The sequence below is a fragment of the Ammospiza nelsoni genome, chromosome 6, assembly GCF_027579445.1.
Source record: "Ammospiza nelsoni isolate bAmmNel1 chromosome 6, bAmmNel1.pri, whole genome shotgun sequence".
NCBI classification, from domain to species: Eukaryota; Metazoa; Chordata; class Aves; order Passeriformes; family Passerellidae; genus Ammospiza; species Ammospiza nelsoni.
Genome location: NC_080638.1, coordinates 7,959,350 through 8,103,528, shown reverse-complemented (window position 1 = coordinate 8,103,528; position 144,179 = coordinate 7,959,350). Strand labels below are relative to the sequence as shown.

The window sequence follows — 144,179 nt, the reverse complement described above, 5'->3', positions numbered from 1 at the left end:
GATTGAACTTCTAACAACTGGTTTAGATACTGAAGTTTCCAACTCAAATATAGTTATAAAAGGAAATTATGGGGAAAAAATTAATGTTTAAGAAGTAAAAGTACAATTGGCCATGATTTCTGTCTGAATGTGAATCTGGGGCAAAACATTCAAATGTGAATGTGGTTGAGCACGTGTTTAAATGTTGTTCACAGCAGAGATCACTTTTTCATTTGTTTCAGTGCTGCTCTCAATAAGAATGCAATATTAACCTATCAGATGAAAATCAGTGTGAACACATCAGTGTTAAGGGAGAAACATCAGCTTCTGCACAACCTGAGAATCTTCACCTTGTGAATTTTTCAAGGACATCTCCAAGAGAACATCATGGCCATGACAGCAATCACATGCACATCAAGCACATTGTTGTCAGATTAATTTTCACCTTGTCTTCTTGGGAAAACAAATGCAAAAATATTTACATCTTTAGTTAATGTTTTCATGGCAAAGGTCAATTCTTTTTGTAAAAAGAGATTTCATGTTATGGGTATTTTATGGTGTCATGCAAGAATTCCTTTTCCTGACAATTCAACATTCTTACTGTAGTAAATTCACAAATAATTGAGCCTTAGGATAATATTAACCTTATAACATCCATTCTTTGCTCTTTTAATAAACATACAGATTTCTTTGTTGGCTGAGTGAACATATTTGGCTTTCAAGATTTTCTTGTCTAGAAATATCCATTGATTCTTCAGTCCATAATTCAGTTAACACCTTACACATAAAGTTGTCTCGCTGATTACAGAATCACAGACTTTTAACAGGAAAACTCTTTTCAATTTAGCTTCTGTGTACAAGTAAAAGTCATCATTCCAGGTATATTAAGTGCAGATTTAGGGGAAAAGAAGCTGTATGTGCATAAGCAAAATTACATTTTTTAATTACAGAAACGTACATAATTTAAGAGGTAATTGACCAACAAATGTTGTGTGTGAATCTCTTTAACCCCACTATATAATTAATTTATAAAGTGGGAAAATAGCTAAGATAATCATTTACAGAGGCAGTAAAAATAGTCATTAAGAACAGTTTGAATGTTTGCCTGCTTTCCTATGATATTTCCTTATAGATGTCATAAGGGAACGGGAGAAGAGGAAAAATCTGCAACAAAATCTAAGCATGAAGTTGCATTTAAGATTTCAGGCAGACATTTGTGCAGGAAGCTCAGAGATCTGCCCAGAAAGATTCAACTGCATAACCAGGTCCTTAGGGAACATGTTTCCAGGCAAAATGTAGGAACAACACAACAGCCACTCACCTTCATCACCAAGCCAGCTGTGTACCCAGTGCTAACGCTGTCACCTTTCCAGTGAGAAGGAAACACAAAGCCCTGACAAATCTGGACGCTGTGAATGTCACTGCTCTTTGCCCGGTAACGTGGCAGCCATCAGCAGCTCTGCCTCAGCACTGCCAGGGAGTTTATCCATCAAAATCCAAACATCCTCAATTGGCAAACTCCCCTCTTCTGGTCTGAGGCACCACAGGATGTTTAAAAGCCACTGGCTCCAGCTCCACCTCAGTAATAAGCAAAAATGTTTGATGGTACCCTTCATATTTAACCAATATCTTGTGTTTGAGGGGTTCCCAGATGAAGGAAGGAATGATAAATATGACTCCATGTTCTCAGAAGGCTAATTTACTATTTTATGATACTATGTTATATTAGAGAATACTAAACTAAACTATATAAAGAATACAGAAGGGATACTTACAGAAGGCTAAAAAGATAATTATGAAAACTTGTGACTCTTTCCAGAGCCCTGACACAGCTTGGCCCTGATTGGCCAAAGAGCCAAAACAGCTCACAGGAAATCAATGAAACAATCTCCAAACACATTCCAAAGCAGCAAAACACAGGAGAAGCAACTGAGATAAGAATTATTTTCCTTTTTCTCTGAGGCTTCTCAGCTTCCCAGGAGAAGAATCCTGGGCAAGGGGATTTTTCCAGAAAATATGATGGTGACACCAATGCCTTTTTGAAGTACTATATAATCCATACAATTGTTAGGACAGTCCTAAATTCTTCTAAACCTGGAAGATTGCAGGATTTGAATGTTTGCATCTGACTTCTGTGAGTGCTGTTATGAGTCTCACATGGGCTCTCTCAAGGAATATCAATTTGCATCAAATGGAAAATCTCCAGAACAAAAAAAAAAATCAATGTATCAAAAAAAGCCAAATTCAAGCTCAATTTGAATGTGACTTTGAGACCTGACATCACAGGTGAATGTCTTTACTACTGGATATTCTTTCCATCTTGTTTCTCAAAGAAAGCTTTGAAAAACCTTGGGTTTATCCCATTGTGGTACAGAATCACTTCTGAGATCTCAGGAACAAAAGTTCCTGGTGTGGAGGAGAGTTCCTACACACACAACCGAGTCAGACGTGGATTGAAAACTGCATTTGCATGCCCTGCCACTCTGCCTTGGCATCTTTTTCCACGCTTGCTGTGCATGTCTGAACCCTCAGCACTCCCCCAGCAACACCCCAAGCCTTCCTCAGGCACAAATCAAGGTGTCGTCACTCCTGCACGTAACAGGAAAGCAATTCTGCACAAAACTCGTGGTGCTGCTTCACCTTTGTGCCTTTCCAGGACTATTATGAACAATGAATTCCCAGGAAGTTTCCTACACTTATAACTGAGTCCCCAGCTCTGCTGTGTGTTTATTTGGCGCTCATACCCCATGGCAGCTATGCTCACAAGGTGTCCTGAAAAGCAAAATTGCATATTGTTAGCTGTTGCTAGCTTTTAGTTCCCTCATTTAAGCTGAATGTTTAAACCTGTACTGAAGGGTAAAGAATAACCTTCCCTAAGAGTGGAGCGCAGCAAAAAAGAGTAATTTAAGGGATTGGCAGGGTTGGTGGGCATGGGGGGAAACATTCCAGCCTCATGAGAGAAACTACTGTGCAAGAACGTAAGCAGAACAATTCAATCCATACAGCACAGAGGGGAATTCTGCAGGTATGCAAGAAACAATATGTTCAGGTAGCCTGGGGTGAATCACATGAACAACTTGGCATGGCAGGATGTGCTAACTTTATTATAAACCCTTATTTTTTATTTTTGAGACACATGAATCCTGCCCATGTGTTACCATTGTGTGCCCATACGTATCCTTCTGGAAAAAAATGCATTTTGTGCATGTCTGTACTTAGATCCGAGCACCAATTCAGCCACCAGATAAAAAGTCTAAGTTATCCTTTGGAAAAACACTGGTAACCTTTAAAATGTAATTGCTTTTGCAAAGTGACAACTAATTATCCAAAAACGAAATGCACATTAGGCATTCAAATAATGAAATGTCAGTCAGTGTAATAGAACTGTCACTTTATTTTTTACTTTGAGAAATTATTTTAGTCTTAAAATTAATCTATATATGCATAGGCAAATGTATTTTGCAATTATGCTTATTCACATAAAATAAAACCTTACAAAGCTGCACTATTTCTACCTGCAGACTGGGTGCTTGTGTCCTTCAACAACCACTGGTATTTTTAAAGGTACAAATGCCACTACTGCTGCAAGCTGCTTCAGGCCTGCATTTATTTTTAAGTGCCCTCTGCAGCATTTTGCTGCTTTCCAAGGGAATTTACTGTCCACTGATGATTGCTAGAATATACTTATTTTACTGTGTGATGAACCTGGGAGTCAGACATTCTTACACAGAAACAAAGTGTCACTGCCGTATTTTCAAAGGGAAAAATCCCTTTGCCAGGATTTCTTCTCCTGGGAAGTTTCAGCTTCTCCCTGTTTTGCTGCTTTGGAATGTGATTTGGAGAATTGTTTACCCAGCATGTGAATTATTTTAATTTAATGACCAATACCAGCCAACTGCATTGGGACTCTGATCAGTCAAGAGTTTTTATTATCCATTCATGTCTAGCCTTCTGTTTGTATCCCTCCTCTTTCCTGAGTATAGTTCTAGTATATAATTTCTTTTAATATATCAGAAAATAATAAATAAATATGTTTTATACCTATGTGTACATAAATACTCATCTACATGTATTTTCTATTGGGGTACAGGCACAGGTGAGTGTGTACAATATAAACCAGAATCCAATGTGAGCAAAAGAAACAAAGTAAGTTCAGAATAATACAGTTGTGAAACTAGTACTCATGCTGCAGTACCATGTTTTAACAAAATAATATGGAAATAGAAAATAAAATGTGGAGTATTTGAATAGAGTCAGAAATGCAGCCCTGTTCCAAACACATCCATCCTTTTACCAGTAAAACTCATTATGAGCTTTTTGGAAATGGTATGCAGAGTTTTTGTTAAACTTTCTAGGTGCCACCCAGATCTGTAACTTTATCCTAACTGAGACATTCTAGTTTAGCCACATATTTTACAGGAAAAACAGAAATAGATAGTGTAACTCCTTTCACCCCTCTTATTAACTTTTCATTATGACAGCTCTTCAGTGAATTAAAAACCCAAGAATTATTAATTTCTCCAACTCCATGTATATGCAAATTACCGAAGTTCTTTATTTAGTATATATAGCTCTAGTTTAACGAGCTCACAATGAGACTGATTCATAACATGCAAGAATAGAGAAAGAAATGGCCTTGTAGTTGTGAAAATTGATAATACAGCTCATTCTTTAGGTAGCCTGCAGATGCAGGCACTGTTTTTCAATCATCCTGATGAAGATATCTGTAAGAGTTCGCTGAGCATCTCTCGCTCTCCAGGTATCTCTGTCTGACACCAAGGAAAAGCAGATAGCACAGCAAGGGCCGCAGTCACACCTTGCCATAGGGGTGGGTGCACATCTGAGAACCAGGGCTAAAATCACAGAGCACACACAGTTTATGTATGGGAACAGATGCAGGAAAGTGCCATCCTGATCTGCTCACAATGACAATATTTGGGGTTGGCTTCAACTTTTATATTTCCCATTTTGTGCTGGTGCTTAAATGTACACCCTTCCTTCTTTGTTGGATAACTGCACATAAATCACAGTTATGCTTTCCTTTTATAATGGAAGCTATGCTTTTCTTTTATATTCTGGAAGAAATAATTCACATAATTCCAGAAAACATTCGCGTAATAAAATGTAGCATCAATAAATATTAATGATGAAGGCTTGAAACCTATTTTGATGAGCACTTGTGCCTGCAACATGCAGCAAGGCAAACATCTGTTGTAGATAACACAAGGGAGGTAGAAATATGACCATTCAGTTTGCAAAACAGAAATTTTAGTGCTGATTTTTGAGCTATTCATCAAGCTGGTTTTTCAGAAATAGAGTAGGAAAAAGAGCAAGAGTGGCTGGGTAAACATCCCCTCTCTGTGAAAAGACAGAGCCAGCTCACACATTTTAAATACCCACAGAGCCAGTTGTTGTGAAGACTGTGCTTTGATGCTGTGTTGATGTCTCTGTGATTATCTGAGTCATTTGCATGGCAAAGGAAAGAGCAAGGAACGCTCTCTTGCATTATTCCATGGTAAAATGGGAAGCTGGAGCAGCCATGGAGCAGATATTCTCACTGAGCTCCTCTGCCCTCCCCCTCACATTCCCAAGGTTCAGGTACATAATAGTGCTATTTTAGAGATGACTGAGCTGTGACTAGTTCATAGCAGGCTTTTTCAGTGAACCAATTTTAATTTTTAGCCATACTAAGCAGAGCTATCATAAACAGAAATAATCATTTTGTGATGACAGCAATGAATTTCTTGCCATTTCCTCTATCACAGTAAGGAAATGGGAAATATACCCAAAAAACATTTTCTTCTGCATATTCATCATCACTAGATCATATTTTATTGCTATTCTATGAACACTGTATTGAGATACTTGTGTTCAGAGAACACCTTCTCATTTTTGCAATTTCCCTTTTATAGCTCTAGAATTCCAGCTAATTTCTGCCTCATTACTTTAATATAATTCCTCACTGATGAGAATCTTAGAAGAAGGGACACATTTTATGACTTCAGGTCTTCTTCATGTAAAGTTGTAAAAATATGTATGAAAACAATTGAGTCCAACAGAAAAAAGGACAGGCATTAAAGGCTCAACCCAGATCTATTTATTTTTAAAGATTTTTCTGCCCTATGCCACTGAAGGAGCAAATGAAACAAAAAAGAAACTTCATATATCGGGTAAAAAATTTAATAAAAGTAAGAACATTGTAAGAGATTGATTTTGATTTTTCTTAGTAGAACCACCAGCTCCTCCTACGGATAAAAGAGCAAGGGTGAGGATATATCTTAAAAATAACCTGATAAGAGACTCAGAACTTTTTCAACAGATAACCACAGTACTAATTTCAGACTTTGAAAAATATTTAGGTGTAATCACTACCACAAAATTAACCCAAAGTAGAAAAATTACCAGAAAACCAACAAAACAAGCTAAACTCATTTCTGAGCACCATAGTCCTTGCTCACTCACAATATGCAATTAATTCTCTCCTGCCATTTACATCCCCAGCATCATCCCATATTGAGCATTCCTGGAGCCAATTAACATCCAACTTTCCCTTTCTCAGGACTGTGTGCTTTCTGTGTTTTTATGCACACAAGGAGCAGCTGTCAGATCCACCTCTCAGCAGCCTAACAAGCACTCAGATGCTCTCTCCAGGTTCAGTGGCTGCTCACAGTGAGGCAGCTTTCAATCCAGTCAGGGGGCTGAACTCTCGCTTCTTCCCTGGCAGTAGCCTTGCACAATTACCTCAGCTGGAAGTCAGCCCCCACTCCCTGAATTTTCATCTCTGCCTTGAAGTAATGGATTCTGTGGAAGACTGTGCAGCAGTTTCTGAAAGAAACTGACTTCAGGAGAAATGGGAAATTCATGGGCTCCAGTTTCTCAGTTAGGTGATGAGTGTCAGGGGTCATCTAATAACAGCGCCATCAACAGTTTCAGCACTACTGCTGTACAACCAACACTTGTTAGGACATGAAGTGAAGTGCTGTCATGGCTAAAGTGAAGTACTGTCATGGCTAAACACTTTCAGGGATCGGGGAAATGGGGAGGAAGCAGGAAGGCAAGAGATCAGGAGTTTCACAGTGCCCCTCACCATAGCTCTGTGCCAAGCACTTGACACTGGCAGGGGTCTGTGCACAAATCACCAACAGGACAGGACTGCTGGGAACTGCCTTGAGCTGCTTGATTTTCCAGCATCAGCCTCATTGCATGGTTATGGCAATGGGAAGATGCCACCAGCTCACATCCCAGGCAGCAGACAGAACTCAATGTCACAACTCACTTTATAAGTTTTTGCCCAATCACACAAAGCAAAAGCACATTGACAGTAGTTCCATCCAACCACTATAAGCACAGGTACCTTTGGTTAAACAATGCTTGCTTATTTCAAATACAATACCTGCTTGTGAGCCTTAAAACACAATGCACAGAGCTCCATTAGTAAGCTTTAACCTTCCTAATATCTTGCTAGATAAACTCTTCTGCAACTTAGGGAGTTATTCTAGACAAGTGTTAATACACAGACCATTGTTCTATTTGTCCTTGCTTTTCTACAGTTTAAATAATTTTTCTGCTGACCAATCTCATGGCTACTGCTCAGCTCTGATCACAGTTCTGCTGCCTCTGAGGCCTGCTTTTTGCAGCTTTCCCAAAACCTCTGATTTTACGCATTCCCACAGTACTCAGTGCTGGATGAACCCTAGTGCAGAAACAGAGGAAGCAGGATTTAGAGCGAGTCTACTCACCCAAAGTACTGGGAAAGGAACTCCCTATCAGATGAGTTCTGCAGATCACAGACGGGAGGAAATGCAGTTATAATGGGTTATGCCTGAGAACTGTGCTCACATGCAGTTTCCCTGGGGGTTTTTGGCCCTGCTAGCAAACATCACCCTTGGAAGCACATGAGCAGAAACAGATGGATCCCCCAGTGAGCCCCTTGCTAAGATAACCCTCACAAAAAAACCATTCCATCCCCTGTGGTAAACTATAACTGCTGAACTCCCAGCTGATGGCATTCCTTCCCCAGGGCTCTGTGTTTGTAACTCTGCACATGTTGGGAGTGAGAGCAGCTGAGCTGACACCTTTCTATGGGGAAGAACCTTCAGTTTGCACATCCTTTTCAACCATTTCAAGCAAAGACACTGGCCCACGGTTACAAGGAATAACAGCTGTGGAACTTCTCCTTGAAAATGCTACAGCTGAAATAAAGCTGCCAAGGTGGGCTGATATGGGCCATTCTTGCTTCTCACACAGAACCCGTCACAAAACTAAATGCTGCAACAGGAGCAGACAGCATGCCAAGCAGGCACTGCTGATCTGAAATGTATCCAAAATAACTAAACCTCCTGAGCCTGGAAATCCTGGCTGGAAATTCCATTACAATAAACTTTCCAGCACTGGCACTCTGGGGTTTGAAAAGTAGAGTCTGTTCTCTTGGCCTTGTTAATTCCCTGATTTATCCTCACTTTTGTGTTCAGCCCCAAATAAGTCAGATTCTACTCAATTACAATCTGAACTAGAGAATATTTCCCTACTCAGCTGAGTGGTGTTCCATCACAGTGAAATAAAAAAAGGCTACAAAGATGCAGCACAGGTCTTTTCTTTTCTTAGCTTGCTATGCCTAGTTTTTTATTACTACTCCATTTTTCAAGGAACCTACTTAGACTGGGAGAATACTACCAGCTACCTGCCTATCTGTGAAAGTTATCACAAAAACCAGAAGAAATAATCCGGATTAGGACCAAAAACAGCCCCCCAAAAATTGCCACATCTGCAGAAGAGAATTCCACCAATAAGCCTGTTCTGATGCAGGTATAGCAGGCAGAATTTTTTTCCAAGCAAAATACAGCTGGACCTTGACTAATCTTTCACATTGAAATGAAGTTGTATTTTTGTACCTGGGAAAACTCTAACAAGTATAGTCAAAGAAACTATTCTGACAGAGAAGAAATATTCTGTATTCACATGTCAGAAAGTCTTGGATTAGTTCCTCAATATTTTGGAATTCACTTCCAGTTTTCTTGCCCAGCACAGCAATCACTGCCAGTCTCAGTCACAGGTGCATTGACGGATTCCTGAAAGATGCTGAGGACCAGTCCTAAACTCATTTATGAGTTCAGTTCTGTTATCAGAAGGATAGTATCAATTTTCTTTGTCCCTATCTAGTTTTCTTCCTTGATTTTCAATTTCCCAGCAGGGAAGCCCCAGACTCCCACATTTGTCCTTTCCCTACTGGAAGCCTCCTCAGGGAAGATGAGGCATTATCAGATGTCATTTCTTCCCTTGTCCTGGGGACCCTCAAACACCACCACAGTCTGATTACTTGTTTAGAGACAAAACCATTTTAATTAGTGCTAGGAACCTTGCCCCACCTCTATTGGACTTCTATTTCTCCTTCTGTTGTATTTTTATTTCACCAGACTGCAACTTGTTCAGATTTGTTTGTCAGCAAACCTGGCATGTCAAAAAATTGTTCAACTGAGAAGCTCCATCTCAAAGTGCTTAGGCTATCAGATAACCCAGGCAATGTTTTACTCACACCCTGATAGTTAAAATTATTAAACTTGCATCCCACCTGGCATGTTGACACAGCATTAACAGGAAACAAAGTTCATTTTGTCTACACATGCAAAAATCATGAGGTGAAAGACATGGCAGAGCATTTTGACTGATACAGCAAAGTTCTTACAACATAAAAGAGTAGTGTGTGTGTGTTTTTCCTGGTTTTTTTTTGTTTCTGTATCTTTATTTTTTTTTAATAATACAGAAAGTTCAGTCATTTGAGAAAATCATCATAGAGTAATTGCCACACCAGCGCTATTTAGCATGTTCCTTTCTCCTTTTTTCCCTGACTGAAACCCACATCAAGTAATTACATGCAATTAAACATATTCTTTCCAATGCTTTTGCCTTGTTTTCTTTTTTCATTTCACTACAATTACTGTGAATTCTCTTTTACTCATCAACTTGCACTTTTCAAGCAAATTTTCATGCATTTTATGCATCAAAAGGGCCAATACCTCAAAGAGGAGGATCTTTGTAGTCTGCCCTGATAGAGGGCCATTTCATCCAAATCTCATCATTTTCATCCAAATTTGTTCTGCGCCTCATCAAGGCTCTGATAATGGGCTCTACACAGCAGAAATAGTCAAATTGCAGTTTGAACCAGAGAAATTTTTTTATTTGCTGCAAAGCAGCAATTAAACAAATCTTCAGCTACAAAAGGGAACCTCTCAAACAACAGTGCTGTAAATCAAGCAGTTTGTTCACTTGAGATAGGAACCTAATAAGAGAAAAATATTCTCCAAAAGAATTCATCCCATCATTGAATTTTAGGCTGTTTGAGATGCAGACTGTGTTTGGATGCCTAAGGGGGTCTTAAGAGCTACACAGGCAATGGTATGGTGCAAATAACAAACACATGTGAGTCAGCACTGACAGACAGTAAGGGCAGGATCCCTGTCCTTTATCAAATCACTATGGATAGGATCTTCCCTGTCTCAAATATTTTAGGAGCACAAACACTCTTCAGCCTCCATTAAATAACATGGCACTGACTCCTCTCTATGCCAAGGATAGAAGAAACATGCTACAGCCTCACCTAGAGGAGTTATAACAACTCCCAGTCCTATGCACAGGTGACCTGTCCAATTACTAAGTAAAACAGATTAATAACAGAAATGTAGTCAGAGACCAACAGAACTAATAAAGCTTTTTTTTCATGGCCTCTTCCACAGAAGATCATACTTGTTTCTCATCCTTTCCACGAACCAGTTGCCACCAAAAACATACTGGGAAACCAGAGAGCCTGAAGGAAAACCATTCCTCCATGCACGCCATGTTCTTAGCACTCAAAGCTCCGGGGAATTTTCTTTGAGCAGGTAAGGATATGGTGACAACGCACTTTGAGACTACTACTGCATGATGCTCCCAGGCAATCCATTCAAACAGACTGATTCACCTCAGCCCAGCTGAGCACACCACAGGAGCAGAATAACTCTGCTAGACCTGGTTTCTGTATGGAACAGGCTGATGAGCTCCAGCCACTGTGCTGTGCCCAGTGATTCCAGCTCACCTCCTTGAATTTCTGCTGAAATGGCAGGGCAGGTTGTTGGCACAGGCTGGCACTGGACAGAAGGCAGCACTGGAATCAGCTGGGGGCTCAGGAGCTCCCCACCTGAGAACTCACATGTGTTTTGTTCTGCTGAAAATCCAATTTTGTCACTGGTCTGGAAAGAGGAGTATTCTTGAATCATTTTCATCTGAGAAGCAGTTGAAAATATGTATAGAAATATATTATATATATTATATCGAATATATACTTCATATATATTATATATAATATATATAATTATATATTTTATATCTTATATATTATAAATATATATTATATATAATACCCAGAAAAGTAGGAAGAGGTCTGGTGCTAATACATTCCAATTTTTTCCTCTAGGTGTTAAACCATCCATTTTTGCCTGAACATTGGTTCCCCGTCTGAAGTTAATGAACAGTGAACATGTTATGGACAGTGGAAGCTGAAAGCCAAACTAATTTACAGATGGATCCTGAAAACTCAGCAGAGTTAGACAACTAAAGTCAAAAGGCTCCAATATCTTATTTTCTATTTTAACCTAAAAAGGATAGTCTGGTGATATTTCAGGTTCAAATTGAGGCTGGGATAACAATTACAATTTTAGAAGTAAAATGCCACAAGTTCTGTACATGACTGGAATCAACTTAGTCCACACAGCTATTGGAGGGTGATACCAGCAATAATCAATTCCTACTGTTGTTTCCTGTGAGTATAATGAATTATATAAACATAAATGGTCAAGGGTTAAGTTTATGTTTGGATTCTTCAAAACACAAACTTTTAGGGATTATAATAATGCCTGGCTTTTCCTTCTTCCTCAGAGAATTCTCACCTGGTATTTTGCTTTGACAATTTATGCTTCTACTCTGAATCTGAAAATAATCATCAGTAACTCAAACGGGCATAGGAAAATACATTATTTTTTTCCCAGTCAACCCATGATACCACTGCACAGTTTAATAAGGGAAAGTTTCATTTGCCTTCCAGCCATCAGACACTGGCCAGCATTCAAGCAAGCACATCCATTCAGATGAAGGACTGGCTTGTTGCAGGACTGAGCAGCCAAATTCATCCTTGGAGTGAAACCAATTATTATTTCTAAGGGATATAGGGTGGGCATTAATTTAGGTCATTGTAAGAGGTAAAAGTGGTGTATTTTAGGCATCCTGGCAGGACATACCAGTAGATTAAGATTATATCCTACAGAAAACATGTAAATCTGGCAAACACAGGTTTTATTATTAACTTACATGGAAAAAAAAGAGCAACTGAGTAATAGCTCTATAAAGCATTTATCTCCCCAAAGAAAAACTGCCAAAGTACCCACATCCAGCATCTCTCCTCACCTCATTTTAGACCACATATGGATAGAAAAATGGCACAAATACCAAGATACAATTTAGTGCAAAAGCAAACACCAAAGGCTCAATCTCTGCCACTGAAGGCTGCATTCTTTACGGAGCCCTGTGGTGACTCTGCCCTTTGGACAGAGGAAAACACAGGGAAATCCAGAGCTCCCTATCTCCCGTGTGGGGAACAATGATCACCCATGGAAAAGGAGGCCCCAGTGAAGGAGCATGCCATGAAACTGGCACCAGGGAGCTATTCCAGCCACTGTAACTTACAGCATACTTGGAACCAGGCTAAATTACCATCTGGATTTACCCTCTGCTGACTTTTCACAAGAAAAGATAATTGAGTTTTATTGTCCGGGCTTTTAGGGATTCTCGTTCACAGCCTTAATGGCACAAACTGAGTTTTAATACGGGGAAAGACAATAAGAAAATAACTGCTTTGTCTTCCAATGGCAGAAATTATTTTTAAAAAAGTGGAGGATGAAACTACATGCCCCAAAGACCACAGAACTTCCTTGTGCATCAAAAGCTGTAAGGCAGTGAGGCACAGAGAATTTCTGAATCAGACTGACATTCATCCACAGTGTCTTGGAGTCATAGGGATAGAACTTTCAGTTATGTTTGCTGTCTGGAAAATATCAATAGAAAAGAGAAGCTAGGTAAATACCATTCAGCATCCAGACAGCACTGAGTGGGGCACCCATATCCGCCCCCAGGATTGCAAGGCAAATTCTAACCCCATCTCCAGCAGGAAGGCATCTGCTTGTTTGGTATGAGAGCTCATATATGAGATTCCCCAACATGAAAATTATAAAGCTTTTATAGCGACAAGTGGCATATCATACCACTTCAATTACCTACCTTTCATTACTGCTGTTGGACCAGAAAATGCCATACATGAAGCACCTGCATTATTGAAGTATCAAAAAAAAAAAGCAAAGAATAATAGATATATTTCCATATTTCCTGTAAAATGTTATAAAACACATTACATGACACCTAGATCTTCTAAGCATCTGACTCATCTTTGCTTGTAATGACGAATTTCTTTGAAGCAGAGTTCTGGGCACATCAAGAGACAGAATGTGATCAGGGAGAGTCAGCATGGACTTATCACAGGTAAATAATGCCTGAATGTCACAGACATCTTTCATGAAAAATCCTTTCCTTAGGATTTTTCCTCCTGAGAAGTTGAGAGGCCTCAGGAACAAAATGTAAACATTGATTATCTGCTGCTGTTGAATGCAACAGGTGCATCTGGGATTGGTCTCGTGGTTGTTTCTAATTAATGGCTAATCACAGTCTGCTGGCTTGGACTCTCTGTCCCAGCCACAAATCTTTGTTATCATTCTTTTTCTGTTCTTAGCTGGCCTTCTGATGAAATCCTTTCTTCTATTCATTTAGTATTGTTTTAATATAATATATATATATCATGAAATAACAAATCAATCCTTCTGAATATGGAGTCAGATCCGCATCCTCAGACCCCTGTGAACACCATCACACCTGAACAACCTGGCTACCCTCTATGGCAAAAATCTACATCTGTGGGCAAGGGGAGAGATGTGGGTGTCAGCTACCTTGGCTTTAGCAAGGGTTTTGATGCTGTCTCCCACTACACCCAGAGCCAGCTTCTGGAGCACTGAGCAGCAGCTTTGCATACCTGTGAAGAGGCCCTCAAGAAGACAGAGGCAGGCTGCCTGGCAGCAGGATGGAAGGAAACAGGCACCTGCCTCTGGTGATATTAATGCCATAATACATGCTCATGCAGGAAACATGAAAGGAATTAATCTTCGGGTTTTATTGAATGGATAAAAGAACCTTTTCATGGCTTTACAATCTGTCACGCATTTCAAAATGCTGTACTCAGGGGATTTGACATAGTTCCCACAGGCTGAAGACATTCAAAGGATTAAGAATTTTTTTAAGTTTGTCTGAAGCATCATTTTTCTTCCTTGTCCCGTAATCTGCAGTGCATAAAGTTTGTCTGTAGGTGTGGCTATGAACCACAGTTATTACATATATCTCACAGTGGTATAAACACCAATTTTCAGCAAAATCATTGCTTTATATAGTCACAATGTATTTCTGCATTATATTTGCCAAATCATATTTTAGGAATCATTTGTCATCACAGTCTCAGGAGAATAGCTGTTTACCTAAAGAGTCTGATTCCTTTTAACTTTTCCTGGTTTGGGAGGAAATAAGCTTTGGGGTCTCCAGGATTTAATTGCAAACTCTTTTTTCACTTTCAAGTTTGGGCCCTTGCTTGCTCATGTGAATTGTTTCCCAGCTGTGAAAGGGCATTTCCTACTCCAGCCACCAAGCTGAGCGAGCTAAGATGAAAATTGTGCATTAGAGAAGAAATCAGAATAACTTTAAAGCTCAGAGACTGTCCAAGCACTGAGTGCAAAGAACCACTTACCTGAGATCAAGGCACAGTGGAATCAGCATCAGCAGAAGGAAAACACAAGCAGAGACTCCATCGCCTGCAGAGACCAGACAGCACCTTTGAGTGCCTAAAGGGGCTCTAAGAGAGCTGGAGAGGGACTTTTTACAGTGGCATTGAGTGACAGAACACAGGGGGTTGGCTTCAAACTGAAGGGGTGTTGGATTATATCAGACTCAAGGAAGAAATTATTTACTGTGTGTTGTCATCTTATTGTAAAAGTTCCATACCTTCTTGGTGATTTCTCATGGTCAGGTCCTCACAGCACTGACTCCTCCTCCACAGCTCAGCCAACAAACCCCATCTCTCTTCTCACCTACCTACCCCACTCTTTTATAGCACTCATCCTTGTTGGACACACCTGTGGCCAGTTAAGGACTCTTTTCTAGCACTCATCCTTGTTGGACACACCTGTGGCCTGTTAAGGGCACGGCTGTTCCTAATCTTTGGTGATTAGTACAGCTGTAACTCCTCAGGGGTGAGATTGCCTTCTGCACTATCTTTATTTTCTCACATTCTATCCCCCCCCCAGCTGTGACGCCCTGGCACAGGTTACCCAGAAAAGCTGTGGCTGCTCCATACCTGAAATGTCCAAGGCCAGGTTGGATGGGCCCTGAGAAACCTGATCTAGTGGAAGGTGTCCCCTCCCCATGGCAGGAAATTTGGAACTAGATGGTCTTAAAGGTCCCTTCAAACCCAAAGCATTCTGTGATTCAATGATAATTTGGAATTTAACGACAGTTATGTGATAGTAAAAGATGAGACTGGGTTAAAAACATCTCGTGATTTTTGCTTACCTTCCATAATTGCAACCAGACCAACTAGGTGAAGCAAATGTTTAAATAAAGGAACATAGCGCACATTATAATTTTCAGATTTCAGAATTCTGAAACTAGAGAGGATTCTTTGATCAGATGTATGAAACCTACTCTTCTTTGTAGGTAAGAAGTGCAAACAGGGCTTAAGTGGAATAGCATTCTTGGGTTTCTGTGGGTGAGATGGCTCCTGAGGTGTTAGAAAGTCTCTTTTTTCCCAGCTCCATGACTGAAGTTGAGATTTGTTGGTTTTGTTTTTCAAGGTTGTTTATTTTTTTAAAACTTTTCCATGCCTTCTCTGGCCTGCTGAGATCAGTCCAGCAGGTCAATCAGTGGCACAGTCCCTGCCCTTGGGGTGGTGTTGGCTTTTTATACTAAGAACTACATGTACTTTATTTACAATAATTTTCCAATACCCATCACCTGTGTTAGACAGTCTGTCTCTACCCTAAACCAATCCAGAAGTGTCACCATCACAGCAGAAGATGGAGGACAAGAAGGAGAAGGACAGGACATGCCCAGATTCTTCCATCCTGCCTCTTGAACCCCCATTCTAAAACCTCAAAATTCTACTTCTTCACCCTGTGACAAATTCACTATCATTCTACTCAAACCCTTGTGGCTTGTAACTCCTCACACAAGGTTGGTAATTGTTTCCATGGGCTAAAATCAAAGGCACAGGTGTTTGTGACTCTGTGCCAAGGTCTCTGAGCCCCTGCCAGTGTCTCAATCCTCCAGGGCAGCCAGAGAAATGTCCTGGGTCCCAACACAGCACATTCATTCTCTGCAGAGGAAAGTGTTCTATCCAAGGCAAGCCTTTCTTAAACAGATGACTAAAACACTGCTGTAGATTATTTATTTGTATAATACTCTTCTTCCTGTATCCTATATGCAAATCGTTACAAAACTGGGAGCTATTCCATAACTAATCCCAAGTCCACGGTTCCAAGGTCACATCAATGCAGTCCTGGGTACTTGCAGCAAGGTGGGGAGGAAAAAACCCTCACAGACTATGATAAAGTGAAAGGCTGAATTTTGCGTTCAAAAAGCCAGTTACATTGGGTAGGTTCTTTGATTTTCAAAGACAGCAATGGCTTTTTACGATATATCAAACCCCAAACTCCGTTGCTGTTTATGCTCTGTTTTGAGAAGCAGAATCTCTGTGTAGAGATAACATAGGTGTTTGGAGAGACCTGGATATGCTCTCACAGACATACTCGAGCTCCTTGGTTTGGAAGAGAAACCAAAGCTTGGGGATCATGAAAAGCTCGGGGGAGATCACAGCATGGGCCCCTGATGAATGGGTGCACACAGCAAAGTCTCATGATGGAAAATCGCAGGATAGCAGATAGTCCTGCTGCTGTCAGGACTGGCCTGAGCTTGGTGGTGCCAACATTCCCACTGTGTATCCCTTCCTGGGTGTCGTTTCAGGATCCTCCAGTTAGCAAGGCAATGAAATAAATTTAATCTTTGCATTGCAGCCACAGCTTTGTGGTTGCTCTGGCTGCCTGCCTGTGTCAAACCACACAGGAACCAAGTGCTAAACTTGAGCAACGTCTTCAATGCACAGAACAGACTGGTTACAAAGAGCAAGCCAGCTTTAGGCCCAGTAAAAGACACTGATTTATGCTCTTCTGATTGCAGTCCAACCCTGCTGCTTCCTCCATTCCCTTTTCCCTACAGTAGCTGAGACTTGGATCAATTGACTTCTCCAAACCCAGGTGGACTTTATCAAATCTCCTTCTATAATCTGTCAGGCACTTCTAATCACATTAGTGATTTCCCATCATACAACATCAGTAATTATATTATTAGACTTGGGTTGAGGTTTTTTTCCCCCAATCTGATATAAAACTGCCTCTGCATATTAATAACATTTCTATCATGAGACTTTAATGAAGCAGAATATCAATGAGATGTGCTGGGTGGAAAACTGTGAGTGATATAAAAGATGTTCATTTGGGTATAGACATGGCACTATTAGAAGTGGTTTCCTTACAACGAGAAGAAGTCTCTGTCCTTTTCTTCCCTTTCATTTCCCTCGATGTGGGATAACTGTAAAACTTTATTTACAATTCACATGGAGAATGATTAAATAGCTTTCATGCTCTGAGTGTTGAAAAACTCTGCAAATCACAAAGGCATCCACTTGGTAAGAAGAAATTACAGTGATATTGTCTCATCCTCAGCATCATTTGTTACTTTAAAAAACTGAAGAAAGTATGTCAAATTGTGGCAGAGACTGTAGCTTTATCTAAAATAAACTTATTAAAGAAGACAGTTTTTTATTAGCAAGTCAGAAACCAAATGATTAAACAGCTTTCTCTCTTTCTGAATACCAACTAGAAATCAATGTACATTATACAGCTGTGGCAGCTGAGACTGCAGAAGATTCAAGGACAGCACAAAGACTGTGATTTACTGAAAATATTTCACCCAGGCAACAGCCAGAAGATGAAGTCTAGTTTGCCCACATAGTACATTCCCTTGCTCTTTTCAATATGAATTTAGAAAACTTGCTTGCATAAACTGTAAAAAGGTGGTAGTCTTGTTACAAACCCATAATTGTTGAACTAAAAAGAATTGTTTCTCTATCCTAAGCAGGCTCTGTAGAAAGCTTCTTGAAATAATCATGTATTGCTACTCAATGGCAGGCAATGTTAAAACTTTTTTATTGGTGGTTGTGACAATTGCAGCAACAGAAAACATGATAAAAGCATGATTGCCATTTAACATTACTGTGGATGGACCTACAACACACAGTTGCACACCTGACAGCTAAAGTACTTCAATAAAACATGCAGGGATTTTGGTTTCTGGTAGTTTCTTTTTTGGGGGTTTTTTGGTTTTTTTGTGCAAAGATTCCAAATGGGACACAGGAATTAATTTTTCTTAAACATAAATACAAGACTTTTACACAGTTTCACAAGTTATCCTTGCTCCTCTTTTTCATTTTCTGGATTTAAGCTGGTAGAACTGGAAAAAACAGATAAATGTGGGGCAGAGTTGCTGAAATTCAAAAAGTAAGCAACAGATAAAAATATATTTGAGGACACACAGACAAGTATCTTTACATCATAAAAATTATTAATCCCTACATATTAAAGGTAAATTAAAAATCCCATAGAACACTTTTTTGGAGCAAGTCAAACAGAGCAAACATCCACAGCCTGGAAATGACAGGACACACAGTATGTGCATAGATAAAGGAGATTAAAAACACTTATCAGGAATACACTGCAAGCCAGAAGGCTGCAAAAAAGCTTATACAATGAAGCTCATGTTAGCTGCTATTCAGGATACCTAAATTTAGGTAAATATTCAGAAAAGGATTGAATGGGGCCTGTATGATTTCAGATTTTTGACAATGTGGTAAATGGGCCTTGCTCATGTGGTGATTGAAGAAATTTCAGAGAGGGTGACTGCAGACATGGAAGGCAAAACTGAAACAATAACAATATTTTTAACAAGTTAAAAATAAATTGGTTAAGAGTTGGTCACATCCCGGTGTTCTTTCTCAATACGTGGAAACACTGAAGAACATGAATTAGCACAACAAGAATTTTTACAGCTAAGGGAACTGAATTGCAAAGGGGAACTGAAGTAGAGTGCAAAGCATGACTGAGGAGTAACTGAAAGACATGAGAAAATGTGGGAAGGACTGATTAGAGCAGACCACTCATCTATAAAATCCTGAACTCGTAAAGGAAAGTAAGTATTAATAGTGTACAAAAAAAAAAGTGCAAAAAGAATCTGTAACACTAGAGTATCAGCTGGTTATTTTAAAACTAATGAAAGCACTTGAGAAATAGTGATGGGTGTCAGTACATGGTCTGGCATGCCTGATACTGTGTTCTGTGCAGAAAAAGCCAGTGTTGCATATTGACTGATATGGCATGCTACTTACTATTTATTTTCCCTGTATGAACATCACAGAGCAGGGAACAAGTCTCTTGAATTCCTTTTTCCCAAACCATTTCTGCTGTCACTTATTGTGTCTGACATGCCTGCAGCAGTGTGAGTGGGATGGAAACACAAGGATGTCTGTACTGAAGTGGAGGGCAGGTCTGGGCCTCACCTGATGGCAACTCAAACTAATTTCCTTTCCTCACGTTCTGGGATTGGAATGCTGAGAAAACTTGAGCTTTCCCTGATCCAGCAACCTTCAAGGGCCTAACAAAGAGAAAACACAGATGCTATTGGGAAAATTAATTATATGTGTATTTAGCATCTAAAGCAAAAAGTAATCAAGAAAAATGTCAACACAAAATGGAAGGTAATCCAGATTGCCAATTATTTTTGGGCTTTTTTCTTCTTACCAGCAGTCTAATGTCAAAATCCAAACACACATTAATGTTTGAAAAGCTGTTCTCTGAGATGAACCTGGAACTCCCCAAGCAGCAATGCAGTGTGACTTGTATGATTTACCTCCATTCAAAAATAACAGTAAAAGGCTTTCAGCAATTATTCAGCAGAGTCAAATATCTATTACTGACTCCTTGCAAATACTTATAAAGCCCATTTTCTGGCGCCCAAAAAGTGGAAAAATCTGAGTCAATTTAAAAAAGCAAGTCAATTCATATAGTTGCCTAAGCTGGAAGTTAAAACTATTTGGAACCCCATTATCTGTAAGTTTCATGGACATAATGAACAACACACAAAACCTTTGAGCTTACAGCACTGGGAAAGCATCAAGGAAAATAAGACAGATGTTGTCCTGTCTACCACATATGAGTGTTGAAGCGAGGGGAGAACGACCATCCTATAATGCATCGAACTCCGATTTATTGATTGATCAGTCACTTTAAATAACAGTGTTAATTAACTTCATGCATATTCCAAAATCCAGGTTTACGATAGGCTAACAGAGAAAACTCTAACCACTCCTTTTGTTTTACAACACTGATAACTGTTTACACAAAACTAAACCAGTGTTCCCACTGTGATATGAAAGGTTCCCAAAACTTCCACATCTGTTCCCAGGGTGCCATCTTTTCCCAGAGAGGGTGTTTTGCTTGTTATGGGAAGACTGCCTGAGAACCTTATTGTTTACACAATGATGCCTGAGAGTCTAATTGTTTATAGAAGTCACGCTGGGAACTGCTTTGGAACTGCTTCACAGCTACCTGTTACTTTTCTCTCAATTGCATGGCTTCATGGCCTTTTTCTTTAAGCCATGCCTGAACTAAACTCCCGACATATGAGGATCATGTTACCCTCACTGTTAACATCCTCCAGCCACTTAAATGACAACCTGAAGGTGGCAACACGAGTGTCATCCTTGTTTGGCGCCATTTGTCCGGGATATAATGAAAGCATTTCTGAGAAATATCTTCCAAACCGTGGTCAGGAACTTTCCTGTCCGTGGAATGCCTAAAAGTGAAGAATCCATGTTAAAACACTGCTGTGCTGATGTGCCAAGGGAATGATGTCACAGCACACTGCCAGCAGGTGATTGAAGGATGGTCTCATGGACAGCTCCTGCCCCTCAGCTGCTCTTTGTGTATGTTCCACATCTCCTGAAACAACACACTTACAATATACAATACAATAGCAACACCGACAATACAGGCTTGGCTGGCTGAGGAAACACTGACATGAAAGAGCCTTTCAGGTGGCTCCTGATATTTGTTCTGCTTTCTAAAAAGGGAAAAAAAAACCCCCGAAACATTTTCCTTGGTTTTATTACTTATACTTCCCATTTCCATCCTCATGGTTAGCATATGTGGATACAGGTATTATTTTAATGTGCTTTAATCACAGTAAGAGCTGCATTCAGGAGATGCAGTTATGAACAGGACTGGACAGAAGGATTACTGCAACTAATTCTCAAAAGAAAATATGTGTAATTGTTGATCTGTCTTGACTTTGTCCTGTTGGGGATTCACAAAAGGAAAAGAAACATTTTAATAACATTTAAGTGAATAAGAATAAAACTTGCATGCTTGCAAGGCTCAAGGCAAGAAATAAAATTATACTGTCCCGCTCTTAACTTAGTTTAATATTTAAAACACTGCCCTTTTTGTTTGTTGAGTCAACAAAAATTAATTTCAATGAACTTTACATCAAATACAATGATGTAACACTTAAATAACATCATAATCTCAATGTATCCAGGAGGCTAAGGAATAAAATTTGTTGCTGTCCATGGCTACAGAATTTGCTTTATTTCTTGGCTCAAAAAAAGATTCATGGGTTATGCACACTCACTTTCTCAGTGTTGCATTGATCATTTAATACAAATGCTTCTCCTGAAAATTGGGCTGTTTTCCAGACTGTAAATTAATCTTCCAGCTTCACAATTAAAGACATCATGCCGAAGAATGAGGTAGTAATGCTGATTTACTTTCAGCAGTTGTGTGACTCAGAGATATGATTTACACTATCTTTGCTGCCTCAGCAGAAGCTGCAGGCAGTCTCCAAAAGAATCTTTGTCCACCAGGTTTGTTATCACTCTCCCTGCAACACCTGTAATGCTTCAGATAGCAGGAAACTTGCTAATATGAGAAGTAGTTTCCTTCTTTATGACCTGTTATAAAAGCCAATTAAATTCTTATTGATAACATCAAACTGAGAGTCTTGAAGACATATTTATTTTACTCAGGGGATTGTCACACCAGAGGCAGAACCTGGTCCAACTTTCTTTTCCACTACAAGCAAATAAGTCCTTGCCAGAAACAGCTCTTCTGAAAAAGCTGGCATGCATTCATCTTCAGCCCTGTTCAGTTCTGGATCTCACTGTGCAAACTGCCACCAAATGTTAATTAGAGCCCAATTCTGGAGATGCTGCTGCCTTTGGAACAGAGGCAGAACTTGACAGGGGTCTATCATTTGAAAAAGAAAATGGAAAATGCCCCAAAAGCCACATGTGAGAACCCATAATGGATGTGCAGGGACTTTCAGCTGTGCCCTCTCCACCTAGGGTGGCTGTGCCATATAGAGTGGAGACCTGCTGCTCTTCAAAAAAAACCAAAAATAACCTGGCAGCTTCCAGGCTCAGATCAGAGTAGGTGGTAGGAGGAAAGATGAAGAGGAGAGTCCAATATCCTCTGGTCAGAGTGGGAATTTCCAAAGTCTGTCTGTGAGGATTGCAAAGTCATAGGCAATGAGGAAGATCTCTGAACAAGTTGTTGGTAGGAATATTTTCCTATTTCTCCTCACCCGGGAGATCCAGATTTCCAGACCAAAGGCTGTTTAAATAGAAGGCGAAGGAAACTCTTGCCAAGCTGGGCTGATCTGGAATAGTGTGGCAGAATTGGCTATTTTTCACAACCAGTTATGCTTCTGACATCTGGTTCAAACCAAAGCACTGCAAACACTTCTGCTGAGGAGAAAACTGCAAACAAAAACAGATTTCAGATAATTTGAGCAACCTGACTTGGTGAAGACGCCCCTGCTCACTGCAGGAGGGTTGGAACTAGCTCACCTTTAAAAGTCCCTTCCAACCCAGAATTTTTAATTACTTTAAAAGTATATGGTAAATGGTTTAACTACATTGAACTTATGACTGCTCACATACTCTCTAGACAGATATTCAGCATGTATTTTTTGATAACTATGTTATCACAGAGTGAAAGAATATGCTGAGTTGAAGGGAGCCATCAGGATCATCAAGTCCAATCCTGGCCCTTTCCATCACCATTTAAGTCTTCATAAACTTCTAAAATAAATAACCAACCCTTCTTGAAATTAGGAAAGAGCAAGGAATGCATTTATGGTTTAGTCCTCATACATAGTAGAACATGGGGAATTTCAAAAGGTTAGAAGCATTTTTTAATTAATTCCTCAGAGTTACAGAAAGTCTGTAAGTAAAATCATAACTCCCACTGAACGAGCAGTATGCTTTCCCTTGAAAAAATAAATACAGCTGCAACTGCTATATAACTCAGAAACATGCTATGCCAACACTGGGCCCTTCTTCTTTTAATCTCTTTCACCCCAAAACTGGAGGAAATTGAAAGAAATATTTAAGGATTGTAGGCATTATAATACCAACATCATATTCGCTTATTAAACCTCTTCTTCACTAAGGCTTAAGATCCTGCTGAATAGCTCATCACTTGTCTGTAGTTAATGTACTTTTGGTGCACTTTGACATAATTCTAGAAAGGATAAATGAAACTCATAAAGGCTTTTGGTGCTTAAGAATAAGTATTAACATAATTGCTCTAAAAATATTTAAAGGAGCTGAAGGTCACTTGCTGGCTCTTCATGTCTCAGACTACAGTGCAGTTGGCTTTTGTCTCTTGACAATGACCTGATCAAGATGTTGCAATATCTAGATGTAAATGTCTGCCAGTGCTGTGAGGTGAGGGATTTATCACAGGATTTTCCTTATCATTTCTTGGTTTAACTCCATTAATCATCCATTCATATTCATGCAGTAAATTTGCCATCATGTACATTGAGGTTTAATTACTAGATTTTTTTTTCCATTTGTGGAAGGGACAATTCAGATTATTTTCAGTTTTCAGAAAATTACAGCATTTAGATTAGAGACCAACATACGAACCCTTACAGATATCTAATATTCAGAACTCTCTATGGACTACAAAAAACCCTATAATTATTTTGTTATTTTAGTTCTGCACAGTCTTGCATACCTGCTAAGAAGCACTGATGAGCTACCAGATCTCTCACACAGAGAGATTTCTGTTTCATACTAGATAAATTCAGAGTCTATGCAAAGGACGTTGGATTCAGAGGTTTGAAAAGCAGCCACTGCTCCCACTAAGATAATTAGAAAATCTTGGCATTTGGTATTTTACAAAATCAGGAACTTTAATCTGGGGCTTTTTGAGGCACAAGAGCTACAGGGATTTCTGAACAGCACCTTTGAACTAGTTACAGCTAATTTTTTCAGGGGCAAATTTTGCTCTCAGTATTTAGTAATTAGATTCTTAATGCTAGTATGCATATAAAACTATATTACAGAGCAATGTACAGGGAAGAATTTCACTCCCTGTGCATGATGAATCTTAACTGCATTCTCCTCCAAGTCTTGGATCTTCCCATAGGAGAGCTGCAATCACTCATTTAGACTGGAGAAAGGGCCACTTGTCTGAATGGGTTTCATAGCAACAAAATCCTGTCACATCCAGTCAATAATGCTGCCACATACTGGCCTAGTGAAACACAAGTTTTGTATGAACAAAAAGACACATTTTAGACAACATGTTGTAGTCAGTTGTAAGGGAACACAGGTCACAGTACGTGGCAGTTACTCGTTGCGTTCCATCATCAAAGTGCTTCAGAAGCAAACTAATTAATCCTCTAAGTAATTAATACTAATTATTTAGTGGATGATAATGATGGTATTCTATTGCCTTAAACTAATTAGTTGTAAACGTTTTAATGATGTGCTGTAATGTTTTATATGCAATTGCTATGGTCTGCTGGGTTATAATGTGTATCTTATGATATTTATTCCCCTGGGCAATAATGTGTATCTTATGATATTTATTCCCAGCGGTCCACTGGGAATTTCTATGACCTGTAACAGTGCTCTTGCAACAGCACAATGAAGCCAAGCATTAGCTTTAAAGTGGGTTTCAACTAAGAAAAGCACTGTGACAGAAATTACTTCATAGTGTTTTGTTCTCCCCAAGTGACTCTACATCAAACCCAATGGGCTTGCAAAAAAAAATTTTGAATTGTCATCTCTAGGATACAGAATATGCAAGATCTGAAAGACATCCTGTGTTCATTGTACTTCTTGCGCCATTACAAATAATAACTTTGCAGTTCAAATCTGAAATTTCCATTTTTGAAGTAATGAAATTCAGCTCAGCTTACAAGAAAATCACTGGTTTATTAGCAAATATGATAAAAAGCTGGATTCCCACTGCAAATCAAACAAAAAAAGTCAAAACTCTCAGGGCTACTTTTTTTTAAAACATACATACATTTTGAGTATTCTCTTCAAACACATACTTTCACCATTTAACTTACTCCAACATAAAAGAATTGTCATGAAAATAATTTAACATGAGACTGAAGCCAGAACTGTTGGTTACTACATAAAGAGTACAAAGGGAATTGATTTACTGAGTTCCCAGCTAGGTATGGCAATGCTTCTCTTTCACAGATTACAGCCTTTTAAATCTAGCAAAGACCATTTTAACTGTGTACTCTGACCTATTTCACACCAGCTGATGTTCATGCACTAGTTCCAGCTTCATGCTTGGCTGTGGGCAAGGCATTTTGTTTCAGAAATATACCCAGTCTTGATTTTGCTGTTTCCTAGTGATGCAAAAATATAGAACTCTTTGTAAACTGCTTCTTTTTTAGTCATCCTCAACATTTAAAATATAAACAGAATAACATAACATTCTCAACATTCTCTCTCCAGACTTTTAGCCTTTTGGTTTTCATGGGCTTTACTGCCTGATTAAAAAGTAATTTCTTAGGAAATTTAATGCTTTAATTATATTACTGTCCTTTAAGTTTTTATAAATAGAGTCCTGCATCAATCCATCCATTATTTTGCCAGAGATCACACTGTGAGGTGTCTGGCTGTTAATTTAAACTAACAAAACTGTCATGGTACTGCCTTGGTTTCAACCCTTGGAATGTCTGTGTTTTTCCAGTATGTATTAAATAAATCAGTGCTAACCATCCAGAAAATTCTTTTGCTAGGTACACTAAAACTCATTTGATTAAGGTTAGGTTTTAAGACATTAAATTTATGTTGATATTTTTATAAGGGAAAGCGTGTAATCACTATTAAAAAATTAAATATCTATCCATACATATAAACATATATAAATATACATATACATATGTATATATATATATATTTATTTATATTTATAGATAGATATTTCATTTTTATATATTTAAATATAATTTTATAAATATAATTTTATAATTATAAATATAATTGTTTCATAAATATAATATGTATGTATGTATGTATCTATGTATGTATCTATGTATCAATGTATCTATGTATGCATAAAAAACTTGTAACTATTTAGAATTTGCACCATGAAGATCAAGGGGATTTTTACAGCCACAGCTCTAGCATAAGCTGAGCATAGATGTGTAAATGACACATAGGTATTACCTAAAAAAAATACTTTTGGGTGATTCTCTATTACTTTATTGTTTTTCAGGTTTGTCCCATTCAATGTTTTTTACCACTTATCAGTACGTCATCAAATAGAGAAAAACACAAGAAAGGGAAAAAAAAGTTCCCAAAAAATTTTGACTCTTCTCATGATGAAAGCTTCCACTCCACATTGTTGAGGGGAGTCTTGTGCAGCTGTGGGCTGAAAATGCACAGATTATATATGGATTTACCTGCACCAATAGATTGCTGTGATAATTCTAGCAACTGCAGTAGAGGTAATCCATACTTCCAACATTCTGTAGTGTGTCTAGTGGAATTTCTTCATTAATTATATTATTTTTTTATAAGCTTACTACTTCAGCAATTTAGCTGAGCTGAACATCACAGACCCCAACATCACGGTCCTCCACAGAAAATATTGGAATTTGTAAGGAATCAACAGGAGAAGCACCCACCTTTCAAATGGGTTATTAAAATGGACAAACTGAAATTGGAACATTTTCCTTACACACAGATAGCTTTTGTTTCCTGCTCCTGACTACCTTCATCAGCCTGCTCCTTCCAGAATCACATTATTCAAACTCAGCCTCACTCCAAACAGCTAGACCAGTACAACACAAAGTATTTTTGTAAACCTGGCTCTGTAGCTAGCTGCTTTTCATTCCCATTTTCCCATGTGCAGAAATGCAGTGCAAATCACTGTCTCTCTTTGCCACCTAGTGGGAAGCCTGATTTTACAATTGTCTTTGAGCTACTTTGCTTTAAAAATATGCTTATGGCATCCTACATCAACATAAAACTTGGAAAGGATTTCTGGTGAGCCCTCTGAAAGCATGGTCAAGGTGTGAAGCCTGCCTAGGGGCTCAATCAGAGAAAAAGTTACACAGAGAAGGGTTTGAGATATTGCATTCCTGCTCCAAAGGTAAATGTCACTTCTGAAATCAATCAGAGGTTTTTTCAAACACTTACATTGCTTAGGGAGTTATTCTAGACAAGTGTTAATACACAGACCATCATTGTTCTATTTGTCCTTGCTTTTCTACTTTTTAAATAATTTTTCTGCTGACCAATCTCATGGCTGCTGCTCAGCTCTGATCACAGTTCTGCTGCCTCTGACACCTGCCTTTTGCAGCTTTCCCAAAACCTCTGATTTTGTGGATTCCCACACACCCAGCCAAATCAGCAGGCTTAAGCCATGATATTCTAGGGCCTTTCTTTTAAAAGATTTCTACCTCTATGCATATATACATTATATATTCAGAACTGTGGGGATCCAAGGGCCATGAGATCTTTTGGAGGTCAGAATATGTAACTCCTAGAAGAGACTTCAGGGGTTGAAAAAATTACTAATCATGAATTTGTGGTTTTATTTATTTCTGTTTCCAGTACTTGAACCTGTAGTATATTGATAAGCCATCAGTTTTAAGATTTACTGAAGCATTCCAGTGTATATAATAAATAAAATTTATATTTGTGAAAAATTCACAGACACAACCAAATAAAAGCAAGCACCTACTGTTCAGCGGTGTTCTACAACAAGAGCCTGAGTTAAATGCTTTATACATCTTTCTCCCATTCCAAATGGATGCCATCCACATAGCTATTTGTTGCCAGTCTTCTTAAATCAAGCCATATTCTATATAAGATGTACTCAAACGTGCTGTGCTCCTGCTTGCACTATCCCAGGTAAACAGGATAACCCAGCTCCCTTGTCTGCAGGCTAACATGAAGCACCATGACATTTTTCAGGCTGTTACACAGAAGGAAGATCATCCATGCCCTCGTGTCCCCCTCCTACAGAACAGATTTATTTAAACAGAATTATCTTCTCCAGATTTCCATCTTGACTTAATGTCATTCTGATGCTGCATTTTCCCTAGAAGAGGGAATCAAGCAGTTGTTCTTAATTCTTAAAATTTAACAGACTTGGAAATGGTGATTCATTACTTTGTCAGCTCCATATCTGCCCTTCAGTCTGGTACTTTTCCAGTATTCCAGTCAAGTTAAGGACAAGGGAAATCAAAGAAAGTCCTTTATCATCTTCTAGAATAACACTTATGCTCAGCTTGGCATTCATTGAAATATTACTGGCATGCATTCATTGCCTGAAGATGCAACTTGCAAGTGGAAATGGGTCAAGGAAGACCCACAAAAAGGGCTGCTTTGATGAAAAAAGAGAAAAGGCATTTGATTAATCTTTCATTCCCCCAATATAAATTCAAGTCCATTACACAAGGGTAAGTGATTAGGAGAGAAAAAAACTCCAACCTAACAGCCTTTTGGAGATTTTTCCATCCACTGCAGACTGTTGTGAAAGCACTTTGACATTTGGAATAATTCCTCCTCTGCTAGCTTGTTTCCATTCCTTAGGCCATATCTGGATCCAGATCTGGATTACACATCCCATACAATGTAATAATAAATGTGATTTTTAGAAATGCTAAGCAAATAGTTTTCCTGATCTCTGCCATTTTGACTTGTACCATTATTATGAGTTGTGGTGTCTTCTAGTTCCATAGGGAATACTCTGAACAAGCACATAAACCAAGGATGCAGTTATTAAGGAAATGCATATAGTTTAGATATGCCTGTAGTTTACAATATGGAGGGGAAATGTTTGGGGTTTTACTTTTTCTTTTGACAGGCAGGATTAATTTTAAACTGCTGAAATTTTTGTGAGGCTGGCTGATTTCTCAGTGTCTGATTTCTATGCATCATCCATTCTAAATGGCTTTTTCTCCATATTTACTTTTCAGGCTGATTTCTATATCCCATACATTCCCTCCTGCTTCAAATCTAGTGGCAAGCATAAAGGATTATTCTCAGAAATTTCAAACTTTATAGAGTCAGATTAGCCTTTCACTTACACAGTCAAATTCTGTGTAAGTCTCTGCTAGAAAAACTACAACATCATTTTCCACCATCCCATCCTATCTCTGCACTATCAACTCACCAAGTGCTTCAAATATAGTGGAGCAGTTAACTATACTGGAAATTAAAGCCAGTGTGATATTCATGAATCCAATCCAAGAAATTATATAAGCATGCTTGTGCTGTGTATACAGCAGCTGGAGTCATATCAAAGGGAACACTGTCACTTCTTGCCTGTCTGCTCAAATTCAGACCTGTAAACCTGTAAAAGAACAAGTGTGGGAATAATTATAAATTAGGAGATTAGTTTCTCCAGTTGAAGAACAGGCAGTGGTGCAGAAATAGAAAAAATTATAATGGCACTATGTATATGCCTATAATTGAATGGAAGAACATATTCTTAGTGGAAAACTTTAACTTTCAGTCATTACTGAATTTCCTAAATCTTGTGAAATTCATATATGTGCTCTTTGACATAGATAAATTCTAGGAAATTTTTAGAAAGCTGGAACAGCAAATAACCACTGCTTATTTTCTATAAGGATTTTTTTTCTGAAAAACTTTTGAAATTATTGGTACTATTGCCAGATTTTGTGCCCATCCCAGGTTGTTTATAGCTAAAATTTGAGCTTTTTCTGTGGGTAATAACTCTATTTCTAGATAAACTATTTGAAAAGCAGAATAAATTTACATGACAGGAACATCATACACTATAAAGTTGTTCTCTATGCACTTGACCATTGACTTCCAGGAACCTAGAGCTAAGTTTAGCTTTTATCTCTCTTCTGCTTTTCTTCTGTATTGTTTGATATAAAAATTTTCTTATAGAGAAATTCAACAAAGCAAGATTCGTGTATATTAGGCAGATGAGATTCAATGCTTTAGTTTTTAGATATTTTCAGTTGTCTGTCTCTTAAATAGGTGTTTCAGAGTGCTCAGTTTTACATTATGCACATGAAGAAAACTGAGACATTCACTAAGGCAGGGGGTAGGAAGCAGGTAAAGAATCTGATGTTCTCATGGGAAGGGAAAAAAAGAGAGACAATATTACTCAATTAAAATGAAGAAAGCTAAAAGATTTTACTCTATGAAATGAAGAGACCGTTGCCATGGTACCAGCAAAATTTCTCCTTCCCTTACATGCACACACATGAATCCTTTTTGACAGAATAAACTTAAAAATGTGTAAGGAAAAATATTTTCCATTATACTTTCTCAAAATAATTTAAATAAATATTTGCATTATATTTGGATTAAATCAGACAGGTGATTGTCTCTTGCAGATCTTTTCCAAAGCACAGCAACAAACACTTTATTGGCACTGAAATGCATGTCCTCCGAAGACACACAAGGCACATAGAAAGAAGGGTAAATATCAGAGAATCACAGAGCAGGCTGAGCTGGAAAGGAACCACCAGGATCATGGAGTGCAGCTCCAGCACCATTTCCATAAATCACAGCAGGTGCCTGAGAGCATTGTCCAAACACTTTGTGAGCTGTGCCAGGTTGGTGCTCTGAGCCTGTTCCAGTGCCCAGCCACCCTCTGGGTGAAGAACCTTTTCTAAAACCTGACCTGGGCTGATTATCCAGTGTGACCTGAAAATCTTTTTCAGAGTCAATACTGCCTTGAGCACAGTCCCTCAAGTCTGACAAGGTGACCTACATTGTCTCCATTCTTCAATCCATTGCATTTGTTTATGCTGAAGTTGAAGCTGGACGTATTTGAATAGGAAAGCAAGCTGTGGAGGTCACACTGGATAAGTGATTTGTCTCCCAGTGGAAACAATTTGAAATTTTACATTCTCTCTGCAGAATCTATAGTCTTTTTCTGTAAGGAGACTTTACCTTCCAGTGCTATCTACTGCAGACTGTTCCCACCAGCATGACACTCTTAGAATGAAGTGATGAGAGGGAAAACAGAATGCAGCTTCATATAGTCATACCGGACACGATGATCTTGGAGATTTTCCCAACCTGAATGATTCTATGACTCTTGTGTCAGTTATCAGCCCATGCCCTATCATCTCATCCTCTGAGTGCTAAGGTCACACACTTGGGATGGATGAGCTGTGCTGCGCACAGATCTAAAGCACACACTGACTGCAGTGCCCTACTGCTCCTCCCATCTTCCTATCAGCAAACCAGCAGCAGTGAAAACTGGTGCAAGTATTGTGCTTTGCTGCTTTCTTTCTAACAGGCTGCATGCTATGGGAAACATTAGAAACAGAACAGAGCTTCTTTCTCATTACAGTGATTTTAATGAGAATGGTAAATGGGTTCAAATGAAACCATGCAGTCTCCAGTGATAAGATCTCCATCTCTTACAGCGCTGTATCTAACCCAACTCTGAGATGTCCTCTGAATGCAATTTAAAGGATCCATCTTTGCATATATTCTGTGTGCTGTGATTTCTCCAGCCCAGGAAAACTGCCCTCACTTGATCTTCATTATGGCTGTACTTCCAGGTATTTCTGCTCCCAAATGATAAAACAGCTATCTACAGATTAACACATGCATTGGTTTTTTGCATGCGTAAGACAGTTATCTCTTAGTTGTTGTTTACTCCTAAAAAATGAGAGATCTTCTGTTATGATTTGTACTGAGATGAATAATGTAATTAAACAATATTACCCAGGAGAGAGAGGAATATAAAATGCCTGAAGTACAAACTCATTTAGTTTTCACATTTTTTTTAAGACTGCCACATTTTAAGAAGGCTGCCAAAGGCTACCTTTGACTGGCTCATTTTGTTAGATCATGGTGCCAGTACCAGCAAAGCTGTGCCTTTGGTCCCCATACAGGCCATTCACCTAAGAGTTGAACTCAATAACCCTTGTGGGTCCCTTCCAACTCAAAATACACGGTGGAAGTCACAGAATGTATATTCTTTTTCTTGCCTTTTTGGGAAGCCTGCTTAATTTCTCTTTTTGAAAGAGGTGGTATAGGGAACCTGCTACCAGAACACTGTTTCACTGACGGTTTTGGACAATATCCTGGTACTCTTGGTAAATGACAGAAACCTGCAAAAGTAAACAACCTTAAAGATTTAAGAGAGGTGTTGTGGAGGAAAAAATATTCTGCCTTTACAATTTTACCTTATTAAAGTTAAAAGAGCCATAAGTTTATCATTAATTATAAATATGGCTCATTTGTCATATTTTTCTTTAATTAGTATTGTAGAGTGCATAGAGGGGAGGGTCACCTTATGTATTTATTCACTTACTTAGCTGAGCTCAGCTCCAATTCCCTAGCCTGCTTTTGCAATAATTGTAGCTGATTCCAAGGTATTCCAGATGAGGTTCACAGGGAGGATACTGCCTGTCCAGGATCCAGTCAGGGTTTTCCAGGAATCAAAGTCCTTGGGAGCTGAATGCTTCCTATTCCCTGATCACATCTCTGAGTGCTGCATTAGGAAGTGGTTTTTGACAGCTTTAACCCCTTGTCCTTTTGAAGTGGACTGAAAACATTATATTTAACCTTGTATTTCTACAGAACCTAGAATCCATTTGATAGAAACAGAAAGAGAGAATAATTTTCCTGTTGAAAGCGAAGGGAGACGACCCATCTTGTTGTTGATCAGCATCGACTCCGATTTATTGATTAAATCAGCCACTTTATATAACAGTGTTAATTAACTTCATGCATATTGCAAAATTCGAGCTCACGATAGGTTACAGAGAAAACTCTAACCCCTCCTTTTGTTTTACAATACCTGTGGTTTGTTTATTGAAAACAGGACCAGCGTTCTCACTGTGATATGAAAAGTTCTCAAAACCTTCATATCTGTTCCCAGAGCAGCCAAGGACTGTTATGAGACGACTGTCTTAGAATTCTGCTGTTTATAGAAAAGGTGTCTGAGAACCTAGTTATTTACAAAATCAAGCCTGGGAACTGCTGCTTTACAGCTACCTTTTACTTTCCCATCAGCTGTATACCTTCATGGCCTCTTTCTTTAAGACATGCTTGAGCCAGGCTCTCCACATTTTTCTATTTCTCTTTCCATTTTTCTCTCTTCTTCACGTTGTGTGAGGGGGTTGTATAGCTATGTCTTTACCTGTGTCAGTCAGCAGCTGGTTGCTGTCCACTGGTTTCCTTTTGGTTTCCTTCCTTTCTCTTCTCCAGATTGGTTTCCTTCCTTTCTCTTCTCCAGATTTCTTCAGTAGACATAAAGGAATAAAAGGTCAAAGCTTAACATAAAGCTATGCCTGCATTTAGAGGTTGTGCAACACAACCAGAGCATATTTATAGAGCAAAACAATTCTTGCTGGAGAACAGACATCCACACGACACAAGTTTCAAAAGTTTTATTTCAGAGGAACTCCAAGTGAATGTCCATTAATGACTACAGTACAGTAGATGGAAAGTGTCGCAGACATTTTTTCACAGAAATCCTTTCTTTCAGATTTCTGCGTCTTCTGGAAGGCAGAGGCCTCAGAAGGAAATGTAAACAATTGTTATCAGCTGCTGTGAAATGTAATGGGATGCACCTTGATTGGCTCATGCTTCTTGTTTATAATTAAGGGCCAATCACAAAGTGCAAGCTAGGGACCGAGTCCCTGGACACAACTTTGTTATAGATTCTTTCTTGCTATTCTTAGCCTAGCAGCTCTGCAAACCTCTCTCTTTATTCTTTTTAGTATAGTCATAATGTATTATATATCATAGATCAATAAATCCAGCCTTCTGATCTAGAAACAAGATTCACCGTCTCTCTCTCACCAGCAGCGACCCACTCAGGTCTCTGTAATAGGAAAGCTTTGATATGTTTACCACTTTAACTTCATCAGAAAGGGATCCAGTCTGTCTTCAGGGATTATCCTGTGACACAAAACACAGCATGGTAAAATGAGAACTTATTGGGGGCTTTGCTTTAAAAACAGACTTCTGAGTTAATTGTTCAGGTGCACATATGCGAAGTCACCAAATCCAAAGTAATTCAAATCCCAAAATTACAATTTTCATACAGCCAACTTTATCAAAACGCCTACATTTTGGACTTCGGTTATTGAAAAATAACATAAACCATTTATCCAGGAAAATTTTCCACTTTCAACAGGAGGGACTTCATTCAGTATCCTACTGCCACATGTAGCACATAATGACTGACTAATGCAGTAACAAGGAAAAGCAACTTGATCCTTTCCACAGAAGATGAACTGCTGTGAGGCCATAAAATCAAGCTTCAGAGGACCAAAGTAAATGTAACCTAATAGACAGGTCAGCAAGTTAGGAAGAAAATAAAAAAAGTTTGGTAGGTTTTTTTCTTATCACAGTTTGTGTATTTTAAATTGCCCAGTCACTGGCTAAAGAAAGCAGAAAGCAGACAGTGAGTTAACTTCAAATAGAAGTAAAGCATACAATTCTCCATCTGACAGAAAGGAATAGTAAACTGTATGTCAGTCATGACCTGAAGGACACTGACACATGTTTGGAGATTTAGAAAAACCTGGAAACTCCTGCACCTTGCTTTTGGGCCACAGAAGGGCAGGACAGACATTCCAGGCACACACCTCTCTCTTTGCTTTTGCAGACTTGTTAGTGTGCATGTTCAAAATCCTACTTCTGAGAGTAGGTGTTGCTGGGGTTTTAGGGGCACTGTGAATTGTTTCCCAGCCCTGGACATCCAAACTCCACCTGTGTCCTACAGACAAAAAAAAAGATATATTGTTGGCTTCTTTCCTCTGACCTTTTCATGTTTGCTAAATTCAACAGCTTGCTCTGCTCAGTAGGGAAATGGAGATGGAGTCATTATTATCACTGCTACTGAAGCATCACCCTTTATGTTCTCTCTTGCCCCTATTTTCTTACTTACATTGAGAAGCTGCCAGTTTCTCATATTCTTTGCTTTCAGCTTTCATTACAGCACAAAGGCTCTGTGGACCACAAGGAGGTTTATTATGTCTGTCTCATTCTGAGTCCTAACAGTGGAAAGTAAATTGCAGAGAAGCTAGCAAACAAGAGAGGCCTTGACATTAGCTTTAATTTTAAAAGAACTAACTCTATTCATGGAGCTTATTAATTAGCAAGGGATGCTTAAAGGAATGAGGCAGTAAAAGTTTTCTTTAGAGTAAAATGCTGGACTTCAGCATTTCATTATGAAACACAAATATGAACTTAGGAGGAATTAATTGTCAGGTGTATTTGAAAATGATTGTAGGCACCCCGGGAATGTTTTCATTTGTTGTTTTAAAAGGCCTTTTAATCTGCATCCAGTTTCCTCCTAAATCTTCAAGCTCTTCAGCACAGTCTTTTCACACAGTGTAGAGTGTGATGCATGCTTTGCCCATAATTTTACCCTGGCTTAGGCTTTGAACTATCTGCTAGTGGTAATGGAATATGGAGCTGTCTGCTATTTTGAACTAGAAGTAGGAAATGAGAGACTGAGAATAGTTACTCTTTTGACTCTGTGTGTTCTGCATCACAGAGATTTGAGTTTCTCATTTGGTACGGGAGAAAATCCTGTGAAGTACCACCATCTGCCCTGCCTTTAAACTTTCCCCTAGCCTCCCACTATTGGCTGCTCTCAAAGATAAGAGGCTGCACTGGATAGTCCTGACAATGACTACTGTTATGTTTTCTATGCTTTTCTGAAATTTCTGTAGATCATAACTACGTCACATTGCCACAGTCACCCTCAAATTATACTTTTGGTTGATCTCAGCAGAAAGGCCAAAGTCTGATATTTTTCCCATCATAAGCAATGCAATTGGGCTTGTTACCTTCAAGGACTGCTGCATTAGGTTTTGATATAAAGAGTGTAGAATCAAAAACCAGAAGTGTTTTCTCCTTTTCTAAGTTTATCTTCTGGATCAGAATCAGGTTTTTCAGAGTACAATAATCTCCATCTGTTTTTTGGTACTCAAGAGAAAAGAATACTGGTGCTAGTCATATGAGCAACAGCTCCTCATGTACCAGCATCATTCCTGAGAGGCTGGCAAAGGGATCAGCACTCAGTTTCTGTGTCAGCTGCTACCAAAAAACATGGCCACCCAAAAAAAACCTGCATGAACTTATATATACCTTGTGTAAGAATAAAATACCATTGACCAAACTTTATCCTTGGGTCTATACAAAGAAACTATATTACTAGATTTATACTTACAGATCCAAGGACAAAATAAAGCTGCCAGACAGTATTTTATAGTAGAGCTGTAACTATTTAAATTGTTATTCCAAAAATAATTTTTGATCAACAAATGTAAAACTGTATAATGAGTAGAGTTAATCCTACTTTCCAGCCAGAACAATTCCAGACTAAGATGCATCCTGAAGAATAAGCTAGTTCTGTAGTCAATGAATCTGTGATATGATGTTGAAATATCAATCCAGACTCTTTTGGATAGCACACAGAAGAAATGCAATGGGTTATTTACTTGGTATTCAATATTCTTGTGTTATGGAGGTCATTTTGTATTTCTTTCCAGTCAGAGGGTAAAGGTTCACACAAAGTCCAATCTACATTTGAATTACATTATCTACATGTTCCTGGGCCTTTTTGCTGTTTATGATGTTAACTGCAGGTATTGAAGACCCAGGCTCTGGCATTCATCATGCACACAAGAGCCAAGTTTCTGCACTCAGCTGCACTGTGCAAATCCAAAGGCTATTACGTGTATCAGAACTAAAACTTCCCCATAATAAGGAATCAACAGCCTTTGTACACCAGGCTTTGCCAAAATCCCTTCATCTGGCACTCAAAATGATCACTTGGCAGAAAATAGCATAACCCCAATGGTGTACACAAAATATCAGCTGGGGCTTAGGGCAAATCTTGGTCCTAATGAAGTTAATGGCAGAAGTCCCACTGATTGCAGTGAGACCTGACACAGCCTGTGACAGCTGCGTGTCAGCCAGAGCAGACTGCAAACAGCCCTTCAGTTCACTGTACACCCTTGGAAACACACAGAGGCTTTCACTGGTCCTTTTGTCCACTCCAGCAAATCAAAGATTTTAAATTACCTCAAGGCTACGGCTGGGAAGTAAAGCTACAACTGATTTCAGTTCTCTGCTGTATAAGAAAAATAAAAATGAAATGTTGTTTCAAGATTCCCTTAGGTGATTATTTCATTAACTTTATAGACTACTAAAATTCTAAAAATTAATAGCGTGGTCAAAATCTGCTCAACTTAAAATGTTTTGCAATTCAGTTTAAAAATGACGAAAAGCATTCTTTTTCAGGTAAACAGAAATTTTAAATTAAAATAATATATATGAATCATGTATATATATATATGATATATATATCTCAGTTTATATATATATATATCAGTTTATATATATATATATATATAAAAAATGTTACATACACACAAATATATATGTATGTATGTAACAATTTATCATCTTTGAAATGAGCTAACTGGGACAATGCATATAAAAGCTGTTAAAACTTCCCAAAAAAGGGTTGTTTTTTTTTTTTTAAATCCTGGTTTATTTTTTGTAGATTTGACTTCTGGATAGCATGAGGCTGGCAGAATAGGTTAGAAGGTACTTCTGGACTCATCTTCAAAACAAGTGGCTTGTGGTGATCTAAAAACATCTCAAGATGAAACACTTTTAGTAACCTCAGCTGATGAAATTGCTCCTGCTGTCAGGCAGCTCCTGTACCGTAAACTGAGGGTAGAGGACTCCTGAGACAAAACAGATATTGAAAAAGGACTTGCACGTCAGGGCATTCCCCTCTGTTGCAGTTGCATGGAGCATTATCCAGAATTTCCTCCTTGCCCTTTCTTTCTTTTGCTAGCAAAGTGGTTAAGTACTGGTGTTGGAGAATTTTGCTCAGAAATGGCTTAAAAGGCAGCTGTGAGGAGCAAATTCTCTCAGCCTGTTTCTGTAAACAGCTAAGTTCTCAAGCCTGTCTTCAATAACATGGAGGCCTTGAGAACTTTCATAACAGGGTGAGAAAATAAATCTTGGATTCAATAACAAACCACAGGTATTGAAAACAAAAGGAGGGGTTAATGTGTAATCTGTGACCTATGGTGAGCTCGGGTTTGCAATATGCGTGAGCCTAATTAACATGGTTATAAAAACCTGCATTTTGGATCAATAAAATGGAGTTCGATGCTGAATCAAAGGATGGGTCGACTCCCTTCGCTTTCAACATACTGGTATGTTGAGTCCCACCACTCTGTAGGGTTACTTAATTAGGCCCACAGAAAAAAGAATTTTACCTTCTTTTCCATATCACAGGTGTTTATTCAGTGGAAAGCATAAGGTCAGAGTCTTCTATTTTCCTTTGAACAAGGTAGCACCGCACTATCCTGTTTTGTCTTGATTTAATTACTGATTCTAGGAGGAAAGCTGTCACCACACAGGTTCTGTTACTGTTACTTTGTTTTAGTTGCTGCTTGAGGGCCATTGTAGTGACTGTTTTGGAGGTGCCCCCAGGCAGGTCTGGCCTGCTGAGATGCTTTTGTGCCACTCTGAGAACTCGTGATGAGTTTTTGTACCCCTGCGGCAGCGCAACCTGTCTCCTTGGCAGCTCAGATTGACACCGCACTGCTCTCCGGTACGGCTCGTGGCTTCTCTTCTTGGCGCACAATTACCAACAGGTGTAGCCATGCTCTGAGAGGCCCATGGCAGCAGCCTGTAGTGCACTAATTGCTTAAAGGAGCTGTTCTTTTAGGAGAAATGGTGCTTGCATTGTCACACAGGCTGCTGATCATTGCCTGGCACCTCTGTGCTCAAGGCAGGAGTCCAAACAACTTGCGACAAGGCATTCTGCCATCTCAGCAGATGGACACGAGCATAAGCAGCTTAGGGACTGTGCCTGCATATCAGGCACAGGCACTGAGGGCATGATTCCCAGCCAAGAGTGCTGCAACTGCTGTTTATCTTCTGCTTACCAACCTAGAGTTGTTTATCTTCTCTTACCAACCCAGAGTTCAGGGAATATGTCACTGCTAATTAAGACCTGGGCTGGACTCAGTTTCAAAGGCATAAAATACAACTGTGCAAAACAAGTGTCTGTCTGGCTTGAATTGAACCACAAGTCCTAGGAGAGTTCTCAGGATGAAATTGGTACTGGGGCAGACCAAAAAGATACCTCAAAATGATGCCATTTCATCAGATTCAGGAAAAGAGTAAGGAAGTGTGAACAGGGAAATCACTTTTAATATATGGGTGGATTTAAATTTTCTCAAAAGAAAAAGTAAAACTTGGCATCATAAAAGTATTGCAGTTGGAACAAGAAAAAGTCCTGATTGTAAATTGCATGAGTTTACAGTATAATCTCATAAAGGCAAGCTTAGGGGTATTTTTGTTCAGCAATTGAAACACTGAAAGATAAAACTTCTTCAAAAGCAGAAGACAATAGTGCATTCACTGCAAGAAAACCCAGACCCTAAGGGATCTTTTCTTCTGCCAGTTCCATGAGCCAGATAAGATTTCATTACGTGAGGTGCAGTGGTACTAGAGGTCCTAGAATGTCTCTGAAAGCCTAAACTGGCATTTAGTGTTCAGACACCTTGTTTATGTACAGAAAAGACGCAAAGTAGAAGAATGGGCAATGTATTATTTGAACTATGACATGACGTGCTTCTGCTCATTGGAGACAGCTGTAATATCATATTACAGGACCAAGGACACACTGAAAATATATTGGAAATTCATTAAAATTGGATTTTGATCTTGCCACTGTTATCGAAGTTGCAAACCAAATATTCATGAAATATCCTATCAGTATCAAAACTGATTTGTAATTAAGGTAAGAAAAGAGGTCAAGCATTTGCTTTCCTGATAAAAACCTAAATAGAAATAGATGGAAGGAAAGAAAGTGAATAAAAATGCAAAACTAAAACTGAAAAGGAGTCACTGTATGACACTTCACTGACTACTTGAAATACAGGAAAAGCTGTCCCAAAAAGTAAAACCCTGTCAAAAGAAATTCAGCAACCAGGCACAGCAAATTTCAGTGCTGATACAGTCTCATTCAAGTCATTATTCCCACACTGTAACAGGACAGTGCATTTTACATTATTTTATTTCACCTTCTTTTGCTTATAGCCATGAAGCAATCTTTATCAAGTGAAGGCTGAAAGACATTATGGCTGTGTGGAAACTGGACTACAAGAAACTCAAATGTTATTTAAAGCTTAATAAATCCATATATCAAGACTAGTAAGTTTCTATATATTGGATGTTGCTTTTATCATGCCCTGATAAAAAGAAGTTAATGCCTTATATCCTCTTCCTCTTGTATTGGAGGTCAGGAAAGTGGAAGGACAGTGGGGAAGGAAGGTTTGCTATGAGGAAGCAATACTGAAGAATAAGCAAGAACAAGATGCAGCATATTCCGACACCCTCTATTATATCATTATTCTCTAATGATTTAACTGGATAAATTACATCACTTCAGATTGTTCCCCAGCCCTATACAGAAAGACACACAGGATTTGTTTGCCATCACCAAAATATCTTCCCACAGTTCTGTCATCTTTCAAGACCAATATAGCCCTGACAACTTTCCTTATTACACTTGTATCTATATCAACATTTGAATTTGAATGTATATATTTATGCTTCTGTCAGAGGACCTCAATTTATAAGAAAATATTTTGGTAGTATCATAAAAAATTTTGCAGGGTCATCATATCCCCTTGCGTTGTTTAATGTGATAGTTTTGGAACACAAAGTAAATTAGAAAAAATCTGCAGTTATTTTTGCCTGTTACCATGCACTTTTTCCTACTGTAACTATTTAAAGTTTAAATCAAAGCACAGTGAAGTTAGAATTTCCTCAATGAAAAAACCTTTTCTTATTTATCACATTTCAAGTCACCCAGTTTCCATTTGAATATCCTGATGGCCTGGAGTTACACATGCATGTCAGCTGAACCATTCAACTCATTTCTCAGATGGCTTTGCAGTCAAGCCACAGCCCCCCACCATCACACCAAAAGAGTAAATTAAACAAATATCCTTTTTGTATTTGTAAGATGAAGGTCAGCTACCAGGTTGAAGATGACACACTAGTCTTGTCTTCACTGCTAGCTGGAAGAATATTTAATTTAGGGAGGGCTGGCTTGCAAAAAAATGTAGGAAAGAAAGGATTGCTTTCCATCACAAATACCATGACTGGGTTTTGTGAGGCTGGAGGATGATCACTGGGCAGTTTTAGGGAAAACAAACATCTGAAGAAAATAACCAGCAACCAGCACTAGATAGGACCCCAACAATCAAAATGTCTGCTGCTAAATTGTGCTGCTTTTTTCTCCTTCACCTTCAGCTTTTTTATCCTCTTCCATGGTATCAAAGCCAATGCTAACAAGGAGAGTGAGCACTTGCAAGTCAGGCATTCCACAGTCAAACTTGCACTTTGCAGCATCCACCTCTCTGAAAGGTCTCCAGATACCTGCTCAAAGCACCACTGCTCCACAAGGGAGGATTAAAAAGGCATCCAAAGAGACACTAATATGTGGTATACTAAAGTTAGACACTGGTATTATTGTTGGTCTAAATATATTAATATGTGGTATACTAAAGTTAGACACTGGTATTATTGTTGGTCTAAATATATTAATATGTGGTATACTAAAGTTAGACACTGGTACTATTGTTGGTCTAAAGGTAATTCTGGCCTTCTTCCTGTCTCCAGCTTCTTGATTTCTGTGTTCACTCTTTCACAAATTCACACTCTTCCCTTCTGAGGAAAGGAAGAGTGTGAATTCACCTCATCTTCCATTTCACTGATGATCCTCTAGCATAAAACATCCAGACTGTTTCTATCCTGCACAGAAATTCTTAATTGCTCAAGCTCCAGCAGATGGGGACTTATCTGGGACTCCTATTGTCAAGAGATCAAGAGAGCTCAGCTCTTGCCAAACTTGCTCTAAGGAGGATTTCTCTAGCCTCCCATCAGTAGCCTTAGGCCTTGTTTCCCCATTCACAAAGACATTCACTGAGAAATGGCCTTTTTCTCCCAGTCAGTGTTCACTGCTACCTCACCCCACCAGGTAAGAAGAGATCTGCCAGAGGTGGTGGCACAGCCAGGCCAGAGCCAGGCAGGCTGGAGAGGGGCAGGAGAGACTAAACATCCTCACCCTGCAGCTGCCAGGAGGGTAAGACCCACTGGAACCTTGAGCCTTGCTCATGCCCTCCTCCAGCACGCTTAGCCTACAATAACAAGTGTGCACTTTTCACAAGATTACCAGAGAGAAAGACTGAGGATAAAGGAAAAGGTAGAGTCAGTAATCTTTCCTTAGGCCTCCCTTTGCTCCTGGAAAAGTATTTCCAGAATTCAGTTTCTGTTGTGGGGGAAGGAGGGCAAGGCAGCAGCTGTTTTAGGAAACAGTAAGCACAAGGATGCATTTGAAATGTGACCATGACCTACTGTGCTTCACATTTTGCAGGAAAATGCTTTTATCTGTTGCAGATTCACAGCTTTTAGCTCTTTCCTGAAAGAAGGGGTCTGTGACCCGTCTTTGAAATAGCTAAGCAGGACCTATTCTTTTCCTTTTAAAACACAGTTGAAAGGGGACATGATGAAACAGCACTGAATAACTGTGAATCCTTGGAGCAGAACTGAAGCCATCCCTCTATCACACAGTGCCCTACCCCTGAAGCCATGTCCTACTCTATTCCCTGGCTGGCCTAGAGAATCCTGAGTTCATTGCTACACAACAATCTCAATTCAACAGGATGGCTGGTGAGCACTCCCCATGGGTACACCCTGTGACCATGGACAACTTGGCAAGAGAATGGGGCATGTGGGTCTCAGCTCTGTAAGACAGGAAACAAAGGTGAACACAATTTTTTTCCAATTACAGGCTATGACATGTAAAGGAAATGGTAGGGTGAAACTATCTTCCTTCTAAAGGAAACTGACATATCATACTGCATTTTGTCCAGTCTTTCCAGTTCACAAGGCAGTTCACTAGCTGGAATCACTTTGGAGATTTAATTACAGGACAATCTAATTAGTGGATCTAGAAAGTGAAGCCCATGAAACTCAAGTTAAGAATTCACTGTTACTTTAGCTTGGTATCTAGACAAGGGTGAGTAATTCTGAACTCTGGATAGAGGGAAAATAAAGCTACTGAAGGATAATCAATTACAGAGACTCTCCAAAAGCCAACAGCAGTCCAGATGCTGACATGTAGAAGGAAAAGCATAAGTTCATGGCATATTTAAGCTCACTAAAAAAACCCAACCAACCAAAAAACCCTGCCCTGAACCAAGGAAACTACATAATAAAAATGTCACAAGTGGTACAATTTTTTTAGATTTGTTATTAAATAAGTGTGGTCCACCAAAGCAAGGATCTGAAGTGTGGGTTCACTAGTGAATACATTAAGTAAATTTTGGTTGAAAATTCCGCTGGGAACAATACTCATTAGGCGCTGTCCCCTACTGTAGATGGTTAAGAAGTATCTTAATAGAGGAAAAAGCTATTAAATATTTCATCTTAATAATACCTACCCTCTGTCTCATGGTCTGCTGAAACAGACAAGAGAATTTTCCATGATAAATTTATCTCTCTGAAAAGGAAGAACTGCTACAGATTTTGTGGCTGAATTTTTTTCCCACTTGTCTTTTCTGCCATTTCATTCCATACGCTCTGGAAGCATTTGCTGCCGGAGAGGAAAAATATATTATTTACTGAACCAAACCAAAGGTTCATGTAATTTTATGTCCTGTCCTGGGTAGTAGTCAATATGAGTTACCTGACACAGAACAGGACAGATAGAAGAGATACAAGCAATTCTGACTAAAAATTCAGAATACCAGGGTCAATAAGAAAATACTGGCTTAAGCTCAGTATTAATATCTCCTGAAATATAATGATTTATAATCATTTAAATATTCTATCCCATTAATATTTGTCAGTCTTTCCAGTTTTAGTTCTGGTAATTGGATAATAGTGAACGATTTCAACTCATGTATTCCTAAACAATATTTCACTCCTGTACTGCTTTATACTAGCTCACTAACATGAGTTAAACCAATTGAGAAACAATCTGTTCTCCATCTGCTACCCATACTCTAATGCATTAATTAAATCCCCAGCTTTGACAAGTTTTTTAAAATAGTGCTGAAGAACTATTAGCACAATTTTTTCCAGTTAACTTTATTTTGGCTCACAGTCTGGTCTAATATTCTAAACCACCATAACTACTGTCTGTATTTGAAGAGCAAGACATTCATTAGTTTTCTGTTTGACAGCTGTCTGTCTACTTCAGTTTACATTTCTAAAGTCATATGCAAGCCCCTCATACTGCCTCCATTCTTCTTGAATGCTCTGCTCAGATAAATTTCCCCATGGCCACCACCCTCTTACATTTTCCAAACCAGAAATGAAGCATGAATTTGCAGTGCAAGCAGTAGGTCTTCATACCGGTTGGCCCAACAAAGGCAGATACACAAATGCTTTCTGGATCCTGTTCAACATTAGTCATTGTGTGGGAAAACTAATTTCTTTCCACACTTAATTCTTAATTCTTCTGGAATTGTGAATAATCAATGGCCTTGATTAGGTATTTTGTCAAATAGAATTTGATGAGATACATTGGTGGATGGATATTTTACTAGTTCAGCGTCTGAGCTCTTCAGCAGAAGCAGCTCATCAGTTTAACTTGTACATTTCAGCAGAAAGAGCAGGATGAAATGTCATGAGGCTGTGCTGTATGTGAGGCTTCTGACCTCATTCACTTCATTCTTGCTTCTTCTCCCCTCTCCCTCTGGTAAACCCAATATCAGACTTGCATAACTCTGCTGAAAATTATAAGTGCCTCCTCTATGAAACACTATGAAAAATCATTGCATCACAAGCTTTACAAAGAGATGCTAAAAACCATCTTTCATTAAAAGTGCATTAGGTGCTAAATGAATCTACAAAGCCATACTCAGAGACACATATATTGCACGTATGGGGAATGAGATTATATAAAGTTTGTGTCTGGCAATCTGCTACTTAAATGGAACATTAACGTAATAGAAAGTATCTGCTTCTATCAGCAAGGCTAACATCATAAACTGCACAGAATAATCTCTCACCGTTAATAGCATTTCACTGGAATCACCGCAGACAGCACAGGAAACATATCCACTGTAGCAATATCCAGCATGTCCAAAGGATAGCCTTTCTCTTCAACAAATTTAATGCAAAATTAGACAGGGCATTATTTAAATGCCAGCACTTTAATTTTATTCCAGATCTCACATCCTAAAAATATGAGGGCAGGATACCAATCTGATCCATATCCATTTTATCTACAAAAAAATGAGAACTCACCAACCCTTAAATCTGGTACTAAATATATATGGAAGGAATTTAAGGAATATAATATAAATCTGGTACAAAGTATATATGACATGGAGTGGGGTTCCCCCCACCCTACCCGCCCCCTGCATTAATGATATGAAAATTAAGTTATAGTTAAGGGATTAAGATGCGCAAATTAAATTTAACTTTCTAAGCCAAATCCTTAACTGGAATAACTAAGATGTAGTTCAGACTTGAATAACATCAAATGAGCAATATGAACTACCAGGGAGTAAAAACAATCACAGTAAGGAGGAAGAAATTACTTAGCTATGACATTTCCCTGACTAAACAAAATACCAGGTTTCAGTTATTTTAGAAATAGCAAGGCTTCAAGTAGCAGTTAGCAAGACACTTCTGAAAATGACAGTATTTGCTGTTCTTCTCTTATTTGAAAGAGTTTTTTGTCTTCATGTTTTGTTCCCTCTTTGAGCACTTCAAACCCCAACCTGAAAAATAGGTGCTATCTGTAGGGTTTTATTTAGACTTCATTAAGGAATGCTGCATAAAGGCTTTTCTGACCACCCTGAGGTTAGAATTCCTTTACATATTCCTTTCTCCATATTTTAGTGCAAGTCTGTTGACACTTCCTACTTAAAAACTCCTGTTACATGTAACATTGGCATTCCTCTTAATTTCTCACAGACAGCAGCTAACAATATGCTCTATTTCAACTCGATGAAAGAGATTATAGGAAATTTCCATAAAGTCACCAGAATATTTATTTAGGAACTGCAAAATACAGATCTAAAGATCAACCACATTATAAAACTTGGACCTATCAAACCTTTCAGCAGGACAGTATCCCACTGAAAACAGCAAGTTGTTCTCAGTCTTCACTTGTGAACTTCTTCTTTGCATAGAAAAATTAAAAATAATTTGCCATCAGGTTGATATGGGCCCTTGCAATTCAAAAATTAATCTAGGTCCTAGAGGAAATTAACATTTGTTTCTTAAAAGTAGCAAGAAGCTGGGGAGGGCCATGAGAGACTGACCAAAGGCAGTGACCACTGCCCCCTCTGGTGGCTTTCCCCCATCTCCTGGAGGTTTTGCCATTTCCTCATGCCGAGTTACAAACCCATTTTTAGATGCAGTATAAGGTACATATAAAGATAAAATATAAGATGCAAGGCCTGGGTGACAGAATTCATAGTCTTTTTTGTGCATTGTGAACTCATCCAGCCCTCTGGGTATGCAAAGTTAGGAATAATGTAGGTTAGTACTGCAGCAACAGAAATCCCCTTGAGGATCTACCCTCAATGCCTCAGTGCTGTGTTGCCTGAAAAAGGGCAATGGTCAGGTTATTCTACAGAATAAAGAATAAGAAAAACAATCTCCTTTTTTGCTACATAAGTCACCACAGCCTGAGTCAAGAAGCAAATTGTACTCTCTAATTGCAGGTTGTCAGACACAAGTATGCTTCCCAGGTCAGTGTAATAAGGAGTGGCAGTGACTAACTGATCTCACATCTAAAAACATGACTTACTGTCTCCTTTTTCTGACTTTGAGAAGAGTGAAAAGCTTGTGTCTTATTAATATGGCAGACTTTTTTAGAAGGACATATTTTTCCAGAATGTTTCCAGATCAGATTTCAAGACAACCGTAAATCTACATTAGAAAATACCTTGAGAAACAGATGAGGTATTTTTGTACAAAATGTTTTTGAGAAATGCCTAGCAGATTATGCAGCAAAGTTTTCAAGGCCAAGGCCAAAATGAGATCTAGTCTAATAAAAACCAATTCATTGGAACTTCCTGAAGGAAAAGATAAGCAGCTGGTCCACTTAGATGACATCTTTACTCTTTCTACGAATTTCAGAAGTATGGATGTAACATAGAGATGGTCACACTCCAAAAGCAGAGTGCTTGAAAAAGCCATTTATAATAAAATTTAATAAGCATATTGATTACTTGGGAACCTAAGTTCCCATTTTGAAAGTGAGGTAGGCACTGACAAGCTCAACTGTTCTAAAAACGTAAGAGACTCAACACCCTAATTCTCTAATTCTCATGCATATATCCAATGTGAATTAAGCTTTTCATCTTTCAAGGCACAGAATTATTGCAAATGGCAACCACTATTTTTTCTACTGATATTCAAGCAAATAAAGAGACTCTGTATACCATCTCGAGAATCTATTTTTTATGACTGAATCTGAAATTATTCCATCTTGAAAGAATTTTGAGGGCATTTTGGCCAATCTTCCAATTTGAGCAAGATGGCTTCCATAGCTGTGTGCAGTTCATAGTAGACTTCTCACAGAGCACCAAAACCAAACTAGAAAACACAACTGCTTATGGTGGGAATGTTTACATTAAGAAATATTTTTAGGCAAATAATTTAAATAGTTATTTCCACCAGAAGGGATTACCAGAAAAGAGAGACAGTAGCAATATATGTGCTTGCACCTCTTGCTAGCTGTGAAACAGAAAGAGAATTTTAGTTTCCTTCTACACACCCATTCGAGGTACTCTGCCAAAATCTTACCACCAAAGCCCCATCCTCCTGCTGCCAGCTAAGGGGGCTGCAAGGGAAACTGTGCAGCCAAACCCACATTTCCTGCCCTTGCTCTCCTGGGTTATAGAGGTGCAGTTCGCAGCTTCCTCAGCCTCAACATGGAGCTGCCTGTTGGGGACTTGCCTTTCAGTTTTGCTTTTTTCCCTGCATCCAGAAATACCTTCAGTGCCTTAATGTATCAAGAGGACTGTCCTTTAAATAAGTAATTTTTTTTAAATTACCCAGATATTTTCTAACATTCAGCAAACTGCTGAGTTTTGGAGATGATTATTTATGTAGGCACAGATTTTCCTTTCTCTTAATTTTTGCACAGTGCTTTGCACAATAGGAGCCTAATTATATGAATGGTGCTCTGCCTCTGAAGTCTGTAAGAGACTTGGGCATCTCCATCTGTGCCAAGTCTCTAAGAACTTATTATTCTAAAAGAAAAACCAATAGGCTAAAGCACAACATTTATAGAACTAGCAGATCTCTAAGGATCTTCTTGAGTCAATGACAGAAACACATTGGCTCACAGAAACCAATCTGGTTCTATGAATTCTCATTTTGTTTCCAGACAGTATCTGATACCTTGTCTAGAAGAACTGTACTCATCTAACCTACACATACATTTATCACACATACACTGTGATAAACTAATATTGGCATTCTGGTGGAGTTATATTTAGTGATAGAGTCATTAGTGACCTGGATTTGGAAGATGGAAAGTTAGGACACAATGTTTGCAAACTCAACGGGATCACTCGAAGTACTAAATTACTCCAGGGGAAAAACCCTCACAGTATGGGAATTCTCACTTCTACATAAATGTTGTTGAAGAATGCTCCTGATAGCAAGTATGGGAAGAAAACCAGAAATGGTTGTCAATAGTGTATTTTAGATCAATGAGCTGTTACAGTATTGGAATTTGATGATGTTTGTGCCCTTTCTGACAATTAAGTGCTTGCCTGTGTGTGCTTTCCCTGGTGAGTCTGTAATCTTTGCTGTTGCAGCATTTCAGGCTGCTGAGGAAACAGCCTGAGACTGGACAGACGTATTTGAAATACACAGCAGGATTTCTCAAAAATGAACCAACAAAACCTAGAGAGAACTTTCCTACAGAAGCAAAACCAAGAGAAAGCTCCATGCATTACAAGGGTAAACGTACTTTGACATCTGGGGAATGCTCAGATAGGGCTAAAATGGAGGGCACAATCAAGTACAGAGAAGAGTCCATACACACATACGCTTCCCTCAATTAAAAGTATTTTTCCTTTATTGTTGTATTCCCTCTAATGTGTATCAAGCTTATACAATGGCTGGACAATTAACCGTGGTTCTTTGCCATGGTCTACATTAGGAGAAACAGGTAATACATTATTTATTTGCAGAAAATCACTTGGTGAAAGTCCACATCGAAGTTTTTCTGTCTCAGATGAAAAGCTGAAGGCTGGGGTAACAAATTGATGATGGTTTCAGACTGGTGATTTCATGGCAAGGAGACAAACAAGAAGTTCTCTGTAGCATCATGCTACCAGAAAATTAAGGAATTCTTTCCCACAACGTTTTGATGATATTTTATTATTGATGAGATTTCTGTACATACCCTTCATGCAACAGACGAAGCATTGCACTCCAAAGCCTGTAATAAAAAGCAATCCAATGAAAGCTGATTTCATTTACAGGTAATAGGAAAAAATGGAGTAGAAACATAAAACTCTCCTGCGCTGTATATGGAACTTTCTTGACAAGGATAGTGCTCTAGAATTTTTTCCCTCTTTCTGCTTTTGCCACACATGTAAAAGAAGGTTTCTGCCAGTGTGTAGCAATCACTACAACTTTGGAAAAGAGATGATGAAACAAGCCTGCAGTGACAGCAGATAGCTGGAACCAATGATGTAGCCTGCATTCCTGGCGATAAAGTATCTGAAAAGGAAGCTCTCACATGTTTTACTTATTTTTTTATATTTACTTAAACAATAGAAGCTTGAAGTTCCAAGCCTTGTGACCCTCATCCCAGAGGCATTCCCTGGTGCAACCATAAACAGCAAAGGCCACTGGCAGCACCACTCTCAGCTCTCCTGGAAACAGCATCTGCTCCATAAATGATGGTCAGTGTTCACTCTTCAGGTAAAAGCATCTCCCTTCTCACCTGAGAAATGTGACAAGATTGGAGGGTTTCTATTAGAATTAGAATTAGAATTATTCGTCATCCTTGAGCCACCTCAGGCCTTTAAATATTTTAAACCAAAAAGGAATGTCCCCGCAAAGGGTATTGAATTAAGAAAAAAAATTCTCAGAACCCGTTGTGAAGCACTGGCACAGGCTGTCCAGGGCAGCAGCAGAGTCACCAGCCCTGGAGGTATAAATGGGCTAATGGCTGGACTGGATGCTTTCAGAGGATTTTCTAGGCTGAAGTGCTCCATGGCAGTGGCAGCCCGAGCCCGACGTGTCCCACAAGAACATCCCTCACCATTGTGTCCAAGCGACAGTGTCCCACAGGAACACCGCCCTCATGGTGTCCCTTGGATGGTGTCCCACAGAAACAGCCCCTCACCGTGTCCCAGTGACAATGTCCCACAGGAATAGCCCCTCATAGTGTCCCACAGACCGTGTCCCATATGAACAGCCCCTCACGATGTCCCATGGACAATGTCCCACAGGAACAGCCCCTCACCGTGTCCCATGGACAATGTCCCACAGAAACAGCCCCCTCACGGTGTCCCAGTGATAATGTCCCACAGGAACAGCCCCTCACCGTGTCCCATGGACAATGTCCCACAGGAACAGCCCCTCACGGCGTCCCATGGACAATGTCCCACAGAAATAACCCCCTCACGGTGTCCCAGTAATAATGTCCCACAGGAACAGCCCCTCACGGTGTCCCATGGACAATGTCCCACAGGAACAGCCCCTCACGGTGTCCCATGGACAATGTCCCACAGAAAATATCCCACAGTAACAGCCCCTACCGGGTTCCCACGGCGCTCCGGCCGTCTCAGCCCGCGGCCTTTCCCCAGCACGGAGCGCGGGCTGACAGCGCCCCCTGCCGGCCCGGCGCTCCCCGCGGCTCCCCTCAGTCACACCGCGCTAAACTCACCGAGCGGCTCTCGGCGCTTTCGCTTCATTTATTGCGCTGGTTTCGGCTAGGATCGACTTAATTTTCTTCCCAGTAGCTGTAGAGGGCTGTGTTTTGGATTCAGTATGAGGCTAATGCTAAGAACACACTGATGCTGTTATTGTTGCTAAGTAGGGCTTAACGTAAGTCCAGCATTTCTCAGCATCCCAGCTTGCCACAAGCAGCCGGTGGGGAGGGAGCACGGCCAGGACAGCTGAGCTGAGCTGGCCAAGGGGATGCCCACACCATGGCCACCACAGAAACTGGGGACTTACCTGGCAGTTTGTGTCCACTGAAGATAGAATTTTTTTAACAAATTAACAGTTAAAAGCATGATTGTAGAGTATAACTATGCAACTGGAACTTCAGAAATAGTCCCTTAATTAGTTTATATAGGATGATATCAAGCATCTAAGAAATAATACAGTAAAACAAGTATTTAAGTCACAGGAAGGTTTTAATTTTGGCAGGACTGCTTCCCCTTATTATAAAAAGGGAGAAATGCTTCTCAAATTTCTCAAAATGTTTAATGTCAGTACTTGCAGTTCTTCTTTCACAACAGCAGGAGAAAAAATATTTTCCAATGCCCAAAAATGACATCTGTGGGAAAAAAACTATATTAACAAGAATAAAAAGAACATCTAGTATAATTTATTCACAGAAATGTCTTTAATAGACTAAATTTGCATGGTAAAATCTTTTTCTACCCAGTTTATATAATAAAGAAAAATTACATTATTGATACTGGTGCTAAACCAGCTTTGCTTAGTAAATCAGGCTCATGCTATGCTCAGCAGATGGACACATTTCTGCTGCATGCAGGGACTCTATCAGTCAGCCATCTGAGAACATCTTATCAGCACATTCATCCTTGCCATCTGATTTTAATTTAATTTAAGAGCATCCCTATCAGCAGTTAGATTTAAAAGGTTGAGAAAGCAGTCAGGTCACCAGAGCACTCTTTCCTTATACAGCCCATCTCAGATAGCCCTTGCCACAGATTTGGAACTGCTGCTGCAGGCAGAGAGCAGCAGAGTGAATTCAAGTGGAAGTCATGTCCCCAGAACAGCATTTGGAATATGACTTGAGGAGGCACATGGTAGCACCAACCAAATCAACATTTTCAGCATTATTGACACTTCAAGATATATTACTCCCTGTTCAATTTAAAAAGATTCCCCGGGGAAATTTTTGAGGGGTGATTACTTTATTGGTTGTTATTGAGTAGAGCCATTTGACAGCTTGTAGGGAATGTCTGAATAACAAAAGCCTTGATAGAAAGAGATCAGGAGACCCCTGGTGACTGATCTGGATGGCAATGATTTGATTTTAGCATGATGCATTTAGTTTCCATTGTTAAAAGAATATACAGCAGATTCATTTACAGCATGAGTGTAACTGTAGTGCTGTGACACACCCTAGAGCTCTGCACTGCATACAGCTCTTGCTCTAGTAAGCAATTAATTTCATCAAATTTCATCAAGATTACTATGTGCAGCTGGATTACTCTGAGAAGGAAACACTGGGGCTGAACCCCACAGCTTCTACACTTGATATTCACAGAATCACTCCACTAATGTATCACAGTGGCTGTGAGGTGAGGAGAGAAGGAAAGATGGAAAAGAAGATTTCTATCACCTTTAAGCTCATGAATAACCTTCTCCTAGCTCAAAGAAACCAGGGAACATTCCTGTATAAGCAGGATGTAGAAATAATGGAAGTATTCTGACAAATATAAAAACAGGGTGAATTGGAGTCAGGTAGTTTTGCAATCTAAGTGGTAGTCTTGGTCTTAAAATAAAAAACACAAGGCTAGCTAACAAGTAACCAAACACAAAGCTAAGCACTGATAAGACTGAATCTAATTTTTTTTTGCTGAGAAAAACAGAGAGGCTAGGACAATGGAGACAGGAAAGACCATAAGTTTAATAAACTGACCGAGACACTAGAGCATTTATAGAGCTATGTATAGACATCAGCTTCCTTTAATATGCTGATAAACAGAAATTTTAGAAAAGGAAAAGTACATCAAGTTTTACAGAATTAGATCAGCAGCAGCATTTGTTAATTGCCATAACCCCTAAGTCCCTGATTTAGATGTAGTCTGGCTTTCCCTTTCCAAAGAAAGTGTTGACTATTTCTGTTACACCAAGTACTGGAGGGACATTATGTACACAGAGGTGCTTGCAACCAACTTATCTGAAGCTTAAATTAAAAACTGAAGATTTCTTTTCAGAAGGACTTAAATATGTCCTAAATAAAAGCCTCAAAAAGTCAGAGTTATTTCAACTCTCTCTGCTGGCAGGGTAGCAGCTATACATATTCTAGACTGAGAACTGCAAGTGATGCTTTTCTACTATGGTTCAAAAATTCCCTCTTCTCATGTGTTTATTTTCCACTCCCTAGTTCCCTGACAATCATATAGTTGTGGCAACCTTGTTGCTCATCTTTACTATTCTAACCTGCAATCACTGAGAACCTAATATATTACCATGTGAAGGAAACAAAGAGGTTTTATTCACTCTGTAAACATTTCAGGGCATATAAAATCTGAATTGTTGAGTCCTAGATTTCGTCTGTGGCCTAATGTGAGTTGATCATTAATCCCACATCTGTGCTGCATAGTGGGTTTTGGCAAAAAAAAATTTTCCAGGCAAATATTAAGATTATACAAATCAAAGGAAGACTGAAATCTCTTTCTCCAAGCAGACAAAGATTATGCAGCAGGAATAGCATTTGCCTCACTATTTTTTGAATCACCCACACTTTGCTGAGTACAGCTACTGCAATTATACTTATCCCTCTCTGTATTGCATATGCTAATGTAATTTTTGGTAGTGTGTTATAGTCATCCATAATTCACTCCTGCCATTCTAACAGAAACCTTTATGCCTGTGGGGCTGAAAAACACAGCTGGTTTTCAAACACACCAGATGAATGCCCAAAGCAGTGGATTAGAGTCACTTTCCTTAATCTTGACTCTGTTAACAAGCCTGTGAACAAAACATGTTTAGCAGCAAGATTCCATGGGATAGGCGATACTCTCAAGCAACAGTTCTAACTCATCATTTCTGCTGATCTGGCATTTCTCTGTTGCCAAGTTAGTATCTTTGTCATTGCATTACATAATTAACCTTCGGCCAATTCTCTTTTCTTCTGGTCAGAATATAAGCAATCATTTTTGTAGAACAAAAAGGTCTAAAAAATAGCAAACTTCTTACTAAAAGAATCAACTTCAAGTGATTGACATTAGCCCTTGAAAATAAAGTTGGGCTCTCAGTTTGAATGAGATGTCTGTTATTTCAGATGTGAATCCAAAAAAAAAAACGTGACTGTGAATGTCTAAATGGTGGATAAAACACACACACAAAAAAATAGCTGGGTGTTCCCCAAATGAGAGCTTTGTGCATCTTTCTAACCAGTCTGTGTCAAGGAGGAACAATTCAAGGGAGCTCCATGAGGCACTGCTGTGCAACTCCATCCCTTCCACACTGCTGGGAGAGCCAGAAACGAGGCACAAATACTCCTTGGAAAGCATTTAACAGTGGAGGGAAGGAAGAACACACTTCTTCACACTAAATCAAATCAAAATGCCATGTTCCAGCCCCTACCCACAGATGACTGCACCTAGCAAATGGGATGATCATTTTATGGTGAGCTACAGCCATGGGTATCACACAGCAAGAAATTTCCAGCAGCCAAGGAGCAGCACCAAAGTGAGCGTCACTGAAAGAATGATTGATTGCAAGCAAAGAAGAGAGAAATTACACAGGATAGCATCTTGTTCTAGAGACACTATTCTTCATTCTGCTTTTTAAACACAAGACAAAACCTCTGGAAATGTCAGGAGTTAATTTAAAAGCAATGAAAATTATTTCTAACTTGTCATATCAGACCCTTACAGAAAAGCATCTCTATTCATTGTGTAATTCCTGTAATGCCTAAAGATCTTCTCAATTATATTTGTTTTCCAGTTGATTCTCCTCATCTAAGAAAGAAATGCATTGCTATCTAAAAATAAATGCTTCTGACAAGTTATTTTTCTCTTTTTCAATGCCATTACAACAGGAATAAAAAACCTTGAGCCATTAATTTCAGTGCCAATTTTGTCTGAAAATGGGCAAACTGAACATATTAGGATTAGGTCCATAGAATTTGCACCACCATTAGGTTCAAATGGATAAATATTTTTTTCCCTCTGAATGATATTGTCATACTTCCAAAGGGAACACATTGGGACCAAAGGATGACAGGATCAGCAACAGCCCACAGCAATCTGATGTGAAACTTTTTATGTAATCAAACTTTAAATTTCAAATTCTTGCAGAGACAGAGGTGCATTCCAAGGTGACATAAAGTGCTTCCTCCTCCCCAAGGGTAAATGCTGGACACCAGGAGACTGCTGTGACAGCACCCATCCCCTGAGCCATCAATCTCTGTTTCAGCAAGCAGGAAATCTAGTTTTGCTAGATGGAAAAGGGAGAATATGTGTCTGCTTTTCTGCCAAAAGAGCAGAAGGCCAGAAGCAGGAAAAACCCTTTGCTGAGACCATGCCCTCACCTCCTTCTTAAGGGAAAAGCACTGAAATTCCAAGAGGAAAATGCATTCTGAGCTGGCTGGGAAGAAAGTGATAAAAAACCAGAAGGGTAGGAGGGAAGGTCTGTTCAGGGAGGAATGGAAAGAAGGGTGATATCAGGATCCAGGGGAAGGGGAAGGGAGATGGAGGTGGGTTAGAAGAGCCAGGCAGCACCACGGGATAAAAAGAGAGAACAGATAAAAAAGAAGGCCCTGGGAAGTTGACTTACATGCCAGAGGAATTCTTGATTAAAAAAAGTTTGAGATATAAAACAGTGATATAAAACACTGTAGAAGATATGGTAGCAAACCTACATGAATCTTTACTGGGATTATAGATAATTTCACTCTATGTAGAAGTGTGAGACTATATTAGGAAATGAACAAAATAAAAGCTGTAAAGCATGAAGGAAAGTAGAGAGAGAACTTGTTTTTCTCAGATCATATTTTTACATACAGAGAGGAAAACATTTTCATTCTGAAATATTAAGAAAAACAATTTTTTAAAAAGTCTCAGTTAAAGGAAACTTTTGGATTAATACCTTGTTCTGTGGTCTGTCTTTTCTGTCCTTTTTCCTTGTTCCAACTACACTTTCAACATCTAAATGTGTATTTTAGATATATATGTCTAAAAGCCCTAGCTATTGAGCATGCCCATCACATATAAGAACCACTTCCTTGCCAGCTCTAGTATCTAAGTCTCGTTCAGGCTCTGTACTGGAAGATATTTAATTTAAGCCTCTTGCCATCAGAAGAAAAGTCTTCTTGTCACGTCAACAGCACAGCAGGACAGCTGGAAGGTAGGCTAGAAGTAAAGCTGCTGAAGACCAAGGCTGACCAGACCACATCAAAGCAGTGCCTTTTGAACTCACCAGAGTGAAAAGTTAGAAAGGAATTAGCAGGAGAACAGGTTAGGTTTTTATAACTGGGTGACATTAAATTGTACATGAGGTAGTTCAGGTTTTAGGATAAAAAAGTATAAAATAAGGTAGGAAAGAAAAACTAAGTTAAGGTCACTCTGACAGGAGTTAAATACATCACTATTAAGGACTGTAGCATTAAGGCAACTGTGATGCCCTTCCTGTTAATGGTTCCTGCTGGTTATTTTGCATTTTGAAACAGCCAGGGTCCTAGCCAAGGCATTTGTTTGGATTTGGCTCAGATACATGTACACCCTGCTAAACACCCAACTTATTTCCCTGGCAAAATGACAGCATCCTGAAATGTACCACTGGAAACAATTTGTTGCACAAAGCCAAGCTCACTTGGCCAAGTTCACAACATGTAATAAAATCGAGGACTTTCTCTGCACATTTTTCACACAACTCACCCCAGACCCTATTTCAGTCCTTGCCTGCTAGATAAGCAACTGCTGAGGTGTATAGTGTAAAAACCCAGAGCAATATTCCTGTTGTTAATAATTTTATCACTGAAACATGAATCGATAGGTTATCACTGGACTGTTTCAATCAAATTAATTACGAGTATTGACAAGGGGAACTGTTCTGGAAGAGTGGTTGATGACAATCCTATCACTGTCTGGGCCTGGCTTTTTTATTTGTTTTAAAACCAGCCAGTGTTAGGAATCCACACAGGTAAAGTTTCAAATCCAGCTGCTCACACAGCATGCAGTCATGGTCACTGCACTTGATTCAACATATTAACACAGTGAGGAACACAACTGTGTGTCAGGAGTTTCTTGTGAGAGAAAAGCAATAGAAAGAATTACAAATTCCCAAGCTCTAAAAACAATGAATGAAACTAACAAGAAAAAAATTAGTGGAAGAATACAAGAGACATGTGGAATGAGTTTCTCAAAATGTAAAAAAAGTGCCCATGAAGCAGCACAGGAGACTGACCATGCTTCAGGAAAGGACTGTAATAAAGTTGCTGCTCTTTGGAGGAGGAAGCTCTCTTGTATGGTTCAGTAAGACGTACCCCAGTAAAAGAACAGTAATAATCAATTCTCCACTACCTGATAAGACTGCTAAAAGGATCAGTGTTAAGAAAGATTGATTAAAGCACATGCTGCAACTGCTGTTAACCTGCAAACATATGCAGTTGCACTGTATTAGAGAATATGGGCCCCAATTTAGCAGCAAAGCAGGCTCCTGAAAATTAATACACAACAAAGATGATCAGATGTCTACAAAAGGTATTATAGCAGAAGAAGGAAAAAAATATTTTAAACATAGTTCTGGGGCATGCAGATAGAAAAACAATGATAACACAGACCATTATCATTTATTAAGGGCTGTAGTATGGAGATACTAAAACACAGTCAGAAATGTTTTTTTTTAAATAACAAGGATGTTTATAAATACAAGGTAAAAGAGAACTACTCTTCCTGTTTCAGCTTTCATTTGAGCCTGACAGGAAATGTGTTGGGAGGATATCAATTTTACAATCAGAAACAGAGGGATGAAGCTTAAGAATGTCATTACTTTGTGAAAGTACAAAGGAAATGAGGAAAAAAAGGCAAAATTAGGCAGGCCAAGGCACAGTTAGCTAATGAAGATGGTGCTTTGCTGGCTAGTGATTGATAACAGCAGCAATTACTGACAGTTCTAAAAAATGTCATTCCATTTTAATTCTCAATGTGTCAGACTCAGGAAAATTAAATCACATCAGAAGCCACAGACTTATTACTGAAAGGTCAACTTTTATGAAACTTTTCCTCAAAAGTTTTAGTGAAGAGATTAAATAAACCTACTCCATTAACTTGAGTCAGAAAAGTTTTAGGGGAACATCAGACAAAAATGGGCTAAGAACTATTGCACTAAGACACTAAGAGACACTAAGAGACATAAGGCTTTGCCTCTATTTCCAAAGATCACTTGGAAATCAAAATGTAAATGGCCTTGAATATTCATATAATTCAAGACTTTTATCAAAACACGCCAGATGTGCTTTAAACTGAAAATTGAAGTAGCATCATTTGCCTTAATTCATGTAGGAATGGTTCAGGAAAGCCAGGGTTACCCCTCCCATGTAATGTCACATTGACTCCTCTGATGCACCCTGTGGAACAGATGGGGCAGGGGGTGAGTGAATTCAGAGCCACAATCAGCCCACTGTACTGGCAAATCTCGATGCTGTAGCTTCTCCAGTAACCCACAGAATTGCATGGAGGAAAATATGATCACTGACTCCTTGTGCAACTGACTGGTTCTAAAAGCCCAGCCAAAAAGTGCTGTCTGTTTTATCCTAGCTCACTTCTTGATCCATGCACAGTTTCAAAGTGTGAAGCCCAGACTATGTCTCTGAGAAGCTGTATATGATTGTGCTGGAGAACAGTGAGAAAACTGAGGTTTGATTAAAAAAAAAAAAATTAAGGCTTGTCACCGTCATATTTTCTGAAAAATCCCTTTGCCCAGGACTTCTCTCCAGGGAAGCTGAGAAGCCTTGGAGAAAAAGGAAAACAGTAATTATCTCATTTGCTTCTCCTGTGTTTTGCTGCTTTGGAATGTGTTTGGAGATTGTTTATCAACATGTGAATTGTTTTGACTTAATGACCAATCACAGTCAGGCTGGTTTGACTCTGGAAAGAGTCATGAGTTTTCATTATTTTCTTTTAGCCTTCTGTAAGTATCCTCTCTCTATTCTTTAGTATAGTATTCTTTAATATAATATAGTATCATAAAATAATAAATTAGCCTTCTGAGAACATGGAGTCAGATTAATTTCCTCCCCTCGTTCTGGGGACCCCAAAAATACCACAAAGATTAGATTTAAAGTTGTAGACTGGGGCAAAAAACAACAGGAGCTCTTGAAAAATATTCCTACTAATGTACTTGCACTACATCAACAAAGCACAGTTTGTCTGCCAGATTACGCAAATACCACTTTGTCTCCTTTACAATACATTGGGCTATCAACAAGTACCTGTCTGCTCATCTTTTATGTTCAAAGATAAGGATAAGCCCAGTAATCTCAGGCATTTGACAGGTACACCAATACCAGTAATTTTAGCAGACTGACTTACCTGAAGATATAACTCAAAGGAAACCACCCAAAAGTACAGGATAAGTAATGAATTCAGCAATCAGGAAAAATCTTCAACAATTAACCCAGTAGGCCTCGAGGATGTCAAAATTTCAGAAATTATCCAGTTAATAACTACCATGGTACCTTTTGGCCTCTTTTCATATTTGAACTGGTGTGAAACAGTAGAACTTTTAAAATGAAAGAAACAAAAATTTACAAATGAGACTCTTCCTCATATATTACACAATTGAATGGATATCCAAGAGTTAGAAGGCCCAACTAGTTTGTCTTCTGCTAAACAATACAATTTACAATTCATGAAAAGAACTGTATTATGGACAGCAGCAATGACCTCAAGAAAAGAGATTTGAGTCCTACGAGAGATACATAGCTCCTGTAATGTATTCAGCCATCTGACAGCAAAGGAGAATTAAGACTCTGAGAGGCAGTCACTGAAAAAATGTTCAAATGGCAAATTGGCTCTACAGATACTACAGAATTACACACTGGCCTCTTGGTTTTCCTACCTGAAGTCAGAGGTAAACAGCAAAAAAAGAAATTTTACTGATGGCACTGGTAGGCCTCTTTGAAAGGAGATGAATCACCTTGCATTTTGAGGGCTTTTAGGTATTCCCCTGAAATTTTAAATTAACATTTTAATTTAATATTACATTTTTCTTATTTACTGCTTCTATTCTTTTTCACTCCATTCCTCACAGACTCTGCTTTTTTTCTGTTTCGAATCTGAACATATATTATTAGGTTATATTGATTTCATCCTACTATTCATACTCCTGATCTTAAAGTATTGATTTTTAGATTTTTTTTTTTTTTTTTTAAATTTTCCACCTCACTTTTCTCTCAGTGTTTCCTATTCTGTTTGAAGTGGCTGAGGGTGCCTGTGTGTTTAATGACTCCTGCTGCTCCAGGATGCTTATCATGTTTGCAGAGCTCTCCCAGCTGATCTGTATGGCCAGGCTGAGCTCTGAGCAGGATGGACAGGCCAGCTGGGGCAGCCCTGACAACTCTGCCCCTGGGAGGGAAATAAATGCTGCACTACTCAGACAGGGTCTGGGATAGGCTTCAGCTCTGGTCAGGAACTGGGGAAAGGCTGGGAACCATGCAGGCACTGTACCTCACACAGTTGTGTGCAGAAATTGCCAAAATGAGAGGGAAACTGAAGGGCTGCAGCAAGCAAGAGCTTCCACTGCCACCATGAAATTGTCTGAAAAATCCCTTCACCAGGATTTCTTCTCCTGGGAAGCCGGGAAGCTTCAGCTTCTCCCTGTTTTGCTGCTTTGGAATGTGATGTGGAGAATTGTTTATCCAGCATGTGAATTGTTTTAACTTAACCAATCCCACTCCAGCTGTGTCAGGACTCTGGTCAGTCACTAGTTTTTATTACTCATTCTTGTCTAGCCTTCTGTCTGTATCCTTTTCCTTTCTTTAGTATAGTTTTAGTATATAATTTTCTTTTAATATAATATAATATCATCCCATAATATAATAAATCAGCCTTCTGAGAACTTGGAGTCAAATTCTCATCTCTCACCTCATCCTGGGGACCCTCATATCACCCAACACTTTTTTATTAGAACGAGAAACAAGACCTGTATTGAGCAGTCCTGGATCAAGGCTGACATCATCCATCATCAGAATTAATTTACCTCCTGTGCTGCCTTCCTGCATATATCAGCATTTTGACATCCAGGGGGGCAGGCCAGCACAGGCAGACAGCAGCTCCTTAAAGCAGTGTTAGGAGATGGAATCAGGCAGTGTACAGCCCCAAGGCGCTGGGAAAACCTGTGTGTTGGTGTGTTTGGGTAGGGTGAGTCATTGCAGAAACACCTTAGTCACCTTCCTTTTGCTCTGTGACCATCCAACAGGCTTCCCTGAGTCACACAGCCCCACACACCTTCCTCTTGCTTGCTCTTAGAAATGCTATTTCTCTCCTTGCCTCTAATCTCCACAGAAAATGGCACTTTTTTTTTTTCCTGGCCCATCTATCTTCACTAATTTCTGATTAGAAGTGCTGCCTGTAAACCTATGACTAGATCACTCTGTGAGACAGAGGCTTTTTCAGCTTCATGTCTCTGCTTTTGCATGGGACTGATAGCAAAAGAAAGTCAAATTTGGAAAGTGCATGAGGTTTTAAACAATGAAAACCTTCAGCAAGGCATTGGAGCTTAACTGCAGAGTCTACTCAAGAAAGTGAGCTCAAAAGAGATATGTAGCTTGATAATTTGATATCCAAGAAGCCAACATGGAAAGGATACTTCCTTCTTTTATGTTGTTGATAGGAGTGCTATATATGTGCACTGCAATAAATGGAAGCTTTAAAGACCAAATATAGGTCCATCAAACATACAGAATTTAACAGTCATTTATAACAGCAATGTGAAATATGTTCTTAAAACTCATATAATAACTATTGCTATAACTATTGTCTCCTCATGGAGAATGTTAAAAATGCCAGAGAACAACAGGGTCACTCAACACTGTCCTTATGAATAGACAATCACTTGTACAATTATTTCTATTATTATCTCCAGGCTGCCAGCTACAGAAGTTGTGCTTGAATATTGCAAAAAGTAACTTACTAATATGCATACTGAAGGGTTTACCTTTTTCAAGACTTTTTTACCAAAAAGCTGATCTCTTGATATCATTTAATACACTTTGTAATAAAATATGTAATCAAGGACAATTTAAAATGGGCATTTGTGAGAGATGTATATGTCATTAAAAGCTGCGTACAAGAAATTGTGGTTGAAAAATTTACTTGTGACTACAGAATTTTGTGTGTATCTCTTATGTAACTGTGGGTTTTTCATTCTCTTTTACTTTTATGGAATCTTTATCATTCCGTTCTGCTTTACTGTCTAAGGTATTAATGCACTCTGAACTAAACTGATTTTGTTAATAATTTTGCTAGAGCTACTGAGCTCCCTGCATCCTTTCAATGCTCTAAATTTTACATGCCACTCAATAATCCTCTGTGTTAAAAAATACTGTAATCTGGCTTTATTCAAACTAGCTGTCAGGTTAGGATAATCAACTGACAACAGACAAAAAACCAAAATGAAGCACTGTGTGCCAGCATCCCTATTGTCACAGGAGAAAAGGCCGTCACCAGCAGAGGGCACTGAACCCTGAGAAACAAAACTGACTATAAAAGCACAAGCGAAATATTCCTGATTTCACCAGAACGACACGGGAATTTAGTAAGATGATGCAATTTCTTATCTTAACATTGCAATTTAAGAGCCAGAACCGATGGAGTGGCCTTCTCCCAGCCCCACCCTATTCGGTAATCTGTTCTGTGAGTGCACGTACGCCAGTGCACAACTCATCGCAGTTAAATACCGAAATCCATTTATGTTGTTTAGGAGCATTTAGCAAAACCAATGGAACTACGTCCATGGCAACACGATGAGAGCGAAGTATCAAACCTCACACTTGATACTTTTTACTGGGCTGATTTTGTACATATTCAACCATCCTTAAGGATCTCTCTACCAGCAACAAAGTGATTCATTCTCTTGACTCCCCACAACACATCAAAGCAATTTTTTTCTTGTAGGGTTGGGGATTTTTTTGCTTGTTTTGGCTTTTTTGGTTTGTTTTGTTGCTTGTTTATCGCAGACATATTTTCTGAAAAATCCTTTCCTTAGGATTTTTCCTCCTGAGAAGCTGAGAGGCCTCAGGAACAAAACAAAATGTAAACAATGGTTATCTGCTGCTGTGGAATGCAACAGGTGCACCTGGGATTGGCCCATGTGGTTGTTTCTAATTAATGGCCAATCACAGTCAGCTGGCTTGGACAGAGAGTCTGAGCCACAAACTTTGTTATCATTCTTTCTTTTTCTATTCTTAGCCAGCCTTCTGATGAAATCCTTTCTTCTATTCTTTTAGTATAGTTTTAATATAATATATATCATAAAATAATAAATCAGCCTTCTGAAACATGGAGTCAGATCCTCGTCTCTTCCCTCATCCTCAGACCCCTGTGAGCACGGGCACACTTGTTTATTTGGGAGTTTGGGGTTTGTTTGTTTGGGGGTTTGGGGTGTTTTTCGTTTGTTTTGCTATGTTTTGGGGTTTTTGGGGGTTTTGGGGAGTTGGTTTGTTTTTGATTTTTGGGGTTTGGTTTTTTGGGAGAGTTGTGGGGTTTTTTTGGGAGGGTTGTTTGGTTTTGCCGGTTTTTGTTGTTGCGGGGTTTTTTGAGCAGTGTGGGGGGGTTCAGGGTGATGGGGGTTTTGGGGTGTGGAGGGTGAGATGTTTTCTTTGAACCAGTGCTTTAAGAAGGCTCTGATGGCAGCTGTAAACCGGGCAATCCAGTTAAGGCAGTTGTGAAAAATGCATGTATTTTATGATTGGGTTTTTGCAAATACTGAAATGAATATTATATGTGTTGTGTTAGAAAGTTATGCTGTATTAATTCTCTTAAGTAGTGTGTTAAATATAGTTTTACGTTATAAAAATTGTTAAAATAGAAACTATGCTATGTAAGACGCTTTGTTTAAAAGAAAGGAGTTGCAGCGAGACAGCAGCCACAGGACACCTGAATCTTTCAGAAAAAAGGAATTTATTGCTTTCTTATCAGAAGAAACAAGCTTCTTCCCGCCTCGAAGACGCTGTTAAGATTTGGAGGAAGAAGCTGACACTGCCCAGACAGAATCCTGTGTTTGAATGGAATTTATGCATCATGCATGAGGTGTATGAATATGCAACAGGCTGTTGCTTTTAAGGGTTAATCCTCTGTTAATGTGTGTCCTTTTTCGGGCTCGTGCTGCCCAGAAAGAGGTACCCAGACGTCCGCAACTCTTTGTTTTTATTGTCTCATATTGTCCTAATTGAGTTTATCCAGATTGTCATTACTCCCGTTGTGTTACTATTCTTTTTAACCATTTTATTACCATTAAACTTTTAAAAAATTTACAAACAAGTGACTGGCGTTTTTCACAGGAGTGTAACTGCGGGATTCCAGAACCAGGACGTGTGTCCGTTCCCAAGGGGGTCCCGGCTGGGCTCAGATCTCCCGATCCGCCCGGGCACGGAGCGAGCGCTGCCCCGGAGCCACGCCCGGGCTTTCCTTCCCCCGGGGACACCGCAAACCCGGCCCTGGGTTTCACTTCTGCCATCGTCCGGGTGTGTAACTCCGGCCAAGGAAAACAGCTTCTGTAAAGGCATCTGCTTGTTTAGACGCTGAAGGTGTTTATGGCTGGCTGCGTTCTGCGACTCCAGCTGATTGGAAAGGGATGACGTAGGGAAAAAATGCCGTGACTAATGATGAACTTTCTGCATACTTAGTGAAGTTTTTACTTCCCTTGAGCAGCGTTGGCACTCTGCCGCGTCTCACCACAGCTCTTTGTGACACTCCCTTTCCGTTTCCTGATGGATTTAGGGCGGTGCAGTAGCAGGCAGAAAGAATCAGCTGTCTTTCGATACACGAATTAACATGCCCATCAGCAAGCCTTGCTGTGTTTCTCTGTTCACAAATTAACGTCCCCATCAGCAAGCCTTGCTGTGCTTCTCCACACCCAAATTCAGTGCCCATCAGCAAGCCTTGCTGTGCTTCTCAATACACGAATTCAGATGTCCATGTCCATCAGCAAGCCTTGCTGTGCTTCTCCATACACAAACTCACATGGCCATCAGCAAGCCTTGCTGTGCTTCTCCATACACAAACTCACTGCCCATCAGCAAGCCTTGCTGTGCTTCTCCATACACAAATTCACTGCCCATCAGCAAGCCTTGCTGTGCTTCTCCATACACAAATTCACTGCCCATCAGCAAGCCTTGCTGTGTCTCTCCATACACAAATTCACTGCCCATCAGCAAGCCTTGCTGTGCTTCTCCATACACAAATTCACTGCCCATCAGCAAGCCTTGCTGTGTCTCTCCATACACAATTTCACTGCCCATCAGCAAGCCTTGCTGCGTTTTCCATACACAATTTCACTGCCCATCAGCAAGCCTTGCTGTGTTTCTGAGCCCCTCACCGTGCTGTTCAAGCTGCTGGATTTCCCTGGGGAGCTGTGTGGAATGGGAAACAAGAGTCAGATCTCAAACAGCCACTGAGTGATGTGCAGGAAGGGTTTGCGGAGCACAGGCTTGTGAAAAACGCCAATCACTTTTTGGTTTTTTTTTAATTTTAAAAGTTTAATAGTAACAAAATGGTTATAAAAATAGTAATATAATTAGAGTAATATAATTACGGACACTCCGGGTACCTTTTCTGGGCAGCACGAGCCCGAAAAAGGCCCCACGTTAACAGAGGATTAACCCTTAACAGCAACAGCCTGTTGCATGTTCATACATCTCATACATGATGCATAAATTCCATTCAAACACAGGAATCTGTCTGGGCAGTTTCAGTTTCTTCCTCTGAATCCGCACAGCGTCTTCAGAACTGAGTGAGGCAGGAAGAGGTTCATTTCTTCTGATAGTGGAGCAATAAATTCTCTTTCTCTGAAAGAAGTAGGTGTCCTGTGGCTGCTACCTAGCTGCAACTTCTTTCTTGTAAAAAAGTATCTTACATAGCATAGTTTCTATTTTAACATTGTTATAACCTAAAACTATATTTAACACACTACTTAAGAAAATTAATACAGCATCACTTTCTAACATAACACATATAATATTAATATTTCTAACATATAACATACAATATTCATTTCAATATTTGAAAAATATGTACCTGGCTATTGTATTAATATTTTAGGAATAAAATTGTGTGGTTTGCCATCTCTTCCTTTATTTTGGCCTTGCCTGTTGCTTGCAGTGATTTGTGGAGCTGAAAGCCCCCCAAAACCCCAAACCAATAACATGATTATTTGGTTTAATAGGTTGACGTAAGTCATGCATCACCTTATCAGCATTCCTTATTCAGACTGATATCTCCTGGAAGGTGGGAGGGAAAAAACATGTGTGCCCTTGGAAGGGTGGGCAAACTGTGAAGCCACCGAGTCAGACAGTGGCTGGTTCAGCTCTGAATGTGCAAGGAAATTCAGTGCTGGGTATTGCACAGACCTCCTGTGTGCCTCCACAGATTCCTCATTCTGCGAGGAGCATCCTCCTGTCCCATCCCTACCACAAATTACCCTTTGTGTAATTTGCACAAAGTCAGCGCTGAATACACTATCAGCCTGTGCAATTACAAGGGTCACTGAAATCTTCTTTGGCATTCTGGCTGAGGCACTCACACGGCTTTAGGACGGCTGGTTTGCTGCTGGGTGGAGCTGGGAACAGCCAGCGTGCAATTAGGAGCAAAACTGAGCAATGACCATGGCACTTCTTGCTGTTTATGGCTCTTGTTGAACAGCAACTATAATTGCACATTCTGTGGGTACAAATGCATTTATCCAAGAATTGTAGTGCTAGGAGGAAATTAAAGGCTTGGAAGTGCAGCTCTGAGACAGAGCCTTGTGATCTGGTGCACTGTATGCAGTCCCAGGCTGTTTCAGGGCACCCTTTGGTGCACCAAGCCCATCCTCTGTGTTCCCACCATCCTGCATTGGGACATTGAAACCCTGACTAAACATCTTAGGCTTTGGAGAGCAACCAGACACATTTTTAGGTCTTGCTCCTGGCTAAAAATATACTCCTTGAAGCAGTCATGTTGCACAAATAAAGGCTTAGTACTGTGTGCAGATCTGAAAACAAGCCCAGCAACTCAACTGACTGACTTGATTAACTTTTTATTAAGAATTCCATTAATTCTTATCGGTCATGAAAGTGCCGTTGTGTTACAGTTGCCTAAGTAGCAAAACTCCCTGTCAGTTTCGTGTGCAAAACGGTTACTAGGTAGTAGAAGATGAATATACAAAAAGTTCATTTGAAAGAAGACCTGAGCTTATATTAATGAACAACAAAAGTATTAAATATATATACTGAACCAAGACTGTTGGAAACTGTCTCAGATGATTGAAGGAAGCAATAAGAAGCTGGGGCTGTTAGACATGGCAATGGTAGCAGCTCCAGGAGCAGGGACAGCAGCTGTGAATGGAGCCTCATAAGAGTTAAATTTCTTCATTGCAGCTTTTATGGGTGTGAAAAACGCCAATCACTTGTTTTTAAAATTTTAGAAGTTTAATAGTAATCAAATGGTTATACAAATAGCAATATAATTAGAGTAATAAAATTTGAACAATTGGGATTAGGACAATACGAGACAATAAGAGCAAAGAGTTATGGACAGTCTGGGTGCCTCTTTCTGGGCAGCATAAACCTGAAAAAGGCCCCACGTTAACAGAGGATTAACCCTTAAAAGCAATGCCTGTTGCATATTCATACATCTCATACATGATGCATAAATTCCATTCCAACACAGGATTCTGTCTGGGCAGTGTCAGCTTCTTCCTCTGAACCCTGATGGCATGTTCAGGGCTGAGCAAGGTGGGAAGAATTTCGCTTCTCTTCATAATGGGGCAATAAATTCTCTTTCTCTGAAAGATTCAGGTGTCCTGTGGCTGCTATCTCGCTGCGAGTTCTTTCTTTAGAAAAAGTATCTTACATAGCATAGTTTCTATTTTAACATTATGTTATAACCTAAAACTACATTTAACACACTACTTAAGAAAATTATTACAGCACAACTTTCTAACACAACACACACAACATTCCTTTCAATATCTGCGGGGAGCCAATCATAAAATTCGCATTTTTCACATGGGTCTAAGTTTTGCCTTTGTGACAAGAACAGCTATGCTAACAGAGGGCTGCTTTCGATACCGCCGAGCAAGGAACGCAAGGCGCGTTCTGCCCCTGCGGGTGCACAAGGAGCTTGGGAGGGGACACAGCCGAACACACATCACACATACCATGGACTCCGCTGCCGAATTGCCGGGGCTGTCCCGTACAGGCCAGGAGAGCCCTCGCACCGCAATTCCGGGGGGCACGGCCCCGCTGGGTGGCGGCGGCTGCGGTGGCTGCGGTGGCACCCCGGCCCCACTCGGCCCGGCCCGGCCCCGCCCCTCTCCGTGGCGGATCCCGCGGCTCCCCCGGCCCCGGCCCGGCCCGGCCCCTCTCGGTGGCGGATCCCCCGGCCCCTCTCGGTGGCGGCTCCCCCGGCCCCGCCCGGCCCCTCTCGGTGGCGGCTCCCCCGGCCCCGGCCGGCCCCTCTCGGTAGCGGCTCCTCCAGCCCCGGCCCGGCCCCTCTCGGTGGCGATTCCCCCGGCCCGGGCCGGCCCCGCTCCGCCCCGCGGGCAGTGCGCATGCATAAGGCGGCCCCGCCGCCCTGAGTCACCGCTCGCCTCCGCGGCCGCTCCCCGGCGGCAGCAGCAGCGGAAAGGCGGCCACCATGAACCGCTTGGGGAAGAAAGCCAACGAGACCCTCATCGAGATGGCTCTGTCGGCCGACGGTAGGAGAGGGCGAGGAGGGGGGATCGTGGTTCTGTTCCGCCCTTGCCCCCCGGGGAACCGGGAGCGGAGGCGAGCGTGGTTTGCGGGTCTGGGGGGCTCTGGTTCCTGCCCGGGGTCTGCAGGCTGGCGTCTGTGAGACGGGGCTGGTCCCGGGTGAATCCTCACTTCTCCCGCATCGAGCGTTTAGTCCTTCGGCTTCCGCTTGAGAAGAACAAAACCGCTTCTCCGTGAGCACGATCCAACCATGATTCGATCTTTACAATCCTCAAATAAATCTTGAAAATGGAGGTTCTCGTATCAGCACCCTGCCAAGAACAAAAAAACCACGAGGATCCGCTTGATTTTTATCCTAAAAGACACAGCAGATACAAAGGTCCCTCTGCCGGACAGCAAACTTTGAGCCTCCCCCGGCTGGGATGGGCGCTGGCCCCGGGGAGCTGAGGCTGCCCTTGCGAGGGGCTCCGAGCGGACCCTACCTCAGCTGGGAAGGTGAAGATGTGACCAATCTTCTTCCCTTCTTCCCCTCGTCCCTTCTTCCCCGCTTCCCCTCGCCCCATCCCGGATGCTCTGACACACCGAACCTCCGGACAGACCCTGGGGCAGGGCATGTGCAGCCAGTGGATTTGTGTCAGGATCTTACTTTTTCGCTGTGGCCATGTTACAGTTTCCACTCCGTGTCATTACTTATAATAAGTGTGGTCAAGTTAATATTTTGTGAAATAACATGATGCAAGTGTGTGTTTATCAGCACCTCGCCTGGCAACGTGCATCAACAGTAAGAAGTAAGAGAGCGTGTTGATATTTTCAGAATGAGACTGTATAGCTTTTTTTTTTTTTAAAAAAAAGGAAAATGCTGACCTATAAAAATTACTTTTTTGGGAATAATGCTTTGCCATCAGTCCTAGAAGTGAAAGTCTTAAAGCAGGAAAGAACCGCTGAGTCTCCCTGTGTTGGCTTCTCGGGATATCTGTTCTACTGCGCTGTCTCTTTTAGAAAAACATATATAGTGCCACTTTAAACACCTCAAGCACTAGGAGCAAATCGTGATTTTCAAAATACTTGGCAGTCTTGTTTCAGAGAGGTATGATGGCAATACTGACTGTAAAGTTATCCCAAAGCAGCTCATTGTAGTGACAGCAAGGAGAGGGGTGCACTGCCGCGACACAGTTGTCTGCAGCAAGTGTCAGACGAAGGTTTGCCCTCTCTGGAAGGGCTGCTGGAGCTGGCAACTCCTCAGGAACCCGAGCAGATGGATATTACAGCCTCCTGGCCAGCAACCCTGTTCCAGAGGGGATGAGAGACCTGAGTCATTGCCCATGCCTGTGCCTGGGAGCCATGAGAAATGCTGGGGCTGAGCTGCTCTCTCCATGGGTTATTCTCCTGCAGTACTTGGAGACTAAAAAACATTTACAGAACACACAAAATATTCCTATTTAGGGAATGGTTCTGTGAAGTCAGATTTGTAAACTTCATTCCACATTATTCAGTTGTCCCATGAGCCTGGGATTTTTATAGTCATAAATAGTGAATATAAGGAGATTTGAGGGGTTTCAGTGTTCAAGGATGGTTAAGAAGGATTTGCCATAGAGTAGCACATAACTTTCCGTACAAAATCATACTCTAATTCAGTTCAGTTTTGTTAATTAACCACTTTTCTTAAGCAGAAGCCAATTGAATATGGAGTGAAGTGAGTAGGCTTTTTAAAAGTTACGTTAATTTGTTGCCCAAAAGTCTCTCGAGGTTGAAAAACCCCCAGAAAATTCCTTAAATGATTGTTTAGAAAAGTTAACAGTGTACAAAATGCTGCCAGCAGGACTTCTTATAGATAGATCTAAACATATGCTCTGTGCCTTTTAGGAAAAGCCTCTTAAGGCTCTGGATGTCTGATGTGTACAGGCAGGGCCTGTGTAAGTCAAAAGGAGCAAGGCAGGACAGAAAACATCTGCTACTTATTTTCTTTAAAGACATGTTTGTATTTGGATAGTATGTGTGTATTTCATTCTGGTTTACTACTGCTTTTTATTAAACTTGAATGTTGGGGAGCAGGTTATGGGGTGCAAAACTCTACCAGCAACAGAAAGGCTCTAAACAGGCATGTTAAACTATGTGCCAAAACTTCTACCTTGAAGGAGGGTTCCTGGCTTCCTGCTGAATTACATCTGTGTGAGGTAAAAAATTCCATTTCTGTGTGTGGGATTTTGCTTTCTGTTGGAAGGTGTGTGTCATTTACCCCAAACATGAAAGTCCAAGCAAACTGAAATTGCCAAACTGGAATGTAACTTTCAGAGGAAGAGGACTGCAGTATGTTGCTAGGATTGTTTGTGTCTGCGATCACTTTCAGTAGCTTTTTTTCCCTCAGCATGTAAATGCTGCAGTGGCTGTGTTGTGGGATATATCCCAAGCCTGCCAGTTTGCTGAAAGCTTGCTGTTGGCTCCATGCCATGATTTGAAGTATGCTGCCTTTATACACATGGCTCCTCTTCCAGAGCTTCCAGGGGCCTGCTTTGTGCTCAGAACTCTCCCAGTGATCTTAATTCAAATGCTTGCTTAGGTTGCGTGTCATCTTGCTTGTTTCCCTCCCAGAAAGGTGCAAAAACATGGGTGAAAGCCAGCAGTGCTTGTGCCACAGCAGTGCTTGTACCAGTGTGTTGGCACCTTGCATCACCTCAGCATTCAGGGCTGTTGCTTTCTCGGCTGTTTAGGTGGCCTGGAAAGGCCCAGGGATGGCCTTGAAGAGCCCGGCGCTTCAAAGGACGAGGAGAGACTTCTGATCTTGTCTCGGTGTTTATTAATTGTTTATCTAAAAGATTTTCTTTCAGCCTGACAGAGGTCTGCACAGCAAGTCAGCCATGGGCACACTGCAAGCCCCCGGGGCGGTCACTTATCTTTATACCTGAAGTTACGTGTACAATATTTATCATTTCTCCCCAATACCTTCTACCCTTATTAACCGGTGCACCTTTAGTAATAACCAATCCCAAAGTGCCACCATCACCACAGAAGATGGAGGCCAAGAAGAAGAAGAAGAAGAACAGGACACACCCCAATTCCTCCATCTTACTTCTTTAGACCCCCCAGTACAGAAATCCTAAACCCTGTGTTTTACACTCTAATTAACTTATCCCTTCACCATTCACCCAGTGAAACCTTCCCAGTCCTCATACAGGTGTCGTCCCCTGTGTCGGATCAAAGTCCAGCCACCAGACACTTCTGGCAACATTCCAGGACTCCCGAGCCCCCCAAGGGTGGTCTCGGCCACTCTGCACCTCCATCCTGAGGTGCTGAGATCCCACACAGGGCCAAATCCTGCTGTTATTTAATCAAATGATACAGAGCTTATTTGATCAGAATTGATATCATAACATAAAATGCAGGCCTCTGTTCAAAACTGCATCTGTCTCTAATTACTGTCAGGGTGAATGTAGTAATTTCTGATCTATTTGTGGAAACGTTGAGTGGGATATCATATTCCCACAGGACTGAACCAAAGGGTTTGTTAAGAGGGAACCGTTTCATAGTTTATTCCTAGGTAATGAAATAAAAGCTGCAAGAAATTTAGACATAGTTCATAATATAAAAGGCAGGGGAGAAAATAGTCTCGTGGCCCAAGCAGTATTTGGTTTCTGAGTGGAATTTTTTACTGGCTGCCATGCGTCACTGCAGGGGCACAGTGTAAATAGAGGTTGGCTATTGAAGTTAAACCTCTTTGTAAGTGAAAACTCCTGTTTGTAGTAGGAAAACCTGCTGTTGGGAACCCATCCCAACAACTTGTCATATCACTCTATAGCTGTGGTGCTTTTAGTGGGAAAATGAAAATGTCAAGCCCATTCCACTGCAGCTGTTAAATAGGGATTTTTCTCTAAAGATTGTCAGTTTAAAAAAAAATTGCTCTTGGAGAGCATTTTCATTTTAGGTGAGCACCCTGCATTTGACGTTAAACTCACTGTCTGCAGTTCAGTGAGTAGCAAAGGGAGGATTAAGTACCCTGCATGCCATTTAAATCCAGTAGCAATTATGTGGGATATTCAGGCCACATTTTGGGAAGCTGGGAAATAAAGGTAGATTCATAGAATCATTAAAGTTGAAAAAGACCTCTAAGATCCCTCAGGTGCTGAACTGAGTGATGGTCCTGCCATCACAGGTGAAAGCATTTATTTGTTTGTAACAAGGGGCCTACAATTTCACCTTCTCGCTCAGAATATCAAAGAAAATGCTCTGCAGCTGTCTCTCCCTTACAATAGTTCCTGGAGGAATGATTTGGCTCAGGGGTGGGGCAGAGATTTTGGATTGTGAATGCCAAATAAACAGCAAGAAAGCCACCAACATCTCTTGTGGTGTAAGGCAGAGTGATGTTCTCTCATTTCAGTGATTCCCTCTCCATCAGTTTGCTGCTAAAGGCATTGCCTGGTGCGCTGTGCTGTTCTGAGGTGTTCCCTACAGAAATGAACGGATAGCTGTATTATAAAGTGGAAGTACACTTCAACCTTTATGTACAAAGACTTAGTAATTGCTGTCATACAAGGAGACACCAGGATAAGATAAAAGGGCATTGAAGAAAATGTCCTTCAAAATTGTGCTTGAGAGCTGTTGGCATATAATTTGTAAGAAAAACCCCAAACAGAAGAACAAACAAAACCACCAGGAAAAGAAATACCATGTGTTCATATTTTGTATCTTTAAACCAATGAGTTGCATATGCACGTGGAGGAGACAAACTCATCTAACATAAGCATGTTATCAGGAAGGTATAGGTAATGTGGAAATGTGATCAGATGTTAAGAGGTGAGGTAATAATGCAGTCAACTTTTGCACTGGTTTTTATTGTGATCTGAGGATTGAGCCAAAGAGCAGTGTAATTACCAAGATGTATTTTCTTATCTAGCAGTAATTTTATTATATTTGGTGATAGCTTTCCACGTTTGTGTATAAATGCAGAAAGGGATGTGTTGTATTGCTAGGGCTAATTCTTGCAATTATAGCATAGTTATGGAGGGATTTACAGTTATTTGTTGGTGCTAAAGCTGAATAACTTGTCAGAAATAATTATAGATTAAAGTTTGTGTGTAGTTACACACTGTGTACCGTTGTGTTTTTTGTTGTAACAACCATAACATTTTATGTTAGATTAAACACTGTGTGGGGGAGGAGCTGAGCCCATTGGGATTTGTTTACTTGGATTTTATATGGAAAAACATATGGATTTTTATTTGGAAGAACATATCTATATTACTATATAGGTAAATGTTTTTCATTGAAACCTGAAGCTGTTAAAGCTGTGGTGTTCATGCCTTTGTTCCCCAGTGAGGACCAGTAGACATGGTGAAATTCCAAACACGTTTTTTTAGGAAGTGAACATATCTTTGCATGAAGGGCAGTCTTCTAACTGGAAATCCCAAGGAAATCTCGTCTTCTTACTAGGCTCAAAAGGGTAAATATGAAATTTGAGGCCTTTGGCAAGATAGCAGTACCCCAGCAAACCATGTGGGTGGGACCCATGATGCAGATGGTCGTCCTTTCATATGCTGTTCTGGCCCTAAATTAGAAAGGGCCCTGTGGTTTTGTTATTCAAAGGAGTTGTCTGGACTGTTGGGTAGGAAATCAGAAAGTCTGTGTTTGCACCATTTATAGTGTGCTAGAAATATACCATGCCAGCAAGTAATGGCTAGCAGGTGTGGATTTCAGGCCACTTGGTTCTTCAAAGCACTTTGCCTACCTCAGTTCTGTTAATTGACTAGTGCTTACATAAAATAAGTTTAGGCAATGGAAGCCATGGCCTATTGCCCTGATCATTTTCTTGATTGATAGGAACAGTTTCTCTTTGGGATGAGTATAGGAATTCCAAAGATGTTCCATCATTTTTAGAGTAATTTGGACAAAAATGCCAAGTCTTGTGATTCTTGTAAATCTTGCAAATCTTGCATTTGTTTATAAAACATCTTCCTATACTGGTATATTTTTATGTTGTGTAATGTGAGAAAATTAAATACTTGGTGAATGTAAATTTCTGGCGTTCTTCTTTTCTCTTTGCTGGGCTGATTTATGTCCAGAGCTATTTCAGGGACGCCGCTTGTAAGGTTTTCTGTGTTTTTTTGCTGTTTAGGTGGCCTGGAAAGGCCCAGGGATGGCCTTGGAGAGCCGACGCTTCAAAGAACGAGGAGAGACTTCTGATCTTGTCTCGGTCTCGGTGTTTATTAATTGTTTATCTAAAAGATTTTCTTTCAGCCCGACAGAGGTCTGCACAGCAAGTCAGCCATGGGCACACTCCCCAAGCCCCCGGGCGGTCACTTATCTTTATACCCTAAGTTACGTGTACAATATTTATCATTTTACTCCAATACCTTCTACTCTTATTAACCGGTGCACTTTTAGTAATGACCAATCCCAAAGTGCCACCACCACCACAGAAGATGGAGGCCAAGAAGAAGAAGAAGAAGGACAGGACACGCCCCAATTCCTCCATCTTACTTCTTTAGACCCCCCTGTACCAAAATCCTAAACCCTGTGTTCTACACTTTAACTAACTTATCCCTTCACCATTCACCCAGTGAATTCCTCCCAGCCCTCATACAGGTCTCATCTCCTGTGTAGGATCAAAATCCTGCCACCAGACACTTCTGGCAACATTCCAGGATTCCCGAGCCCCCCAAGGGTGGTCTCGGCCTCTCTGCACCTCCATCCTGAGGTGCTGAGATCCCACAGGTGAATACAGTAGCAAAATTTACAATGCATTTCATTGGAAGCATAACCGGCAAAGTACTGAGTGAAGTAGAGCTTGAAGAACCAGAAGGAACAAAAACTTGCCATTTAAATTGGCCATCTGAAATTAAATGTCTGGATAACATGAAATTGAGGAATACCACCAGAGGACGGTAAATTTGAGGTGATTTTTTAAAACAATATATTGCTATATTTGCATCATTAGTTTCCTAGCTTATGCATCCCTTTTCATTTACATCATCTGTAGAAGATCTCTCATGCAAGGGTAGGAATGCAATGTGTGTGCACAGAATGAATAGTTCGTTGGGCCCTCCAGTACTCTGGGGCACTTGTGTATATTGCAAACGTGGAAAGAAGTTGGAGACTGTTGCCTAAGGGTTTGCATCAGTGATTTCAGTGGAGGTTGGAGAAATGCGTCAGTAAATGATGCTGAGAGGTGTTCAGTTTAAAAATACCTGGCTTTATCCAACTATTGCCCGTCTAGGCTTTCTTTTTTAACTGCATTTGAACCTATTAATCAGTTTATGTGTGTCATCCTGCAGAGCAATGGTACCTAGGTGGTCTGAATGCTCACAGCATCCTTTCAGTCTTGCCTGTGCTGGTACATAAAATAATGATGGTTGTTACCTGAATTGCATTAAAATGCCATTTAAATTCTCTGTTACAACGCTGTGTTTGTGGGTTTTTTTGCTAAAAACAGATTTGCACAACTTCTCCTTTTGTTTAATGTATTCCCTTTTTTGCTATCCCAGTGGCTTGTAATCAAAAGAGGAGGTGGTTTTGTGGTTCAGTAAAAGGGAGGCAGCTGAAGGTAAACGTCCCATTTTGATGTAAAATACCCAGTTACTATACTGGAGATTAGGACTAGGACTACTTGTCTTTTCCAAATGCTAAATGAGATTTTCTTACTGTTAGGAACTGTATTTATGCCTATGTAAAACAGTTATTTTTCTTTTACTTCTGATGTGTTGATAAATACCTGTTCTCTGGAAGTACTTGTTTAATAATAAAATACATGAAGAAAATTAATATGTCAGTGAAGCAGCCTATACTTGAATGCAATCTTCTTCTTTTTAAGGGACTAATAAGATTCTTTCAAATATTCCCAATTGGTTTTCTTGGATCCACTGAGAATGTTTTCATTGTTAAATAGTTTTAAATTTTTAGGAGCATCTCTGTGTGCCTGAATCACCGCATCACTTTAGGATTGAGCCTTTGGCTCAGCAGCACAGTTCCTACTCTTCAGACAATAGCAGCTGGAGTAATAACCTCATCTTGCTTTTTTACAAGACAGCTGGGTGGGATTCCAGTTCCCAGTGCAGCTCCATTCAGCTCTGCAGGATGTGATCAGTGTGTGCATCATTTAGTTGATAAGTCATTGTAGAGCTGCTTTCCTTCGATCTGGAATCACTTGCAATAGTCATTATGGTGCTTAATGGAGGCATTGACTCATTTCTCTTTCCTCTTGGCCAGGCCCAGTCATCAGATGATGTCAGGGGGTTTATTAAGATGGTAACTTCAAGACATCTAGGAATAATGTTTTCTTTCATAGCATGTTAAAGAGGAATATTGGGAGTTTTCTTCATAGTACATAGTGGCTACTTCATAACAACCACAGTGTAAGTTTCAGGATTTGTTAGGGTTGGTTTATTTGTTTGTTTTCATTTTACCTGGACCATCAACATTTTGCTCTAGGGATAGGCAAGTGTATAGACTAATATGCCAATGTGCCAGACAGATGTAGAACAGTGTCAGTGGTCTGAAAGCTCCTTGCTTGGTTTTGTTGGCTGAAAAGGATGCTGTTATTGTGTCTAAGAAAATTGTGGAAATAATTGAAAGCAGAATTTTGGAAACAATATTGAAATAGAAGAATCAATAGTAATAGTCTCTTACTGCTCCTAACAATGCAGTTTATCAACACCCCCATGAGAATCCTGTCTGTGGCTTTTTCTTTGGAGTAGCTCTATCACAGATCTTAGGTGTGCAAATACAGATGATTTCCTAGTTTTAGTAGTAAAACAAATTTTGATCCCTAAAAATGTCTCTTCATCTGCCACCTGATTTTGGAAGCACTGTGAACAAATTTGAAGTATTGTAGAATTTCTGATTGTTCAATTACACAAGAAGCTGTTTTCTATGCTTGTTACAGGAATCCTAAGATTATAGTAGTGAAAGTACCTGTGTTGTGAGTAAACTATTTATATTTTAAGAGATGAAATCAATCTTGATTATATTCTTCAATACTGAATGTTAATTTGTGTTGTGGGCTGCTGTTGTTCTCATCATTCAGATCTGTAATTGAAGTAGAAATGGTCTGTAATTCTTTACCAAAAGTTTCTAAGTAGGTTGCCCTGTGGTTGGGTGTAGTTTGGGACAGCATATGTTGCCTTTTACTGCAGAATTATAGGCCATATGAAGGCTGCTTATTTACAGTAACATGCACACTGCCAAGGCACATTTGTTTAAAGGGTTACATGTAATAGTTGTGTGGAGAGTTGTAAGGCTGGTGAAGACCAGCCTTTGCAGTTACATTGCAAAGAGGCATTTCTTTTGGGTAATATATATGCACTCCCATGAAGGCCAGTGATTTGAACAAATACTAAAATTATACTTTTCTGAAATAATTTAGTGGGCTTTAATAGTCAGGGAGTTGTACTGGACTTAGTTTTGAAAAAAAAACATTTCAAAGAGTTTCTGCTATTAATACAAATTTTATGATAAAGAGCCACTTAGTTTAGTAAGTGTCCTTATTTGTTGTTCTTGGTGTGCAGATATTTCTAGGTCTATTTATATACATAAAAAAGCATATAGTGTTAAGAACAAGGACATACCCTTAAATATGGAATTTTATCAGAATGTGATTGGTTTACCTCCATCTTTAGATATGAAGCAGTAATTTCCTGAAGAATTTTAAAAGCATTTTCTTGACTAGTAGAAGCTGTTATGGTCCTAAGGAAGAGTGGCATCCTTGTTTGTGCTGCCGAATGAGGTGCCTGGACAAAAAGGGGAATGTTGGTGTTCCAGGAGGAGCCTGTGCTGTGCTTTCTGTCTAGGTCACAGTCTCTGGTGTCCAGGGTTTATTCTTTTGCTTTATTGTAAAGGATGGAGGAGAATTCTGAAATGGGTTCGGGTTAAAGTGAATTTTCCTTCTGGTTCTTACTGAAGTGTTTTTTCCTTTCAAAGATGACATTGCGGTTCTCACCAAGTTCACGCCATCACAGTCAGAAGGTATTGTACTAACCCATGTTTTACCTGCCTCGCTTTTGTCAGTTCCCTCTGTCCTTTCTTTGTTTTTCTGCTGGGAGCCTCTTGCAAATCAGTCTTTGGTTACTGTGAGTCATTGGTATCACATAGGAGCCAGGCCTTTTGCAGTGTGATTTGCAAGTCAGTTGTTGGCTATCTGTTGGCAGCTCTCCTGGTTGAGATCTAATTGTGCATTTACATTCATGGTGCTTGGTGCAGCTCTGGGCTGGGGCTTCTTTACACCTTCCTACGTGATTTGGGAGTGCGTAGCTTGTGCTGCTCATGTTCAGGAATCTGATGACATGTTTTACCAGGAGCGGACATCCTGAGTATGTTGTGCTTTTCAGTTACTATATGTTTTGCATTCTCTTTTTACCTTCTCGTGTGCTGCTCTAGGGTTATTCAGGTTTATTCCAGTGGAACAGAGGTATCAAGAGGATTTCCTTCCACAAGTTGCATAAATAATCAGCTGTGGTACTGAGAAAGCACTTAAAATGTGGAACTCTGAATTGTATTTGTTCTGAGGTTAGACTTTCACAATTACAGAGAGGATAAAATCCAGAACACACACCCCCTCCCTCCCCCACCCCCAAAGGCTGTTATAGGCCATTGAATCAGTTCAAGTTCCCTCAGCAGTATAGAAAATAGAATGTTCCTGCTGCAGGGACAAGATGCCAGACTGTTTCTGGCCTGGAAAGGAGGGTTGTGTGACGAAACATTTGGGTTTCTGCTCCTGGGCCCTGGGCTGGTACCTTTGGCCAAGTCTGCAGTAGCCACCTGCCTTCAGGGCTTTAGGCAGCAGAGTGTGGTAGGGATGCTCCCATTCTTCACCCTGGTGTTCAGAGTGTATCTACTAATACAGATTTTCCAGGTGTAATTTGCTTTAGCAGAATAACATGCAACAGTGTTAACTGTCTTGGCATTCAGAAACTTATTTGTTATATTTTATACAACATTGCTTGGTTTCTCATCGTATTGTGTATAGTTAAAAATTATAGGCACCATTTTCTGTAAGTGAACTTTGAAAGAGAAAAAAATTTTAGGAAACAAAATGCTTCAATGCTTATTATATTTTAAAAACCACTTTATATCCTGCCTGGATGCAATTTTGACATCAAATATTTGCAGATTACAAAAAGAAAAGTAGGCTTGTTTTGTTGGTAACTGTAGTTGTCTTAACAGTGGTTCAGTTTAAGTCTGTCCAGTCTAAGCTATACTCAGCAATGCTTCCTTAAAGGAGAAAGAAGTAAGGTGAATCCTCTTTTCTGAAAGAGACACCATTTTTCAGTGCACAGTCCAGATTTTGATCAGCTGTTTTCAAAACTGCTTTTCCTTTTCCAGTGGAGTGATTTAGATGCCTGATTGAAGAGACTGGTGTGCCTAATCAGCAGAGATGGTTGTTAACAGAAACCTTCTTATGGGCTCAGAGTTGTTCTGCATAGGAAACTGGTGACAGTGTAAATTCAGACGCACAAACCCAGCCAGTCTTGATCCAATTTAAGATTCTGAAGGTACTGAATAGGATTTTCCCTTTAGCATTAAGATTTTAGTAACAGTGTCTTTGGTGAAAGTACTGTATTTGTGGGAAAGTTGTGTTGGAGTTCACTACTGTCATTAAAATAAAGTCAGATTTTTTTGTTTGGCTTATTTTATCAGTTGTTGTTTTGGAGCTGGGTTTTGGGTTTTTTTTAGGTTTGTTTTTTGAACAAGAAGCTAAGTAATTAAATTCACATTACTATTTTTGATCCTGTTGTCATACCTCCATTACATGGGCATTTGTAATCTTGAGATTATGCATCATTGACTCCTTAGCAAAAAACCACACCCTAATTTGATCTCTAGCAAACACTTCCACAGCTAATTGGACTTCCATAACCGAGGCAGCAAACCTCTGAGTTGAAAGCCACTTAGACCTAGCAGATATTTGTGACAAGAAAGCTAAGTGATGACAACAGATTTTTTTGTTTCTGTCACAGTTAAAAATACATTTCTGTGTATGCAAGGTTACACCAAGGTAGCACAGATTGAGTATATTGTGTCTTGCAGCATCTTTTCTCCTCCAAAAAACCATTCTTGAAGATTTTATGTACTATGAGTATTATTTTCCATCCTGCACTTGTTTGTAGTTCCATGCCTTCAAGGTCCACATCACTTTCACATACAACAGTATTTTAAAAAAAGGAATGTATTTATGTGAATCTCTTTTTCAATGTTCCTTAGGGGAAGAATGCAATGGACCTGAAACTATTTCAACTGCAGGATCAGAAATCCCAAGCAGCTCTGAGGTAAGGTACAGCATGAGTGGTGTTAGTTAATGAACTACTTGGTAGGGAGGGAAGAAGAAGGGTTGTTGTGAAAAAGGCAATTCATTTTCAAAACTAGTATTTCTTTTACCTCCTTTTTATCCATGTAAAATTTTTCTTCCTGTATTGTTTTGAAAGAGCAAAGCCGTGAATATGACATGACACTCACTGAGTCTCAGAAGAGACTTAGCAGTGTTAGTGCTGTAACACGGCAGTGGTAGAAAACAGTATGAGCCCAATGGTGTTTCCTGTATCAGTCTTGAAATGGGAATCACACAAGCTTTAAATGTTTTGTCAGTTGGAAGAACATTGTGTTTCTGCCCAAACCAGGTACTTTGTTTTGTGCTGTGTGTTGTGTTGCTGGCTTGCTGGGGAAGTCAAGGCACACTAGAGTTCCAGGGCTCTAGGACCCTTGTGACAGTGCAGCAAGATTCATGGGAAAGCAAATGAAGATTTGGGTTACTAGAGTAGCTCTTTAAGCATCATCAGCTGTACATTTTTTCATGGTGCCTCACTGTTTAATATGTACAGTACGCATTGTCTTGAGGAGGTAGCAGTGTGCGGCCAGTGTTCAGCTGAGAAACTGTCATTGAAAATATGTCATCTTTACCTTGGTATTTTATATTCCTTCCTATTGTCTGATTTCTTTATTGTTGTTACATGCTTAGAGGAAGATAGGAAGTTTTAGATAGGAAAAGAAACAGCTGTTCTGTCATCTCATACTGGCCATGAGCACTGATCAAAAGTTATGGCTGTTGAATTGAGTGTTGAAAACCTGCAGCTATTCTGCAGATCTTAAAAGTAAAAGATGTCCTCAGCGTCTTCTGAGGACCAAATCTGGAGAGGATCCCATGAAGACAGAACTCAGAAGGGCTTCCTAGATTACACAGATCTTAGTCTTCTCAGGACATTCAGCCATACCATCCCAATGTTTTAATAAAATTCCCAGTTCTGTTTTAAAACCTGTTCATATGTTCACCCTATTCCCTTCTGAATCTGTTGTAGGAGTTTTAATCATCTTTTTCCCCAGGAAAATTTTCAGTGAATGGCCATGTCAAATGCTTCACTGAACAATGGCCATCATACCATGAGAAGCTGATTCTGAGTGGATGGAGATGACCTATTTCACCAAAGCTGGGAAGAAAGAAGTCCCTTCATGACTTAGGACATATGAAAAGGCAGGAAGCATGGGAGAAAGAGTGCAACCTGTGTAGGGAAGTGGGATTTGAACCTTGTTTGAAGGATGAAAGATTTATGATGAGGTGGGAAAGGAGGAGGCTTTGGTCTTCAGCACATTCATGCCTGGGAAAAATTTATCTGGGTATCCTCTGAAAAATCTCCCCTTGGTAATTTCATGCAGCCTTTTCTCTTGTTCTCTACTTACATGTTTCCTTAGATAATTATTTTTCTTTATATTTCGTTATTAAATATCACAAAGTATTGTGATTGTCAAATTAGCAATATCAGTAAGTAAGAGATAAGACATAACATCCTGCAACAGTATGCTGTTCAGCAGCACAGAGAAAAAGCTAAGGTTTTATTGTTGATTTAAAAATAGGAGGGAAAAAATAAATCTAGATTTAATATGGAGAGCAGAAACATCACCCACCCATAATTCAGTGGTTGGTTGTTTTTTTCTTTCTTTCTTGTGTAATCTGCAGAGGAATATGTGATTTGGATATAAGGAATGATGCAAGTAAAACAAAAAGTGAAGAACAGTCTGTAGTGAAGCATTGGATGAAGTCCAGGACTCAAAAATCATTGGAGCACTAATCAGTGGTGCAGTTTGTCCTTCATGATTTTGCATTCTTGCCTATTTCACCCTGGATTTTTTCCATTTTTTTAAACTGCTTCTTCTTAGGACTCATTTTCCTTATTCTTAAATCTCCCACAGGACCAAAAGAAATAAGATCACTTGGACTTCATCAGCTTTTCATATTCCAAGACTTATAGCATAAATAATTTCTAGATGCTTTGTCATGCAGGGAGGCAAGGAGATGTTTTCCACAAACAGCAGACTGGAGAAGGAGAAGAAAAAAGGATCTAATGGGGGTATTTTCAAATGAGTTCTGCAGTGAGGACTGGTTCAAATTATATCCTTGTTAAATCAGTAATACATAGATACCCACTTCTGTTAGGGATGGGCAGCTGTCTTCAGTGAATCCCTGTGCAGAATCTACCTGACTCAGTCCTTATGGAGTTCCTGTTCCAAGAAATACATAAATGCCTCTGAAAGTCGTCTCAAGCAAATTGGAAAATTAATGAAATAAAACCTGAGAAACTTTTTTTCCTCTGTGCTTTCTATTTGTGCAGATAGCGCACTAGGAAAAATATATGATGGTGTGTCTGCTCAGGGATTGTAATTAGTTGTTCAGGTTAATAAGTACATGAATAGGAAACATACTGACAAAACAGAATTCCTGTGTCTAAGAGGAAATTATATGACTCGGTTATTTCAAGATTGGAGGAAAGGTTAAAAATTCCAGTTTGTATTACATTTTCTAATAGTAAAAGTTCAGGCCATTCAGATGGGATAAATGTAAAATTAGTAGAGCTTTTGTGCAAAATTGAATCACTGGTTTGTAGTTTATCAGTTTATCTCTAGAGGTCCATCTATACAGAGGGCTATCTGTTATTCCAGTGAAGAAGCACAAAGTAATTAGAGGTGTATGCTTGGTGTGCATGTGGACTCAGCCTCACAGAAGGGCAGAGTGTCTGTGCCCTTACACTACTGTCTGTGTGAGACTGCAGGAGCTGTGCCCTGTTCTACCTGTGAGGAGAGAGGAATTCACTTTGCACAGGTATACATTGAATTTTCACCTTTCTAATCATTTCACACCAAGAAAATGCTTACTAAAAATTAATCAGGATTTTCCATAGTGTCACTTGATCATAAGAAAATCTGTGAGCAATCTGTCTTTATTTAAGCCTGGTTAGCAGAAGTAAATTGGCAAATTCATTACAGCAATGCCTTTTTACCACAATTACACTTTGACTCATAGGTTGTCTTTTCTTCAGAGCAGCAGGTGCTGCAGGTGTTCCAAATGAATTGGTTGAGGTTTGTTTTCTGAAGAAACACCATCACATTGTGCATTACTTTTCATACTTGTTCATTTTTCAGTTCAGACCGGTGGATCTTCAAGTAGAGAAACATAAAATACCATTGTTAATATTACGAAGATGAACGAATTTGGTTTCAAAATCTAGAAAGAAATAAAAAGATACTTCTTCCAAGTCTAACAAAAACACATGAGGGCTATTTTGGGAGAGCTAGAGTGCATTAAAGACTTGAGAGAGGATTCCAGAGTGGGAGGGACCAGCCCAACTCTGCTGCCACCACTGCCAGCCCTCAGTTTTCATCTCAGCAAAGTTGGATGGATTATTTGAGTTGATTCTTGTTTTGCATGTCATGTGTTTCCAACACTGGAGCTCCTTTGTGCTGTACACAGACTTTGGCGTATCATGAAACAGCGGTGTGTTTCTGTCAGACTGCCTGAAATGCACAGGAGAAGGTATGAGCACCAGTTTAAAAATAGTTGCTCCTAATGACTTCAGCTAATTAATTTCTGACAGTTACACCGGGCAGGGTGACATCCCAATGCTAACAGGAAAGCATTTACCAGAATGCACAGGGAAGTACAAAGGCCTTTGCCGGCTGTGTGTCTGCACCCCTGAGCTTTGTGCTTCACTAGATGTGGTAAAATTCTGTCTCTGAGTGAAGCAGTGTGGGCAGGAGGGTGGCTAAAGGCTGGATTTGCATCTAACCATGGAGCAGGGGATGGGGAGGCTGGATAACAGCAGATGGAAGGATGCCAGAGTGGATGGGGGAATGTGTGCAATGGAGAGTCAGGAGCCACAGGGCAGCATTGAAAAGCAAGGCTGTGCTTTTAGCAGTTTAAAGTTTGTACAGTACTTTCCATGGCAAGTATTTACAGTGTATAATTGGAGAAAAACTTCCCGCTAAGTGTCTCAGTCCTTAGTTCTCTACTAAAGTGCAGATTTTTCCAGTAGCACAGGTGACAGGAGGGTTCAACCTCTAAACCCAGTTCAGACTAAGGGTAAGAGCACAGTGCAGCTATTTATATTTGCACTGCTTCTCAGGGGCATTCCCTGCCAAAGAACAGATTGATCTTTCTGTTTATTTTACTGCATTCTTAAAAGGACATTTTTGACTTACTTAGATAAGCAAATACCGAGACATGGCATCATTCAAAAAGAATGTAAAGATGTGTGTTTTACTTGATGTGTAACCAGGACAGGAATGGACCTTAGTGATTTCTCTCAAGAAAATTGTAATAAAAGTGAAAAACATTATTTAAAAAATAATCAAAAGTGCTTTATGAAAATTACATTTGGGGTAATAAACTTTCTGTAATTTTACAACTCTAAACAAGTAAATAATGCAATAATAATAAAATGCTGTTAATACTTTGCTTCTATTCAAAGTTAATTTAATTCCACAGAGAGCTATTGTGTTTTCATAACGGACTTGCACTGTTTAAATCTGTCTGTGGTTTGTGTTCAAAGCACACAAAAGCAAGACAAAAGGGTGGTAAGATACTGACTAACGGAATTAGATACTGAGAAAGCCATTAATCATTGCAATAGCAGCCCCTGATCTCAAAGCCATCACTGCTGCAACATGCAGGGAAACAATGAGCACCCAGATGTTGTACAACTGAAATCAGTGTGGGTCAGAACTGGTGTCTGGGAAGCCCTCGCTGTCTCATTAGGTATAACTGCAATTACTGGTACCAATTTACCTTGTCTGCACTGTGAGGTTAAGGATTTGGCTCACTGCATTTGTTTTAGTTCAGTGTACATGGTATAATTTCAGTTTGTACTTAAAAAATATCCAGGTAAGGGGCAGCACATTTGTTCTGAATGCCCAGTCATCTATGCTGTGTATGTTTTCTCTCTTTGGGATCAAAATAAATAAGACTACTATTAACAGTTGTACTTCACCGGTTCATAAAGGGTAATCTGTTTAAACTTGTTTAGACTGTATTTTTTCTAATGGAAATCATGAGGAATACTGTTTAACTCTTATCAAAAACTGTAATTATTACTGCTTAAAAATCAGTATGGCCCACATAAAAGTTGATACTGTAGAGTGGAGGCCAACCTGCTCTACAGAATAGAGGTTGGTTTAAACTCTATCTTGACTGAAAATCCATGTATCACTCAGAAGAGCTTTTCAGCAGCTTACACCAGGAACCACACTGTTTCTTCTGAATTAGCCTTTACTTTTAAATCTGCATTAGCCTTTGCATCATCGCTAACAACGTTGTTTTTCCCGTGATGCCACTGGCAGGGCCTAAGCAGCACTGAGACTACTTTACTCATCCCTGAACATCAAGTGGTAAGCAGTGAGAAGTATTCATGCTTCCTTGCATGAATTTGTGTGGCGTCTTCTATTACAGTATGCCAAAACGTCCCTCACCAGAAAATTTTCCAGTTTCAAGGATGCCATCCTTCTAAAACCAATTTCTTCTAGCTGATAAAAATGAACATTTTGCATTTATTCCTAGAGATGACTTAAGAGATAAATTCAAATAAATCAAAAGCTTAATAGACAAATTTGGAAAGTTGAGATTGGTGGAGAAAACTGGAAAGTTTGCTTTTTTTATCATTGTTTTGGTTTGATGGGATATAGAATGTATTCTGACTCTGGTGTTATTAACAAATGTGGGTTTCCTTTTTACCATGATGGCCTGAGGGTTCTGTGAGTCAGCATGATACTTTAACATGTTTTAAAGAGCAAGAAACAAACACTGACATCATTTGAAATATGTTGCCTCTCTTTTTTTATTGTCGTAAATAATAAGAACAGGCTCAGGGTAGCCACTTGCTGAAATTCACAGATGAGATAACTATATAAATTCTCAAATGTATCAGAAAACTTTAAAGAATCATTATTGTTTTATGTAGAAAAAGTACAAAAAGTCGTTCAGAATAACTGAAGAAGTACATGCTGAGGTGTATTAAAACTGTCTGCTTGCTTACTTTGGGCTCTGGTGTCTTCCATTAACATGTACGCTCCCCTCGCTTACTTTTTATTTTTCTTGGTTCTGGTCTTGTTTAATGTATTCGTTTATCCCGAGAGGCTTTTCATGTGCGTTTATATTTCAGTGCAAATATCTTGGTGTCTTAAACTGCTTTGAAATGCATGTTTTCAAGCTTTCAGATTTTAATGGGGTTCAGAATTGAAACATGAGTGAAGGTGAAAAAAGTAGCTTGCAAGTTTTAGCTACAAGAAATACATGGGATTTTGTTCCTTTGAATGGGAAAGGTTGTAGATTTGTATGCAACCTTGCAGCCTCCATGAAGTGTAACTGGAAATTGGGATGGGTGGTGTTAAGAGTGCTGTTAATACACATCTTTAAAGAGAGTGAGCTCTTCAGTTCCATGGAATCCTTCGAGGAAGAAGAATGATGAGAACTTCGTGGAAAGGGTCTCTGGTAAAGTGGGAAGTGAGTGCATGAAGCAGAAATATGCCATGTGGATTTTCACCTGTATGTTCTGTAAATGTATTTCCAGGAGCATTTTACTTCTGGAAATACATTTATATAATTTAGATATGTATTTATAAAGTTATGTTTAAGTTCATATATATGTATAAATATATATATTCATATTTTGGTAGCAGCACTTAAAGCCATGTGATTTTCCTGTAGCATGTTTTAATTCAGTGAAAAGGAGAACTGTAGAAATATTCCATGCAAACTGGGGATCTAAGTGAAGGTCATAACTTTGTTTTTTAAGCCATATGTTTCCTACCCTTTCAGTTATGGAGGCTTTTCTTGTATTTTGATTCAGCTTTCAAACCTTATATTTTTGTCCATTTTTCTACTCCGAAAGTTTTTGTGCTGTAAATTGCTAGTTCATAAATTACCTAGTTGTGTTTTAATGTAGTTCTTTGGGGTTTTTACAGTGTCTGTTTTACATCTAACTTGCTGTGTGATTATCAAAGGTATGCAGTTAATAAAATAAATATTTTGTATGCAGACTGTATCTTTTAAGCCAGCAAAATGTTATAAATCAGTTTAATGTTGTAGTTTCAGATAATTTTTTTGCCTGGTAGTGTACAACTATGATAATGTAATTCCTTGATGTGCTGATGGGGGATTATAAAAACCATTGCATGGTATTAATGTAACATCTAGTCTTTCTTGTTAGTCACAGCCAGAGGTGCTGCCCTGTGCTGTAATTAGTGAAGCTAATGGCTTCCTCCATCTCTGCTTGGTATTGGTTACTGCTTTGGTACTGAAAATACTGCTGTAAACCACCTTCCCACAGAAAAGATAAAAGCTACAAAAGCAGAAGTGGAAGGGTGCTCAGGTCTGAGCCTGCAGGCCCTGCTCTGTGGGGTTGGACACTTGGGAAACCGTGAGGTGCAAGGCACTGAATTTGGAAAGGGTTTTTCTGAACACAGGGAACTTGCACTTTCCTGACTGAATAATAATCTGGAAAGTATTGCTCTTTTCAAGACAAGTTTCCCTGTCTGTGAGGTGTGGACATAGAGAGGGCTGGGATATTTAGTAGCAGAGTGTATGTTGGAAGCTCCATGCCAAGGTGAGAGCTGTGCTAAGTGAGCTGAAAGGATTCATTTCCTGTTGGATGGATAACCAGAAATGGAAATCCCTCAGAGTCCCATAAAAACATAGGGGATGAAATCATTAATGTCTAATCTGCAGAGCATATTTGTGTTTTGGGTAGTGTGATACCACTAACCCACACGGGGCAGCTGCCCACAGTGCCCACTGTCAGAGTGCCAGGGGGCAGTGAGGCCACAGGGACATTTAGCAGGGTGCCCGTGGCTCAGCCCCAGCCCACAGCTATTCCTCTGTGCCAGGGCTGGTGCTTGTGCCACTTCCAGCAGCTGCTTTTCCTCTCCAGCTCCTGGGCCTGAGTGTTTGCCTTGGCCCTGGAGAAGTGTCTCAGGGGCACCTGTGGAGCCAAGGACTCCTCAGCAGCATGCAGCAGTGCTGAATGGTGAGTTTAGGTGTGTCAGTGTGTGTGGGGCTGCCAGGCAGCATTTACACACCTTGCCCAACCAGAACAGACCCTGGGCTCTGACAGCCTTGCTTCATCCTCAGCTGGGCTTTGTTTCCTTGCTGAATGGTGAGTTTAGGTACATCTCTGTGTGTGGGGCTGCCAGGCAGCATTTACACACCATGCCCAACCAGAGCAGACCCTGGGCTCTGGCAGCCTTGCTTCATCCTAAGCTGGGCTTTATTTCTCACTGAATGGCCAGTTTGGGTGTATCTGTGTGTGTGGGGCTGCCAGGCAGCATTTATACACTGTGGCCAACCAGAACAGACCCTGGGCTCTGACAGCCTTGCTTCATCCTCAGCTGGGCTTTGTTTCCTTGCTGACATCTTGGTCTCTTACAGGAATGTGTCCCCTGTTGACAGAGTGACAAAACTATGCTTTGTCCCCTCAAAAAGGAAATAAGCCCAGAAGTTTCTCTCCTCAATTAGGTGAAAAGACATCTCATAGGACGTGGGGGACTTCACCTCAAACTCAAGGATAGCCAGTTGGACAGGAGCCAAAAAGTCCCACCTGAGCAATTTACCAGAAAAAGAAGAGAACAAAGAAACTAATGGCTTTTGTGAGGTGTTTTACCAGGGACAGGAGAGCCTCTTGCGCCTGGCTCAGTTTTTCTCTGTAAAAAGTTTGTTGGTTTGCCTTTTATTAAAACCGTTTTGTTTCCAGTGCTACTACATAAGCCATCCTGCTGGTTTTATGCCTTCTGAGGTAGCTGAGCTATCTTGGGTGTGAACTAGATTTCCAAGAGCTTATGAGACCTGGCTCAAGGAGACCGCTTTTTCAGTCTCTCCTGTCACCTGTCCTGTTGAGTCAGGGTTTCCTGCTGCAGGGCTTTGGATTGTGTCTGAGGTGAGGATTGCAAGCCCAGGTACTTGGAGGGTTGTTTGGTTGGACATGGTCCAGTACCTCAGCCTCTGCTGGGTGTCTAGAGAGAAATCATCAAATATAGAATAACTAGAACTATTGGTATAATACCATATGAATCGTGTTAGTTTGCACTTATGCCACGTGAAAAGAAAATTTATGATAGACCATGGATGTTACGGTCTATCATGAAGATGATAGGGCTATCATCTTCAGGACAGACCATTACAGCATTCAGTTAGCACATCTGTCCACAAGCTGAGTGGTCACAGTTCTTAGAGACATAACTAGACTAAGGAGTCTGGAAAGCTGTTACAGGATAGCAGGAGGGCATTATTTGTGTTTTGAACAGGTGGGGTTTGTAACTTGCTTTGTAGTTGATGGATTTATTTGATATTTTGAACGCCCTGGTAAATGCTGAATGTTTGCAGTTATGGGATTGCATAGAATCCTGCAGTGAACATGGATTGGAAGGGAGCTCTGCAGTGCTGGCTTCAGACATAGATCAGGTTGCACAGTCAGTGCAGATCAGTCCTGGCCTAGCTTAATCAGGCTGTGTTATCTCTGAGGATGGAGTCTCTCTGGACATACTGTTGTACCCATTCCCACTCAACCACAGCCTCTCATCCAGGAGGAATTTCTCCTGTTGAGACTTGTGGTTGTTGCTTCTTGAGTTTTCACCATATGCCTCAGGGCTCCGTCTCTTCTGTAGTTCTCATTGGGTGTAACTTAAGTACTAAGAACTTCAGCTTGCTATCTGTACTGTGTTGGGAAGTTTTAATTTGGTTCCTTGTATTGCAGGAGGAAGATAGATATTTGAGAATATTTTTTTGTGATGAGGTGTGCCTTCATTTAATAACTGCAGGTTCTCAAGGATCACTAACTGCATTTATGCAGTTCTGGAAAGAGCTGTTAAGAAATAAGATGTACAAGTGTTTAATGATTCACTGATAGAATCAATGCAAATTACAAACTTTATATACATTAAACTTGTAGGCACACATGTATGCATAAACCTTCATGAATGTGCAAGACTGATCTTGTTCGCCTTGTGAAATCCAAATGGAGCAAAATGCAAAGGAATAATTTATGGGTTTAATAAGCAGGCCTGTCACTGTCCACAATGAATGTCTCAAAGGATGATCTCCAGAAGGAGAAAGAAGTGATAAGTATTCCCCTTCTAATAGCAGATCTGACAATGACTACTGCATCTTCTTAAATTGATAGTCAGACCTTTAATTACTGAGGATTCTGACACATCTTGGAAAACAACCAAATTTTGATATCAGTAAAGATAAAATACTTCTTCAATTGTATTGAATAATTTAATTATAACCATGCAACCCAAACAATTTGGGGTGCTCCTTTGGCAGGAGATTTTTTTTGAAGTAAGTATTGCTTATTGTTTGATTTCTTCTTTGTGTATATGAATTTAGTGCACTAGAACAATTTCTGTGCTTGTGAAGTCAGTCTTTTTTTAATCAGTGATTGGGGCAATTGCTAACATTTTAAGTTGTTAGAATGCACTTTGGGGTTTATTTACTGTAATGCTGTAATTACAGTACTGTTGATTCTATACAGATGTTAGCATGGTTCTATGCACTGTTTTAACTTGATTAACTTAGTATCTGAACTTGCAGTTTGCATGTAGTCACAATTATATTTGCAAAGAAAGACCTAAACCTGTAAGTACAAAATAGAATGGAAAAATGCTTTTTCTTTTCTGCTCCTGGATTCCATAATTTTTGTGAACCATTTAATCATGAAAGATGAGGTACTGCATTTGGAAGCAAAAGCATTTCTGAGGTAGATGTCCTGATTTCAGCCATACAAAGTATTCTAATTGATCTGCTGTAAATATTTCTCAAGAAGATAAACAACAAAAAAACCTTTACAGAATTGCTGAAGAGGAAAGGCAAAGAACGGGTGCTAGCATTTTCAGAAAGTAATTTCTTTTAGCTTTTTTAGTGCTGCATTGATTTGCAGCAGTGTTTTGTAGCTCCCCAAGGGCTAGGATAGGAGCATAGGAGTTCCTGATAATGCATGGCTGCTTCAAGTGTCTAATTGCAGCAGTGTGTCTAATGAAGATGCATAAAGTTGTGCAACACTATGGAACAATAGGATTGACAATTATTTTTATTTCATTTCAGCCTATTTAAAGATAAACACATGAATTATGTGGATATTATTACTTGTAATTTTGTCAGCTCTGGAATTACATGGTTGCCATTTGTCATTTTATGTCCCAGTGGGCCCAGCCAAACATGAGCATTACAGAAACATGCATGCACTATGCATGAGCCAGTGGTTTGGTAGCTTTGCTCTACACTCAAAACCACTTGCTTACTGCTCTTTTTTAAATCTGCTGAAGTGTCAGAACCCAGGAAATTCCTCTGGCTGCCCTGGAGGACTCGAGCCCTGCCCAGGGGGCTCAGAGACCTTGGCACAGAGCCCAAGACACCCCCCCCCCCCCCCCCCCCCGTGCCTTTGACGTAGCCCTTGGAAAAAGCAATTACCAACCTTATATGAAAAATTACAAGCCACGGAGGTTTAAGTATAATGGTAGGGAATTTATCACAGGGTGAAAAATAGATTTTTTGGGGTTTTAGAATGGGGGTTCAGGGGCAAGATGGAGGAATTTGGGCATGTCCAGCCTTTCTCCTCCTTCTTCTTCTTGGCCTCCATCTTCTGCTGTGATGGTGGCACTTTTGGGTTGGTTTAGAGCAGAAGCTCACTGTCTAACACAGGTGATAGGTATTGGGAAGTAACTGTAAACATTGTCTATGTAGTTTTTATTATAAAAAGTTTTATTATATTTATTATTTATTATTTATTATATACTACCCTGGGGCAGGCAGAGTGCTCTGGGCTGTCTTGCTGAGTGGACCTCAGCAGGCCAGAGAAAGAATTTTATAGATAAGGAGGAATAAACAACGTTGAGACTGAGAAATTAAGAGCTCTGACTCCTTCTTCAACAGCTGGGCTGGGAAAAGAGACTTTCTAACCCATCTCGGGGTCACTGTGAGCAGCAGCAGTGCCCAGACTGGAGTATGCAAATGATAGCAAGTAGTAGTATAGAAATCATTGTCTTAAAACATTTTTACTGTCCAAACAGATTCCAGCCCAGCTCTGCCTTTAATAAAAAAGAAGTGATAGTCATATTATTTGTGGATGCCTGTGTTTTTCTGATGTTTTGAGGCTTTTCCTAGCTTTAAAGGACATGGATTTCTTGCTCACTGTAGTTGGGGTGTGTGTGCTTGAAGCAGTTGGCTCTTGGGGAGGAACAGTGGGCCTGCTAACTGCTTGTTGGTTATTCCAGCAGAGTGGAAGGAAGTATAATCTGTTCCTGAAGAGGCGTCTCAGGGTAAAGCAGTGATCAGCGCTGTTGCCAGTGGCTTGTGTGCTGCAGTAATAACCTGCTTCATTCACTGTGTGCTGCCTCTGTTAACTGCGAGCGACGGCCGCAGCTGCAGATAAACACCCTGTGCTCTCTTAGGGAGCACGTGCATCCTTGCATGGCGTGAGAGGGGAAAGACATAGACATGATACCCTGCTTTGTTCCTACTCTAATGAAATAAAATAAAACCCCAGTTCAGCCCTGTACAAATACACTTTCACTGGTAGGTGTGGTTGAAAAAGTAACAGCAACCTTCCTCGGCGCAGAGTTACATTTAAACTAGGATATTCTCTTTGCTGTATGTCTTGTATGTGATTTGATAGAGATGAATATTGATATGACAATAAACAATATTGCCTAATGAGTTAACTTCCCTAGGAGAGTGGGGTTAGAGTCTTTTATTTGCCTAACATTAATTACTGTGGCCTAATAGTGAAAAAGGTGGATGTTGTTACTAAGACATTCTGGCATGCTGGTAAATTAAAATATGATCTTTAATAGATGAATTGGAGTACTAATTACCCTGCTATGTTGATATCTTTTATTAGGTGTATTTTTTTCCCATGAAAGTAAATACTCAGTGTTGAAACATCACCCCTGTATTTTTGTGAGCTATTTTTATGTGTGGTCATTGCTGGGACATATGTCTCTGTGGTGGTTGATTTAGTGAATGTTGTTATGTAGAGGAAAATGCATGAATTTGCATTTTGCTACCTGCTTCAAGTATTCACAAGTATTGCTACACTAACATATATATATTTATTTTTCCTTTGTCAGTTATTTACATGTAATGCTTGCGGACATATGTGGTTAATTTTGAAATTAATCTAGATGTAGCCCTTGTTAAAACTTGCCCAGATGTATCTTCAGCTGTAAAGAAACTGAAGAACTGTGGCAATGTGGGGGAACTTCTTTGCCTTCTGTGATATTTTAGAGAAACAGCAGTGCTTGTATTTTTTTTAATTCATATGCCTGTATCTTCTGCAGATTGATAAAAGACATCAAAGCAAAGATTCTATTTTCTTCAGGGATGGTGTCAGGAGAATTGATTTTGTTCTCTCCTATGTGGATGATCTTAATAAGGAATGGGAAAAGAAGTTGGTAAGTTTGTCTTTTTGAAGTCCTCTTAGTTTTTATTTATAATAAGATGAATATCAGTTACTAACCCTGTCAGATCACTAGACTCATCTGGAATAGAACTTACCGAAAAAAATCACATACAACTATGTGAAAAGCAATCCCATGTATGAACATTTCTGTGTAATTTACTGTTGTTTGTCAGGATCCAGTTATATTAGATTCTTGTGTCTATTCAGTTGATCGTTCTTCATTACTTAGGCTGAGCAATATATTATACAATGGAGCAAAGTAATCTCAATTATTTTGCTTCTTCATTTAACAGTCTAGCTAGTACTATGGAGAAATATTTGTGAATACTTACACCTGTAAATACTTTCAAATGAAGCAGGATTATTCTTCTAAATAAGCAGAGGTCATCCAAACAGTATTTAACAATGACTAACTTTTCATACCCTTTGATTGTAGTTAGAGGAGAAATAGATTCTTAGCTCCAAGACTCAATGCAGTTTTTCTTTAATACTTTTGAGACTCTTTTCTTAAAATATACTCTGAGTAACACAAACACAGCATGTCCTCCTGGAGCTTTTCCCTGTGTTTGACCTACAGTAGGTCAAACATCTACATATGTGTGTTCATTCTTCTAGAAGAATATTTAAATATATAAATATCTTAATAGTAAATAATATTTCATTTAAATATTGTTAAATAATATTTAAATAAAATATTACTTACTATTAAAATAATAGTATTTATAAAATATTTTAACAGTTATTAAATATTTAATAAATGTTAATATTTTAATAAATATTGAAATATTTCTGTTTATTTAAATATAAAGAATATAAGTGGCTTTGATAAGAGCCCTCCTATGTAACAGAGCACAACAACAAACTTTCTCTAAAGTGCCAGTTAGTGATTATTCTTGAATTTGCCAGCAAGACCCTGAATGGTAATAATAGGTTAGATGGAATCAGTTAATGACACCTGTTTGTTCCATGCTCACATGACACATGAGGTCTCACTTGGCTAACATAAATTCAAGCTATATAAAAAAATCCAGTGTAATGAGAGGCGGTCAAGACAACAAATTTTGAATAAAGCACAATATTTTTTAAAAATGAGGATTTAAATTTGTTTTTTCTCTGTATTTGCTACCTTCTTTCAGAGTCAGGAGAGGTTACAGTTACAAACTAGTCTCTCCAAAATATAATTCCAAAGTTTATTCATGATCAAAAAAATTTAAAAAGGAGAGAGACACTAAAAAATGACATTCTCAAGTGATCATATTTTACTGAAAGATAAGGGTATCTGAAAAAAAACTAATTACACCAATGCTTATGATGAAATCATTATCAAAACTGTTAGTCTTTGAAGCAAAGAACAGCTACAGTCTTTATCCTGTCGTATTGAAGTATTTCATAATTAAAAATTCAAATTTCCTTTGGAAAAAAACTGCAAGATTAGGCTGTTAAAAAGATTGCATATTGTTTTCATTCCTTAATGAAAACAGTATTTTCATCATATAGAACTTCTGCTGCCTGTCCTTGCATCCAAATATAATCTAGCATAGAACCCAGCGCCTCTATCCTACTCTTATTACCTTAAAAGATCCAAAAATTTGTCCTGTCTCTCTTGGATGCTTTTCCCAGATTAAGCATCTCAGTCAGCTTTGCTCAGCTAGCCACATTCCAAAGATTTTCTTGGGAGCCCAGGTTATTTGATAGCTATGATACCATAAGTTTATATAAAAGCATACTTTTTCAAACTCATCTTTACTCTTTGTTAGGCTGTACTCCTAGCTAGATGCTTTCTTCTCCCCTGAAGCAAAACGCGTTTCAAACATAAGGAAGAGGAGGCCACTCAGTGTAGAGAGAAGAAAGATACCCAAGAAAAATTTGTCAAAGCAACTCTTAAACTTTTCCATTAGTCATACTTGAATTATTTAAAATGAGGGAAGAAAAGAGTACTGTTTAGGTTATGTTCAGGTGGGAAGGAAAATGAGTCAGATGGTCAGAGCCCATGTCCATGGGTGTCATTATTGAAGGATTCTCGTGGGAAGAAGCCCAAGAGTTAGTAGCTAATATTGTCCTTCCTCTTTGGCATAAAAATGCACTTCCTAGGAGGATATCTCTGCCTTTCAAAAGGCATAAACATCCACATTAAGTCTTGGGATATTTAATTCTGTGTATATCTGTTCCTTGCAAAAGCGTTTGTGGCCTCATGGAGGAAGGTCAGTGGCCCTGTAGATAAACTCTGTGGTCACTGGACAAACTGTCATGGAGATACCAATTATATGCCCCACAATTCTGTTCAATTATGCAATTACTATGTCCATAAATTAGTGCAGACTTCTTAGCATACAAATACTGTGCTGTTGTCTTTGTGGTAACAAGATTTAAATCTTGATGAAGTGCAGCCTCTGGAATTTGTCTAACATACACTGTATTTGCTATTTTACAGTTAACATAGAAAGAAATGTTTCTTTTATGGTAGTACAATGATGAAGTAAAATGGACCAGCTGAGAATAGAAGTGTTTATATGAGGAGAATAACAGCTGTGACAAAGGCTTTTGTTTCCTAGTCTCAAGGAAACAGCTTTATTCTGCATTTCTAAGAATGGGATAAATAACTTCTTTGTGTGTTTCAGCATATCCCTGATACAGATGTAAGAGTCAAGTCTGTTCATTTTCTCCCTTAGTTTCATGCAGAACAACTTTTAACTTCTTTGATATTCCCAGATGCATTCCAGCTTCAATTGAAATGCTGTTTTGAGCTTGCCTTCAGCTGATTTGAACTTGCCTTCTATAAGCTACATGAACAAACCCAAACCACAAAGGCCTCTGAACAAAAATTAGGATTACGATTTTTTGAGACAATATTATTCCTTAAAGCCTCCAGCACACATTGAAATATTTCACCACCATATGAAATGTATGTGAACATGAAAAAATAAACTGTGCCCTGTCCTGAGGTACAGCGAGGAGGGCCAGGCATTCACAGAGTTAAAGAATCACAGAATATGCTGTCAGAAGGGAGCCACCAGGAGCTGGACCTGCATTGTTATCACAATTTGGTTTATAGAAGTTATCTCTCTTCCCTAGCTGCCTGATTATGCAGTATTGCATTTGCTTTGAGCATAATAGTGCTGCTGGACTTTGGATCTTGCCTTGTTAATCTTAGTTCATTACAGCCCAGCACATGCTGGATGATAAAGTGAGTCTGTGCTTATCCCAAATTATGTCAGATATCCACATAATATGGTGGATGTGATGACTTACAGAGCTTTCCTCATGCCTCTTTGGCTGCAGATTGGCATCTACAGCAAAGTCAGAAATCTACAGCAGAGTCAGAAATACATGCACCAGGGATAATTTATCAGGTTTGGGGCAGTAAGCTTAAAATTCTATGTACAGATTAAAACCAGCCAGCTCTGGTCCAAGGATACATTTTGTCCATTTTAAGCCTTTGATGATGACATGAAGAAATCCAGCATTTGACAAGAAAAGGGGGAGGATTTTTCCCCCCAGCAGATTGGCTTCCTTTTAAAAATGTTTTTCCCATTAACAGGGAAGTACAGTACATTGCATGGGTTTCAGGAGGGGGCTTGTGGGAGAAGAGCAAGGTGGTAAAAAGAGCATAATTTCTGTTAGAGCTCTGCAATTTGTCACACTAAGTGGATTGTGAGGAAGGATAAGTAGGATGGGGCCAGACCCTTTGGCTCTGTGTGTCCTGAGCTGCACAGCTGGAGAGAAGCCTCTAAAGTGACTTGCTTGGCTCCCTTCCAGTGTTTGCTGGAGAGAATCCACCCCAGCCTGCTTTGTTAGGAGAAAAGGTAATCCAGAGCTTTGAGTACTAGGCTTGAATGTCAGCTTGGCTACATCATCTTAACATACCTGCTGAAATCACCTTTTAGTTGTGCTGTTTCTATCTGATTATCATGTCAGCAAACCAGAGTTCTCTGATATGCTTATACAGGTGCATTTAGGCAGGTTTGTAGGAAAAATAGTGCATGGAATTGCTTTTGCCCCCAGCATGTGCTGGAACTCAGGATTTACCATATTCACCACTTTATATAGTCCAGTGTCTAATTTAATATGTAGTAATATTTGGCAAAATCAGATGTGACGCATAAAAATGAGAGGCCACTAACACAGGAAAACATGTGAGGGCTATGAAAGCTTTCTTCAGTCTGCTTTCATTTGTCTGAGTAAGTTATGCAAACTGAAATGCAAAAATGGCAGTCTGCTCCTCACTGACATGCAGGAAAAGAAAACTGACTGAAAACTATCCTGTTTTGGGGTTTTTTAAGTGTGTTTGAAAACTGTAATTTAAGACTTTTCAATAGAAGAAACATTAGACAGCATGACAGTGTTTAGCTAGTAATAAATTTGTGATCTAACTTGTGCATTTTAAAGAGGGTAGGGCTCAATATTTGGCTTAATTTATTGTTGTTCTGGCAGTTCCTCAGCAAATTTTATATAATTAAGAGGAAATTAATACAGTCTCTCAATAGGAGCAAAAATTATACAGAGAAGGAGAGGAAGAAAATGTTCTTACCTAAAGACACGACTTAGGAATTACTTTGCAATAAAAAGGAGTTCAAGAAAAATATCAAGCTCACACAGGTGATGCAGCCACCACACACTGCCATGGGCAGGTTTATTATCTCTGCATGAAGTCCATGCTGACTTTATGCAAGCTAAGCACATGCAGTGATTTGTTGGTCTTATCAGTGATGTTTGTGAAATGCTGTTTGAATTGTCTGTAATGAGTACTTGAATGTCTGTATCAGGCATAATTGTATAACTAAATATACAAAAGAAATAGATGAAGCTGGAAGCACTCAGTCTTCCACGTGCTTCCAGAATTTTCCTTTTCATCCTTCTCTTGGAAATAGAGCTAAACTTGACCACACCCCACACAGCAGCCTCCTTGTGAAAAACACTATTCACTTGTTTTTAAGAGTTTAATAGTAATAAAATGGTTATAAAAATAGTAATACAATTAGAGTAATAATAATTTGGACAATTTGGATTAGGACAATATGAGACAATAGAGACAAAGAGTTACAGATGGTCCAGGTACTTTTTTTGGGTTGCAGGAGCCCGAAAAAGGCCCCACGTTAACAGAGGGTTAACCCTTAAAAGCAACAGCCTGTTGCATATTCATACACCTCATCCATGATGCATAAATTCCATTCAAACACAGGATTCTGTCTCGGCAGTGTCAGCTTCTTCCTCTGAATCCTAACAGCACCTTTGAAGTGGGAAGAAGTTCATTTCTTCTGATAATGGGGCAATAAATTCTCTTTCTCTGAAAGATTCAGGTGTCCTGTGGCTGCTATATCCCTGCAAGTCCTTTCTTTTAAAAGTATCTTCATAGCATGGTTTCTATTTTAACATTTTTATAACCTAAAACTATATTTAACACACTACTTAAGAGAATTAATACAGCATCACTTTCTAACACAACACATACAATATTCATTTTAATATTTGCAAAAAGCCAATCATAAAATACATGCATTTTTCACACTCCTGAAGTCAGAAGTGCTCGAGACCCAAGCTATCAGTTGGTTCTCTGATGAGCCAGGTAGCCCAGACCAAGGCTTTTCCCAGCCAGGGGGTGGCCTGGTGTGTGTCACTGGGTTTTGCTTGCTTTGAGAAGGTCACACACCCTTAAAGGGGTTGTCATCAGGGCAGCTGAGAGAAGTGAAACCCGGTGAGCTCATGGGTGAGTGATCAATTAGTTGCTAACTTCGGTCAGTTACTAAAGTGTCTTTGTTTCTCTTCAGGAAAGGAGAAAAGAATTTGAGAGCAACCTGCAAAAGGCTGGTTTGGAGCTGGAAACAGAAGACAAGAAGGTAAAAAAGAAAATTAAAAATTAGCACCAAAAAGAGTAGGACTTGGAAATCAATAAACCACTTTCTTTCTCTGAGAAAAATTATAAATTATACTTGTGTATTTTACTGGAGCATGGCTAATTTAGGGGAAACAAGGTTAATATGTTTATTTGAGTGCTTTTCCCAGATACATTGGTAAGAATTGTGGAAGCAGAATAATTTTGATTCAAGAGGAAGCTTTTGTTTTTGCTTTCATAACAAGAAGGCAGAATAGCTGTGATTTGGTTTATATCCACATAAATGGGATGTGTGCTTACAGCTGATTTTAATTCTACCTAACAATGAGTAACAAGTTTGGAAGGCAGTGAGTGAATTAGTTGTGCTCACTGGATGTTGTAGTTATGGGGAAGGACCCTGTGGCCTTGAGGATGTTTGCCTAGTGGTACTGTAATTTGCTGTAATAACTGGAGGATGTGCAATTTTGACTGATGGAGTCAGCATGCCAGAGGCTGAGGTGAGTAAAATAACTCTTGGTGAAGTTCAGGCTCTGTAACATCCACAGGTAGGGAATTCATTGAGCAATGTTAAAAACCCTTCTGATTGCCAGCTCCTACTGTGAATGCAGAGCAACACTACAAGAACATACATGTTACATGAGGCCTATGACAAGATTATTCTTTGTGTTTCCAGTGTAATGAGAATTTTCAGACTCCAGTGTATGAGATGAATATAGTTTGAAAAGCCTTTGTGAGCTTGTAGTAGTGCAAAGGTTATTTTTATGAACAGACAACCACTCAGATAAGCTTTTCAGTAAATATATATATATATATATATATATATACACACACACAGAAATTCCTATTCCATCCTACTTCATTTTTAAATCCTTTAAAAATTTGTAAAAGGCAATACATTTTAAATGAAAAATATCCCCATAAATGTTTCAACAAAACACAGTTTGGTCTAATGTCTGATTTAACTTTTCTGGAGCAGGAGTCTGAAGATGGCAAGATTTTCTTTGTGAAGATCCATGCGCCATGGGAGGTTCTGATCACGTATGCAGAAGTGCTGAACATTAAAGTTCCCATCAGGGAAAATGACATTCCCCCCATGGTGGAGAACCCCCTGGACTGTGTGCTTTTCCCACTGAGGCTGCCTGAGAAGGTGATGCACCCTGAACCAGATTATTTCACAGCACCATTCAGCAAGGACAAGCAGGAGCTGTACCTCATTAATGATGAGAGCACTTTCTTCTCACCATCCATGAGAAACAGAATAGTAAGTATGGGAATGTGGCTGTTTCTGAGTAAAGGTACATTTACACAGCCCCATCAGAATATTTGTGTAAGGAATGAGTGGGTATAGAAGCCATGGTAACTGATATAAATACAGAGAGGCCTGGGTACTTGTCCATCTTGCTTAGAAATATAGAATAATTCTTGGAACTGATCTCCTGGATGTCTACAAGGCAGCTGTGCCCACAGTATTCTTACAGGAGATAAGGCCTTCTGAAGAAATACCTTTTGCTTTTGCATGTTGTTCCTGCAGATTATACACAGTGCATATCTATTATAGGTTTCTGTTTAATGGCCTGAGAATAGGAAAGATCTGAAATTGTTATTCTTGAATCTCAGGTTAATTATATTCTTACACGTTGCCCATACGGAACAGAAGAAGGGAAGAAAAAATTTGGGATTAAGAGACTGCTGAACAATGGCACCTATACAGCTGCATATCCTCTTCATGATGTAAGTGTTTCAGCTTTCTGCTCCCCTGAGCATTACCCAGTGTTTGCACTCTTTCACCTACTGTGACATTTGCTGTTCCAGGAGATATGAAAATATACTCAAACCTTTCAATTTCCCAGTAATTGATTCTGTTTTATGACACACAGACATAGCTGTCAGCCCTGCTATTTGGCTTTTATGTGCTGAAATGTTTCTTCCTACAGATGAGTTTTTAGAATCTCTGTCAGTCACTTAATCTCTTTCGAGACTTACTCCATCATATTCCTGTAATGCTGGTGGCACAGACCACACAGTAGTACCTTGGATTACAGCAAGGAATGTATTTGCACATTCAGCAGTGTGTGAGCATAGGGTGTGCACACAGACACACTGTAGTTACACACTACCTGCAGTTAGAGAAAAACTCTGGGGTTCATACCATGTTGGGGCTGAAGTCAGAGGAGTTGCCTGAACCCTCCCAGTTCAGTGTGGGGTGGTGACTTGTCCATCTCTCAGTGACCTTTGGGTACAAATGCTGTAATACTGGATATGTGGTAAGGACAGTAAATACTGTGTTTAGTTTTGCTGTAAGGTCAGTTTTTAATATGACTTGTGTGGATTTAGTCATGAAATTCCATGAAGAAAACAAGAGAGAGATGGGTTACAGTGTTTTGCATGAATTTTTTTGCTTTAAATTTTTTTCCTCCTAAATGTTGTGTTTAATTTTTTGCTTAAATCTTAAATTCTCTCTGTTTTTTAAAGGTTATTTCAGATGTCACTATGCTTTAATGAACTTACTCTGAATTCTACCATATGACATTTTTAAATACTGTATATAGATTTATATTTTAAAATGTTTGAAAATATTTTATTTTCCTTAGAAGAAAAAAAATTGAGTGAATGGACATTCTTTAGGTTTTCAGGAGGAAAGTTTGGCTGATCAGGCTCTAGAATGCTAGTCTAGGCTGGAAGGCACTTTATACTATTGGGATTACCAAAACCACAGACAGTAAAAAGGAAGAATCTCTTCTATACAACTACAATCAACTTTAAATGCTAAGAAATCTTACGAAAAAATTCTAAAACTTGTGAGACAGACTTTAAAAATCTTTGTCTAAAAATAATTATTTAATCTTTCAGAATATTTTCAAAATGCAAAATGCCTAAATTTCTATTGGTTGCTTCCTATTTAGAAACCAATTTTTATGCTTTTCTTTGTGATTGAGGGACATTCAGATAAAAGGAAAACCAAGATCACAAAGTGAATAATTGACAAAGTGGAGAAGAAGCGGAGTTCTGTGGCACAAAATAAAATTGTAAAAGCTGTCAAAAACTGTGGTTATTTTACACTGGTTAATTTCTAGGAAAGTGATGAAGTTCCAAAATTTTTGTGATGTTTGACAGTTAAGATACCTGATAATCAACACCACAGTCTGAAGAGGGGTGCATCATCATGGCTGTTTGTCTCTTTCAGTGTAGTATTTGGGCCTGTCAGTGGAGTATGGATGCCATGGGACAGAGGGAGAGAAACAGCAAGTGTTTCTCACAGCAGCTTGGGAGAATTTTTTGGGCGTTGTAAGGATGTGATAACTTAAGTATAAACAATCTGCAGGTGGTATTTTTCTACTTTGTCTGTTCTTCTCAAGGACGGTGTATGAGGAAGATGGTTTTGTTAGTTAGCTGTGAAAAACGCCAGTCGCTTGTTTTTGAAATTTTAAAAGTTTAATAGTAATAAAACGGTTATAAAAATAGCAATATAATTAGAGTAATAAAAAGTTTGAACAATTTGGATTAGGACAACATGAGACAATAGAAACAAAGAGTTACAGACAGTCCGGGTACATCTTTCTGGGCACAATAAGCCCAAAAAAGGACCCACGTTAACAGAGGATCAATCCTTAAAAGCAACAGCCTATTGCATATTCATACACCTCATCCATGATGCAGAATTTCCATTCAAACACAGGATTCTGTCTGGTCAGTGTCAGCTTCTTCCTCTTAATCCTAACTGGCATGGTCCTGCTCAAGCACGGCAGGAAGAAGTTCATTTCTTCTGCTAATGGAGCAATAAATTCTTTTTCTCTGAAAGATTCAGGTGTTCTGTGGCTGCTAAAAGTATCTTACATAGCATAGTTTCTGTTTTAACCTTATGTTATAACCTAAAACTATATTTAACAAGCCACTTAAGAGAATTAATACAGCATAACTTTCTAACACAACACATATAATAATCATTTTAATATTTGTGAAAAGCCAATCATAAAATACGCATTTTTCCCATTAGCCAATCGAATAGAATCTATCGTGTCACTCTATAAAAACCACGAGGTTCTCTTGAATAAAGCTGCTTTGCTCCTTGTACAATCCTGCCTGTCGCTGTGTTATTCTTGGCACACGAGTGACCGTGAGGTGTTTCCCCTGCTCTGCTTTGCTCACAGTGCCAGTACTGGAAGAAGGCCAGCGACCCCAACTGTGACAGCGAGAGGTACACGCTCTACATGGAGTGGGCACGCTTCCTGCGCTTCTACAAGGAGCAGCCCTTGGTCCTTATCAGGTGAGATACTGCCTGGGCTGCCTGTGTGCCCCTGCTTTTCACTGCCATGCGGTGTGCATTCGTCTCTGGCTTGATTGAATTCCTGCTAGCAATGATGCCTTGAGAAGGGCGAACTACAAGAGAGGCTACACAGAGTTAAAGTAGGTGTTTATTAAAAAGTGTAATACAGTGTATATTCAACTCTAGCTTGATCCTGCTAGGAATGATGCCTTGAGAAGGCTGATGTACAACAGATGCTACACAAAGTTAAAGTAGGTGTTTATTAAAAAGTGTAACACAGTGTATATTCATCTGTAGTTTGATCCTGCTAGCAATGATGCCTTGAGAAGGGTGATGTAGGACAGAGGCTACACAGAGTTAAAGTAGGTGTTTATTTAAAAGTGTAATACAGTGTGTATTCATCTCTAGCTTCATCCTGCTAGGATATATTCATTCAACTGTAAAAAAGTAATAAGTGTATATTTATCTGCAGCATGATCCTTCTAGGAATGATGCCTTGAGAAGGGTGACCTAGGACAGAGGCTACATGAAGTTAAAATAGGTGTTTATTAAAAAGTGTAATACAGTGTGTATTCATCTCTAGCTTGATCCTGCTAGCAATGATGCCTTGAGAAGGGTGACCTAGAACAGAGGCTACCCGAAGTTAAAGTAGGTGTTTATTAAAAAGCCTTAATGGATCCACAAGAGTCCAGTCAGGGCTACACCCAAGAGGAACCAAAATGGTCACAAAATGCACGACCGCTCACGAGGTCTCACGCTTCTGTAAGTTCTGGTCCATTTGCATATTGGAGATAATTGCCCAATTATAGCTTTATGTTATGAAATCCCATCCTGCTTGTTTTCTCTCTTCAATCCATGTTGTTTATGATCTTGGGCCTGAAACTTGTATCATTTGTCCTTTGTCCCAAGCTAGAAAAGGATTGATTATCTACCTACTCTGTGAAGAGAGCTTACCATTGCTTAATATGAAGCTCAGAGCTACACACTAAAGCAGCACAGAATCTGAAAAATATAAATCTAAAACTTATGGCATCAGGAAATCTTTGCCTCTTTTAAGATTCAATGGATATTAATTGGGCACTATGTCCAGGGAGGACATGACAGAGCTTTCTACTGAGAAGGGGCAGAATGCTTTTATTCAAATCAAGCTTCTTTCCATCTAGCCAATCCTCCTGAGGTTAGGTATATTACAGATAATTCAGCTGTTGAAGAAATAGATTCATAGAATACCTCAGACTTTTTAATTGATTTCTGCAAAAAAAATGTTAAAGGTTTATTTGAAATGTTGAAATTTCAACACATACTTGAAAAAATACTGATAACATCAGTTTGGAAGCTTGATTCTTAGTTCTAACCCCAAATTTAAACTGACTTAAGATCTCTGATTTTTTGATGTGATACAACAGAATGTTGCTTTGTTCACAGGTTACAGTTCTGTGTTTGTAACACAAGTGGTTGTATTCCTGTGGATTACCTATTTGTTTTAACCAAATGGTCAGAACTGTTGTGCTGTTTCATTTGTGTAACTCCTTGGGAAAATCAGAAAGTAAATCTTCACCTACACTGTTCTGCAGAAAAGAGAAAAGAGGGATTTTAATGTTAGTTTCTGCCAGGAGGAAAAAAGGGACAAAAGAGGCCATATTTCCTGATCATTCATCTGATTCTTACATCTTGAGTAACTTCTCATGGCCAGTCTTAGCCCTCATTTTCCACAGTAACTCAAGGCATTTATTCTGCTGTTAAAAGTGAATTTTGCCAAGTATTTCACTTTTACTCTAGCCAGTTTGCTCTACTATACTTTGAAATTTTGTTTTGTGTTCCCATTAATTGCCTTTTTTTTTTTTTGTATTCAGAAAGTACTATGGTGAGAAGATTGGAATCTATTTTGCCTGGCTAGGATTCTACACCGAGATGCTTTTCCTTGCAGCAGTTGTTGGCTTAATCTGTTTTCTTTATGGCTTGTTTACAATGGATGAAAATATGAGCAGGTAAGTATAACATTGAAAATCTCTTAGCAAAAGCTAAGTAATGTGAAAATTTTGTTGTTGAAAAAAAAAAAAATCATTCTTGTTATTACTCAACAGGTAACAAGCTTTTAAAGCTTGTCAGAGCAGACAAATTTGTTCTTCAGCTGTCGTTATTGACTGTAAAGGTGCTGGACCACTAATGCAGAACTTGTGACTATCAATTAGTAAGACTTAACTTGTAGGGGAAAAGCAATATTTTGTTGGCCATAGCTTTCTGCACTGGAGAAGCTGCAATACATGAAGTCCTGAGGGTACCCCTTAGATCTCTCAAAACTGAGTGTTTATTGTTGCCTCAAGCTTGTCTATTTTATCTGGCTTGCAGAGCAGTCTGACCTTTTTGTGTAGGGCATCATTTGTACTAAGCAAAAGCATGAGTAAAACAGATCAGCAGTGTTCTCCCACCAAAGAGGGATCTAGTATCTTAGAAGCCACAATTTGGTGGTTTTGTTAAGCAAGCTTAGTATTTCTTTTATCAGAAGTCCAAAGATTTGTTATATTCAGCATTTGGGGATGGGGAGAGGAAGAGAGGGCTGTCTTCTCATTGCTTACTGTTTTCTGTAAGAAGGTTTCTATAAAATCTTGAGTTGTAACAATAAAAGATGACTAACAAGTTAAAATTCTCACCTGTTCTATTGAATAATGTAATTTTGAGAGTTGTATTTTAGCCAGGTTAAGAATTCATCTGGGAATATTGTTATACATATTGAGATTTCTCTGGATACCAAAGGACTATCATAGAATTCTAAATTTTACCCACTGTTAATTAATTGAAGTAGCAAATTTCACTGCAGATATCAAAGCTGAAGTGGTCTCTCTACTTTTAGAGAAGGTGTTTTGATGTCCTTGCTAACCTGATGAGAAATAACATGGTTTACATCTTGCCTGGAAGCAGTGCATGCACAGTACAGCTCCTGATTCGTTGCTGGTAGAGCCAAAAAAGCCCGTATCAAGGAAATTTATTAATTCTACTCCTTGTAGCAGCTGCTTCACTCTTGGGTTTCTCTGAGCACTGGTTAATACCAGTGACTGTGACAAGATGTGGCATCTTTGCTGTGAAGCTGCAAATGTTGAGCTTTGAACAAATGAAGCTCCTATTTATTTTCTAAATAAATTTCATATAACAGCTTTTAAGATGCTGTGGAAACAGATACTTTACAATGTTTTCCTGCTTAGCAAAGAGATCTGTGACCCTGCAATTGGAGGAGAGATCATCATGTGCCCCCTTTGTGACCGAGACTGTGAATACTGGAGGCTGAACACCACCTGCGAGTCCTCCCAGGTCTGTGTCTGGTTCTGCAGCCTCTGCTCCTTTTTGTTCATCCTGAAAACTCTCCTGGTACTGACCTGTTCTGACTCTTCTCTTGCAGTATTCCCATTTGTTTGACAACGTGGCAACTCTTTTTTTTGCCATTTTCATGGGTATATGGGGTGAGTACATTTGATAAGTTTTATGTCAAGCAATAAGGAGATCTTGGCCAAGCTGTTGAGGGACACTGGAAGTGGGAAGAAGGGGAATAGTGGTTTCACCTTAATATCCTGTCTTAGATGCTGAAATGATGAATGAGTGAAAATAACTTCAAGTTACAGAGGAATTAAGACTTAAAAAGACTTTAAAAAGACTTTAAAAAGGCAGGCATCTAGGATACCATAAGAATAACATAAGCATAGTGTACTCTGAATTGCTAACATTTGATTCTCTCCTTGGTAACCAGAGGGATCCATCCTTATGCAGCCCAAATAAGAGCTCTCTGCTCAGCCCTTCCCATCATCAGTGGGGGAGTTTTGTGCCCTTTCACTGGATGGATGGTGGTCCATCACTGCTGCTGCATTAGCTGTACTTCTGGGGTGAGGAAATTCATTGGATCTACTCCAGTGAACTTCATGCACTGTAGTATGCTTTGATGACACAGAAACAGGTGGATTTCTGGCCTCTATATGTCACTATGATATTTTCTGAAAAATCCCATCGCCAGGATTTCTTCTCCTGGCAAGATGAGAAGCCTCAACTTCTCCATGTTTTGCTCCTCTGGAATGTGATTTGGAGAATTGTTTACCCAGCATGTGAATTGTTTTTAATTAGTGGCCAATCACAGCCACCTGTGTCAGACTCTCTGAGTCTGTCACAGGTTTTTATTATCATTCTTGTCTGGCCTTCTGTCCTTTCTTTAGTATAGTTTTAGTATATCATTTATTATGATATGATATAATACAATACAATACCAAATCAGCCTTCTGAGATCCTGGAGTCAATTCTCATCTCTCACCTTGTCCTGGGACCCACAACACCACAACATCTATAATCATAGTTTCACACCAATGATACCTCTTCAGACTTTTAGAAACATTGTGCTGAATGCTTATTCTTTTCTTCAGCTCTATGAAGGTTTATAAATTCTGGATAGCATAGTTATTGCTTCTTATTTCCTTAAATACAATTCTCTTGTTTCATACTGTTTGTATGAAATGTCATCATTAAATGTTCAGCTTGTATATAGATATTCCATTAACTCACAATGATTCTTGTGTGCTAATAGAAAACATGTATTTTTTCTATTAGCTAATCACTCAGTTCTTTCATACAGAATTGTTATTTAAAATCTAAATAAGATTTTTGTTGTGTGGCTGTTTTACTAAACTTTTCTTGGTGTCTAAGAGGTAGCATTTGCACGACATGGATTAGTCATTCAGGAAGTACCAGCCAAAGAGTTTAGAACTGCAGAAGATAAGGTTTCCTGTGTTTGTCTAAGCCATAAAACTTCCCCAGTTCAGATAAGAACAATCAGATTACAAAATGTTGACATTTTAAAGTAATTTACTAAGGGCTCTTAAGATGTTATATAGTATTATAAATTTTATAGTTGTTTATATATTAAATCAATTCCCTCTAATGTCTTAAAAAATTATTAGGCCAGCCCAGCTGTTGATTGTATAAAAATCATCAGACATCACTGTCTTTAAAATGACTATGTGTCCTGGTTTAGGGCAAATTTGGGAGAAAACCTCCAAAGGAGTCCCTCTAGAAAGCAAATTCAAGTGGCCTCTCCCCCACCAGGTCAGGAGACATAAATCTCCTTTGAGAAAATTGGAAAAAAAAACATTTAACAAGCAAAGTATTCACAAGCATGGGAAAATGAAGGATATTAAACAATGTAAGCTCTCATTGTTCTGGAGGGTGGCAAATTCAGCCAGTCCTTGTCAGGTGTGGGATCTCAGCACCTCAGGATGGAGGTGCAGAGAGGCCGAGACCACCCTTGGGGGGCTCGGGAATCCTGGAATGCTGCCAGAAGTGTCTGGTGGCAGGATTTTGATCCTACACAGGAGATGAGACCTGTATGAGGACTGGGAGGAATTCACTGGGTGAATGGTGAAGGGATAAGTTAGTTAAAGTGTAAAACACAGGGTTTAGGATTTCTGTACTGGGGGGTCTAAAGAAGTAAGATGGAGGAATTGGGGCGTGTCCTGTCCTTCTTCTTCTTCTTCTTGGCCTCCATCTTCTGTGGTGATGGTGGCACTTTGGGATTGGTCATTACTAAAAGTGCACCGGTTAATAAGGGTAGAAGGTATTGGGGAAAAATGATAAATATTGTACACGTAACTTCGGGTATAAAGATAAGTGACCGCCCCGGGGGCTCGCAGTGTGCCCATGGCTGGCTTGCTGTGCAGACCTCTGTCGGGCTGAAAGAAAATCTTTTAGATAAACAATTAATAAACACCGAGACCGAGACAAGATCAGAAGTCTCTCCTCGTCCTTTGAAGCGCCGGGCTCTTCAAGGCCATCCCTGGGCCTTTCCAGGCCACCTAAACAGCACAGAAAACCTTACAAGCCTAAACAGCCGAAAACCTTACAGTCAGGGGCTGTGGCTCAGCTCTCTCTGTCTCTGCCCAGTCCCTCCTGTGCTGGAGATGCTGCATCCCAGCCCCAGTGGGCCACAGCCATGAGCTCCAGGTGTTATTCTGGGTTTTCAGTCCAGAGCAGGTTCAAACAGCTCCAGGGGAAAGAAAAGCCACAGTCTGGGAAACTTTTCTGCCTCAGTTAGCTAAAAACACCAACTAAAAGCCAAGGAGAGCTTTCTCCTGCTCCCTGTCCATGCTGCAGACAGCCCAGTCTGTGAGACAGAGAGAGATGAAGCTCTTATCTCTGGTTTTTGAATACAGCCCTGAAAAAATTCCATCCCTTTTCCTTCTGCCCCCCTTTGCTTTCAGATCTAGCTTTAAAGGCACAAAACTTATTTCTGGGCTGTTGTATTTGCTGAGTACCCCATGGCAGGAAGGAATGATGGATCTGACTCCATGTTCTCAGAAGGCTACTTTATTATTTTATGATACTATATTATAGTAAAGAATACTATACTAAACTATACTAAAGAATACAAAAAGGATACAGAATGCTAAAAAGATAATAATGAAAATTTCTGACTCTTTCCGGAATCCGGACACAGCTTGGCCCCAATTGGCCAAAGAGCCAAAACAACTCACAGCAGAATGCAATGAAACAATCACCTGTGGGTAAACAATCTCCAAACACATTCCAAAGGAGCAAAACACAGGAGAAGCAAATCAGATAATTATTTTAATTTTAATTATTATGTTTTTCTTTTTCTCTGTGGCTTCTCAGCTTCCCAGGAGGAAAATCCTGGGCAAAGGGATTTTTCAGAGAATGGGTGTACAATTCAGTATCATAAAGTCACCCTAGGACACCGTGATTTCAAATAAGCATCAAAAAAACAACAGAAGTGTTTGACCATATTACTTTAAAGCTGTAATATTGTAATATTTATGTGTTACAGGTTTATACACAGTAATTAGTTGAATTATCAGGTTATTTTCTTAATTCCATGTTGCTTTTTGCATACACAGAGTAGTTGATTGAACATGGTCACCATAACCATGGAAATACCCATATCTTGTCTTGGCATCTTCCTTGTCATCCCCTTCTGGAATTCAATCAGCTGATAAATCACTGGATCCATATTGGGGTCTTATCTGTGAACTATAGTTGGTAGTCAGTAAAAATGAGTGAGTCACACTGTAATGATAAACCACAGAGAAGAAGCAGTGCAGATGTTTAACTTGGTTCATGAACTTGTTCACTTCTTCCTTGACTCTATTCTAACATTTGCAAATTGCAGTTACACTTTTCTTGGAGTTCTGGAAGAGGAGGCAAGCAAGACTGAAATATGAATGGGATTTGGTTGATTTTGAAGAGGAACAGCAACAGCTCCAGCTGAGGCCTGAGTACGAGGCAAAATGTACCCAAAAGAAGAAAAATCCTGTAACTCAGGTATGAACATGCTGTGTTGACGTGTGTGCAAATCCAGTTGTTGCTGAAAGTTTTGTAACATGGAAATTGATATAGTAAATCAGGAAAATAAGGACAAAGTTTATAGCTTTTATGTCTTTTTACTGCGTCTTTTACAATTCAGGGTAGCAGCCTCTGAAACTTTCATGCCTTTAAAACCATTCATTCTTTTATTCCCATTGAACATATGAAGAAGCAGTCACTGTGATCTAAAGTGAAAATAAGTTGGTCTAGCTGTGGTTTAGCTTGTGATACTCAACCACTTTGTTTGGGGAACACCAGAGGGATGAAGGTGGCCAAAGTACTTTCTCTTGAATGTAATTGAGATACAGTTAGTGACCCTACTTAACTCTGTTAAACACTCTATATAATTATTAGATATTAATTGTTTTCATTTAAATTTATTTTAGGTAGGAGTTATTTGACAAATTCCATGATCAGCTGGTTGCATTCCAGCACAATATCTACCACACCCATTTGGTGTATTTTTAAATCATCTTTTCCCTTTCACAGAATTGCATATAAATAGCTTATTGTTGCCAGTCCTGGGTATACTTAGATAACACAGTCTTCAGAGAAAAAAATAGAAGCTTAGCCAGAATGTGGGGGAAGAGTCTGTTCTAAAACAATAACCTTGTCTTTCAGGGCTTGTTTCCTTAATCATTAGGAAATACATATACTAATCTTATTTCTCATGAGAGAGAGTTTTTCCCCCTCCACATACACAGCATTAATTCTGCTGCTGTAACTGATGCTGTGCACCTTGCACAGAGCTCTTTGATAACAGTGCTCTATGTTTAAGAGTGTAGCTCTCCTGAAGCATTACTCTCTGCCTGTTCAGGTAAATCAGTTTTCATTAGTTAGCTCTACTAATTACAAACACATGCCTGCCAGTTCTGTATTATTTGCTGGCTTACATCCCTGTGTATGCTCAGGCTCAAACCTCCCCCACCCTCCTGTGGTAGTTTGAGTCCCCCATCATTGGGAAGAATAAATGAATCTGACTCCAGGTTCTTAGAAAGTTAATTTATGAAATGTTTTTAGAAAGTTATTTTTATTATTTAGTTAGTTATTTATTTTATGATACTTTGTTATATAAAAGAATGTTATACTAAACTATACTAAAGAATAGAGGGAGAAGATTGTTCTCTCTCTAAATTGGTCCAAATCCCTTAGGTGAGAAAGGGTTTTGTGAACTTGATTTAGGAAGTAGAAATGGACTGTAATACAATTTTCTTATCCCAGTGTGAGATACTGCTCTCCTCTGTACTTTCTAATATGCATTAACAATTGCCATAAAAATTCAATGACTGTACAAGCCTTTATATTATGACATTTCAATTTACTGTCTCAGTGGTTTTTCAGAGGCTTTTTTACAGCAGGGTTTATCAGTGGTCCTTATCAATACCAAATTAATTATAGGCTAACCTGTACAGGTAATAGTAATTTCCTTCTGTTAGAGCATGTCCTATAGTGAACACATGAAAGGCCAGTGCTTTCAAATAAGTTAATTCTGCAGGAACCAATAAAATTATGTGGGTACAGGACAGTGATTTTGTGTTCCACTGCTGGTTTTGCTTCACTCAGAAAATTATTTCATCATTATTCATGATTCAAAGTTTCAAGTGCACTGAAACCAAAATTGCTGATCTTAAGGCTGTCATTTAGATAGTTGTTCATGGTGCTGAAGTGTCTAACTAGATCATAGCTAAAATCTGGATTTGCTGATCACAGTAGAATTGTAATCTACATAAATAATGAAGCATTTGATTCAAACTTAGTCTGTGTCATTGCACATTACTGCCTGTATTACATTTGGGATTGCAGTTTCTGTAGTACTCAATGCCACTTTGCTCAAGAAGAGTCTAAGCATTCCACAGTGCCTTGTCTCACAGTTCTATTAAATCCAGGTTATTTTTCACTATATCTGCTTCCACTGGCATTAGTTCTCAAAGAGAAGATTCTTTCATAGAACACATACTGTGATATTTAAGGAACAAGAACTGGTTGCACAAACTCTTTGAGCATTGAAAATTGTTCCTGTGTTGTCTGGGGATGCTGGCATCACCCAGTTGCCTGGTGCTGCAGCAGAGCTTGGCAGCTACATTCATAGCCATAACTTCAACTGAAAAAAAAATAAAATTGAAGGAGTGGAGAAAAGCACTGTCTGACTGGTACATCCAAATGACAAGTTTGAAGGGACCTTGGCATGAAGAATTTATAAAACTGGAGTCCCTTTGTGGACTCAGAGCTGTTTGCTAACCTAGCATTACAGTAATAGTTGTGGCCTGCTTATCCCAGGAAGTTGGGCTTTTTCCTTTAGCTACTGATTATTTTGCAAAAGTTTAACCATGGTACTACTTGTACTACCAGGTACTGTCTTGTAGCAGTTTGATGGCTGTTTCTGTCCTGATCTTTTTGCCCTGCCCCACGCACGCCACCCCCAGCACACTCAGAGTTATGCTCTGTCTGCCATTTGAGAGGGGCAGGGTTCTGGATGGTTTCCCTCCGATGTGAGCACTTCTCACACAGCTGGTGAGAGTTCTGTGTGCTGCTTGATGTTAGAGTGAGATGTGGGAATAACATGAGCTGTGCTGTACTTGACTGTTTCAGGAGATGGAGCCTTATCTGCCTTTGACTAGCCAGGCTGTGCGATTCTGCATCTCAGGAGCCACAGTGCTGTTCTGGGTGAGCACCTTTTTGAGTCATCATTTTGACGTGTATCAGAGATTCTGTTCATTACTAATCATCACATTAACACAAATTGGTTTTAATCATGATGATAACGCATGCTTTTATTACTGTTCTGCAGATTGCATGCTGTCATTTGAAGTGCACTTCAATTCTGATTTTTTTTTTTTTTAAAAAGGGCACTGGAAATCTGTCATTAATTGTCAGGACCCAGGACATTCCTCTGGGTGTCCTGGAGGACTGGAGACCCTGGCAGGGGGCTCAGAGACCTTGGCACAGAGTCACAAACACCTGTGCCTTTGATTTTAGCCCATGGAAACAATTACCAACCTTGTGTGAGGAGTTACAAGCCACAAGGGTTTGAGTAGAATGATAGTGAATTTGTTTCAGGGTGAAAAAGTAGAATTTTGGGGTTTTAGAATGGGCATGTCCTGTCCTCCTTCTTCTTCTTCTTGTCCTCCATCTTCTGCTGTGATGGTGACATTTCTGGATTGGTTTAGAGTACAGACAGACTGTCTGACATAGGCGATGGGTATTGGAAAATTATTGTAAATAAAGCATGGGTAGTTCTTAGTATAAAAAGCCAACACCACCCCAAGGGCAGGGACTGTGCCACTGACTGACCTGCTGAACAGATCTCAGCAGGTCAGAGAAGGAATGTAACAGGTAAGGGAAGATAAACAACCTTGCAAAGCAGAGCTGAGGAATCTCGACGACTTCTTTGATTGCGGGGCTGGGAAAAAAAGAGTTTCTAATACCTTGGAGATCATCTTAACCACAGAAACCCGAGAATTAATTAGTAATTTGATTGGACATTTTAGCATGGGGATAACTTTTTCTGTGACTTATTTGGTGTTAACAGACATACCAAAAGACTTGTGGTAAGGCAAATGAAAGAATTCACAATGATGAATACAGAGTGAGTTTCAGAGAGGGCATGTCACAGACATCTTTTCATTAAAATCCTTTCATTAGGATTTTTCCTGCTGAAGCTGAGAAGTTTCAGCAACAAAATGTAAACAATGGTTATCTGCTGCTGTGGAATGCAACAGGTGGATCTGTGATTGGTCTCCTGTGCATGTTTGGATTTACTGACCACTCACGGCAGAGCTGTTCTCGCTTTCTACTGGGACACAGACCTTTGTTATTGAATTCCTTTTCTATTCTTAGCTTAGCTAACTTCTGAGAACTTTTCCTTCTATTCCTTTTAGTATAGTCATAATGTAATATATATTATAAAATAATAAATCAAGCCTTCTGAACATGAGGTCAGCATTCTCATCTCTCTTCATCCTGCAACCCTTGCAAGCCCTGTGACAAGGGCAGTTTAATCTAACTTGTCCTTTCCATCTCCTGTCCATACTTCTCTGCACTTTCTCAGGTACTGGTATTAAATTGTTGGCTTTTCTTGTGTTAACAAAAGAATTCTGTTGGTTTTAATGTACATCATGTAACAAAGTATTTTGGCCTGCATACTTTGCATTTCAGTGCTGCTGAACTCATACCCACAAAGAATCAAATTTTAAAAATGTGAAGCGTGATGGTTTACATCTAGTTTTTAAAGCTGCATGCACATAGCTGTAGTGACCAGCTATCCTAGGCTGCAGGTGTATTTCAGGTGTGCCCTTTGTGCAGGTGTCCCTGATCATAGCCAGCATGATCGCGGTGATCGTGTACCGCCTGGCGGTGTACGCCGCCTTCGCCAGCCTCATGGAGAACACCCAGACCCTGCAGCCCATCAGCGGCGTGCTCACCCCACAGCTGGCCACCTCTGTCACTGCCTCCTGCCTCAACTTTGTCATCATCATGATCCTCAACTTCTTCTACGAGAGAATCGCCATCTGGATTACTGATATGGGTAAGCAGGGCGACTTGAAGGCGAAACTTGGAAGGAATCCTTGAAAATTCACAGCATCAAGGTGTTCCGTGCTCTTGTTCTCAGCTCAGGCACAGTGGGAGCTGTGTAGCTCAGGAGTATCCACGGCCATACTGAACATTTTCCCTGCATTTCAGTAGCTCTCATAACCTAGTTTCTCCTCAAATAGTCCTTGTTTATATTAGAGCTAGTTCACAGAGACAATCACAGACCTGAACATAGTTCAACATCATCTTGGATCACCAAAGCGAGATCAGACTGTCTTGAGCTAGCAGTATTTCAATTAGAAATCCTGCAAATATATTTGAAAAAATAAATCACAGCTATCTTTACAAGAAAAAAAGACTAAATAATGAGACTAAATATGAGACTAAATGAGACTAAGACTAAATAATGACTCTTAGTCACTGCCTCCTGCCTCAACTTTGTCATCATCATGATCCTCAACTTCTTCTACGAGAGAATCGCCATCTGGATTACTGATATGGGTAAGCAGGGTGACTTGAAGGCAAAACTTGGAAGGAATCATTGAAAATTCACAGCATCAAGGTGTTCCATGCTCTTGTTCTCAACTCAGGCACAGTGGGAGCTGTGTAGCTCAGGAGTATCCACGGCCATACTGAACATTTTCCCTGCATTTCAGTAGCTCTCATAACCTAGTTTCTCCTCAAATAGGGCTTGTTTATATTGGGACTAGTTTACAATCACAGACCTGAACATAGCTCAACATCATCTTGAATCACCAAAGCAAGATCAGACTGTCTTGAGCTAGCAGTATTTAAATTAGAAATCCTGCAAATATATTTGAAAAAATAAATCACAGCTATCTTTACAAGAAAAAAAAGACTAAATAATGAGACTAAATGAGACTAAGACTAAATAATGACTCTTAGTCTGGGGGAAAGGATCGGATAGGATAGTACATTTTCCATGTTGTTTCCTTTAGCTCTGGCTGTACAGATTTGGACTTACAAAGATGGAAGGCAGAGGTTAAGTAGGATGAGAAGCTGTGCCCAACATGTGTTATTGTGGCAGTAGCTATTGATAGCAGTACCCCCACTGCAGAGCAGAAAGGGTGCCTGCTTTTGTAGTGTATTTTGGGTTTGATTTCTGTTTGCATGCTGGAAACACCATTCCTGAGAGCCCTTCTTAGACATTTATTTTTTAAAAATTATTTCATTTTATTGGTTCTTAATGATTTAGAGATAAAAGTCCCTGAAATTGTTTAATAGAAAGAATTAATTGCAGTTTGGGGAGGGGAGGTGAAAATATTGGGTGCTTGCAGTTTGTGCACTTGTCATAAAAGCAGTTGGTTGATCTTTTTTTTGTGAGATCTTGCAAGTCAAGTCAAGAGTTGAAAGGTGTTCCTTGCAGAGTCTTAAAGGGATGTTGCATTTGGTTTATTTTCATTTACCATGGACCATCTCTGTGATCTGTATTGCTTATCTCTCTTGGCCAAATCAGACCAAACTGAAACGGAGCAAGTATTAACTAAAATTGCTCCTAACAAACACAGAAACAAACAGAAAATCATATTTGTTAATCTTTCTTTCTTGAGGAGTAAGAATTGTAAGTGTGAAGGCTCAGCAGTGTTATTTTTATGATTTGCAAGTGTGGATGAATAATTTCTCCAGTGGCAGCACTGCCTGGATCTGTGGGTTACAGGGAGAACATAACAGTTCAGTGGTGTGGGTTGGACTGCTGCCCCCTCGGTGGCCTGGGCTGTCAGAAGTGTCTGCCCACACTTTGTCCACTCCTTGAAGTGCTTTGGCCAGATCTGGTGTTCAGACAAGCAGGTATAACCTGCCTCTGGTGCTCTGAACATTGTGTGCCTCACATCAATATTTTAACAACTCACTGAAAAAAAAATATATTGGTTTTTATATATATATATATATATATATATATATATATATATATATATATATATATATATATATATATATATATCAGACTGCCTGACCTGAGAGCTGCCTCCTCTGTCCTGCATTCTGATGTCAGGTTCCCACTAAATACCTCATGTTCTTCTGGCATGCAAACTTACACCAAGCTGGGAAACAGTTTACTCAGTTAAATGAAACAACTTTACAATAAGGCAGATGAGTTCAACACATCTGCCAGGTCCTCACCAATTGAGAAGAACTTGAATGTTTGTGGTGTATTTTCTATGCTACTCCCCAACTTGAATTGGTTATATGTTATCATTTAACAGGACATTTGGCAATAATATGTTTAGGGCTTCCTGCTGCCTTCAAAAATATGTGATAGAGAATGAGCAGCAAAACCCTAAGCAAAGGTTTGGTGATTTACAGTAGCTCCAGGATGTCCCTGTTCTTCTGCTCTTTATGAGCCTTGTTTTTCAGAGGCACATGGGCCATACAGCTTCTGCTGATTTTAATGATATGCACATACATAGGTTGGGGAAAAATATTGTAACATACTTCTCTACCACAAAGAATAAAATAATTGTGTGTTGCCAACAGTGAAATCTTCATACTACAGGAGATCTTTCTAGTTACTGTTTGAGATTCATCTCAGATCTCCTAAAATAGTGTAACATTTGGGGATGAACAAGTGCTAATGGGCAGGACAAAGAAGGGGAAATTAAATTTTATGGGGGTTTTAAATATAAATTTCCTTTGCCTGCCTGCATCAAACACTGCATTGTAAAGGGTAGGGTGTCTGAAAGCAGGAACTCCATCTGCTGAAGTGTTTGTAGGTGTTCTTTTTTTTCCTTTAAGATCACTGTGCATGATGAATATTTGTGAATCTGTATCATTTTAAAGGGAATAAAGGAACATAAAATTATTGTTTTCTGGTTTCACAGAGATCCCCAGAACTCACATGGAGTATGAGAACAGGCTCACTATGAAGATGTTTTTGTTCCAGTTTGTCAACTACTATTCATCCTGCTTTTATGTGGCCTTCTTCAAAGGGAAGTTTGTTGGTTACCCAGGTGCCTACACGTACATGTTTAATCGCTGGAGAAATGAGGAGGTAAGGTTTTCTTAATTGAGGTTCATTGTTCCCTTTGGTCTGCACAGTTGTGAGTTTCCAGCTGCAGGCTTGGTCTGAACTGAGCTGCCCCTCAGCTGGGTATCCTAAAGCTGCTGCTTCCTCAGCTGACTCTTGCTGCTGTTGCTAGCCAGGGCAACACCAGCAGTGAAAATGTGTCAGTCACAAGAGTGAAAGATCATAAAGCTTTTCTTGGTCCCACTTCTCCTGAAATACCAATGGGTCTTACAAAGAAAAATGTGGTGCTGAGAGCTCATTGAGTGCAAAAGATTCGCCTTGCTGTGTTTTGGTGTGTGTTTTGTCTCACACTTGAAACACTTAAAGCCCTTCCTGAGAGTCCACATGGAAATTAAGTATTGTCCTTACAAATTTTAAGATCTCCCTTCTTGCATTTATACAGTACTAAAATATAGTTTATCTGGGTGATAATACCCATTATCCATGTGCATTGACACTCAGTTTGTCTCCTCCAGTGTGATCCTGCAGGCTGCCTGATAGAGCTGACGACACAGCTCACCATAGTCATGGCTGGCAAACAGATCTGGGGAAACATCCAGGAGGCCATTGTTCCGTAAGTTCTCTCTGGCACTGAGGTGCCTATCTCAGCCTTCAGCTGCACCAAGGGAAATACGGGTTGGATATCAGGAAAAAGTATTTTATGGGAAGGGTGATAAAGCTCTGGAATGGCTGCCCAAGGAGGTGGTGCAGTCCCCATCCCTGGGTGTGTTTAACAAAGCCTGGATGTGGCACTGGGGGCCAGGGTTCAGTTGAGGGGTTGGGGCTGGGTTGGACTGGATGATCTTGAAGGTCCCTTCCAACCTGGTGATTCTGTGATTCTGACTTCACAGAGTATTCTGAGTTGGAAAGGACCCACAAGGATCAAGTCCAGCTCTTAATTGAATGGCCTGTACAGGGACTAAACCCACAAGCTTGGTGTTGCTAGCACTGTGCTCTAACCAAGCAAGCCAATCTGATCTGCTTCTCTTATTGTTAATGTTTTTCTGCACATGCAGCTGGATTTGTAACTGGTGGGGCCGTCGGAAAGCCAGAAATAATCCTGAAAATTTATACAGTCGCTGGGAGCAGGACCATGATCTGCAGACATTTGGAGCCTTAGGCCTGTTCTATGAATATTTAGAAATGGGTAAGTTTACAATTACACATTTGGAATTGAGGACAGGACACCTTGTACCGACACTTCCAAAAGAACATTTTCTCGATTAATTGTTGTGGGTTGATGCCACCACTTCCATCTGCATAGCAGGACGATTAACTGTTGGGAATCATTAAATAGGTCAGCCCAATTTAAAAAAAAAAAAAAAAGCTGTCTTTGCATCTTGAACTGCTGGGAATTTCACAGAAACACTGCAAAGACTTTTTGTTTTCCTCATTTGAATGGGGAACATTATTCTCAATGCAGCCAGCTGCCTCTGTTTCTGTTCTTTTCTTGCTCCAAAGCATATTCTTAGCTGATGGCAGTGGAAATTTTGAGTATGGGATGAGTGCCAAATGTGCTGTAAGGATGGGTACTGCAGACATGAGATCTGTGAACTGGCTAGAGGAGAATCCCTTCAGCTTTAGTCTTGCACTGCTCAGTGCTTCCCTTCAGTCTGTTGGACCAGCAGAGGGAGTGTGGGCAAGGGAATGTGGCTTTCCAAAGGTAACCTGAGCATGTCAGCTTCTAACAGCAGTGTGCAGCACTGAGAAGCTGACACCTAAACTGAAGCCAAGCTAAACCTAAAGGATACCTTAAAGAAGTTAATATTTGGATACATTTTGTTGGAAAATGGACCTTTGTATTGTTTTATTTCTGCAGAAATAGTTTGAAGTGTTCTAGAGATGCGAAGTGTTAATATCACTTTAGTTGATGCAGGGCTGTGGTCTTGTGAAACCAATACACTCAGAATACACTGTTGCCAGCCATGTCCTTGCTCTTCCAGAATCAGAACTATGCTCCAGCACTGTCCAAGGGGTGCTGAGCCAGCAGGAATTTTGTTGCTTATCTGAGGTGAAGAACTTACTGAAATCATGGAAGAGTGAATGACTGGTGTATGGGAATTTATTTTATATACTGCCTAAACCAGGAAAAAATGTTCTATTTCCATTATTTGAAACAAAGTGGCAGTATTGGCTGTGTACTGAGGATTATCACATTCTGTACTGAGATACTTCATTTTGGTAACAACAGGATCATTTGTATATTCTATTCACAATTCTTAAACTAATGTCAACACTCCCCAATGGAACTGTTGCATATAGAATTGTTATGAATGTTTTGATTAAATCAGTAACAATAGGTGGAGATAAGGTTGTGAGGTGTGTAGTTGATAAGTAAATTAACAACAAGATGGTACAAACTGCAAGAGAACAAAACTGACCTGATAACAATTGAGAAATTTGATGGATGAATACATCCCCATTCCCCTACAGTTACACACCATTCACATGAGAACTGCAACACCCTGAAAGGATTGATATTCCACTGCTGGCAGTATCATTTCATAGGATCCAAATGCTCCTTTCTGTGGGTGCTGCTGAATGGCACCTGAAGGGACTGGAGATCTCTTGGCATGGGGCTGATTGTCACTTGGCTCAGGCCAGGGCTGAAGATGATTTGTGCAGCCTGGCAGGAGTTTGCCATTTGCCTGCCCTGTCACTCTGAGGATACTTCTGGAAGGGCAGATTTTGACACATTGTTTTTCTCTCTTGCAGTCATTCAGTTTGGATTCATTACTCTCTTTGTGGCATCCTTTCCCCTGGCTCCCCTTCTTGCTCTGATGAACAATATCCTGGAGATTCGTGTAGACTCCTGGAAGCTGACCACTCAGTACAGAAGGCCTGTGGCTGCCAAAGCACATAGCATAGGAGTGTGGCAGGAAATCCTCAATGGCATGGCCATCCTGTCTGTTGTCACCAATGTAAGTTTGTTAATACTCATTTACTTACTTACTTACGTATGTGATGTGTTGGCTGGGAAATCTCAAGCTGGAGAGCCAAAACCACTGGGCTGTGCTGCATCTACACTGATTCTTCATGTACTCAAAATATGAAGAATTAAAAGCCAGCTGATCCTTTTTCTCCTTCATCAACACTGTATCCTGTTAACCTTTTACCATGTTAAAGATAACCTTTTATCTTGTTAAAGATACCATCAAACCATTTCAGTGGTTTGACCTGTCCATTTGCTAGCAGTGTGCAGCTCCCCATCCACATTTTTTTGGCCATAACCTTTCATTCAGTTGTCTGCGTTTTCCAGCCTTTTGGAATGGCATGGCCAATATGAGGCTTGGTCTGATGAAGCACACTGATTGCCCAGAGGGGACAGGAAAGGTGGATGAATCCTGTGGCTCAGATGCATTTTTGTCCTTGTTGCTGAGGCCTGTTCAGTGGGAATTCTGCTCTGCTTCTGGCTGCCCCTGTGGGACCAGTGGCTCCAAGTATTTTTTATAAACTGGTAACTAAATGCTGTGCCAGTATTTCAATGGAAACATGCTGTAAAGCAGCCTACTGGGCACAAGAGATGCCTCTTTTTAGTGTGTCTCGTGCAACAAACCCACTTGCAGGTCCTGCCTTAGTAGCGCAGTACCTCAGCATCTTGAGTATCTCAGGCTTCCAGGAAAAATGTGCTGAGGCTGCAGTCAGCATCTATTACCAAGGTGAAATACCCCAGTAATGCTCCTCATCCTTTCTTCAAAGAGTCTGGGTAATGCCAGAGTCACAGAGCCACAACACCTTTATAAATCTGCTCCCAAATTTTGTGTGCCACTTTCCTTATTTCTTTTTCCAATTTCTTTTCAGGCTTTCATTGTTGCATTCACATCAGATATGATTCCTCGTTTGGTTTACTACTATGCTTATTTTGAAAACGAACACTCACCAATGTCTGGATACATAAACAACAGCTTGTCAGTGTTTCTAATCTCAGATTTTCCTAAGGGAAATGAACCTAAAGAGAATCCAGAAAACTTTGTCATATGCAGGTTGGTGTCACTTTGTATAGAATACAGCATAAAAAAATCAATTAAGATCTAAGTTTACCATTAGAAAATAAATTATGTCATTCTCATCCTTCTAAAGTGTGAGAGGTAATATTTAGACTATTGATAAGGTAATGGTTGAGGTGGTAAGAGATCAAGCCAGTAACAATCACCTCATAAAAAATCACCACTAAAAGTCTCATTGCTAACTTGCATTTTGCTTTTTCTTCATTGGATTTTTTGTTTACTTATTTACACTATTGATTTTTGAGTGAGGAAGGAGATTTATGTCCCTGAAGTTGCAGACTTCAGCCTATATGTTCAAAGATTTTTAGGCTGAATAAATGGACAAGAAAGCAGAATAAAGGAGGTGTTTAGATCCCAAAGCTGAAAATGAGATATGGTATTTAAAATCAATCCTTATTTTGCCTGATTGGACCAAAAATCAGACCTATCCTGCTTTCATTTAAAAAAATGCTAGCATTGGAGATTCTAGAATAATTGCAAAAGAACTTTGGAAATGGTAAAATAAAAGTATTGATTGGATGAAAAAACCTCAAAGCAAACAAAAAATCCCCCAAACCAACCACCCCAGCACTTTTGGAAACAGCTACATTTGTTTGGTGGTGTAGAACATGCACTGTGTCCTTTCATGAAGCTCTGCGTCTGTCCAGGCCATAATCTGCTCATGTGTGTCACATTTATTCAGTGTCCATTACCCTGTGATCCATCCCATCACCCTGCCCTGTATTATTTGAGCATTTCCTGACAAACAAGTAACCTGTGGACCAAAATTCACATCACACATCCTCATCCCTGCTCTGGTGCTGTGAGGGTGTTTAAGCAAACACAAGAGAGAAACAAATTGAGAGGCAACCTTTTTCTGCAAAAGGAAACAGACCATTTGAAACAAGAAAAGGTTCCTTAAGTGACAGCTGTACTTGCTTGTAAGTGTCACTGAGCTTGTAATGTGTGCCAGGCTGAATGTGACGTTTCACCTTTGCATGTCTGTCATTCCTGCAGGTACAGAGACTATCGATATCCTCCCGACCATGAGAAGAAGTACACGCACACTATGCAGTTCTGGCACATTCTTGCTGCAAAACTGGCCTTTATCATTATTATGGAGGTATTTTCTCTACAAAATTTCCTTCTGACAGTGGTACCTTGTGATTTGTCTAGAGAGTTACTTATGTTACAGAAAATAGAATTGCTGGGAGTATAGGATAATTTATAGATAATACCAGGCACTCATGGCCTAAAAGATTACTGTTACTGAGCCTTTTAACTTCAGTGAGCTGACCTCAGAGTGGGAAAAGTGAAAATGCCTGAAGAGACTGCAAATATTGATCAAAATAATCAGAAAAATAAAAAAAGGTCTTTATGTCAGTGTAAGAGATTAAAGCTTCCAGGTCTAGCACTTCCACTCTTGCTCTCATTAAGGAGCTGTTTATGAGATGATTGTTCAAAATCCAGACAGCATTTTGCAGGGATGTATATTGGTTAAAAACAGCTAAATTAATAGTTTGGATAACTGGCACATCAGTGTTAAGCCACTGCTTTGCAAGTTATGAAGGGAAAAGGAAGTAAGTAGTTCAAGTGCTAATCTCATCACTTTTCCTGCTGTGTTTCATCAGCTCTCAATAGCTGAGTGTTATCAGCACAGCTCTGTGAACTTTCTAACAAACCACACAGAGGAGTTAAACAGTGATGGTTGAGAGTCAGGCCCTGACACTTTCCTCTTGGGTTTGCTAAGTCATTGATGCTTTGGAATTAAAATTTCTGCATAAGAAGATGGGTTTTAGTCTTCGTGCACATCTTAGATATACATTAATTTGGTGTGTATTGCTCCAGACAGCCAAATGAACTGTATTTTGTTGTGAACAAGAAGTGACCTTTTTGGTGTCAGATTAAACAAGAGGTGCTTCTTTTGGTAATGAGTGGGTTTTTTTGTTTCTTTTTTTTAGCATGTTGTATTCATCGTCAAATTCTTTGTAGCATGGATGATCCCTGATGTTCCTGCAGATGTGAAAGCCAAAATAAAACGTGAGAAGTATTTAACACAAAAAATCCTACATGAGTATGAACTTGAAAAACTGAAGGAGAGACTGTGCCAAGGTGACACACGAGCCACAGAGAAAGAGTTCATCGCCACGGAAGGGAGGATGGAGCTGTCCAGAGCAATGTAACCCAAACCCAGCTGCTTTGGGATTTAGCTTGTTCTTGCTCTCTTTATCTGTGGTTTGCTCAGTATGCATCATGTTGAAAGCTGTAGGAGAGTTCAGCTCTTCTCTTTCAGTCCAAAGATTTTCAAGTTTTCTTTAAAAGCTTTACTGAGCTTTCAAAGTTTAGGAAATCTACTGAACTGTGTGATTTCAGCACTGGTTTTTATTTGCCCATGACTGAATAGTAAATGTAATCTTGTAATCCTGGAATTTGGACTCCTGGTATAGGGACTGTTAACCTCAAAGGGCTCACAGGACATGTTAAAGTCATTTACCACCAAGCCCCTCTCCCTGTTGCTAATTGCAGCATTCCAGGCTGTGTCCCAGCTGGCTGAAAAGGATACCACAGAGGACCACTGCTGTGGAAAACGCTGAAATTTATTATTTTTATTATGTGGTAATTTAAATAGAACACTCCTGATACAAGGATTAAGGTTTGGGGCTTTTTTTTATATTCACTATGTCTTATGAAGCATTGGTTTGAGCTTCTATACGTTTTAGAGAAGGAATTGATTTTTAAAGATATATTGGCTTAATTCCACTTGGAATTATTTATAGGCACAAAATTCAGTTAATACAATAGTGAAGGGAATTAAAAAATAGTGAAGGGGAAAAAAGCCATAATTTATTTTCCTAAAGATACAATTTATGGAAGAGTTTACTCTCTAAATGCAGATATTGTGGAGTCACCTAATTGCAATGGGTTTTGAAAATATGTGTATGATTTGGAGAATAACGGTTATTTAATTTCTCATTCTCAAAAACTGTCATTGGAAGATTATGTTTGACTTTTTTTTTTTTTTTTGGCCAAAGCTGCCGGTTTATTTATTTTTGTTTGGATTCTCAGTGAATGCCAGCAAAGGGCTAAAGCTGTGTGTCTGTCCTCAGTGCACACTGTGGGGTGTGCCTGCACTCCATGGCCATGGACTTGGGAGCTGGACCACCATAGCAGCTGGTTTAGCTGAATGGTTTGGTCTTGGATTTTTATCCAAAAGATTTTAAGCATGCCAAATAATGTATGTTTATGCTTATACATTGTATACATTGTATGCTAAGGCTTGGGGATTGTTCTGTTGGGGTTTTTTTTTTCTGCCTTCGAATCTTTGGAAAGGTTTTTTTCTTCTCTTTTTTGTTAGGAGGCTTTTCTACAAAGTTACTGAGTTTATAAATACATAATAACTATTGTGCAAAGTAGCTTCCAGCTGTTTTAGAATGTGCCCTCATTTTCTAGTTTGAAGCAGGTAGGCATTTTTGTGATTTTGCTGTATATTCAAAACATATCAACGCTTCCATGCTCAGTGCCTTGTTTCTTTGCATTTGGCAAGAGGTGTGAAAGTGATCTCTGCAGGGCAGTGCCTATTTCCAAGATGTGCTTGCAGGCTTTAGCATGCTATGAGCCTGCAGACAGAGCTGTTCAGTGTTAGGAAACTGTGCCTGCCTTGGCACACCTCTGTCCAGTGCCATGTGGAGAGCAGTTCATGCCTGCACTGCAGACTCTGGTAACACCAGATTGTTGAGTTCTCTCGTGCTGAATACACAAGGTAGACAAGAGTAGAAAATTTTGCTCTATTTGCACTTTGAAAGTTATACTTCCTTGCAAGTATACACATAGAAATTGAGGTTTGTATTCCATATCAGTGAGTGACGTACTGTTTACTGCTACCACAACTTGGGGTATTTGGTTTTAGCAAACCTTGCCCGTGTCTTGGAGTACTTGGTGAGTAACCTTAGTGTTGTTAGGGTTTTAAATCCATGTCCTGAGTGGAGCTGTTGTTGTTAGCAGAAGGATTAAGTGCCTACCTCGAGCGCACATCCCAGTTTGGCTGCCAGGCAGGAGTTGATGCCGATGTACATTTCTCATTACTGTAAGTTATTCACCTTCATCCTCTAAGGTTGCTTGGTCTATCAGTTTGTGTTCATGATGAACTGATCATTTCTTGAATATTCATATATATTTGAAGTGATGGATCTGTTGGAGGAATGCATGTGTAAATAAATTAGCTCTGCTGCTTAATGTGTAAGCCAAAGAAGAGTATCAGCCATCAGTCGTGATCACATATCCAACACCACAGTTTGCACAATGAAAGCACTCTGCTGCATCTTGCACATCTACTGTTAATTAAACTGCTTAATTTACATGTTGTGGAGTTGTTACTGTTTGCAGTGCAGACAGATGCTTCCAACAGAAAGGTGATGAGATGCAAAGGATATTTCTGTGCAAAATGTACAACCTGGCTGAAGCTGAAAACATTTGGAAATTCAGCATTAGATGCACTATTTCTGCTTATGGAAGATCAGTTTCTTCAAGTAATAAAGTGTCCTAATATACTACCCTTAAAATATATCACCAAAATAGGTGTCTTGTGAATAAACAATTCTATTTTAGAGCAAGAGGGTGGAAAATAAGGAAATACATGTCTTTGGGATATAGCATTGATAAGCAGACCCTGAATTTGAATTGATTTTTTGACTCCTACTTTGTACATCTTATTTTTTAAGATGACTTGCTATTTAATGCAGTACAGATGTTTTGTATATGTTGTACCATGCAATAGAAAGTGCAAAAAACCCTGGGATCAGCTTATTTAGAAGGAAATATGTATCTTAAAAACAAGTCATTATACTTTGTAGCATTACTTCTTAGTATACAAAAACTGTTGAAAAGAGAATCTTGTCATACTAAAAGCTAATATCACATAAAAAATTAGTCTTGACACCTTTTTACATAATAGTTTGCCTTTACTTGCCATTAAGCAGTATTTTGACTAAAGGTATCAGTATGGTTGGGTTTGTAATGGTGCACATAAGTTTCCTGAGGTGTTCTTAAAAAGTGAGAAAAGTAAGGAAGGTCTGGTCAGTTTGGAGATGTGCTGATTCTTACTGTCAGAATAATTTATTTTGATGTGATTCAGTATCTAAAAGTGTCCTTTAACCAAAGTGAATAAAGTTTTGTGTTGCCATTACTGTAATTTAAGCGACAATGGATTGCCTCGTTAGAATTAGTTACACAAAACAAAATTGACCTTCCAGGTGTAATGCAATCAGGGATTTTTTAATTTTTTTTATTTTTTTGCAATTACAATTTGGGTTGTTTGCCTTGGGAAGGTTTAGCGTGGTATGTTCCAAGCAAAGGACTGCAAAAGAAGAGTGCTACTATGAGACACTATTGTATTTTTTCTCAAAAGTTTTTACTGTGCTTTTACTTTTTTATGTAGTGCTGTCAGTTTGAGGCAAGAGAATGGAGTGAAAATAGATGGAGTTTCTGACTACAGAATGGAGTGAAAATAGATGGAGTTTCTGACTATCCTACATGTACCACTTGTTTGACTTGTACTGTTGTGTAACCTGAGTGATGTTTTTGTCTGCTGTGTATGTTGCTGATATATTATATGATACACTAATGTCAGAATAAATTTTTTAAAAATTCTGCTAACATTTAATATGCACATTTAATAAGATCTAAATCTAGCAAATAAAGCTGTGTTCCTTTTTAATGTGCTGTCAACCTGTGTGTGGACATTCCAAGAAATGAGAGAGGAGCTGAAGTACTAGAAGTGAAATACCTGGATAGAACATTCCTACAGATCTCTGCAACTCACAGTGTCTGCTGTGTTCCTAGAGATCCATTTTCAGCCAGGCTGCTTTTCCCTGCCTTTTCTGGATGCAGTTTTTATTCCTGCAATGCCAGGACCTGAGGTGCCTTCTCAGGTTCTCAGTCCCACTTGCAGCTTCCACACGCAGCACAAGTGGTTCACATGCATGCACTCTGAATGGCTTCAGTGCATGTACAGGGAAAGATGGCAGGGCTGAAGCTTGCCCAAGGCTCTGGGCAAGTCCTGCAACACACATTTTAATCTTAAAAGTCACTTCTGGGACCAGCGAAGGGCTTTGGATTAATTGGATTGGATTAAATCACTTGGAATTGGGCTGAATCACAGGGAATCTGGCTTGAAGTTCCTGACTTGCTCTCAGTGGATGTTTTTATCCCAGCATGTCACCTCTCCTGTGGTGTCACCTTGTCAGGATTCTGGGAACAGGGTCACCTGCCACACTTTGTAGCTCATTTCCTTTGGAACTTTGAAATTACAAACCGAGACACATGCAATTTGTGCAAATTAAAGAAAGGTATAAGATGAATAAAAGAATCTTCTCTGCGTTAAAAAAGGAGAGAGGAAAAAAAGACCGAAACAAGCAAGGAGTAATTATATAATATGGTACCACTACTGTGCTCACTAGGGTGCTTAATTAAGTATGAAAATAAAATAAAACCATTAAAAGGAGAAGAAAATGGTAGCAAAAGGAGGAGAGGAGGGAGAAAAAAAAAAGATGAAGGAAGGTGCTGTCGATATGCAGGATATAGGGGACATTAATAAGTTGTGAGTTTTCAGGTGCATTCCAGCTTTGCTCTTGGAGGTTAAACCTTGCCTCCACCAAGGCCTGTAGTAATGGGTAATTTAAATTTTAAGTTTAATTTGGGATACAATGTCAGCCAAAGTCAAGTATATTTTATAATATAATATAAGCATGGCAGCTTGTGAGAAGGCATTCACAAATTCTGGTACAAACCTGGCTCTCCACATGATCAGAAACTGTAACTACTCTTCAGAAGTCATAATTCCTTCATTTAACTTGTGCACTACAATTCAGTGGTTCTACTTGCTGAATCAGAAAAATAGATAAGCAATCTATATGATCTATCCAGCTTGAAGAGTATTTCTAAAAATTAACTCCGTGTTTATTCTATACAAAGAAAAAAAAATTCTAGGGAGTGGTGAAATAGAAGACATTTTTCCAACATTTGCATCTCAAATGGTGCAAAATATGCTGTCTTACAGGAGTAGAAAAATAGGTAACCCGTTCCATAATCAGTGGATTAGTGGGAAAGAACAGCAAGATGTGGGAGAAACAATATGCCAGCATCTGAAATCTGCAATTTGTTTGAGATGTGTAGGCTGGAAAACAAATAAAATCTTGTCTAATGTTCCTCAAAATGTTCAAAATTAATTTTAAAAAAACAGTGTTTCTGAAAATGCTGTCTTGAATGTTTAGGACACACTGCTGGGAGGGTCACTAACATCTGGTGTGGCAAGAGATTGTGTCCAGAGAGGGGAAACAGAGGCCTCACAAAGGACTCGTTTAGAAACCTTCCTTCCCTAAACAGATGGAGAGAAATAAAGGGGAAAAAGGATGATCATTGCCATATGAAGGATAACAAAATTATTTCCAGACTTTTGTGCGAATTACTGTGCAACCTCATTAAGCCTCAGCTACATTTTCTTGACTGTCTGCCTTCTTAAGGGTGGTCATAACAATTTTTGCCTTGGCGTCCTTAAAAGGAGCAGCTAAATTAAATCTCATTCTGGTTTTAAATAATCATTGTCTTAACACAACACTTACATCATTCAGATGCAACTCAGGAAGGGTTTTTTAAGCAAGTACTGAGAAATCTGCTGGGAGATGATGAGTAGGATGTGAAATTCAGCAGCCATATCAATTTTTGGAAGGTGCATACGCACATTCCCCTGCAGTTTGCTTTCTCAGGCAGAAATGACTCAGTCTGAACCATTTGATAAGGGGAGGATTTTTTTTGTTTTAATTATTCTTTTTGACTCCTCAACAAACCAGTGCTGTTAGCTTGTCAGAAACATTTGTATTTAAATCACTGACTGACCTTGCTTGGCCCCTGGGTGTTCAAAGCATCCAACACTGTTCAGCATTTCAGTTCTGGTGCTGGAAGATGCAGAGGCCATAGGAACTGCTTCTGTCATCAGGAGGCATTAAATAAATGAGCTTGTTGTGATGCTGGCCCTTCCTGTGCCTTTGATTTTAGCCCATGGAAACAATTACCAACCTTGTGTGAGGAGTTACAGGCCACAAGGGTTTGAGTAGAATGATAGTGAATTTGTCGCAGGGTGAAAAAGTAGAATTTTGGGGTTTTTAGAATGGGGATTCAAGAGGCAAGATGGAGGAATATGGGCAAGAGATTTTGAACTGAAAAAGCTTTGAATAATTGGAAATTTTCTAAATGGTTATTAAATAAGTTTGGGGAATATTTTAAAATATAAAGAATGGAAGTTTTAATTATTTTTAATATTTAAATATTTTTATTTTATTTTTTCATTTAATATTTTTATATTTTTATTTTATTTTTTATATTTTTAAATTTTATTTTATTTTTAATTATTTTTGTTATCATCAAAGACAAAAAGATTACTGCTTCCTGCAATTCTCAGTCTTTCATCTTGTTCTGCAAGACTGAGTTCCCAGTTACCACACTCAGATACATGTGATAGTTGTTGTGTGACCACAGTATCAGACAGATTATATTGTGAACATAAGAATAATAATATATATTGTGAACGTAAGAATAATATCTATTAAATTTATAGATGAAAATTATATTGTGAACATAATGATAATAATGATAATGATAATGATAATGATAATGATAATGATAATGATAATAATAATAATAATAATAATAATAATAATATAGTTTTATATGTATATATAATATAACCTATTCAGATTACCTGGAGAATTAAACTCAGACTAATTCATAAATAAAAATCCTGAGTAGTATCAGCAATTTTAATACTATTCAGAAGAAGAAGTTACTGCTCATGCTCAGTTTGCTCAGTCTTCCCTGCTGATGCACAAAGAATTTCTGAACCTGATTTTTGTGATAACAAAAGAGCAGCTACTAACAAAAAACTGGAATTACACTTTGGTCAAGTATTAATTAAGGGTATTAGAATAGGGCCCTGTGTTTAGCAATATTAATAACTGTTAATTACACTTGTTAATATTACTAAATTACATTAATTTTGAACATTATCTCGTCCCATTTATGTCCCTGTAACCTTTTGTGGAACAGCAAGGAGTGAAATACCAAAAAGCACGGAGCAGGAGGTGATGGGGCTGACATGAACATTGCCATCCCGCTTGTGCTGGGAAAGGGACATTCCTCCAGTGCTGGCATCTGTAAATTGCTTTTCGTCCTGCTGCAGGGAAAGGGGGTAGATGGAGCATGGAAAGGGTGTAGACGGAGCATGGAGCATTCTGAAAAATCTGTAATGTTTATGTGAAACAGAAATTGCCTCCAGCCCCCTCAGAAAAGCTTAGTGAGGGTTTGCTCAGAGGCTGATAACCTGCCTGTGGAATGGGAGGGGAATTCCTGATTTGTGAGATTTCCTGCCTAAATGCTGGCTCTCAGGAGAAAGTCCTGTTGTATTAAAGTCACATTCCTTGAGTTTGGGTTCAACAAGGGAAGCTTGGCTGGTTTGTTGTTCTCTCTAAGCACCTCTGTGCCTCAGAGAGATTTCAGAGAGGATCCTCCTCTCTCTGTCCCTCACTGCTCATGTTTTCCATCCCTCCAGACTCTGTGGCTGCTCACCCATCCTTCCAGTTTAATTAATGAGGATCATTTTGCAATCTGTTGGGAGTGCTGGAGAGCACAGGGCAGCTTTGGAAGGGCAAGCAATGGATTTCTGAAGCCTTTTGGAGAGCGCTGCACAAGGTACAGGGCATGAGTGAGGGAGAGGTGCTCATGCAATGGGGAAGCCTGGGCTGGCTGCAGCACTCAGGTTAATGTTAGCAGTGCCAAATAAATACCTCCCAATGATTTATGGTGTGTCCTGACGGTGGAGCACACCCTGATCAGAGAGGGATTAATGTTCTTGTCATAAATGGAAAGAAAAGGGAATCGTGCCAGGGAAATGTGTCTGTGAAAGCAGCAGAACGTCTCAATGCACCAGCAGTGACTCAGTGACATGAGACTGATTTAACACATGGATTCAGTGGAGACTTTATTTAAGATAGGATTCCTCCAGGGAAAGGTATTTTCATGAGCCAGTGAGGCCTCATAGTAAAGCAGGATTTGGAAGTGAAGAGGACATGACTGGCAGAATGGATTTTTTGGGGTTACTTACTTTCCAGCCATTCAGTTTGGGGATATGCATTTATTTCAGAGCTTTGATTGTTTGTCACCATGGTATTTTCTGAAAAATCCCTTTGCCAAGATTTCTTCTCCTGGCAAGATGACAAGCCTCAGCTCCTCCATGTTTTGCTGCTCTAAATCTGGGCTGGAGATTGTTTATCCAAACATGTGAATTGGTTTTGATTAATGACCAATCAGCATCAGCTGTGTTGGACTCTCTGAGTCAGTCACGAGTTTTCATTATTCATTCTTGTTAAACCATCTGATGTATCCTTCCTCTTTCTTTAGTATAGTTTTAGTATAGTATTCTTGAAATATAATATAATATAATATAATATAATATAATATAATATAATATAATATAATATAATATAATATAATATAATATAATATAATATAATATAATATAATATAATATAATATAATATAATATAATATAATATATAATATATATCAGCCTTCGGAGCACATGGAGTCAGACTCTCATCTCTCACCTTGTCCTGGGGACCCTCACAAACACCACAATTATTACATGATTATTCCTAACAGAAAGCCAAAAAATATTCGGCCTGTTGTTGTAAAGGCACTAAATCCAGCCTTTGTAATTCTTCTGATGTGTTCAGCACTTCAGAAGCCAGAACATATCCACAAAAGAAAAAAGAGGAATATATAACATCGTGGTAGGATTGAATTGTGGATGAATTGGCAGTCTCAGACCAATTACTAGACACATCAAAACAAAACAAAACTAGGGAAAACTAGTGCCTAAAATTCAGCCTAACATGGTAAGGATAAAAAAAAATGATGTGTCCAAAAAACCATTCAAATCACTGTAATAAAATTTGAGTTCTTTTTTCTGAAATAGCAACAGTGATTTTATTGGAGTTATGTACAAAGTAAGACATAGAGTGTGGAAACACAGGAAAATATTAAGTGAGAGAGGAAGAAAACAAACAATTAAATGCAACAACCTGGGTGTTGCAGACATTAATTACCTGGCTGCAGCCCCTGGGGTGTGAGCTCTGGACATCTGGCAAACAGCAACAAATCTGTGCTTGCAGCCTCCCTTTCCTGACATATTTATTCATATCTCATGTTCATCTTTGCCTGGCTGTGGCATGATGGACATTTTCCATGAGTAAAGCAGGTTTAACATCTAAGGAATACCCCAACAGGGCTTCAGAACAAACAAATGTTGAGACAATTTTTTGAGGAACAAACAAGCAAACAAATGGTGAGACAATTTTTTGAGGAACCGGCATTACTTCTGAAAGGAGAGCATAGAGGATGTGAAAATCCTGTGGAGTCTTTCTCAGCTGGTAGAATGCCATGGGCACATTTAAATTAGCTCCTTACAGATGGGCAGATCCTGAATTCCTTTGCATATTATTCCTTTGCATGTTCCTCTGGATATTATGCAGAGGTGTGCCTCTTGCTCTCCTAGGTAGGAACACAGCCCAAGTTTTGGCATTTGTCTCTCTCCTTCCAGCTGTTATTTTTCTGATAGATTGAGAAGTTTCTGCAGCACTGGGACAGAACAAATAGCACTGTCTTGTCAGAGCTTTCTGCCTGCACTTTAGTATTTGGCTTTGGCAAACAGAGCGGGATCCCTGGATCACACGCAGGCAGGCAGAGACAGCACTGATGGAAATCCTGATCACTCCCCAGGCACTCAGGGACAGCACAGGAGCTGCTGCTGAGCACTCCTCCTGCTCTGGAAAGAGAAAAGCCAGGGAAGAACTGCCCATAAAATAGATTCCCTTGAGTAGAAAAGGGCAAAACAGCAAATCTCTGGCCCAAGAGGAGTCCCAAAGCGACTCAAGTACGGAATGAGCTGTAATAATCAGACATAATTCAATAAAAGTCCATGGAAAGGCCCAGCAGATGTCAACTACTAAGACATCTATTAAGGCTGTTGGAAAGAAAACCAAAAGGCAGAAATGCTTGTCCTGGATGAAAATGTTAGCATTCAAAAACACATAATCACGGGAGATTATATGCGGTGCTTTTCATTAAAGAGCTCTGGGAATCGGGGTATTACCCAAATCTGATTCCGACCATACATCTGAAATGATCATGTTTTTATACTCTATCGTTACATAACTTTCATGTTAATTATTAAACTTATATTGTTCTATTGTATACATAAATTTAGACCCCCTCCGAAGGTTACATAATAATTACATTTAATTACTAAACAATCATCACATCTAACAATTACATAATTTATCATACTGCTTACGCAGGTGCAGTTGATCTGGGAAAGCACAAAGCCCAACATTTTAGATTCTATCTTTAACTTTTTCCAGCGCTCCACTATCAAAAACAGCAGCTTAGACAGACAAGGAAACCTTGGGCCTGGTGAGGGGTGAGGGTTCAGCACAAGCCCCGTGAGCTGTTTGAACTTCCAAGTCTTGCAAGCAGGGCCCAGAACAGGTAATTAAAATTCACCTCCCCCACAGAAGAAACACTGGAATAGCTAAAAATGTCTAAACTGGTCACACAGAGGCTGAGTCACACAAAAATCAGCAGACCTTCTCCAGGGGAATCACTGACTTGATCTACCAGGTCTGTGATGATTTATTTATAACAAACATGAAGAAAAAATAGATGGAAAATATTTACACTTAAACACCAGATTATAAAATGGAATGTGTATGAAATCTGAGCTCAATGCTGACATTTAGAAAAGATGTCTGAATTGAGAACATGATATTTTTAGCCACATTTAGGTATTTTTAAATGGATGGGTTGAGTGCTTTGGCCTGAAGTAATCTGTCTATGTGACATCCTCATCTTCCCTCCTCCCTCAATGCAACCACCACTGAGGCCATTAGCAGGGCCCTAAAATAAAGCAGATATTTTCCTGTCCTCTTAATTTATTGCTGCTCTAACATTTCTGGGAGAGAAGGAACACCTTCAGTATTCCACATATCAACAAGAACAGTATTTATGTATTTTGATTCCCTTAAAATCTTCTACAGTCTTTGGTTTTCCTTTGCAAGAACAACACTTGGACATTTCTCCCTTCATGGCCATGCTCTCCAAAGAAGATTTCTAGCACTTCTGAAGTATTTATGAAAGAGGTAAGACCTTGTGGTTTAGAGAAGACACACTCATTGTCCCTCAAAAGATGCAGCAAAATCAAAGATAGTTTCTGCTATTAATGAAACATTAGATCAACACAGCAGCATCTAACACTGATGGATTCAGTCCTATTTTCTAACTAAATGAGACATTTCCTTTTGTGTGTGTGTGTGTTCATTTCCTTTCATAATCACTATTGAACCCATTTTGGTCCCATTTGGCAGAAATATGAATATGCCAGCATTGCAAGTTCTCTACGATTAAAAAAAAATAATTTACCAAAAGCAGAATTCTAAAGGAAAATAAGAGAGGCACAATAAGGAAGAAGGAAAAGGGATGTTGATGAGATGACAGAAGCTAAGTCTGCTGACAAGAAAGCATTGTAGACCATGTAGGGGAGCACTGAGATCTCCCAGATCCTCACCAGGGTTTCTGAGCACAGGAGCCTCAGAGACTCAGATGCATTCATTAACATTCATTATCTTTCTCAATTACCTTAGAGGTCTTTTCCAACCTTGATGATTCCATGACTCCATGTTTCTGTGCTAGTATCTGATTTTATATTATGAATACAATGATGGGAGTATGTTTATTACAGTATTACTCACTTGAAGACATGCTAGCACTGTTAACCTGGGTTAGTGGTATCTAATGCAGATGCAAATGTTTGACACGAGAAATCTGCACAGATTTCATGTTCTGCTATTTTGGATCCATACTGGAGACAATAATTTTATGCTAATTCCAAGTGAATTCAAGAGAATAGATGAATTACTTTCAGCCCCGAATTTGTGTGATGGTTGTCAGCTTGTCAAGAAATGAAATCAAAGAAGGAAATACGGGATGGATGAAAGTCTCCCTCAGATTTCTTTCTTGGGCAAGCATGACAATTACTTTCTACAGACTCCACTAACCCCAAACATCCACTAAACACATCCTCATTTACTTTCTGCTACAATGAGCTCTGCTCGTTGTCTCAATATCCTTCTACAGAGAAAAGTTATGGCTTGGCACATGAAAATACACATTTGTCCACTAGTAAATGATTTTGTGGGTATAGATTCTAACATGTATGTCTTTCTCCTTAGGGAAACAAATATGTTAAAAAATCTACATACAGTCTTCCTACACAGCATTTACTGCATTTTGTAAATGTATTTTAGTCTATTGAAAAATCAATATTTATCCTAAAGAATAATAACCCCCCAAAAACTGAGGCATATTAAAGCTGAGTGACAAATTTGGGTTACAATATCAGTCTCGGACCCAACATGGGAGTCCAGAACCTGCTCCACCACCCCAGGCATCAATCTGCTGTTGTACTAAGCACAATTATTTCTCAAATATCTATTGTGAGTTTTCTTGGGTTGTTTTCCCCCACCAGGAATAGTTTCTTGATCAAATGATGCATCTGATACTACTTTTGGTATTTCTTTAAGTGTTCTAGCAAATGAAAGCATATTCATTTATTTAAGCCCTGTTCTGATCAGGGCAACTTGTGATCTGAATTGATGGAAATTCCTCCCCAAACTTCTCTTAATTCATTTGAAAATAAAGCTAAGAGACAAGTCAACAGAAAATGAAGGGCTACTCCAGCCTTATAAAATCTGCTTCTGATTTTCTAACTCTTGCAATAAAAAGCCACCATAACAGTCTTCGATTTCTGCATTTCTCACAAGGTTTCTCATGCAGTGAAAAGAGACCTGACCAAGCTGACTCTTGCATAAAAGCTGTTAAACAATCCAGTGATGGTTATCCTGGAATAATAATGTAATGACAGATTAATGATATCAACCATTAGTCATCATGGTGCTAAAAGACAGCACAATGTGCTGCAGTCACAAATCCTTGGCTGGGTTTGGTGATGGGTGATTGCCTCCCACTCCCCAAGTGTTGCACCTTGGTCCTGGGCACTGGAGAGCTGTGCCTGAACCCCAGGGCTGGGGGCATTTCTGCATTTCTGCATTTCTGCATTTCTGGCTGTGCAGGGGGACAGATGGCTCCCAGCCCTCTGGGATGCTCTGCGTGCACCTCATGGAGCAGCTCTGGAACGCAGGGAACAGATGTTCCTCTAATGTGTGGGAAGAATATAAGCATCTCCATTTACTTTTAAGAGAAATGTATTCAATGCTGTTAAATTTGTCCACAGATATACCAGAAAAAATAATTAAAAAAAAAAATCATTATCGCTACTTTTATGATTTAAAAGGCATAAGCTGTTGGGTGGATTTTTATCAGTTTGTTGGGGTGTTTTTCTCAATAAAAATACTGATACTAAAAATGAACTAGATTTTAGACAGGAAAGGCAGGATGGAGGAAATAAATGAATCTTTTTTGTAACAAAACAGAAAAATTTCCAGCCGTGGAGTAGTCCTATGTAGTAACTGCAAATCATCTGGTGATTTTTTATTTTTTTCCACAGTGAAATCTGCAATACCAATAGAACATAAAAATTGACTATTTGCAATTCTAGTCATTTACCTAAGTGCTTTTACCACTAGAGGGCTGAAGGAACAGATTAAACAAGAGTTAGAGTATCTGATAATTAGGCACTAATAGAATGAACACTGAGAATTTATATGCTTAGAAACAAGATATTCCTGAATTTAAAAAACAAAAGCAAAACCCATAAAAAACCCAAAAAATCCCAAAAAATCCTGGAGTTTGTAGCATATCTTTAGAATATTTCATCATCTATGCTAGTGCAGAGATCCCTGAGCAAATTACCTCCAGCTTGGTTTAAAACTAGAAAATGCCCTGAAAAATGTGTGAAACTCCTGCATTCTCTCCCTTTTCATTTCTGGTGCCTGCTAGAGCACTGGCAAAGCAATGTAAGAGCATTCTAGCAGCTGCTAGAATGGCATTGGGAGGAGCAGCCCAGTCTGCAAGCAGTAATCTGCCAAATTCCAGCCACAGCTGAAGCAGAGGAAAAGCTGCTTTGCTTGACCAAGCCCACAGCCACTCTCACGTTGCCTCTGTGGACAAAGTCCTGCTGGATTTTCCCATTTTTCCCCTGTGACGGTGGCATGAAGTTCCAGATTTTTATTTCAGAAATGCACAACCTGGTCGAGAGGGAGCATGTGGAGGTGTGAATCCTTTACAGCTTGGCATGCGAAATTCAGCACAGACGCATCTTTGTTATGTCAGCTCGTGGACTCTACATCTAAATCCTCAAATGATGCATTCTGCAGCTTTTTCTAAATCCTCAAATTTATGTATTGTGCACTTTTTCAAGGGATTTGTCCAGCAGTGAATCGTCCTGATTCAGGAGAATAAGAGAAATCCCACCAAAGGTGTTCAGGAAGTGATCCTCGCAAATCTGGAGGGAGAATGAGAAAGTTCCTGGTTTAAGCCAATCTTTTGGACACATTTTTCTGCCTCTTCAGTCAAGATTTGGCACAAGATTTTATTTCACTCTTTTCTTTTAATGGTAGAATTTTTTTTCAATAAACAGTTTACTAAAATAAGAGTTTACAAAGCTCTTGCTTCAACCAGAAAACCTTCTTTCTGGTGGCCTGGCAAGCATGATGATTATTTTGGCATTGCTGTGTGATTTTGTAGTTCCGTAGTCCCAAGGAAGGTAAAAAATTGCTTTGTTCTTCAGCTGACATCAAATCCCATTGGATTTAGTGGACAGCTACTGTAAACAGGAGTAATAATGAGACCATAATTCATATTTTTGAGGCATGTTTATGCTGTCCGCAGTACCAGAGGATTGTATTACACACAGAGGTTGAATGGCATAACTAAGATTTTGAGCACATGATTTTTTCCCTGAAGATGACTCTGTATTATTGAGAGCAGTATTCTGTCACCTTTCTGTCAACAGGAATAACAAAATGTCCCAGACTTTGTGCGTACGATCATATTGAGTTAAAATAACACACCTTTGCTTATTTTTCAAAATGAATCATAAAATGTATGTCCATTTATAAATTCTGCTTGCGTGACACTTGGGAAAGAGAAAATTCATTTTGCAGTAAATTAACAGCACAGATAAGGTCAAAAATAGAATTTAAATAATTACTGGTTTTAAATCACTGGTAGGTACCATGATGAAAATTTTAAATCACTATATAGTTTTCTTCAGAAAGGCTAAAACTTAAAGAGAAGGGATTTATATTGGAGTATTGGCTTTGAACTTCTCTAAGAGAGCTTTACAATATTTAGGCACTATTCTGAGGGTTATTGTAGAAAATTTTGAGATTAGATACATAAGAATAAGAAAGAATTAGCTAAGAACCACATCTGAAAGATATTAAATTCTTGAAACAACTCAGTTCAAATTTTGCAAAAATATCTATTTATAGAAGTAAAAAAACAGGTAAATTTTCAATCCTTCAGCCTTCACATAAGCAAGAGTTAAAGAAAATCCAAGGACATGAAGAAAATTGTATTTAATTGCTGTATTTCAGATGAAACAATAAGTTTTCTGTTCTGTGTGAAAAACACAGACATCTGCAGCATCTTGGATTGCACCATGTCATCCCCCAGATATTGTCAGAGCCATTTCAGAGCCACAGTTTTTGCTCAGCAACTTTTGGCTGAATTTCTTTCCTCCTGGTCAATATGGGAACATTCAGCAGTGATCACCTGGGCTAGAACGTTCTGCACAACTTCCTAATTTTATAAATATATTTTCAAATATATATTTATATATATTCTGCATTAATTCCTGTTTCCCTTTACCACTGACACCAGTGGAAGGAGCTCACTGTGATCTCACTGAAGTTTGAGTGCACTTTTGTGAGTGGTCTGTCTAGGACAGGTGTTAGTTATAAAAAGAACTACCAACAACAATTTTGATTAATGTTATGTGCTGTTTCTTCTGGAAGTGGCTTGTTCTACCAAGGTTAAACACTCAATATATGATGTTTAAAAAGCTGAGAAGACTGTACAAGTTATGTAGAACTAATGAGATAAGTTCACTGCTCTCATGTGAAGCCAAACCAGCTGGGATTGATCAGGACAAGACTCAGTAATATCTGGATGTACCATCCGAGAGACAAAAAATTTCATTTTCAGACAGCTGCAGCTACAGCAGCAGAGCCTGGTCACCATAGGGTTTCACTGTATCAGGGTTGCTTTACATATTTTATGTCAAGGACTATCTAATTCTCCTCTAGCAAGAGAAACCAGCAGGAATGTGCCATCAGGATTCTCCATTTTGGTGTGATATGATAAATTATTTCTCTTTCCCAAATCAATCATCATTTATTTATTAAATGCCATTGTTTTGCTAATACTCAGTAGCCATAGCATCAAAGCCATGCCAGGGATGAGCTTTCTAAAAAAAGGGCCAGAGCTCCTTGCACAGCATAAACAAACAAAACCCAGCAGCCTTGAGAGCCTCAAATTCCAGCCCAGGAAAGGACTCAGTGCCTTTCTGAAAGGCTTGAATTACAGAACCCAACCCCATTTAATGCATCCCTGCAAAACAACGCTCTGTTCCTGCTGCCTCCCAGGAAAATCTATTAATCTGGGTTTCCTTTGAGCATCTGCAGTGGCACAGCGGAGCCGTGAGGCGCTGGGAAGAAGAGCTTATGTAACTGTGCAGCTTTTCCTCTTCTGGGAAAAACCTCCCAGGTTTGCCTTTCCAGGCTGTGACAGTGCTGCAAACCACATCCCAAAGCTGCTGTGATGCAGAAACCCGGGCAGGGCTGTGATGATAATTAGCAACGTTTCCATTTCCCATGGTCTACTTATAATTTCTATTCTTGGTAATTCTTGGTAATTCTTTTACGGTTTTGAAAGGAATTATTGAAATTCTACGTGGATCAGTCAATTATGAGAATTTCAATATTAAAATAATTGGTCTTGTACACATTTATATGCGCTGTAAAACTTCATTCACCTTCCAGCAGAGGGCAACATCTGAAAGAAATATTTCTATAAAGAGCAGCTCCCTTTCGGATATTGCAACTACAACATATGTTTTCATCAGGGAATATTCCTTTGAAAACACAGTTTGCATTTGGTTACCCACTGGGCAAGTGAAGGAGCTTAATATTATTAGAAGGACTTGCTTAAAACACAAATTTTAATTGTTTTTTAAGTAGCACATTCCAGAAACTTCAAAATGAAATAAGAGAAATTTAATGGCTATGACTTAGAAATACCGATTTTTGCATCTTCCATTTTCTTCAAAGAGATAAAAGTTTATTATTATTAGATTCTGAAAGGAAAAATAATTCTCTTTAGAATACACTCAGTTCATTCCAGTGCTGTAAACACCACAAACCAAGACTGAGTGTTGCAGTGGCCTACTCAGAGGCATGAAAACAGAGGATCAAAAAAGAGGTGGAAAATATTAAATTGCTTTCCAGAAAGCAGTCCCTGATGGATTCCTAACATGACCTAAAAGAGGCTGCATGAGTAAACGTGGGTTTAGAGGTAAATATACCCATATAAACCTGTATCTATTTACCTATATAAACCTATACCTGTACCTATATATGTCTATAAACCTATACCAATATCTATATTAACCTATACCTGTATCTATATAAACCTATACCTGTATACCTATATGAACCTATACCAATATCTATATTAACGTATACCTGTACCTATATTCCTATATAAACCCACACCAATATCTATATAAACCTATGCCTGTATCTACATAAGCCTATGCCTATATAAACCTATACCAATATCTATATACACCTATACCTGTATATAAACCTATACCTTTATGTACCTATAGGAACCTATACCTATATTAACCTATACCTATATCTATAGGAACCTATACCTATATAAACCTATACCAATATACCTATATAAACTTATACCAATATCGGTATAAACCTATACCTATACACCTA

The 144,179-nt window shown here is 39.4% G+C and overlaps 1 protein-coding gene and 1 long non-coding RNA gene across 8 annotated transcripts; one reads left to right on the top strand and one right to left on the bottom strand.

Moving 5' to 3' along the window:
* Positions 1-8,734: 8,734 nt before the first annotated feature.
* On the bottom strand, positions 8,735-15,185 carry LOC132074793 (uncharacterized). Its single transcript, XR_009418653.1, has 4 exons — positions 15,100-15,185; positions 14,846-14,909; positions 13,282-13,326; positions 8,735-11,201 (listed from the first exon to the last, which is right to left on the bottom strand). It is a non-coding gene; the product is annotated as an uncharacterized LOC132074793 (long non-coding RNA).
* Positions 15,186-69,299: 54,114 nt separating this feature from the next.
* Positions 69,300-129,817, top strand: ANO5 (anoctamin 5). Of its 7 annotated transcripts, XM_059475412.1 has the most exons (23): positions 69,373-69,433; positions 79,335-79,379; positions 81,615-81,679; positions 87,012-87,059; positions 93,936-93,977; positions 94,998-95,111; positions 100,885-100,953; positions 101,926-102,210; positions 102,567-102,680; positions 105,098-105,213; positions 107,067-107,201; positions 108,414-108,519; positions 108,608-108,668; positions 112,370-112,521; positions 115,153-115,227; positions 116,866-117,088; positions 119,934-120,103; positions 120,595-120,692; positions 121,135-121,265; positions 122,834-123,039; positions 123,920-124,101; positions 125,122-125,227; positions 126,066-129,817. In XM_059475412.1, exons 1-23 carry the CDS (start codon positions 69,373-69,375, stop codon positions 126,285-126,287), a joined length of 2,826 nt encoding a protein of 941 aa, XP_059331395.1. In that variant the 3' UTR covers positions 126,288-129,817. The 7 variants fall into 7 exon arrangements, with proteins under 7 accessions (XP_059331401.1, XP_059331397.1, XP_059331399.1 ...); XM_059475414.1 differs by lacking the exon at positions 79,335-79,379 and having other exon boundaries at positions 69,326-69,433; XM_059475413.1 differs by lacking the exon at positions 93,936-93,977.
* The last annotated feature ends 14,362 nt before the right edge of the window (positions 129,818-144,179 follow it).

Bases quoted from the DNA above. Each gene is read 5' to 3' on its own strand.
- ANO5 (XM_059475412.1), top strand. From the start codon at position 69,373: ATGAACCGCTTGGGGAAGAAAGCCAACGAGACCCTCATCGAGATGGCT. The intron at 105,214-107,066 runs GTGAGATACTGC...TTTTGTATTCAG, and splicing joins CAGCCCTTGGTCCTTATCAG to AAAGTACTATGGTGAGAAGA. The intron at 108,520-108,607 runs GTCTGTGTCTGG...CTTCTCTTGCAG, and splicing joins CCACCTGCGAGTCCTCCCAG to TATTCCCATTTGTTTGACAA.